Source organism: Folsomia candida, unplaced genomic scaffold (assembly GCF_002217175.1).
Source record: "Folsomia candida strain VU population unplaced genomic scaffold, ASM221717v1 Fcan01_Sc055, whole genome shotgun sequence".
NCBI lineage: Eukaryota > Metazoa > Arthropoda > Collembola > Entomobryomorpha > Isotomidae > Folsomia > Folsomia candida.
The window spans coordinates 394486-532830 of NW_019091247.1; the positions used below are offsets into that span (position 1 = coordinate 394486).

The following is a 138345-nucleotide window of genomic DNA, read 5'->3' on the forward strand; positions in this document are numbered from 1 at the left end:
AATAGTTAGATCAATACTTTTTGTAAATAAATATTAACTTGAACTTTAGACTTTACCTTACAAACTGAATTTTTCAAATCAATTTTAGAGATTTCACATTCCTCCTCCGAGTCGAACGGTGGAGTGCCAAGTTCGGCTAAAAAATCAGTCACAGCTAAATGCATGATGTGGGCAATATATCTAATTCTGGTGTGCTCCGGAGTGAAGTTTGGAAGCTTTGATTGAAATGCTTGGCACATTGTATCATTATTCGTAGCGTTATCAGTCACGATGTTCAAAATCTGTCGGTGTGAATTACATCAATTTTATCATGGTTAATCCTCTTTGATAAACTCAATAGATTTTACCTTCTGCTGTATTCCTAGTTTTTGAAAGCTCTGGAGTATAGCGTCACTAAATTTACACCGGTATGGGGTCCCTCAATTTTGAAAAAATCCAAAAGTATATTTCTCAAGTTCCACGAGTTGTCAATAAAGTGGCCTGTAATTCCAACGAATGCTTCCATATTCGAAGATGTCCAGACGTCGACTGTGACCGAAATTTTTGATGTCAGTTTCTAGAAAGAAAATATAAATTTAAAGTTCTAACAAATCAGATATAGTTATACGGAACACGATTACTAACTTCTAATGCTGATCTCAATCTCATTTGTAAGTCGTAAAATTTAGTTCTTATAGCCTCTGTTAATTTTGTACGACCCGGCACCTTAACGTTAGGGTTGATCAAAGAAATCATTGCTCGGAATTCCGGCGATTCAACCTCTAGGAATGGCTGGTCTGAGCTTACTATCCACTTAACCAGGAAGTCGAGAAATTTTTCATTGCTAATCTGAAAATTTGTGCAAACTTTTTTGGGTTAAATATTCGTGGTAGATATTGCTAAAAATTATAATTAAAATGTATAAACTGGAGCACCAAAAATATAATTATTTACCTGGCTGCTGATGAGGTAACGATCCAAGTTACACTTAGGAATTAGCTCTTGACTGGACTTTTTTTCAGTTTCGCAAAACTCTTTGTGCTTATTTTGAAGATGACCACTTAAATTTTTTGTACTTCCCATTGCTTTCCTCAAGTCATACCTTGTAAAATTAGTATATTATTTAACTACGAATGCAATTCACAAATTTAAAAAGAATAAAAATGTGAAATACTTACTTTGCACTGCAATAACGACACTTCTTTGCTATAAATATTTCCCCATTTTTGTCCTTGGTAGACTTATCCTCAAAATGGGCCCAAACCCAGCTTTTTGATAAGTCAACCTGCACCTCACTACTGTTCCCTTGATTACAAGCGCCTTCATTGTCAACAACTTCAATTTCTTCCTCAGCGACGTCCATTTTGATGGACGTGGTTTAACTACGTGTAGAGAAGATGACAGAAAACAATGGAGGTTCCAAAACTAAATTTCGCGCCAGCATGGACATGAAGGAGAGAAAGCGAAAAAAGAAAGACAATGTGAAATAATGCCCCAGAGAGAAACAACGGATTAAATATAAAATATCCGACATCCGTCGGATATCCGATAGACACCATCGGATAATCCGAGTCGGATAATTTGAAAAAATTATCCTATCCGACGGATATCCGAGTCACGTTTTTCCTTATCCTATCCGACATTATCCGATCCTATCCGATCGGATAGGATAATCTCGGATAAAAACGGCAACCCTAAACATCCCTCCAGGCACAATTTGCAACTTCCCTAAAATCCTCGAAAGTTAAAATGGAACGTGCTTTCGACGAAAGCGTGAAATTTTTATCGTTTGGGAATATCAATGATGAGTTGTTTAACACATTGAGTAAACCAAACAAGCCAGATCCTAAATTAATATCCAGGACTATGAAAACTTACTGTTCTCAACTTAAGGCACTTACCGTCCGAAATTCAATTATTTACACCCGATCTATATCATAAGTTGTATCTTGTACTGAAAATATTAAGTATTTTGATGGGGTACACTTAATAAAAAATAATGCTACCCTCTTAAAACATAAATACGATTTATGTTGAAGCTTAGTACTTAATACGTGAAAAAGTTTAGCAAATGGGGAAAGTAACGTTTTGAAATTGATTTGAATCAACACTCCCATTTGATACAGTTTTCAAATTTTTAAAGTTTTGTGAAATTAGAGTAATTCCAGTGAATGAGTAATTTAACACAAAGCATAAAACCCGGCTTTCTGAGGGAAAAATTCTTCCTGAGTACTAGACTTACATATTTAAACTATATTAAATCCAGAGTTAACTTTGCTGTTATTCAAGAAATTTAACTGTAATATGCAATTTAGAGTGCATTTACTTTTCCAAAGGGTAAGATTATTTTTACAAGTGTGGCCTGTTTAATCTTCAAAATTTGAACTCGAATTATATACGAAAATTGTAAATGTTTATTTTCAAATTATTATATGGCAATGTGTCTAAATAATTTTTCTTACCGGATTCTAAGATTGCCACTCCTCCAGCTCGTTATGTTGTTAATGAACACATTTCTTAGCTTGCACGGTATCGGATATGATCCACAGGGTCTCAACTTGGGGGCAATCATTGACAATGGACAACTAGAGACCCTATGTGACACAAAGCTGGACCATTCAATCTCTTCAGTACGAAGGCAAACAGAAATAGATTACCCCTGTCGATTATTGGACATTATCGAAAAACTGGGAGTTAACTGGGTAACTTTACTAATTTGCATTTTCTGAAAAAAAAACATTTAATTATCAAAATATCCATATTTATGTAGGTGCCCTTAACTACCGAGTTAGATGTCGAGCAAGCTATTAAAGCTGGTGACCTAATGGGTTACTTAAAATTCCCAGAAAATTTTACGGAAAATATGAGAAAACGATTTGTCTGGAGAATTTACGCTGATGAAGAAACTTTAAACGGGTCCACTATTTCCATCAGATTAGACAATTCCGGTTCGTGGAAACCTTTATAAAGGGTGGTTTAAAAAGATCTCGCTACAATGAAAAATTTCTCTGAGGGAAAAGCCCCTAAATCTCCATTAGTTATAAGGATTTGGGATTGAGATTTTTATTAATTATTATCAAAACGGGTGGAATACTGATGATAAAATTCTTAAAACGTTGAATTTCAAAGACGAAATTTCGGGAACTAATGGAAATTTACGAATTTTTCCTTTTGAAAAATTTCAAATTGTTGCGAGACATTTTAACCACCCAGCATATGCATTATGCCGATATGTTACGAAATACCAAACGTGAATGGTAAAAGTCTTAATCTTCGTTACAGAATATATGAACACGTACTTTATTACCAAATCGTTATATGAATCCGTTCAGAAATTCCTACTATCAAGCGCAAACGATTATGACGTGGACGAACGGACGGTCACACTGCCGTTACAGGTATGTTGGTCTATTGCCTATGGGCCGTCCATAAATTACGTAATGAAAAAATCTCGATTTTCTACACACCCGCTTCCCCCTTTAGCAAATGTACGATGTTATTAGAGCCTTAGATACCCCTCCCTCCTCTCGCGATAGGGATCGTCCATAAATTATGCAAAGCGTGAGACGGAAGTGGGGGTTCATAGCTCCAATGATATCGTGCCTATATTATTGGGGAAGGGACGGAGGGCGCCTAGAAAATAGAGATTTTTGCGCAACATAATTTATGGACGCCCCCTACCCACGCATTTAAATATTTACTGATAGGTACATATATCGTAAATTAACTGATTAATTCTAGTAATCTTCGAATTTTTGTACAGTTCAGTCCAATCTATGGAAGCTTATTTCACACCTGGAACTCGTTCATTGTTTCGGCCGAACTTCTTCTGTAAGTTTGTTAACATTTTTATCATAAAGTCGCTAGAATTCAGCTAAGGATAAATTATAAATTATAAATCATCATTACAGATTGTGGACCTTCTTTTCAACAACGTTTGGTTTCTTTCACGTAATTGATCGTTGTGACAACACCTTTGCTCGAACGATGGCCACGGGTGTGGACTTTGGCCAACTTCAGCTGTCCTACTATTTTTCGGACATCCCTTTGTCCTTCTTTCAAGGTGGACTGATCTTACTAATTTTCTGGTGGGATCGAGGCGAACAAGTCCAAGGAAGCTGGATCTTGATCGGGGTTATCTTCTATCTCGCCAGGATGGCCATTCTCTCGCTGTATTTCGTGGTGGGAACGTTCAATATGAATGTGAAGGACATGACGCTTTTAACGATTTCAATAATTATGGTTTACGTATACGCCTCAGGTAGATATGCATATATTCAAACGTATTGTTGCTTATCTATCGACAAGCTTCGTTCGTTGGAAAGTTTGTGATTTAGGGCGGTCCATAAATTACGTAAAGCAAAAATCCCGATTTTCTAAGCCCCCCGTTTAACATGTGTAACATGGGCACGATATATTTGAAGCCTTGGACCCCCCTTCCCCCGCTTGCGTTACCTAATTTATGGACGGCCCATTTTGTATTATTTTTCATTCTTAATACACGGTTAGTCACGCAGGTGTTTATTTTTTGGCCTTAAATTTCACTGGTCTGTAGAAATTTGCTACCGATATGGTTAAGTCTTAATTCCGGTACCCTTAAGGTAAGAGAATTTCTAAGAGTAAAATTTACATCTACATTTTTTCAATTCATGGAAATAATACTCGCTTCCAGAAGTAACGCATCATATCGCAAAAAAGACAATTTTCTGTTTGATTTTAATTTAATTTTTCCATTTTTCTAATCTACTTATTTACCTAATTAAGGGCTTGGTTCAGAATCCCCCGTGGTAACACTAGGTCACTTTTATCCAACTTTGCCCCAGCTTTGCATAGGATGGGTTGCATGAAAATTTTTTTACCCTCAGGTAAACTGAGAAAATTATTCGAGAAAATTATAAAATAAACTTGTTGGCCCTAAACCTCACCCGTCTCGTGTAATTTTGGGTTTACCAGGACATGCTTATTTTTACTAAGATCAACTTTTATGAGAAAACTAGTGAGAGAAATTAGATTCGGTTTTTGGCAGAAGCTGGACAAATAAGTTTGTTAGTGCACCAACTATTTCTGCTAATTTATGAACGTCCAGGGGATTATTGAAGAAACACAATACCGTAAAAACTCAAATAGTAGCCGGGTGCTACTATTTAAAAAATCGGTGGCTGGGACCCGGCTACTATTTGAGCAAGGCTACTATTTGGGCACGGTCACTATTTATAAAATTATGAAAAGATACACGGCTACTATTAGCAAACAGCTATTGTAATTTTATTTCCAGAATCAAACGCAAATTAAATTTTAATAACAGCACCAAATTATCCCTAACATTCGTATTAGATGACAATTCTATAGGTTAGACCTGCTCTTAATTTTAATAATTTCTCCGATGAGCCGAATTTCGTGTCCAATTCGATTTTGTATAACTGAGATTAAATGGCATCGTAATTTAATTAATTAAATGGGCTGGCTAGGAGATGTCTGGTTGTATGTATGTACATTGGAAATTGACGAACGTCTATAATTCGAATAAGGCTACTATTTGAGCAGGGCTACTAATTGAGTTTTTACGGTATACGGTAAAACCGGTGTCGCCAATAAATATAGGCTACATATATACACTTTCCGTCAAACTGATAAATTATCCAAATGATCCCCTCGTCTAGATTCAGGTCTTGGTTGCATTTAAAAATTAAGATATCCCATATATGCACGAATAGTTTTGCTAATTAATCCACTGGATTCAAATTTTTTACACACAACCCATCCTATGCAAACCTGTGACAAAGTTGTATAAAAATGGCATGGTGTTACCACGGAGGATTCTGAACCAAGACCTTAATGTTTTCAATATTTCTAACTGTCCTTTAGATACGATCTGGCCTATCGAATCTGTCGTGTGGTGGTACCGACCATTTTGCCACTGCCTTCCGTTCACCGTGACGATCCGCGTTCTGCGTAGTGTGATTACGAGAGGGTGGGGAATAACGCATCCCACCGTGTTTTTCGGAGGTATCTGCGTCCCAATAATTATCACGGGAATTAGCACCATGGTGTCGTTTGTGGTGGAAAGGAGAAACAAAAAGTTGTGATTTACTAATATGTATGAAAGTGAGATTATGTATAGGCTACAACTTTTACCGGAAAGCGTTTAGGGAGCGTCCATAAATCACGTGATCGATTTTTGGACAGTTTTGACCCCCTCCCCCCCTTGGTGACCGGTGGTGATAATTTCGCTACCCCCCCCCCCACCGGTCACGTGACACGAGATGATGCTCAAATTAAATCATGTCCGGAATAACAATATTTTTTAAATCATTAATCAAATTAGAGCTACATTACACACATGTGTAAATAATTATTTAATACGCCAGTCAGACATAAGAATTTAGGTCGAAGCAAGTTTATAAATATGCAAAATGAAAATCAAATTTATATAACGTGCGTGTGGTATCATACCACACGCACGATATAAACTCTCATGACATTTATTGGCAAAAAACTTTACTCATGTCACGTGACATCTGACCATCTACCCCCCCCCCCCCCGTGATAATTCGTGACAAATTTCAGACCCCCTCCCCCCCTCTAATCGATCACGTGATTTATGGACGCTCCCTTATTAGATGTTATGAATAATAACATGTGGTGATTTTATTCGTTTCTGAAAATAAAACTTATGTACATACATATTCATGTGTATCTACCTCAAATAGTTTGAGGAAAGGCCGGACTATAGTGTTTAATAGGTGTTCCCAAGCAGGAAATTATGGCAAATATCACCCTTTTGCTGGTGTGAAAATATGATCCCAGACTTTGCAATAATCCATATTGTTTATTCAGCTTAGACAGTTTAATTTTGGTTCAGCTTCGTCTCATCCGCAGCAAAAATTAGGACTCGGACGCCGGAAAGCTATACCAGAGGTGTTTACATCAATTTGGACCATGACCTATAGCCCATAGATGGATCAATTTTGATGGTCCGTGGTCCATAATGGACCATTTTAGTCTAATGGACCATAACTTATTGCGATCTATGGTTTACATTAACATGTATGCCTTAGGAATTGAACAGTACTAACATTTGGTCAAACTACCCAATGGAACATTTTTATTTTTAATCGTTACAGATTATTTAGTAGTTCAAATAATTTAAATTCATTGTAGTAATAATTCCTTCTCCTTGTTACTCTTGAAGCCCCCAAAGCTTGTAAATGACTCGCTTAGCAACCGGATATCCTCTTTCTTCACCACCAGCATCCATAAAAACTGCACCAATCAAGGCTTCCAAGAATTTGTCGAATCTCTGAAACCCTCTGACACCCTGACTCATTTTGACAAATTTGTCCAGCTCAAGCCGTTGTGCGATTCCTTTCTGGTAATTTTGACCAACCAGCGAGCCACGACGTGAACTGAGTTGTCCTTCGTCGTAATTGGGATACTTGCGGAACAAGTAGTTCGTAATCACGAAGGCAATCACGGCGTCCCCCAAGTGTTCGAAACGTTGGTAGTCTCGCATGGCACGATCATTGACCCGCAAACTGTCATGAGAGAGGGCTTCCAGGAGCAAGTTTTTGTCTCGAAACGTGTAACCAAGCGCAGATTCCAGACCGGGAAATGCGGATGCACCTGGAACAAATAAATTTGTAGCACTAAAAATACTGAAAAGAATTGCACATATTTTGCCAGCTATGGTTTGATTCTTAAAAGGGGAACCTGCCCACGATAAGCTTGGAATGAAAGAAAATGTTCTTTTTTAAAAAATTCAAACCATGGTCGGATGATAATTTCCTTTAGAAATATGTATTTACAGAAATTTATAAATTTTACAATAAGGAGAAGGGTCTCATTGCTATGAATAGAAGTACAATTATACATTCACAAGAACTAAATGATTTATTTTATTACCTTGTCCCATTTTGTTGTAAAAATGTTTAAAGTTTTATTCGAAATTATGGACGAGTAAATTAATATTTCCCCGAACCAACTGGTCGTCTCAGAATGCCAATAGTGGAACTGATGTATGGAAGTTATTCATATTTGTCGCATCGGAGGTGAAGTATTTACATAGTTATCTATTCGTACGTTTCACAAAATAAATAAATATTTATCTCACCGATATTAAGATAAAGCAAATAAAGACAACAAGTCAACCAACTCAATTTGTGCGTCACACTTATCCGGCCAACGACACACTACATCAGTAGATACAGAAGTCATTGTCCCCTCACGTAAGGAGGAAGCAGAATAACAACTTGAGACGCATTTTGGGGCAAAATGATTAATGCTTAAATAGATATAAGAGATAAAATGACGGATACGTTCCATAGCTTTTCGCATCGATTTCATTGAATCAAATAAAATTAATTGTAAATGCAATTGTGGGTACAAAGACAAATGTACCACAACATTTTTTGAATTCTGTGCAACCACACCCCCTATAAAAATAAAGGAACAAAGTTCGGAAAAATGAGAAAGTCAATGTACATCGTGTAGAATAAGAGTTAGACCTATACTTGCATTTGCAATTTGACTTCCCCTTGAAATACGAACATTTTAATGCATCAAGAGTTTCAAAATTCGAAAATTGGCGGTTTTTTTACGTACACAGAAATCCTTAAAAAACGCATGGTACCACCCATTTACTTCGGACAACCCGATGCCAGATTTTTCTCCTTGGGAAGAGCTACATTTTCAGCTTTTGTTGCCCGAAGGGAATCGATGGTACCACGAGAAATTTGGGGTCAAAGTTTCTGAGGGAGGGGCTTATTTTGCAAGAGCCGTAACATACATACATACATAGTATGGCTGCTTGTGAAATACTACCCATAAAAATAATGATAAAGAATAAAGTTATTAAAGTAGCCTCAAATCGATCTAATTGTTAAAATTAAGCTTTTCTGAATTTATAATGGTGATATTCACTCAAAAATTAACGCTATAGGGCTTACCTACAGACTTATCAATTTTTCAGATAAGCAAACTTAGTTTATCTAAATCGCCCCAAATTTAAAACTTAAGCTTTTCTGAATTTATGATGGTGATATTCGCTCAAAAATTAATGCTTTGAGGCTTATCAATTAAGTTATCAATTTTTCAGATAAGCAAACTTAGTTTATCCATATCGCCCCAAATTTAAAACTTAAGCTTTTCTGAATTTATGATGGTGATATTCACTGAAAAATTAACGCTATAGGGCTTATCTCCAGACTTATCAATTTTTCAGATAAGCAAATTTAGTTTATCCAAATCGCCCCAAATATAAAACTCTTGAATTTATGATGACGATAATAGGAGGTATGGTGTATACTAGACACTGAACGGTAATTTCGGGTTACATATATAATAAAATGAGGCGCCTGGTTGGATGAAAAGTTTGCATGGAAAAAGTGAGACGAAGAGAAATGGATTTCATACGACCCTGACTCGAAATGATGATGGATACCCACCGCGAACCACTTTTCTCACTCTGTCTCACATTCCCATGCGAAATATGGAAAACGGTTTTGTGAAACACTTGACGTGGTATTCATCATAAGTGACACTAAAATGTTTTCTTAATTAGATTTCGAGTGAAATATTGATGTATTTAATAGGATGAGATGCAAAACTGGGATCAAACTGCACGTGTCCATAAATATAAAATCGATGGATTATGATTCGGCTAATTGATGGATGTTGTACATATGTATTTATAAAATGTGTAAATGCGCTGGGCGTTTAGACTTTTCTAAAAAAGTAATAATTGTACACATACATACATCTCTGCGAATATAATCTATACTACAATGAATAAAACATATACATGTGCATACATAAGTATGCTCACAGAGAAATGTGTAATGAGGTCAGAAATCAGAATTTTTTATTACCTTGTTTTAAACAAATTTATACGACAGTGTACACAAGTCCACATATGTACATAGATACACCAATTTGTTTACTTTTGTGTGCATTATTTTTCCTGAATTTTTAAGTTCGTATGATATTTTCAGCACAGGGAAAAGTATGCAATTGTGAATCAATTAATTTTATTACCCAGTCATAATATTGTACATAATGTCCTGCATGTAAATTATGTATGTGCATGAACATACATGTATGCACAAGGTACCTGATATTCGAGAGATAATCCCATCATTCCAAGGACTTATCACACCCATTCCTGGTTTACTTTGTGGCATATATATTTACGAGAATGTATGTATATTTATAAGAAAGTGTTATCAGATGCAACAATACATTGTTGTTTCCTTATCGGAATGGAATTATGCGGAGAATAAATCAAGCACTTCCTTCATGCATATATGTATTCGCTTAAGTACAAGTACCTAAAGACTTGTTTACCTTAAGTTACATAAAAATAAATAAATTCACTACGCACGCATTTTGTATGTATCGAGAATTAAAGAGTGCATTTTCCTTCTCATGTTTCAAGTTTCAATAGGTAAAACGTTTGTGTCTTGTCAAGCAAAATTTTTAAGATGTCAAAGGTTAAAGCATTGAAAATAGTTTCGGCCACGAAAGTATTTGCTGACAAAGTGGTTTTGCGAGGAGTGAACATTACCGTTGAAAAAGGAACAATGTAAGTGACTATACTTACTTTTTTGATATACATAAATGCAACTTATTTACATATGTACATAAGAAATGTAGAAATTGGGAATCACTGTACTTTTACCTGTGAAACTAATAGATATTTATGGACTACATAATTATCTTTTATTTACATATTTACATACGCAGTTATGCCCTTCTAGGTCCGAGCGGATGTGGGTAAGGTTTCCTACATTTTTTTTCTTTTTACAAGATCGCGGATTTATTTTAGGACATAAATTAAGCACAAAAGCATAGCTGAACTGGTGAAATTTTCTGTGTAATTAAACAGAAAGATTAACTTTGCTGATATTTAATCAGTTATTACGTCCATATAAAAATACTTACTTTGTGTGTAAAATTTCTAGTAAATAATTAGCGTTTGTGAGTGTACACATGTATGAATGTATGGTATAGGTAGCCTACAAGCATGCGTCATAATTCTCAAGTATCACAAAATTTGTTCATCTCGTTAAAATAAGAAAAAAATATCGTCGCAAATTTGACAAATGATATTAATTACTTTGTGCAAGCAGGAAAACGACTTTGCTTTCCTGTATCGTGGGACTTGAGAACTTAGATGACGGAAATATAGAAACATTTGAGAAGAACGTGTCCAATTTTAAGGGAAGAATGCTTGCCAGCCTAATTGGCTATATGCCACAGGTAAAGTCTGCTTATTACTATTCAAGCATTTAGTTTAACTATAATTGCTGCGGGGCCCTGTCTATTAATAAATTTATGTAGCCCCGTAAAAATGTAAAAATATGTAAATAAATATAAACATGTTTATAGGAAACATGCCTTTACGAATCGCTCACAATTATGGAAACATTCGCCTACTTCGGTAGTCTTCAATGCATGCCCTTGCATAAGATATTGAGCAAAGTGAAAATCCTCAACACGGTAATGGATCTGCCAAATTTGGACAAAATTGTGAAACAAATCAGGTCCACGAAAAAAATTAACATTGATTTTATGGAATTTATCGCCCTAACCCAAGGTGCTAACCCAATGTCAACTATAATGAATTATATATTTAGTGGTGGAGAGAGACGCCGTGTCTCACTCTGCGTGGCCCTCTTGCATGACCCTGAAATTCTTCTGTTGGATGAGCCAACGACCGGGATAGATCCACTTTTACGAGAAAGGTAGTATCGAGGCGACAAAAACTTTAGATAGGTTATAAAAATTACACAATTTCAGGATTTGGGCCTACTTGAGGCTCCTTGTCGAATCCAAAGGAACCACTGTTTTCCTCACTGTTAGGTATATGTATGCATGCACACATTACGTCCAAGAAACTAAACAATGTGAACAGGTAATTTATTGTGTATTTTGGCAATATGTACATATTTCAGACCTTCGGAGCCAAAAGCTGTTATGGAATAATCGTAAACTTTAAATAGTTTGCTTCATGCTTTCAAATTAAATGATGCTTTTCTTCTATGGTCAGAAATTCAGGGTTAGTCAAACTTAAGCCTAGTCACGTTACAGATTGGTTACCTTCGAGATGGCTCCATGCTGGTTCAGGATTGTCCTAACGCCTTACTACAAAAATATGGTATTTCAATTTTGAAAAAACAATTCCAATTCATTACCAATCACTTGTAATTATCTAAGTCACTGTTTAGGTACAAATCCGAACTTGCATACCAAGACTCTGGATGATGTAGTACTTCATTTGTGCAAACTTCCAACTTGTCTGCTTGCCAGTGAAATAAGCTACAAATCTTCAGTCTCCAAATTTGAAACATCAAAATTGCATCACTCAGGAACAGAACTGAAAATTGGGTCATTTAATACGATAAAAGAAAACAAACAGGTTGAAATCCAGAATGGTATACCCGATGTGTCCGACAGTTTTCTATCCGGGTCGTCAAGTCGTTGGAAATCCATAAAACACTATTTCTCACAAGTAAATGCTCTCACAATTCGGAATTTGATTCTCTACAGAAGATATCCACTGTAAGCTATGTAAATACATACAAATACTAAATTATGAAGAATGTTAATATGTATGTATGTATGTACACCGGTTTATTCCGTTTTGAAGATTAATTCCTATCCAAGCCGTTTCCTTATTTATGAACGTTTGCCTGATTTTGTACATTCTCGGCAATGATCCAGTTGGAATCAGTCTAGGGAAAATAATTAACACCGAGTGTGAGACCAAGCCAATATCTAATACAAGCAATACTAATACAGGAGATTATGCTTGTCAGTTTTATAATATCCTAGAAAGCTTCGGACTAAATTTGGTAAATCCCATATTACCCTCAATATAAATCAATTTATTTATTAACACAAAAAATGCGACAGGTCTCAATGAATAATGAATTTGAAGCGCTGCAAGCGATTGAAAACGGCCGAACTAGCGGTTATCTAATATTACCGGAAAATTTCACAAAACATTTTCTGGAAAGACTTACCTGGAATATCCATGCTGATGAGAAGACGTTAAACATGTCAACAATTTCGGTTCGATTGGATAGTTCAGGTCCGTCGAGACGAAATAGCGAAGATATATTACATAAGATATTCAACGTGGCGACCAAATAATGGGCTAATGAAGCTTGAACTTATTTTTGTACAGACTATTTACACTCCTCCTTCCTAGCAAAGGTATTATATGAGGCCATACAGCAATTATTCTGGCAGATTGGGGGCGAATATAATATCAATAGACAGCTGGTGACACTACCATTCTCGGTATGAAATTTTTGCTTATTATTGGAAACAGTAATACAATGAATTCGGACATGAAGGTCATAAACTGTGGGCTTAAAGTTTCTGAAAAGAGTGAAATCAGGTGAGCTCGCCTCATAAAAATCAATATTATTCGGAAACCAGCTGAGTCGTGTAAACAAACTTTTTCTCCCCTTGTTGTCCAACAATATGAGGAGTCGACAAGAGAAAAGGGTGCAGATTCAAACTCTATTGAGCGAGGGATATGGTGCCTCCCAAATTTCGAGGAAACTAGGAGTTGCTTACAATACGGTCAAACTGTGGGAAGGTCGCCGTACCGTGGTGGACAAAAAAAGGTCAGGCCGACCCACAGAACTCTCCCCCACTTCAAAATCGCAAATAACAAGAAATTTGAAGGAGAAAATTGGTGGATCTGTGAGGAAAACACTAAAGAAGCTGAACGAGTCGGCGAGGTATCAAAAGAAGGGGAAGAAAATAAGTCGTGCTGCGGTTCGAAATTACGTAAAAAACAAAAATGGGGCAAAACGGCTTACAAAAGACCTAAGAAACAGATTTTGACTCAAAAAAATATTCAGGACCGATTAAAATTCGGCGAAACAGTCAAGAGAACGGGATATTTGGGTGACGACAGACGGGCGCAGCAAAAACGCTCTCACATTCTTTTCACTGATGAAGCCTGGCTGGAGGTGTCACCAACTGGTAACAGACAAAATCAAAGATACTATACAGCGGATCCGAAAAAAATCCCGAAAATATTGACCCCAAAACTTGGTCTAAAAGTTATGGTAGCTGGCGGCTTCTGTGCTCAAGGAGTTACAAAGCTGCATATGGTAAGTGGAGGTACCGTAAACGCTGCATACTACAAAGACAAGATCCTCCCACTTTACATTAAATCCATGAAGGACCCAACTTTATTCCCCCAACAACAGAAGGTCACCTTTCAGCAAGATGGAGCACCAGCACACACTGCAAAAGTGACCACCAAAGTTTTGGAGGCGCTCCCTTTGACAGTGTGGGGGAAAGGGGTGTGGCCCGGAAATTCACCAGATTTGAATCCTCTGGAGAATTTATGGTCCATTGTTAAGGATTCTGCGTACAAACCGCCATATCCAGCCACAACCGCTGAGCTATTCAGAAGATTTCAACATGAGTGGGAAAGCATTCCGGTTACCGTTTTGGAAAATTTGGCACAGTCATTCAATTCACGCATTGAACAAATGTTGGAAGCTGGTGGCGGACACTCTAAATATTAGTTAATAATCGTACAAAAAATTATAATATTCTATACACGCAATAAAAAGTTTTGACTACTTATGTTTTGAAGTTAATTTTTTTTCAGAAACTTTAAGCCCACAGTTTATAGCTGATATTTTTCATATTTTAAATAGTTCAATGCTATATATGGAAACACGACGGATACCTTTAACACATTCTTCGTACCGACGCAACTACTACTGTAATTGTGTTTCATACAACGGTTAAATCGTTAATAAGGTCCAAGCTATAGCTTAATTTTTTTGTAGAATGTGGTCCGTCTTTTCAGCAACAATGGGTTTATTACATAGTACAGACCGTTGTGACAACACACTAACACGCACAATTGCCTCAGGGGTTAACCTTCAACAGGTTCAAGTCTCATACTATCTTGCCGACTTCCCATTGACAATGATTCAAATTGGTTGTATCATTTTGTTCCTATGGTGGGATCGTGGCGACCAAATTAAGGGAAGCTGGATATTGATCGGAGTTATTTTCTATCTCGTTAGGATTACAACTTTGTCTCTATGCTTCGTTTTTGTATCATTTAAGGTAACCACTCTAGAAACGATTTTCCTATGTGTGGGCTGCCTTGTTATCTATATGTATTCGTCAGGTAAATATTTTGTTCTTAAAAAAACATTTGGTAAGGTAAATAGGTAAATTTTAATCTATATTATAAGCTGGAAATGTTTGTCTGCAACGGAAGTGAAAGTAGGGAAAGTCAAGTTTCGAATGGAACGAAAATTCAAAAATCTTAATTTTAAAAATGAATGTGAAGTTATTGGGTCGTTATTGTTCGATGGTGGTTATCAGAATGTTGCGGCCTGGTGGTGGTTATAAGTTGCCTAATGATATGCGGTTATCGGGACATTGCTTTGTGATGGCGGTTATCGATGAGTGGCGGCCTGATGGTGGTTATCGGGGTGTGGCGGCCTGATGGTGGTTATTGGGGTGTGGCGGCCTGATGGTGGTTATCGGGGTGTGGCGGCCTGATGGTGGTTATCGGGGTGTGGCGGCCTGATGGTGGTTATCGGGGTGTGGCGGCCTGATGGTGGTTATCGGGGTGTGGCGGCCTGATGGTGGTTATCGGGGTGTGGCGGCCTGATGGTGGTTATCGATGAGTGGCGGCCTGATGGTGGTTATCGGGGTGTGGCGGCCTGATGGTGGTTATTGGGGTGTGGCGGCCTGATGGTGGTTATCGGGGTGTGGCGGCCTGATGGTGGTTATCGGGGTGTGGCGGCCTGATGGTGGTTATCGGGGTGTGGCGGCCTGATGGTGGTTATCGGGGTGTGGCGGCCTGATGGTGGTTATCGGGGTGTGGCGGCCTGATGGTGGTTATCGATGAGTGGCGGCCTGATGGTGGTTATCGGGGTGTGGCGGCCTGATGGTGGTTATTGGGGTGTGGCGGCCTGATGGTGGTTATCGGGGTGTGGCGGCCTGATGGTGGTTATCGGGGTGTGGCGGCCTGATGGTGGTTATCGGGGTGTGGCGGCCTGATGGTGGTTATCGGGGTGTGGCGGCCTGATGGTGGTTATCGGGGTGTGGCGGCCTGATGGTGGTTATCGGGGTGTGGCGGCCTGATGGTGGTTATCGGGGTGTGGCGGCCTGATGGTGGTTATCGATGAGTGGCGGCCTGATGGTGGTTATCGGGGTGTGGCGGCCTGATGGTGGTTATTGGGGTGTGGCGGCCTGATGGTGGTTATCGGGGTGTGGCGGCCTGATGGTGGTTATCGGGGTGTGGCGGCCTGATGGTGGTTATCGGGGTGTGGCGGCCTGATGGTGGTTATCGGGGTGTGGCGGCCTGATGGTGGTTATCGGGGTGTGGCGGCCTGATGGTGGTTATCGATGAGTGGCGGCCTGATGTGGTTATCGGGGTGTGGCGGCCTGATGGTGGTTATTGGGGTGTGGCGGCCTGATGGTGGTTATCGGGGTGTGGCGGCCTGATGGTGGTTATCGGGGTGTGGCGGCCTGATGGTGGTTATCGGGGTGTGGCGGCCTGATGGTGGTTATCGGGGTGTGGCGGCCTGATGGTGGTTATCGGGGTGTGGCGGCCTGATGGTGGTTATCGGGGTGTGGCGGCCTGATGGTGGTTATCGATGAGTGGCGGCCTGATGGTGGTTATCGGGGTGTGGCGGCCTGATGGTGGTTATGGGGTGTGGCGGCTGATGGTGGTTATCGGGGTGTGGCGGCCTGATGGTGGTTATCGGGGTGTGGCGGCCTGATGGTGGTTATTGGGGTGTGGCGGCCTGATGGTGGTTATCGGGGTGTGGCGGCCTGATGGTGGTTATCGGGGTGTGGCGGCCTGATGGTGGTTATCGGGGTGTGGCGGCCTGATGGTGGTTATCGGGGTGTGGCGGCCTGATGGTGGTTATCGGGGTGTGGCGGCCTGATGGTGGTTATCGGGGTGTGGCGGCCTGATGGTGGTTATCGGGGTGTGGCGGCTGAGGTGGTTATCGATGAGTGGCGGCCTGATGGTGGTTATCGGGGTGTGGCGGCCTGATGGTGGTTATTGGGGTGTGGCGGCTGATGGTGGTTATCGGGGTGTGGCGGCCTGATGGTGGTTATCGGGGTGTGGCGGCCTGATGGTGGTTATCGGGGTGTGGCGGCCTGATGGTGGTTATCGAGAGTGGCGGCCTGATGGTGGTTATCGGGTGTGGCGGCCTGATGGTGGTTATTGGGGTGTGGCGGCCTGATGGTGGTTATCGGGGTGTGGCGGCCTGATGGTGGTTATCGGGGTGTGGCGGCCTGATGGTGGTTATCGGGGTGTGGCGGCTGATGGTGGTTATCGGGGTGTGGCGGCCTGATGGTGGTTATCGATGAGTGGCGGCCTGATGGTGGTTATCGGGGTGTGGCGGCCTGATGGTGGTTATTGGGGTGTGGCGGCCTGATGGTGGTTATCGGGGTGTGGCGGCCTGATGGTGGTTATCGGGGTGTGGCGGCCTGATGGTGGTTATCGATGAGTGGCGGCCTGATGGTGGTTATCGGGGTGTGGCGGCCTGATGGTGGTTATGGGGTGTGGCGGCCTGATGGTGGTTATCGGGGTGTGGCGGCCTGATGGTGGTTATCGGGGTGTGGCGGCTGATGGTGGTTATCGTGGTGGCGGCCTGATGGTGGTTATCGGGGTGTGGCGGCCTGATGGTGGTTATTGGGGTGTGGCGGCCTGATGGTGGTTATCGGGGTGTGGCGGCCTGATGGTGGTTATCGGGGTGTGGCGGCCTGATGGTGGTTATCGATGAGTGGCGGCCTGATGGTGGTTATCGGGGTGTGGCGGCCTGATGGTGGTTATTGGGGTGTGGCGGCCTGATGGTGGTTATCGATAGTGGCGGCCTGATGGTGGTTATCGGGGTGTGGCGGCCTGATGGTGGTTATTGGGGTGTGGCGGCCTGATGGTGGTTATCGGGGTGTGGCGGCCTGATGGTGGTTATCGGGGTGTGGCGGCCTGATGGTGGTTATCGATGAGTGGCGGCCTGATGGTGGTTATCGGGGTGTGGCGGCCTGATGGTGGTTATTGGGGTGTGGCGGCCTGATGGTGGTTATCGGGGTGTGGCGGCCTGATGGTGGTTATCGGGGTGTGGCGGCCTGATGGTGGTTATCGATGAGTGGCGGCCTGATGGTGGTTATCGGGGTGTGGCGGCCTGATGGTGGTTATTGGGGGTGTGGCGGCCTGATGGTGGTTATCGGGGTGTGGCGGCCTGATGGTGGTTATCGGGGTGTGGCGGCCTGATGGTGGTTATCGATGAGTGGCGGCCTGATGGTGGTTATCGGGGTGTGGCGGCCTGATGGTGGTTATTGGGGTGTGGCGGCCTGATGGTGGTTATCGGGGTGTGGCGGCCTGATGGTGGTTATCGGGGTGTGGCGGCCTGATGGTGGTTATCGTGGTGGCGGCCTGATGGTGGTTATCGGGGTGTGGCGGCTGATGGTGGTTATTGGGGTGTGGCGGCCTGATGGTGGTTATCGATGAGTGGCGGCCTGATGGTGGTTATCGGGGTGTGGCGGCCTGATGGTGGTTATCGGGGTGTGGCGGCCTGATGGTGGTTATGGGTGTGGCGGCCTGATGGTGGTTATCGGGGTGTGGCGGCCTGATGGTGGTTATCGGGGTGTGGCGGCCTGATGGTGGTTATCGATGAGTGGCGGCCTGATGGTGGTTATCGGGGTGTGGCGGCCTGATGGTGGTTATTGGGGTGTGGCGGCCTGATGGTGGTTATCGGGGTGTGGCGGCCTGATGGTGGTTATCGGGGTGTGGCGGCCTGATGGTGGTTATCGGGGTGTGGCAGCCTGCCCATGGCAGACTAGACTGGCAGAGATAACAGAACCAAGTGGTCAGGCTCAGCCACTCATACTGAAAATAACCATGATTATAATAATTTTTGACTTTCACATTAGTAATTTCGTTTCACTTCCGTCGGCATAAAGCTTAAAAATAGTGTACAAAACATTTAGTTGGGTGGAATTTTAAGAACTAAATTAATTCTTGCCCGGCGGGAGACGGGCTTATACGCTAGTATTATATATAAGTAAACTGACTGTTTTAACTGTAACATACTTACCACGTATGTGCTTATGTACTACGTTCATGGCCTGTGCTATTAACTTAAGGGAACTTATTTATTTGTCAATACTAGTCAGTTTGCACAAATAACGACTTTTCTGACGACCCGCGATGACTTTTAACATATGGCCTGTGGAAAGCTGCTCGACGCTAGTGCAATGGCATTTTCCTTAAAACATACGAAAAAGTGTTGTTGGATTTGAAATCAAGATCCAGGGCGGTACACAACAATAAGGGCTATCATATTGAGAACAAAAATAATTAGAACCCATTTTTCTCTAATTCAAAAAAACAATTTGAAAGTTGTCTTTTTTCGCCCGTTAAGCCCCGGTAAATAACATTTCAACAGGAAATAGAAAAAAAACAGATTGTAAAAGTTATTCCAACTTTGCTAATAGCTAATTTACTTGCATATTAATTTAGTTCGTATTTTTCCAGGTTCGTACTGGCCAATCGAAACTGTTGTTTGGTGGTATAAGTCGATTTGTTTCGCTCTCCCCCTGACCATGCCAGTTCGTGCGCTGCGTAGCATTATTGTAAGAGGTTGGGGTATTACACATCCGACGGTGTTCTTGTACGGAATCTGCTACCAAATATTGATCACAATTGTTTTTACAACCGTATCCTTGTCGGCCGAAAGGAAGAAAAACAAAAAATAAATTATGGCTTTTCTACATAAACTACTATATTCTTATCCGGATTATTTAGTATAAAGATCCCAATAGTTTGTCTATTTGTATTCAAATGAACCACTGCATTTTCTGCAAACTAGCCAAAAATAAATATCTTTAACTCGTTACATGTATATGTATATAAATTATTTAGAGACGATCCGTGCAGTAAAGTAATTTGAATGTAAAATATTTCTGACATATTTATAATACCAATTTTATTCTTATTTTATACCAATTAAACAAACAAATTGTGCGATTATTTAAGAAAAATGAGCGAAATCGAGCATACAATTAATATCTGGAGAAAATTGAAACTAGGAAACATCCCGTTTCCGCTCCCGCCCGGGGTAGTCGTCTGAGTAGAACAAAAATCCTCCGGAACAAATCTCTCGTACTGACTGGGATAAATCGGATACTGATCGTGCTGTTCGTTCTTAACGCATTTCTCACATTCGCCTTCATGTCGCCAAAATCTGTTGATGCTGATACTGGGCGATAAATTGGTCCGTCCAGTTGTTAAAATTGTTTATAGTTTCGGGATAAGGGCCCCTCATGTAGGCCGGTTCGTCTATGTAAATTACATTTCCGGTCAAAGTAGGCTCGCTTTTGGGGAAGAAAAAGAATTTTAAACTTTATCCTATTGAAATTGTTTTCGAAAATCTGATAAAAATTACGTATGAAAATCAGTGACTCCGAAATCAATAGCGTGCAATAATTCCGGATATGTGGACTCGCATAGTTCCATGTCTTGTTTCGGGTAATGCCAAATGTACGTGATACACATTTCTTCTTTGGTCGATAGTCCGCCAATTACGACCTTCCCATCGTTCCATTTCGTGTTATAGGTGCATTCTATATATTAAAAAGTATATATTTAGATATCTAGAAATTTGCGAAAACCAAATTTTTAAGGGTAAACTTGCCAAAAGTTAGTTGATCCCCGGGCATGAGTTTTGTCGGTTTGACGGGTTTATTTGTTTGAAAATCGAAATCGTAATGGTCATCGTAATCGAGCCAAGGGAGCTCCTGGTTTCCGCGGAAGTGACGAAGTTTTAATTTCCGACCTGCCTCAGAAATTTAAATTTCATAAATATTTTACGTTGCTATCATTCGTTAACTTCATCATTAAGTATACAAGATTTTACCGGAAATGTGAGAATGCAGAAGAATATTAAACATTGTGACTCCTTCAGCCTCCTCAATGCCCCATGACGTGCAAGCAGGCCCACAATGACCGACAACGACGTAATCCTCAGCATTGGGGGGAATCGAGATTACGGCGCCCGTCTTATGTCCGACAGCTAGTAACCCGGCGTCATGCTCCCTAAGAATTTTGGAACATTTAGTAAGTTTGCGATTATGCAAATGCCAATTTTGCAATTTCCTAAAATTTACCTTGTTTCGTTTGTGTAGTAAACAGCAACTCCACTCCGAGCGGGAATACCGGTTAATTCTTCGGGGTTATCGAAGTGAATTTCTAGCATGTAATAGGACTCTTGACCGATCGGGTAGCCAACATTTTCTGGAAATGTCATCATCTAAAAGAGAAAAAAACCTTTAGAGAAAACTATTTTACACGAAAAACAAGGATAAAATCACGACGAGTAAACAAAATTTTACGAAGAACTTATCTTACTTTGCCCCCTTTTGCCAAAACGAATAGATCCTGGTCACAATGCACCTCCCTCGGGAGTACAATAGGTGGGTTGGGGTCACGGCAGTGGCCTCCAAGATAACCCGACTCGACGGTATAATTGGACATAAGTTCGTCTAAGGATTTATCCGAGTCGGCTCGAAGGTAGCAATTCGTGAGTATGAAGTGATGCGTGTGCGTGATAGAGGTCAGTCCTTCAATGAGGGCGTCAAACTATGGAAATATGGAAGTAAATTTTAACGGGAAGTAACTTTAAAGTTTCATTTTTACCGCGACAACGTGGTGCTTGCTTAGAAGGGTGGGACCTTTGAAATAACCGCACCAATAAGTTGTCTCCATCGGTGGGACTTCCATGTCAAGAACCATTTCAAATTTTTGCAATCTATGTACATACATAGAAATTGTAGTTGGTTAAAATTTATAATTAGGCGCACTAAATTATCTTGAGACAATTCACGCTCATTGATAAGTTTTAGAATGGATAACTTTTGTAAAATAGTTTTATAAATTTTTACAAAATAAAGAGACGCCACTGATCTGAGTATTTAAGTCAACAAAAGTTTGTAAGCTAATTTTCCTTAGAAATATTTTTAAAATTGTGTAAAAATTAGTAAGTTTACAGAACTTGTGGATTTTACATATTATGTATAATGTTATCAAGGACTGCGTTAATTGCGTTATTAACGAGTGTCCCTAAAAACAGGAAGTTCTCTCGCTAAAAACCATAGGCGATTTTCGATAAGATCTTAAACCCTTTACCTTAAAATGAAGTGTTTGGGATGTCTGTGACGTTAAAAAATACAAAATAATTAAAAAATAAGCCCGTACCCATTCAAGTCCAGTTCGGGTGTTGGAGCACCGATAAGCTTGACAGATTTCGTTCCTCTCCGATTAGGCGTGTGATACTTTATCTCATCGGTATCTCCATACGCCCAAATTAGTCTGGTCGTATCGTCCTAGTCCAATATGCAAAATTATTTGCTAAAGTACACATTTTTTAAATACTTATCTAGAAGTATCTTTTTTAAATGAAATAAGTATGGAAATTTGTTGGAAATTTTATTTTTAGCGCACCCCAATTGGATAATCCTCCTCGTCACAGGAGTTAATTAGTCGGGAAAATTTAATCACGGTTTTACCATCTTGTTCCACCCCCTGGATTAATTTCCAGTCCGAGTGAGTATCAATCTTTGGTTGGGTGAACCCTTCAGCGAAATAATCCTGTAAAATAAAATATCACAGAAATCTTTATGCATTTGTTTCCAGATTTTAGAAATATTGAGGGTATTCATTCTTCTAACGTAAAATACGTTACAAAGAATAAAGAATGGACAAAGTTTCGTAAAAGTCGCAATTTTTTCTGACAAAATCTTACACAAGATCTCGTAATTTTACCTAGCTTCACTTTTTTGAAAACTATGTATTTTACGATACCAATAATACCAAGACCGTTACGAGTACCATAATTATAATTACAAATTAAAATTATTCCCGTAATTGCAGTAAATTAAATATTTTTGCATACATTTGAATACGTCGACAGATCCGGTTTGACACCGGCGATGAAGATGTCCGCACCGGTCATACTTCCCGACAGAGAAATTCCAAGCCCCACCCATTCCGTCGTTTCCACCTCCATCTCAAAAGTTATCACATTGGTTTCCGAATCAAATTCCCAGCCCAGAAAAACTTTGCCCTCGCTGTCCAATTGTTCCCGATTTTGAAGTATCCGTGTCTCCTTGTATCCGGACACGTGTGTCGTGAGGAGGAAGAAAACTAATAATTTGAGATGCATTTTTACGCCAATAAAATGATTAAAGTTGGGATGCTGAAGCGATACTGAAGGGTTTGATTGCATTTCGGGCTGATTAAATAACTATTTAAGTGCAAGTTATTAATGGAGTTCTTATCTGATCTGCATCATGCATTCTATATTTTCATATTTCATTTCATATTTCTGAGTTGATCTCACTTAACCAGCTGCAATATGTGGATTAAGAGACGCTTAGGGGATGTCATGTACGCGTCTCATTGTTTGAGGATAATTACATATTTACTTATCTATTTGTAGTGCAGAATGACATAATTGCTGCTGTTGCACAATTCGTCTGATCAATTAAATAGTTATAAATATAATTGATTTAGTAAGCACGTGAACATGAAGTAGGCAAAAGTTACATTACATATATATTTAATACCATTGTGAGACATGTACATGCATATGTATGTAGGTCCATATTTATGGAAAACAGGACGTTATGCTAAAGATGAATCAAAAGGCAGAATTTATAGATAAGTGAACGACAAGCTAGCTTGATTTATGAAACTTCCGGCTCTCAAGAATCTAAGCCAAGTTAATTGTTTTAAAATGATTTATAATTTCACAATTATTTCTCATATGTAAAAATCTCCGCCATGATTTAAAATATCCATACGTCGGAGATGAATGAAAAATGACTTTTCAAATTATTGACCTACACTCTTAGAAAAATCAATACCAGATCAATACCACGCGGTATTCATATGTGACTCTACCGTTTTGGTATTGATTTAATACCAAGCGGTATTATTTTGGATTTATACCGTGATGGTATAAAAACGTCACTCACGGTATTGATTTTTTTTCGTGGTGGTAGTGTTTATTAATACCGAAGGATAGAAATCTCAGACGCAGCGGTATTAAACGATTAAATGCGGTATTAATGAGTGATACCATGCAGTAAGAAAAATAACGCTTTGGTACTGCTTGGTATTGATTTGAAGGTTATTTATTTGATAAAATTACAAATCATAAATAACATAAATAATTGTAAAAATGGAAATCAACTGGATACAAAATAGTGGAATAACTTATTTATAAAATTAGCTTACACAGATGAATGTGAAGAGTTGAGATGGATGGATCTAAAAGCACAAGTAATTTAAAAATAAATTGTGTAAACCATTCACACTTTAAGGCAGTTATTTTTTATATATTTTTTATTTTAAAATTATCTTACCTCCTAACTCGGTAGGAAATGTCTCACTAAAATAAGTGAAAATAAAATTGTCCATTAGCTGAAATTCTACACACGTCTAATTTAATTTAAATTGTCGTTCTGATTTGTAAATAGGTATGTATATTTACCAACCTAACCTTATACCGAATCCTATATTAATGACCGGAACTAGGAATTGGATTATCTGGCCAAATATAAAAAATTCCGTTAATTAAATATAAAGCAGAAAACTTAACGAAATTGGTTTAAAATTCTTCTCTATTAATTTAATACGTGGCAAAAGATAAAACGAATAAAAACAATGCATTTGAGCTTACCCTTTAATAAGAACGTGTCAAAGTTTCCATCGGAAGTAGTCAATTTCTTCCCCCCAAATAATTCCCCAGCCGAACTAAATTATAATAACTTATTTTGAAAAAGAGAACGATTTGCAACTGCAAGTGAGTAGTTTGCAAATCCCGCACGCAAGTCTATACCGGGCAGATTTGAGACCGGGTAAACGCGGTATAAAATCGATACCAGTCAGTATTGAGGTTTTACCAACTCGGTATTACAAGTTAATACTCTTCATGTGAAAGCTCGTGGTATTGAGTTTTCGCAATATTTTAATACCGAATCGTGACTGCGTGATGATACCAGCACGATGGTAATAAAAATTTTTCAAGGATCAATACCCAGTTTCTAAGAGTGTATAGCCCTCAAGCTTTCATAAAATGTTCAGTCACGAATAGGTCACGTAGGTCAGAGCATATTTTCTCATATTGGTCATATTTTGGGGTTTTCATATTTTAGGAAATATTCATACCTATCCTCGATCATATCCACTTTCGCCTGGGGTGATTCATTGAGCATGACCTAAATCATCCCAGAACTCGTTTTATTGATAAAAACAGAGTATCACACAAGGCAAAAATAAATAAAAATACGGTCATTTTTTATAGTCATATTTTGGGGATTCTTTACGGCAATTTTTCATGCATAATTTCAGGTTGTATCGATCATTCATATCCGACGTCTGAAAATATCTACATAATTTTATGTCTCAATTTCCTCAGCACAAATTCCCACTCACTATTGGCTCGAACTCGAATCTGCTATTTTTTGCTGCTGATTAAAAATTAACTATTTTCTCATCCTTGCGATTTACCAGCTTTCAATTCTTTAATCACTTCCTTCCATTGATAAGTGACTACAATGGCCTCCCCACCTGGCTTCATTTCTCGGGACAAGTTAAAAATCTGGGAAATCTTTCGCGACGACGTTGGACCCGAAGGAGAGGAAATTTTAAAGACGGCCAAATTAGCACATGTTGTCAACAATAAGCATGGTCTCGTCGTCACCATGACGGATGAAACGTACTCCTTCTTCCGTGGCGAGGAAGGGTGCAAAATTACAAAGATTCCGAACCTTTGTGGCATCAAGGCTAAAGGTACTGTAGTTAATTAGGGGCCGTCCATAAATTACGTAGATAATGCAAAAATCGCGATTTTCTAGATCCCCTTCTTTAACATGTAGGCACGATATTATTGGAGCATTAGACCCCCTATCGCGTTACGTACTTTATAGACGGCCCCTTAAGAAATCAGATGAAAGTGTTCCTCCTTAATTAATTAGTTAGCTGCAATTTAATTTTAATTGTCCTAGAATTTGTCGTTGCCTTTCGTGGCCTTGCCATAACGGAGGATGGATCCTTGTATTCTTGGACTAATGGTCAATTCCTGATCCACCATAAAGATAAGGGCCTGGATACGCTCCATCTGAAGCCCTTTGACACGGCACCGCACCTCTTGGGGGGAAGTTTGGCGGGAAAGAAGGTACAACAAGTCGCTCTAGCAGAGGAGCGTGCCATGGCGTTAACCGTGGACGGAGATGTGCATCGCTGGGTTCGAAATGGGAAGACCACTTCCGAGCCAATGGTGATCCCCAGGGAGCACTTTGATTACCAGGAAGTCCTCTCGCTCGCCTGCACCAACTACATTTACGCCGCTCTTACATCAAACGGAGAGGTGACAAGAGAGCCATTTACATACATATGTACGATTTTTTAGGGGGATTATTTTATGCAAATTTTTATTGTTGCAGTTATTCCATTGGGAGCTGGACAAAGAGTTGCCCCAAAAAGAGGTCATAGATACGGCACCGTTAAAAAAGGTAAGCTAATAGTAAATTAAATTATTGTTAGAATTCTAATTTTACAAAAGTTAAATGCATACAAAGGTTAAGAGAATTATAATACACTGCTTTTCGTGACACTGCGCATAAAATAAGTAATTCTAAAAACGTCGATTTTACCATGACATGGTATCTGCGAAATTAATTCATGACCGTTTTGCTTACAGATAATTGCAAGCTGGAGCATAATTTTTGCACTGACTGTTGAAGGAACCCTGTACACGGGGAGATTTCATGATAAAATATCCATAGAACCAAAGCCTATGTGGGTGGTGGTCATGGAGCACGTAAAATTCCACGATATCACAACCTTTGGATCCGATAACGTCGTCGTTGTCGAGTTGAAGAACAATAAGATCCGACCGTGGTGGAATTATTGATCCTAATATTCTCTCAATTTCGCCAAGTGTTACTTCGCTGGACGACCTCTTTGCTCAAATTGGTGAAACAACTTGGCGAACTATTAGGGCGGAAAGTGATGCGGAACCAGGCACAGTGGGTGGTGATATTGGCAGCTTGTGGGCGAGCAAGGTTAGTGCAAATTTTTAGGGGACTGTGGACTTTTTTGGTCACGTTTATTTATTTACATAATCATTTACTTTGAAGGAAAATGTGGACATTACATTTTCCGTGGAAGGGAAGCCTATTTCGGCGCATAAATTAATCCTGACCACGAGAAGTGATTATTTCGCGAGAATGTTTAGCAACGAGTGGAAGGAGACGGCAGGATCTTCGTGAGAACTTTTTCGAAATACTAATTTTTTAACCGTAATTTTTATGTCATGCATAATTAAAAATTTTGCAGCCGTATTGAGATCAAGTACACGAAGTACACAGTTTTTGAGGCTCTACTCTTTTACATTTACCACAACAAGGTCAAATTCGCTGGGGACGAGTATGAAGACATTTTTGGTAAGGAAATTTATACATATTCGCGAAAAATATGATAATTATTGAGGCAATTCATTGATAACTTGTAGAATCCGTAAATTTGGTAACATAATTTTAATTTTACACACTTGTAGAAAATAAAAAAGACGCCCCTGATCTGGCGATGGAGGTCTCCCAGCGTTTGCTCCGATTTTATCCAAACTAGTGTCAATCTATGGTAAATTTAATTAATATTAAATTGCAAACGTTACTATCTGTCAATGCATAAGTTTGACAGAGATATTCGGATCCGAAGAGGAGAAAAAGCGCATTAAGTTTGGAAATTGCAAAATTTTTAAAACTTTGTGGCGAGTTTTCTCTTATTCAGATTCAAATGTCTCTGCCAAATCTGAGCATTCGCAGATAGTAGCGTTTGCAAATTTAATATTAATTAAATCTGTGATCAATCGACATTAATCTGGATAAAACTGTGAGCATACGTTGGGGCACCTCCTTTGGTAAGTTTGCAAAAATTTGCTAGCTATTTTGACTTAAAAATCTTTATAAAGTTTTATAAACGATCGGAAGGTTACGGAATTTACGAATTTTAAGAACTGGCTCATTATTTATTTTTCTGTTTACTTAACCTTTTAGGCCTCATGATGCTAGCGGACGCCCATTGTGCCGTCAAAATCCGTCAGGAATGTGAACAGATTCTGATGGAGAACATCAGCGCGGAAAATGCCATTTTCCTCGTTCGAAACGCTGCCTCGGCCAACGCTTTGGTTTTTTTCTCAATTAATAGTTAATTATCTATTGTCACTGGTTAATATTTGAATGTGAATATAAATTCATATTTTTTTGTTGAACATTAATAAATAAATAATTGAATGCGAATTATTACTAAAATTTTGACGAATAAGTAAAATTGCGAATTCTATGGATACTAAATTTTGGGAGTTATTTTCTTGGATAGTTTTGTAATTTCTGATAAAATTAAGTTCTTTACTTCTTCTGATTGATTAAACATGTAAATAGGTTGGCAATGTTTAAAACAAAATTTTGCTATCCCAACTGGATTACATAGATTGCTGGCTTGAAAGCTTACATATTTAATTTGGAAATCATCGTTTTTCATTACTACCAGTGGTAGAAATTATCATTTATACAGACGGACGGACAAGATATTTCCATAACGGGATCTCGCTGTGCTTCACCTTGAATAATTCCATGTCGCAATTTCCTCAGACATTGAGTTTGCCATTGGCTCGAACTCATATCACAGCCAGGGTTGCAGAAATCTCGTCTCACCTTCACAAATCTCATCTCACTGAGATATAGTGAGAAATAGTGAGACATGAGAAATATGTGAAATAGTGAGATTTATGAGCCATGCACTAGCGCCACCTAGCGGACGGGGTCATGAACTACAAGTTTATCTCATTATTTCTCATATTTCTCACTCAGCCCCAAGTGAGATGATTGATATATATCATTAAATCTCACTAAATCTCACTCAGTGATATATATCACTTGTAACCCTGATCACAGCCACTGTTTTTTTGCTACCGATTAAAAATTATTTTTTTATCGTCCCATCTTTAATATCATACCAGTTGATAAGCGATTATCATGGAGTCATCTGCCTCGTCACCTGGCGTCATTGCTCGCGAGAAGTTAAAGATCTTTCAAATCTTCCGTGACGTTGGACCCGAAGGAGAGGACATTTTGAAGACTGCAAAATTGGTACATGTTGCCGACAAGAGGGAAGCCTTCGTCGTCACCATGGAGGATGAAACTTATTCCTTCGTCCGTACCCGGTTGGTCCCCAGTGTGTGCAAAATTGCGAAAATTCCGCAACTGTGCGGTCTCCGTGTCAAAGGTTGGTATTTGAACTAATGTGTAATTGTTAATTATTTAAAGTATCGAGTACTTGATCACAAAAGTCGTGCAAACAAATCAACACACTTTTAATCATTTCTCCTTCCTGGGAATTGGTTTTAAAATTCTGGGCGACAAATTCGTATTCAGTGAGCTGATTAATAGAATCACGGTTAGTTTTTTTTTTAAAACTAAGCTTGTTGTAAATTAATTAAAGTTCGAGAAGTTCCAATTTTTCTGAAGACTTGGGATCTCCTCTCGCAAAAAGTATCAAAATCTGAATAATATATTTTTAAAACCGTGGCTACGACATGGCCCTGTCGTTCAGAATTTTAAATAATTTCCAGAAGTTGAGAAATTAAAAATATGCATATTTTGGCGATATGTAATTCATCTTCAGAAAAGAACAGATTTAGGTAATGTTTCCCTAATTTAATCTGCCTGCTAAATCTTTCTAGAATTTGCGGTTGGAATGATTGAGCTCGCCATAACGGAAGATGGATTCCTCTATTCGTGGATTATCAGTGATCCCGACGTGTTCTATTTTGAGCCTACTACTTCCGATTTCGCACTATTAGGCCGCCTGAAACCTGCCGATAAAGTTGCCGAATCGAACCTCGTGGTGACCCCGCATCGTGTCCTAGGTTCTTTAGCGGGGAAGAAGGTACACCAAGTGGCGTTATCGTACAAGCGCATCATGGCGTTGACCTGGGGTGGGGAGGTGCATCAGTGGGGTGGGAGGACCCCTCTCTGGACGCCAACCTTGGTTCCAAAGCAACACTTTCATTACCAGCAAGTCATCTCGATTACCTGCAGTGACGATGTGTCTGTCGCTCTTACGTCAAATGGAGAGGTGATAAGTTTCAGAGTTTTATGCAGAATACAATTACAACATTCCCAATTTTTTTAACCAAATTAATTTATACTTAAATTTGATTTTATTTACAACCAGAATTTTATTCTTATTGCAGTTATTTCAATGGGAACTGGACAACGAGGTACCGCAAAAAATTGATGTGGACCCCACACCATTTAAAAAGGTAAATAGGTCTGCTCGGGATAAATTGTAATTTTAAATATTACTTTATGCAAGTTTAAAAAAATTGATTAATTAATGTGTAAATAAGTTGGTAAAGTAGTAATTTTGCAAAATGTGTCGATCCCTTAATGGACCCCTTATTTTTCAGATAACAGCCGGCAAGGATCTCATTTTTGCCCTGACCGTGAACGGAGCGCTGTACTCGGCAAGATTACCAACGGGAACGAAGCCCATATGGTCGACGGCCTTCGAGGGGGAAGAATTGCAAGATGTTTTTGCAACCTGTTGGACAAGTGGGATGGTTATTTTCGAGTTGAAAAATTGCATCCGCTTTGCATTTCTATACCATGAAGCTTCTTATCCTGATCTGTCCTCATTTTCGCAAAGCGGTACCTCAATCGATGAGTATTTTGCGGGAATTAATCAAGCAACTTATCGCACTGTGTGTGCAGAAACGCAACTTAAACCGGGCACCGTGGCTGACCACATTGGCAACTTGTGGGCGAGCAAGGTTGACATGAATTCATCAAAATTTTTTTAGACCAGATTTTTACATAAAACTTGCATTGAATTTTACAGGAAAATTCGGACGTGACATTTTCCTTGGAAGGGAAAACCATCTCTGCGCACAAGTGTATTCTTGCCTGCCGAAGTGAATATTTCGCAAAAATGTTTAACCACGATTGGAAGGAGGTTCAAGGATCGTGAGTAGTTGGATATATTGTTTAGAAATATCTATGTGCCTACTTTTTAAATTGCAGTTGTTCAGGTATTTCAAATTCTGACAAATTTTTAAACCTTGCAGCGTGATTGAGATCAAAGATATCAAGTACGGAATATTTGAGGCTTTTCTTTTCTACATTTACAATGACGAGGTCACATTCGGGGCGAGTACGAGAATATTTTTGGTAAGGTTGAAGTTGAAACGATGTGAAATGTTTACAATGAGCGTACTCACGTCAACCTTCGCATATCTCGCAAATTGAGCATAGCAACATAACTTGCGAAGTTTTGCGAGATATGCGAGATTTCGCAAAAAATTTGCTGGAAAACTATGCGATTTTTTTCGCAAATTTACCCAGCAATTGGGCATGTTCTTATTTCGCAAATTTACTTCGCAAACTCATTCTTACCATCCCCAGCAAGAGAAATTAAAGAAATCCATGGAAACAATGCCAACATTGGTGTTTTTTGCGAGATTAGAGAGATTTGCGAAGTCATATTTTGCGAATCCCCTCACGACAGGAATATTTTGATTTTCGCAAGTTTTCTAAATGAGTTGCGATACGAAATAAGAAGTTGCCGTGAGTACGCCTAATAAGTATATTTTATGCAGACAATTGTCCTCCTGAATTTGCTTGTTCTGAATTTTGCTGTCCATACATAATTGCTAGCGAAAAGTAATCGTTTATTCCAATGTGTTAGACCTCATGCAGTTAGCGGACTCGTATTGCGACCTCAAGATCCGGCAGGACTGTGAGAAAATTCTGATTCGGAATATCAACGAGGAAAATGCTTTCTTCCTGGTTCGCAACTCGTCCCTAGCTAACGCTTCGGTATGGAATTAATTAACTAATTATTTAATATTCCATCCATTTGTTTTCATTGGTTTAAACTTTATTTGGATTTTGTACCGTGCCAGGATTTGGAGAGGAATGTCGTAAACTTTATCTTGGACAAGCGACTCCTCGACGTTTATTCGTCATCGCAAGAAATAATCGACTTGTTGGGAATGGAAACATTCCATAAAATCTCGATGGCCTCACTTCATCGAGTGTAAAAAGTAAGAACAAAAAATATAACGAAATATTTGGTCATAATTTATATAAGCGTGAACTAGGTAAAACCACTTTGGAAACTGAAAGATAACATTGGACCCACATTTTTGTAGTACAAAATAATCTTAACTTTCATACTAAATTTTTGAAGTTATTTTCTTGCATAGTTTTGTAACTTTGGTAAAATTGTACTCCTTTCGTTCTTTTGATTGATTAAGCATGTAAATTGTATGTAGGTTGCCAGTGTTTCAAATACAAAGAAATTCTGCTATCCCAAGTGAATCAGATTTATGGTTTAAACACTTATTTAACTTGGAAAATCATTGGTTTTCATTACCACCACTTACTTACATATGTAAACAGCAATATATTATCAATCAATTTTATTTTAATTACAATGAAATTATGTGCATACATATAATCACGTAATTAATTAAGGATCTTGGCCAGCATTTGACGGAAGTGTTATATAAAAGGACCTTGTTTTCCACACGTGCAAATATGTATCAACATGCAAGGACAATTTTGCATTTCGAGAATTTAAGGTGTTTCTTGAGTCTGGATTCTTGGGTGAAATTTAATCCGCAATTGGCACAGGAGAAGGTTGGCTTATCCAAGTGAACGACATTCTTGTGGAGGATTTTTTCTTTAATAGAGGGAAAGACGAGGCCGCAGATGGAACACGTTTTCCTAGCATCTGCACCTGGCGTTTCGCTAAAAATATTAATCCGCAACATTTTTCATAAAAATTAACTTGTAAAAAAAAGTTTGCAAATTTTACTGAAAACCAATACTTACATTCCGGTCTCGACAGGATCAATTTTTGCAACATTTTCCGCCACAATTTCGCTCTTTTTACACGGATTTGAATTAGCAGGACTTGGTAGTTCTAATTCTTGTCTTCCTGTTTCTGTTGTGTTGGCTGAACTGTTGCATTTTTTCTTAAATTTAAGATGTTTCCTGAGTCTGGATTCTTGGGTGAAATTTAATCCGCAATTGGCACAAGAGAATATTGGCATGTCCAGGTGGACGATTCGCTCGTGGAGGATTTTTTCCTTGATGGTAGGAAAGACGAGGGAACAAATGGAACACGTTTTTCTAAATTCCACATCTGCAGGGATTTGGGGTGGCCTAAAAAATAACTTAATATCAAACTCGAAGGAATTAACGTAGGCATTGGTAACATTGTACAATCCGCAAATTCTGTAAGCTTTTACAAAATTTTATTCATATTTCCAAGGAAAATTAGGTTATTTTTTGCAAACTTAATCAGATCAATGGCGTTTCTTGATTTTAAATAAACTCTTACAAAATAAATTATTTTGCAAAAGTTTGTAAAATTATTCTACAAAACGTACGGATTTTATAAGTTTCCATTGGAAACTTTCCAGTGACTGCCGTATTAATCTTTACTTAAGGATAAGTTGTACAATTTTTAATGAACAAACTTACATTTCAGTCTCATCAGTATCCATATCTGCTGCATTTTCCGGCGGAATGTGGCCAATTAACGGCGACATTGTATTTAAATCTGAATTTGGACTAGATTTTGACGCTTCTGATTCTCGCTGTCCAGAATTTTGACACTTGAGTCGTTTAAGATGCTTCTTAAGTCTGGATTCTTGGGTGAAATTTAATCCACAATTGGCACAGGAGAAAGTTGGTTTGCCAAGGTGCACAATTCTCTTGTGAAGAATTTTTTCCTTTATGGAGGAAAAACTAAGGGAGCAAATTGAACACGTTTTTCGGTCCTTATTTTCCGTCTGGTCATTCCTATCCAAAAAATGTACATAATTTCAAAATTAAGAGTAAATCTGCATAAAAATTGTAAGCTAATTTTCCTTCGAAATATTTGCAAAATTTTGCAAAAATTTGCAAACTTATAGAATTTACGAAGTTTACAATGCCTGCGTGAATTGCCCTGTTTAATTTATGCAGTCATTGGTAACTTCGGAAAATCCGTGCTTTTTGTACAATAATTTTACAAACTTTTATCAATTAAAGAGACGCCCTTGATCTCAGTAAGTTTACAAAAAAATTTGTACGTAGGCTAAATTTCCTTGGAAATATTTACAAAAATTTGTGCGTTTCCTGAATTTACGGATTTTACCATGTTACCAAAGACTGCGTGAAGAATTGCTTTAATATTTGATGACACCTTACCTAAATGGTGTACTAGAATTTCCAGGGGTCGGCGGTACTTGTGGCTTCATTCGGGATCTTATCAATAGGCATTGCTTGACTTTTAAGTGCTTCTTGAGTCTGGATTCTTGGGTGAAATGCAACCCACAATTTGTACACGAAAAAGTTGGCATGTTCAGGTGGACGATCCTCTTATGGAGGATTTTATCCTTAATACTGCCGAATATTTGGAAGCATATGGAACACGTCTTCCTCACGTCAGGGCTGAGGGGATCCCTTTAAAAAAAATTTGTGAATTAATCAAGTGTACAATTATTTAAAAAATTGTGCAGGGTGTGTTAAATGTCACGCTACAGTAGAAAATTACTCAATAAGTTTTTGTTAATTTTCATGGGTTACCGAAATTTTGTCTCTGAAATTCAACATTTTAAGAATTTTATCATCAGTGCGCCATCTACATACATATCTGTATTGATAAAATTAATAAAAATCTCAATCCAAAATCTTGTAACTAATAAAAATTTAGTGGCTTTTCCATTTGCAAAATTTTCCATTGAAGCATGACATGTAAAACACCCTGTGCTATAAATCCATGAAAATAGTCATTACTTTCCCGTTGCGATTGGACCACGAATTTGCACGTGTTTTTCATCCGGATCGAAGTCTGGGTCAGAATTGTACTCTTCATCATCAAATTTGGAGTCTTCATCTTCTTCACTGGGAGGGTCGCCATCGCCATCGCCGCCAGGGTAGAATATTAATGGAGAAAGGTTACCGTCTTCCTCAACCTGATCAATTTCCTCAACCTCCTCTTTCACAAAATATACGGCGTCATTGGAATCCGGTAAATCTGAAAAAATTGTAAAGATTAAATATTGAGCCGTTCAACTTAAGCGTAAGCTTCGCATATCTTGTAAATGTGTAAGATTTTGCAAAACCTTTACTGGATAAGCATACGATTTCTTTCGCAAATTTACCCAGCATGTGGGCATGTTTTTATTTCATAAAAATTTTATGTAATAAAAACATGCCCACATGCTGGGTAAATTTGCGAAAGAAATCGTATGAATTAAGTGTTTGCGAAATAATTTTATGATAAAATTATTTCGCAAACACATAATTCACCAAAAATAAAAGAAATCATTGAAACAGTGTCTAAATTTGTAAGGTTTAAAAATCATACTTTACAAATCTCCTCACGACACAAATTTTACAAATTTGCTAACTCAGGTCCGATGCCAAATAAAACATTGTCGTGAGTACGCCCATTTTAATTATAAGAAAAATCATAATTTTAAAATAAGTAATTAAAATTTCACCTTTCTGGTTGATCGCATCCCTCAGAAATTGTACAATTTCCGTAATTTTTTCCTGGATAAAGTCAGCTTCTTGTTTCAGCTCAGAAATTCTTTTCACCGCTGTCAAACAGTTTGGACAAACTTGTTCCTCCGTCCTTAACTCGAAATTTTCTCGACATAGCACGTCAGAACTAAATATTTTCATCAAACGGGGGTACTCATCCTCCCGTGGGTGATCCAGGGTAAAGGATTCTTTACATATTATGCAACGTTGTTCGTCCCAGTAATTCTTATGTTCGGAATGATTGAATTCTGCGACGAGACTGTGACGATTCCTGGACGAGGAGAGTAACTGCTGTAAAGTTTCCGAGAATGACATGACGAAAAAATAATTGGGTTGGAATTATTTAATATCTGAAAATATTTTGAAATTCAGAATCAATTATTTTTTTCATATTTAACGTATTTTTTAAGTATGTATGTGCGATACCCCGTCAAAGTTTTAAAATTCCTAGAGCAGGAAATAAAACGTAATCCATTCGTGTTCACGTTTCTCAACAAATTGTAACTTTTATAAATATATTTGACATTTAACTTCAAAATTGAAATTTTCAATGTTTCTGAATCAATGTGAGTATTAAAATGCGACCCTGAAGAGAATACTGGCTGGATGCAAGAAAAACTAATAATTTAACTGAAATAACTTATTATTGATTGTTTAAAACTTATTAGTTTTTGTAGAATTTTTAATTTTGCAAATATTATTTCTTGTGTTTCTTTTATGTTGTGAATTGGGTTGGGAATGGGATTTGATTCGCGCTGCGTAGGCTTGAGTTGACAACGAAGTAACGATTTACAAACATACGCGTGCATGCAAATTGTATGCAAAATGCTTCATGGAAATGCAAAAAAATGTGCTTGTGCAATATTCTGGACGTAATTATACATATCCGTACACATATTGACAAATATTGAAATTATTTTTATATCTTTTGCTATATATTGATTATCATATTTACAAAAATAGTACATATTCGCTGAATAATATGTTATTACACTTTAAATTAAAAAAAATATTCAAAACATGCGTACATAATTACTTCTATTCAATCAAGAGGTGTGGCTCTAAAAGTTTAATACTACTACAAATAGAGGGTTGGGGTCTAGCCTTCTGGGCCACCTTTTTTCGTGGTCCAGATGGGTAGAATCCTTAAAGATTCTATGGTATACGGAGGCCAGCCACCCACCAAAAGCCACCCACCAAAAGCAACTCAACAAAAGCCACTCCCCATAAGCCACACTAGGAAATAAGCCACCCCAGGAAAGAGCCACTCACCAAAAGCCACCTTCCATAAGCCACACTAGGAAATAAGCCACTTCTAGAAAAAGCTACTCTTATCATCTTCATTGATATAACCTAGTTCAAACAACTTTGCGGGGCCTTTTAAGATCGCATTATTCACTGGTAATCATATATAACTCAACAAAAGTGGTATTGGTAAGTAGATAATACCGTGCAGTAATAATAGCTCGGTATTAAAGTTTTAATATATTGGTATCAAATTTTTAAGGACGAGGATAATTTTAATACCAAGAGGTAGTAATTTTAATACTGAGAAATCAATAACTGATGATTGTTCATGATCTGGTGTGACTTATACCTGATTTCTCAAACTGTACACTCAAATCCCAAATTTTAGCTGAGGTTGATAATTTTTGAAAATCTACGTCAATTTCGGTGCTCCGAGGTTTCAGGTCATACCAAATTTTAGCTGCGTACAACATATTTCAGAAACTTTTTAGGTAATTACATCTCGATTATAATTTATTAAGACCATTTCTCAGAATTAATTCAATTAACCAAAAATTCGTCAACAACAAGGGCTCACTTGCATTTCTTTGTGCTCCCTGGTTCAAGTTTAAACCGAAGAGGTACGTTTTTGCAAATATCAGAGATATTGAAATCTCTGCAGATGTATCCTAGTCTGATTAAATGCTCACAAATATGCTGATTTTTAATTATTTGACAATTATATAGAGAAATCAACTAATTTGATTCTTGTCCTTGTGTGTACGGATTACATACACTCTAAATAAAAATAAGTAAAATTTACTCAAGGTTAAAAAGTGGATGACGCAACCAAAAGATGCAATTTATCCAACCGTTCTAAAAATTGGAATTCCAAAATTTTGTCCAAAGTTATGTACGTAAAATTTGTGCAACGGGTGGGTAAATTGTGTACAATGTTGTCTAATGTTCACCTTTTGGTAGTGTCATCCTCTTTTTACTCAATTTTGAGTAAATTTCATTTATTTTTATTTGGTATGTATAATTTAGTTATTAAAATATATTGGGACCTTAGGATAAAGTTTAAGATAAATAAGGATGGTTATTGGCAAGTTAGGGAAGGCCATTCAGTCCAACGTAGGGTTTAGTATTTAGGGTATCCCATTCAGTCATTTAGGGTAGCCATTAATATTTGCCCTTTGACTAACCGTAACAGCGGGATAAGGAAATGCTACAAGATGGTAGAAAATTTACTATAATTCTGTAGCAAATCGCTACCAAACCGGTGAGGTCATATATAGACACCGCCCACTAGCAATTTGCTTACATTTTATTCTCAGTGCGGTTTATCAACAAAGATGAAGATGATAACAGTTGCTTTTTCTAGAAGTGGCTTGTTTCCTACGGTGGCTTTTGGTGAGTGGCTTTTTCCTGGGGTGGCTTATTTCCTAGTGTGGCTTATGGGGAGTAGCTTTTGTTGAGTGGCCTTTGGTGGGTGGCTTATGGGGGGTGGCTTACGTCCGCAAATCAGATTCTATCCTTCTGGACCACTTTTTTATTGCATTTTTGCACGTTTCAGAACATTCTAAGACTTTCCGCAAATTTCTAGGACACATGGTACGCAAATTTCTAGGACACACGGGCACGCAAATTTAACCTAACCTAACCTGCTCGCTTCACTCGCTAAAAAAGAACGATACCCCAATACCGAGGGTAGAATTTCGACGAAAAAAATTTTCGAAAATTTGTAAGTTTTTTTCAGTAGAATGTTCTGAAACGTGCAAAAAATGCGAAAAAAGATTGGTCCAAAAGGGTAAAATCATACCCAAATAGAGTTAGAATTATTACCTATTATTCAATTTCAATGATAGGTATCAGGGTTGGTACATATTTATTAGCAACCCTGCATGATAATAAATCATTATTATTCGACCAGTAATAATGGAGTAAATATTTACAAAATTCCTTTATTTACAGGAAACTTTGCAAATATTTATAAAGATTCTTGTGAACCAAATAAGCAAATTAAACAAGTCCTACACCACACGATGAACAAGGCTTGAATTAAATAATTCATTTCATAATAAGTAAGTCCGTCAAGGCTGAAAGCAAACCTGTGTCAAATTTTTATCCTCAGATGCCGTACGCAGTATCGATATAAATTTTAAACAGTATCGCTCGACCATATCTTAAGCATAATCAAGGTAAATTTACCTGTACAATTACGGCGTTCATTTTCACCATATTTCTGAAAGTTGATCAAGATAAAATACTTGAATGTTTTAAAATCCACACACATATGTACATATTGGTCCCCATTTTTCGTCTGGACGAGGTCGGCACCGAAAATGTACCATTATTTCTGGCCCAAATTTGTTCGGCAGCTCAGCTTAACAACCTCCGTTTATGGAATACCTGCCGTTTCGGCGCGTATTAACGAACCTGGTCGAATTTCCTTAGTTGCGAATCCGTCCCCCTGGAACAAAAGAAACTACAACATTTTAACGATTTGTCTCACCCTGTACACCTTGGTCATCTTGGTCGGGCAATTTCAAATATTCAGGGTAAACCATGGCAACCAATCCGTACCCATTGTCGCTTTCGGGTACACGTTCGTTTTCGTGGCTTTTGCGCATAATCGGCTTCGATTCCGCTCCGGCCAGAAAATCGCTGATCTGGTGGGATTGATGAACACAGTTGCTGAATATGAAAGGAAATATTTGGGTAAGCAAATTATCGGGGTATTCATAAATGTATGTATTGGTGTCCTTAAGTTTAAAATATAAGAGGTCACATTTATGTAATTACTTGTCATCCATACATCTTCATAATTAATTGCCTTGGTATCCTTAGTATCGTAAAATATTAGTAGTTTACAAAAAACAAAGGGTGAACTTTCATAAAAATTTCAACCTTAGTAACAAAATTTTCGATGACAAAATCATACTCCGCTTTCAAGATCTAGTAAAGGATGTAACGTGTATTTTCTACCATTCGAAGCATGAATACCCTCAAATTGATTAATTAAATTGAATTAAAGGTATCTACAAAAAAAACAATCACCAAATAAACCTTGTTACATTTCCTATTTTGTGTAATTTATTTAAGTTCGAATTCCTGGAGGATAACTACCTATTCAAAAATTCCGAACTCATTCGGCATTTGATTATTTACGTACTTATTTTAGCACGAACGCGCAACATCGTGCTCAACCTTTGGTTCTTGGCTCATTCCATTTGTAAGCAACACGTTTGATCGAGTCCCAGGAAATAGAGGTGCTAAACCCTGCTCGCTGGTGGTGGCTGCCTGACCATATATTTTCCTCTCTTTGATATGAGAACACCACACAACTTATGCTTTGTCAATGTTCCCGGCCACGTAGGAACACAGAATTATTTACTACTGTCTACACAAGCAGCTCATGTTAATTTTACCTTTTCGAAAAATCGCCAAAACTCCAAGACGGACAAAAATCGCGTGGGGTTTTAAACTTTTTTATTTCCTTAGGCCCAAAGGCATCGATTGGCTTATCTCTCTATGAGCGATTCTTGTCCGTCGTCTCGATAATCGAGTTTTTCAATACATTATAAATTTCTGATTTTTTTGAATATTTGAATTTTTGAAAATTTTTCCTATCAATGAATGATCAATGAATGAAATCTGTAAATGTAACCTACCCCTTAAACCAACACTTTGGCGACGAAAGCATTTTCAATGCATTTGCAAATTTTCTTTGAACTGCTATATCTTTGCGAAAAAAATTAATTTTCAAATTTTGATTTTTATGATATGTTTTATTTTATATTATGCATCTATGATAAGATTGTGGACAAGATATCAAATATGGGTGCGACGACGATCGTGTGGGTTCAGATGGAATGAGCCTCTTGGCCTTGTACGTGGGGACCATCATGATCCCCGTCTTAATTACTACGCTGCTTATCATTAATCCGTGCATGCCCCCATTTCCGGGGTCGATAATTCTCAACTGTTCAGCTCAAGCTGGAACGGAGTTGACCGGTTTTCCGCCTTGTTCTTTAATAGGTTTTGTAACGAAGGTGCTAATGTTGATGGCGACATTGGTCACTTAAGATAAGTGTAAGGGTAAGTTAAGATAAGTAAATAAGCAGGTTCCCTTTTAGAAATATGGTATTAAAGTTGTTACCACTCGGTGCTAAAATTAGTCGTAAAAATTTGCTACCGATGTGGTAAAACGTTTCCACCGAGCTATGTATTACTGCCTGGAATAACTTAGTTATCAATATACCGCAATGGTAGAGTCGTATATGAATACGACTTTGTATAATTTTAAAATCGGATTTCTAAGAGTGTTTTATCACAAATAATATCCCATGGTTTTAAACAGCTAATTCTAAAGTTTCATATGAAAATATACAAGGGGTGGCCACGACCACTTTCATCTTTGGGGTTGGAACCGTCGTAAAGCTGATCGCAATGTCGACCTTTATCAAAAATATTCCGAATTCTGAATGCGTGGGTGGACACGTGGCAACTTCTAGTTTCAAGAATAAGGAAAATATGGTCGCCCAATTCCGCCAGAATGAAGTAATGGTTAAAGCATTCAACATCTGTTATCAAACCGTGTACTTCACTTACGTGATGATGTTCGTGGTCACGCTTGGAATTCTGTTCATGTACGGACTCTTAAAATTCCATGAAAAGGTGAGCATATCCGCTTATATTTTTTCTTCGTGAACTATATTGTGATACAAACACAATTTTGAGTTCCCTCAATATTGGTTTCCAAACAATCACGCAGGCCTCCATTGTACCTCTCGTGTTCATCATATCCGTCATCGTGGACTACTTTCTCGTCGTCCTTCTCTCTTACACGTTCGCCGGGAATATCTTCTTCGAATCGACGCGGCTAAGGGTCACGTGGAAAAGATTGGACACCTTAATCCAAAAGTCACCTCCCGACTATATGGGGTGTGCCCAGATCCAGGGTCAACTCCCGACTATAAGGTGGGTGGAAGGGCCAGGGTCAAAAGTCGCCTTGTATAAGATAGAGGAGAAAAGACAAAATTTCCAAATTTTGCCAAAGTCCATATTTGGAGACCTTTGATCAGAAAAATACAACATGGGATTTCCCATAAGGAATTGGCCAAAAATGACGAAAAATGGCAAAATTCTCACCACCCGCGGGAAGGCTCATATTTTGCACATATATTGGTACCCACTAACCCTTGTTTTTTAGTAGAAAAAAGTTTCAACTTTTGCTTTGATATGCCTCGAAATTAACAAAAACGTCAGTTTTTGACAAATTTGGAGCACATGCCAAACGTTTTTGATGGGTCACACCGACCCGAATCACCTATTTTTTGGGTCTACATAATATTCCAGAAAGAAATTGGCACATTTCAACACTTTAATTTTTCACCCTCAAAAGACCTAAGGGGTACCCCTTAGGTGTTTGAAACCTTGAAAAAATTGTTGTCGAATTTCGCGGGCAAATGGTGACCAAAATTTGCCTATGGCATCCAGAAGTTGTCTCCAGAGAAATGAGCCAGATGCATTGTGACCCCGAGCTGGGGGTCATCTGTTTGTCTTTACAAATTTTCCAAAATTTCAACGTTTTCGGGACTGGTTCGAGTTGTACAAAGACCAAATCCCGGGCGATCCGTTCAAACGTGATTTTTTTATGTGCCCACGTACCTAAGGAATTATTCCAGGAACGGGCGGTCCGAAATCAAACAATCTGTTGAAGCCCCAGGGGTCAAATTAAACTCGATGGGCGTCATCATTTCTCCCCGATTTTGCTCAGTGTTTGGTGACCCACGTTTTTTTAAGCACGACTACTAGCCATATCGCCATTGCATAATGTTGTTGGATAGTTGGAGGAAATTAGGTAGTGATTTCGACCCTATAGATGTATCACATGGTCACCTGGATAAGGGTGAGCCAGACAAAACGGTCTTAATTTACCGAGTAATCAATTTGTTACGCCATATTTTACTCTTTGTGTATGAGAGATGCATCCTTCCAGCGCAAGTGAATAAGGAGGACTCTCCCCGCCTTGGGATAGACCCACCCGGAACCAACCCAAGGAATTATGAAATTCCAGCCACATAACTACATACATACATATGTATGCTCGTCAAGAGCACTACCCGCCATAATTCATTTAACGCACGTTTTCATCATGTTGCAAGCAGATTTGGCAAACGTGAAGCAGGCATTATTTTTAGGCACTCAAATTCCCTACAAATTGCGCGGTCAACCAGCGAAATCGCTTGAGAACTGGCATAGCTGTGAGCTAAACCTTGCGGGCAATGTCGTTATTAAGGAACCTTGTATGGTCCATTATTTCAATTTGTAAGTTAAATTACGTCCAATTCATGTTACTAGGATAGAACAGACCTACGTTGTCGACTAAATGACCATGCCTGGGAGGTTGTCTTTCCTACATGTCCAAGCAAAATGGCATTTCTGGTTAGGGCGTCATAGTCGGGACGTCAGCGTCCGAAGTTTTAGTGGGGTCTGGGTTGGTATGGAAAAGGTATAATTACATTCATATCCGCCCCCTGCGAATATATCACATCTGGCTCAGTGTACGTGGAGTCACGACTCCGTTGTGGGCGAATTTACAAAAGGGTTTTAAGGCGATGACGGATCATAGATAACTTCCATTACGTATATTTTAAACCTCTCAGAATCCCAAATGGAAGGCAGAGGTAAAGCTGGATTTCCACTGCCGTGAGTCGTGCGCGACCTACGACGGAAAGTGTCCGACGATGGCATTTCAACCAAAGCAGACAAAATCCGCTCGACGCGGCGGAGAGTGAGCTGAGTTGAGCGGATTTTTGCCTCCCATTTCCACCAACCGACTCATCTCAGCGGATACGATCCGCGCGGACGAAAAAACTGTGAGTCGATGAGTTGAACTTGGTTCAACTTTTTTTCGTCCGCTCGCCAAAATCTATGACAAATTCTCATTTCCTTGAGCGGAATATATAAAATCACATAAATTCACTTCTTATTATTCACATTCCGCTAACATCAATTATTTCATAAAATTAGAATATTCTAAATAAATATAAAATGTCGAGTGACAGTGAGGAGGATGGAGGAAGTTTGAACATCAACGAGGATGGGGATCAATGTCATGTAATGGGTGAGGAAATACCGGGCGCCCAGGAAGAGAATATTTGGAGGAATGAAGATATAGAATTACTTATAGATACAGTGAGATCAAATCCAATTTTGTTCGATGTCAAATCAAAGGATAATAAGAACAGTGGTAAAAAGGAACTTGTGTGGTTAAATGTTTCCAGTACGGTAGGGAAGGATGGTAAGGTGTATAATTAATGTTTAGTATGACTCTGTGGCGCCACGTAATAATTAATGTTAATCTCTGGAATTGCTTGTTTTTGTAGTTCCTGAATGCAAGAAGAAGTGGAAATATCTACGGGATAATTTCAATAAAGTCGTTAAAAAGAAGAAAGGCAAGTCTGGCAAGTCTGGCAAAAAAGAAAAACAATGGGAATACTTCGAAATGTTGAACTTTTTAAAGCCGTTCGTAATTGCCAATACTGAGTACGTCTATTATTGACTAACTATATATTTATTACTTATGTTAAATAATTTTTTTACTCCGCCAATCTCGCAGATCTTCTGGTAATTTGGATAAAACTCCGGCGCCGGATGAAACCACCAATCGAAGTGGTCGAGATCATTCCCGTGGGCCGGATTTAGATGAGGACGACCCCATCAAGCCCGAGACCATATCCAAAAAAATGAAGATGTCAGAGAAAGTTGATGCAGCATTATTGGGATACCTAGAAAAGCAAAATATAAAAGACTCGAACCACCATTTCTGTATGGCTCTGGCGGATGATTTGCGAAAAATGACAGCAGCTCAGTCATCATATGCAAAAACCAAAATTCAGCAAATTATGTATGAAATTGAATTTCCGCAGAATACAACGCCGGCGCCGGGAGGACGTGATGTCAATGAGTAAATTGATGATTGAAAATTTTTATTTATTGTTACTTGAGATCTTTAACGCACAATTATAATAATATGGATTTAATAATAAATTTCATTGCATTTAATCCAAGCCAACAATTCTTCGCCGCCATTCTACTGCCCCTTCATTTACAAAGTATTCTGCAAAGCTCTCCCTCATTTCTCGTGCTGCAGCACTGTGCATATTTGAACTCATTCTAGTGAGGTTTCTCAGCGCTAAAGAGTCTTCTTCTTGTCTCCATGCGCCGTTATCTTCGTCACCAGTGTCCACGAATCCTGCAGGGCAATATATATCTGCCCCCGGCGCCGAGAGATCTTGAGTACGCAGGAAATTGTGTAGTGCGATGCAGGCTGCAGAATGAACATGAGATAAGTACTATACATAATTAATAGTTTGTGCACATTTGGTTAATTTATACCTTTCACAATACTTTCAACATCGGCAGGGCAACAATCGGTCGTCGAAATATCCTGAAGCGCTTCGACATTACACCGAACGAACTCTCAATAATTCGACGAGCCCTAGAAAGCCGGTAGTTAAATATTCTTCTCACTTCAGTTAGTCCTCGCCCTGGATATGGCCTCATCATGTAACATTTTAATGGAAAAGCTTCAACATGGTAGTTGTTTTGTTGATTCAGGTAGCAATTTAGGTCCAGGAATTCCAAGATGTCCTAGTATTACAATATAAATTCCTATTTACATAATGCAGGAATTTGTTATGCCAGCTCTGCGATATTAAATTAGCGTAAAATTACCTGATTCTAATCTGGTTCCTAAAGCAGAAATTGAAAAAATTCCTGCATCGCTTTGTCTCCCGTAGGCGCCTACGTCAACCGTTGTGAATCGGTAGTCAGCATCACAAGTTGCCATCAACACGATACTAAATCTTCCTTTGTAATTATAATATTGTGACCCAGATTTGTATGGAGCTTCTATATCTATATGTTTTCCGTCCACTGCGCCGATACAATTAGGAAAATTCCAACGCTCCCTGAATCCTTTTTCGATTAAGTTGTAGTCTTCATTTGTTGGGGCCTAAAAAATATTCCAGCTTAAAAATAATTAGCAGGACATGAGGCTAATTATTATTACATAAGTTATCTTTACCTTCACAAATATTGGACTTAATCTGTTCCACAAGATCTGAGTCGTCTCTCGAACGATTCGCCAAACAGTTGTATGCCCCATGCTATAACTTGTAGATATACTTGCTAAGCTATCTCCGGTCGCTAAATATCTGCCAGTTATGAATTATATGTATGTGTTATTTCATTAATAAATATATAAATATTTCTTTCTCGGCGCCGAGTCTTCGTCGTACCTAAGGGTGACAAATAGCCGGAAATCTGGGGGAATTGATGTCCTATAATTTGTGTCCTGTTTTTGGAGGTCTTCTTTAACAATGCTCAGTACGGTATCAAACTGTGCTGGAGTCATTCTTGTGTACTGGCGAAATTTAACAGGAAACTTATTATACATTTCAATTATCTTTAGATGTTCCACACACCTCGAAGTAAATTAAGAGGATGCACCCAGTAGCGATGCACTCTTTTTTTCCGGCGCCGGATTAAAGCCAAAATAATAACTGGATCCATCGTTAATTAAATTTTAAACAAGGTTGAATTTTTTGTTAATACTTGTAAATTTGGAGCAAACTAGGAATTGGGTTGAGCGGTTGGATTGGTTGCAATACTCACTCCATTTTTCGTACAACCCAACACACAGCTGAAACACCAAAATTATTCTCGCCATGTCTTCAACTACGAAAAAATTGAAAATGACACCATTCATGTCATTTATGACCATTGGTCGTCGTCAGTTAGAGGCACAAGGGATGAACATTTCTGGTGGATGGGAAGAGGTCGCATTTGTTTTGGATGGAGAATGGCTCATAAGTAGTCCGTGTTACTTTAAATTTCACAATTTCATGAATAGAAATGTGGAAATAATTGTTTTCCTTACTTTTTCCAGAGAATGGATAAGACTGAACAGGACAAGTACGCCGTGTACCAAGAGGAGGAGGAGAAATCAACGCCGCCACAGACGCGACCAAAAGCGAAATCTGCCTTATCCCCAACAGGCCCAGTTGGGCATGGACAAGAAGTCCCGTGCGTTGTTCCGACTGGAGAAGAGAATATGTTCCTCCGTGGACGAGCAGGTAAAAGATTAGCCAATGGACGAGGGCAGAAACAAGACTTGGTGAAACCGGAAGTGCAACTTAACATTGATCCGGTAATACGAGTAATAGAAATTCATTCGTTCATTAGAAATTTTTATTTTATGAGTCATTCTTATTTTTTGTTCTATTATGATTTATTATAGAAAGAATTAGGATCATTTCGTGATACACTCTTGCAAACTGGAAATACGATTGGTAAACACATGCGTCAACATGATCATCTCCCTCAACCAGGTTCAGAACCAATGGATTCACAGTTGTCTGTGCCGTCGTCTTCACCTGGTCGACCCAAATCGATTTCATCTCCATTCGTTCTTCCTAACCCTCTCTTCAAACAAACCACAGGGAAAGTCAAGGTGGAAGTAAAGGAATGTTCTAAACCAGAATCCAAAAAGAAAGCACCTGAACATGCACAAGAAACTCAAAAGGAGCCAGGGCCAACTTCTGTTTTATTTCAACCACCGGAAATGGCAGTTTTCAAAAATTCTGGTCCCCATAATATCAAGTAAACATTTATACATTCTACATTCACCTCTCTTTCAAATCTATTAATGACTTTGAATTATTGTGAGTGATGGTTTTAACGTTGTCCCAGGCGAACAACACTTCCCGATTGGTCGATTAAGAATGTTCAAATTAATATTCACGACCAGGATGAAGCATTTTCAAAAATTCGGGACTATTTTGCAGCCGTGCTGGATTTTGATAAGTTTCTTGAACTGACGTTTGCTTACGTCCATTTTAAAAACTATTGTCCTGCACCAGGACAGATTACTGCTCCTGCAGAGTTTTGCTGCCTCACCTGGAACCTTAAGGATGGGATGGTGTGGTATGGGGGGTCACCAATTGATCCTGGTAAATTTTCGGTCTTTTACAATGCGGGAAAGTATTGTTACTTTGAGTATATTGTATTGTTATGTTGTATCTATCTGTCACATTTAACAGGTTCTGACAAGCTTGGAGACTGGAAGATGGTGCAAGAACAGAGCAGGAAACTTTCGCTTCCAATTCCTCCCTACACCTACAGTCGAGGGCTTGCCTATTCTGTGGGGGAAGACCGATACGACGAGGTCGTCAAGTCAATCTTGGAGCAATCACGAACGTTCGAGGTATTATTAGCCATTAGCAATTGTGTAGCATTCCATTGCAAGAACATAAATGAAGGATATGTATTGTAATGTAAATATCACTCTTCTTGCTTTGTAGCTGTCGGACGAGACCCCACGGCGTCCCTACCACTATGTATTCGCTGCTGAAGATAATATCCCGATAGCTGTTGGATGCTTGGCCTGGCTGATGGCACAGCATGGTGAGCAAATTTCCGTTCCAGAAATAATCATATACGAGTTTGCCAAATGTTCCTCCTTATATTTATTTAGGAAGCAACCCTCGGATGCGCGTTCTCTCAATGGAACGTTTCGTCTCAGAGTTATTTCGAACCTGTCATATTAGGCAGTGCGCCATAGACCTACAAGCAAAAGTGGTTCAGGAAGTGCAGGGACCTAGCAAGAAGTCAACCGGGTCCGTGGTGAAGGCGAGTGATCCTGTAGGTACCGGAGTGGGTGGTGGTAAAGCGAAAAGTACCACTACCAAAGATGGTCCTCTTCCAGCAGAAATTTCAAACTTGGCGTACGTCGCGTCCATCAAGTACGCAACCGCTACCCTTCACAGTTTTGATATCAGCTCATCACTGGACAGACGCTTCCGGCTCGGATGTCTCTGGCACCAGCGCGTATGTACTTTCATAAAACCTACCACAAAATTATTCCTCTCCTAATTTGCACCACTTCAACAAATAGTGATATAATAATGTGAATTTCCTTGCCTAGGAAAATACATCGGATAGTATCGTGCACTGCTCTATGAAACAATGCAAAAAATGGATGTACAAAACACTAGAGAAAGCATTAGAAATTCTTAAACGGAATTACTCGGCTCATTCCAAAGAACTTGCCAAGCACGACATTGAACCAGTCTTGTGGGAGGAAAGTGATGCGATGGGAGTGGAGGCTCGACAGCGTTTGGGATTCTTTACACATATTTCTCAGAAGCGGACCGAGGTGCTGGAACGGGGATTTATATTTCCGGATCTGCTCAAAGAAATGCAACTCCGAATGCCCAATGGGTTGGAAACACCACCAACACAACTCATTTGGCCTCTGGAACGGTGTGTTGAGCTGGATCTCAACTGGAGTCGGTCCCAGCGTTTCAAAATCGTGGACCTGGAGCCAGAAGCTAGGGGTGAGCGACTTGCAGAGCTCAAACGACAGATTCACCCAGTGTTTCCAAACGGCGCCGTCGATTTGATGGAAACGAATCGAGGTCTTGAAGAACAAATTAAAGAACTGAATAAAAAATTGGACGCCCTGGAAGTTGGCGGAGGTGGCAGTAGAATTTCCAGAAACAAGAAGTTTGACGACTCCACCTGCTTTAATTGCGAAAGTGCTTCACATTTTACAAATGAATGCAAACTTCAATGTTTTATTAGGTAAGGTATTGTAACCTCTCTTTTCATAAACGTGAAGATAATCAGGAATTTTCGTCTTTATATAGAAATCAAGACAAAACAACCCACGGGAAATATGAACCTGTAGGAAGATATTCCTTTCAAATGCGACTACCTGGGCGCCCGGCAGGAGAGGTGGTTTCTTTTTATGAAGAATTGTTGAAGGTCAAGCTGAGTCGAGAAGAAGTCCAACTTGCCTTTGCTTTCTACTTCTTTGATGAAGGTTGCTGGAATTGTGCACATCCCTTTCATCACCGCCCAGATTGTGATAAAAATTTGAACAAGGCCCTTCATGATATAGCTAAACGGATGCACGAAATAAATCATCCCCTGACGGACGAAGCTCGAAAGAAAAAGCTTGAAAGGAAATTGCTGTACCAGAAACCGGGGCGCCCCAACTAAAATAATAAAATTTAATACAAATTCTCTAATTATTTATTGAATCACCTTGAATTGATTTTTATATTTACAAGTATTATAAATATATTAAAATTTGATCATACATAGTAAATATTTGATTACGTGCTCGAATTAAATTATTTCATTCATCACACAGTTGAATTCACTTATTTGGTTAAGTTTTTAAATATGTGTCTGCATTTTCCCCTAAAATCTATGTTTTGGTTAGTGATTAATTTTATAAAAGAACGAGCATTTCCACCCGTCCGCTCTACGCTGCGGATTGTTTGACAGCAAATCGTCCGCTTCCGTTAGCGGATGATCTGCCCAAGGTAGCGCATTGGTGGAAATGGACTTGGAGCGGAAAATGTAGGTGGACGCTGTCGGACGCTTTCCGTCGTAGGTCGCTCACGACTCACGGCAGTGGAAATTCAGCTTACTTGGTTTCAAGCACGAATTCAATGGCGCTTCGCATGTTTAGAACTCATAAATATTTCGTTAAAATAAAATATGTTTGCTGAAATTCTTAAAAGTTTTTTGTAATGCTAATTTTCTACACGAACATTTATTGATTGCTCCCCTTGTGAATGCATTACCTGCCTTTGTACCGAATCCAGAATTTATTCACATCGTTCACCACATATTTTAAATAAATACATGACTACATATTTCTAAAACCATGGAAATAATAAATTTAAACCACTATATAAACTTGTTTTTTAACTGTGTCATAAATATTTTAAATTTCCAAAATCTGGACATCATACCCACCCCTTTTCCCATTAGGCTAATCCACAGTACCTGCATACCATATCACTGCAATAAGGAGGCACAACCTTGCAAAATTGTCCCACTCGACCCCAACAATATTTTACCCTGCATCGGCCTCAAAAACGGTAATACGACAAATTTCAAACCTGAACTTTCTCAACAAAAAAACTACCAATGTTTAGCAAGATTCTATCTCTTTCCTCCAACCGGTAAGAGCATATCGGCCATACCGTCACCTTCCGGGATGGAGGAACAATTTGCAAAATGGCCGTCGAAACCATTCTCAACAAATAAAGCATTCTCCAGACCGCAATACCACGCCCTCCTCCACCCCGGGGAAGCCAGAAACGATACCCTAGTTTGGGAATGGAATTACGAAATGGGAACCAAGGTACTCGACGAAAACGAACTGGCACAACTTTTGATTTTTCAAACAACCCAAAAAAATAAATTAGATCAATTCGAAATAAATAACGTCCTACTTTGTTGCAAGTACTGTAACAAATATCATCGAACCTTTGTTCCGAAAAGTTTGAGTTCTCCCGCCGAAATTTTCAAACCCCTGGACCAAATTTGGGGCGACGTCGGACTTTACGTAATTATATCGTTGGATCCTTCACCCATTAAAAAACCGTACAAGACAGCCCCAATAAATATGAGGTTATCGCAAATTTACACCTTACCCTATACGAGCGACCACTACATCTTATCCCTACTTGAACATAGTCACCTCATAAATTTCTCGGTACACTTTGTCACCAAAAAACCAGGTTCAATTAGTCTTTCCGTTGATTTTCCCTGCGAAGAAGAAATGCCCAAGTTTAACCTAACCTGGGAAGATTATTTTTACAAAAGAGTACAATTATGCGATAGAACCTTTAACTCGTTTCCCATCATAAATACCAAGTCACAATGGAACATTAGGTTACAAAAATCCATAAAAAGTTTCACCTTCTTAACATGCTTCTTACCAAAGGAGAAATTACCCGCGTTAGAAATTCTGTTAAAAGTATTTGACCCAATAACCTGGTCCTATTTAGGTCTAACCTTGCTAATCTCCTGCCTTTACCTGGCCGCCACGATTAACCCGAAACGACACAATGTTTCAAGAGGAACCGCATTCACCTTCCCCATCGAAATGTTACTGGAACACGGGAACTCCACGGGACAAAATACGAGTGGAGAATGGTCCCTTTATTTCGTCTTGGCGCCCGTGATTCTGTCATTCCTCGTGGTTTCTTCGGCCTTTAAAGGAGACAACATGACCTCCATAATCGCACCAGTGGAGCAGATTCGGTTTGAAAAGTTTGATTCTCTGTTCACCCACAACTTTTCTTTTTTTGCGGATTTTATACCATATCCTTACCATGGTGGGGTAGGGATAATTTCTGAGTTCAAATATGTTTTGGAGAGGACAACGCTAACAAGTTGTGGATCGATGGAAAATTTAATTTCCAATAAGAGCATGAAGAGTCTGTTGACGAGAAAAATTCAGAGGAATAAAAGAATGGATGGGAGATTTGTCTGCAAAAATTTTGCCTTTCTGGGGTTTAAGGATAAGTTAAAAGAGAGAAAGGCAGTGGTGGAAAAAATGTATAAAAGGTATAATTGGGGTTTAGGAGTTGAGTCAGTTGCGACGTTTCCATCTGGGTGGGAATTTTCTAATGTGATTGATCAACGGTTATTGAGGGGGGTAAATATTTTAGAGGAATCAGGGATTAGGAAGAAGGTAATTGAGTTTGAAGAATTGGGGTTGAGTTTAAAGGAAAGGAAAAATAAGAGTGAGGAGGTGGTAAAAATGGCTGCTTTGAGAATGGAAGGAAATATTTCAAAAATTTTTATTTTTGTTTCTTTAGGTTTAATGGGTGCGGGTGTGGCGTATCTAGGTGAAGTTTTGTTGCTATGTTGGTACCAAAGAAGGCAGATTTGGCGCATAATCCTCAGTTGGGGTGGGAAATTTGTGGGTAGCCTTAAAAAACTTTGGATTAAATTAAGGATGGATTTTAAAAATTGTCATAAATACGTAAAATCATTTTGCAAATATGTAATTGGTCAGTTTTCTTCCAAAGCGTATAGCTGTATTACGCCCACTTTTCAAGATGCCCGGCAGTATCAAAGTGCAAAAATTTGAAATATTGTGCACAGAAATATTGAATATTGTAGATAAATCAATATTCAATTAGGAATTATTTATTTTTAGTTTGTGGAAGAATAAAATAGTCGAAAAATCCGAAGGGTACGACTTAATTTTTTGCATGAATTTTCAGTTCTCCTCAACGTTTTAATTAATGGTGCATAATCGGTAAGGAAAAGCAAAAAATGAATATGATTATCGGAATGTACATTAAATTTCCTACAAAATCGATGTTTCACATAAGAAGAAGTTTCCCTAAAGCAGAAAAGCATGGATTAATGAAATCACAGGAATAGGTACGATTTATATCTTTGCTTACTGTATATACATATGATATCTTTAAAGTAAATTGATATTTAGACAAATCATAGGCACGTTATATATACGTACATAAGTACGTAAATATTTGCACTGTATGGAATCTACTAAAAACTTTGTCTCGCAATATATAGAGATGCTTTATTCATAGATGTGTGATTAGTTTTGATGCAGGCATGTAAATATGTACCATAGGCAGATATGCAAGCGCATAAATATTAAGGAAGATTACAATCCGTAGTTTGCACCAAAAATGTAAATATGTACCTACATATTTACATATGTATCTACTTCAAAAATTGAATGTGCTCATTCTAAAAATATGCAGCCATGTATGTATTAAACATCCCATTATTCGATGTATGTACATAATTGTTAGTCTACACTTTGCTCGTCGTATTAATAAAGATGTTAGAGACAAAAGGCACATTTCTAATATAAGGTATATATGTATACATTATACATATTTCATAATACTTATTTTGAAGCGAACATATCACTTTGCATAATGCATTTATAAAAGATTATCCCGTCCTGCATGAAACCTATGCTTTACATATAAGTACTCGTTCATCTCCTCTTCTTTATCTTAATTTTGAGGCTCAAAATTATAAAAATTCATAAAGCTCGGGGAATTGCGTTGTATGTACTTCAACCTGGCAAATACATCCGATAATCTCAATGACAAATTGACGAATTGAATGCGAATTGTTGTGTACAAAAGTGCCGGCTGAAAATTGTAGTAACTGAGAAGAGTTCATTTTCATTTATGCTGCTTTATTTGGATACTATAGAGTTATATAAGGATGAACTTCGTCTGAATTTTGCTTAAAGTACAGTTTGATTTTAATCTTAAATAATTTAATTTAACTGCATATTTTTTTAGGATCCTGCTAAATGTTTCAGTTTCTGGGGGAAATGGTGACCTCAATGTGCGGCATGGCTTCGAGCACCATGCCATACACAATTTTCATATCCTTCCGTTTCTGTGTGGTGGAAACGCGGAAATTTCTCAAAATGTGGGCCAAACATGTTTTCATTTGAATCATGGCGTATTTCATTCCTATTTAGATCCATAAAAATATCCATGTAGGTCAATTTACAGAGCTTATTTCTATATTTACATTAACATAAGAAATACGCACCCAGACAGTTCCTCGGTCCTGCGGAGAATGGAATGAAAGCGTATTGATTTCTGTTAACACAGGCCTCCGGAAGGAACCGATTCGGATCGAATTGATCCGGATTTGGGAAGTATTGTGGGTCTCGGTGTATTTCTCGGATGATGAATACCATCTCGCACCCTTTAGGAATTATTTGGCTGTTGTCTAAAAATTGGAAAACAGTGAACATTCTGTATTAAAAATTTGAAGCAGTTAAAAATTAAAATCTTGTTAAACAATAAAATAAAACAGTTCATTATGCATTTATTTAAAATTTGAAAATAAATACTTGTTCATTATCTATTTTTTAATAATTTTATCTTAAATTAGCGTTATGCATTTCTTAATATACCCCATTGTTTAAGCATAAGGCTAAAAATAAATAATCAATAAAATTATTCATTTGTTCCTCAATGGTTCATTCGTACGAAAGGAATAAATATTTATTTAATGTTCATTCAGCCAAAAATTTTAAAAAATTATCCACTCGTTATCCGCTCGTATTTGTTGTACTTGTAATTTGGAAAAAATGGCTTTTAACCGTTATGACAGTGGAGATTTAAAGTGTGAATCTGAAGATGGGTTAAAACACCGAATTACTAACACTCGAATACAAGAAATTAGGCAAAAATGTTGTCGCCCTTCATTGAAGAACGTTGCACTTACAATGGAACCTTTAATCAAGCTACACCCAGGGTTCGGAAAACCCCGGGGTTTTTGTAGAAAAACCCAACCCCGTGGGTTTTTCCGGGGTTTTTGGGGTTTTTGTGGGTTTTTGGGTTTTTGTGGGTTTTTGTGGGTTTTTGTAGATTTTGGGGCAGGTTGAACCAGAATTTCTAAAATTATTTATTAGAGAAAAACTAATTTAATATACAATTTTAACATGCAATTTTAACCGTTATCACTGATTTGGACTGTTACATCCAAAATTCATGTTTGACATGTAAACCTGGAAATATGCTATGATTTTTGGAAATTCAAGTCGCAAATGAAAATTCTCAAAATTTCAAGATGAAGCAGAAAAGTTAATTAGCATTGATCTACGTAGTAGTTTAAGGGATTTTATTTCAATCTGCCTCAAAATCCTACAAAAACCCCGGAAAAACCCACAAAAACCCACAAAAACCCGCAAAAACCCCATTAAGCATTAGGGTTTTTCCGGAGATTTGATACCCCAAAAACCCACAAAAACCCCAAAAACCCCAACCCACAAAAACCCGGGGTAGCGAACCCTGGCTACACCGGGATATTTCTGATTTGCTAATCTAATAAAGTGTCGACACATGTTTTCATATTTTTTATATGAAAAAATCAGGCCAAAAGTTAGGAATCACATAACACTATGCGCTGAATGGTCTTTTTGAGAAAAAAATATTAGCAGGAAAACTAAGGTAAAATAAGCGCCGGATTGTTTTTGGTCCCCTTCGCGGAAAAATCGAGAGAAATTTAACTTCAAGATTTTAAAAATCTAACTTGAACTTTGCCTCCAATATTTTACTTCAACGGGAAAATGAGTGTCACATACATAATTCCTAATTTTTTGCTTAATTTTTTGGTACAACTCGCTAGAAAATCCCGGTGTACCTTGAAAAACGTTCCATTGTTCAATTTTTCCTCACCTAACGGAATATCTTCGGTAGCATGTCGCATTATCATCGGAACCGGAGGGAGTACCCGAAGCGATTCTTTAATACACATTTCCAAATACTTTAGCTCTGCCAAATCAGCGAAAGTTATGTCTCCACCCGTTTTTAGGACAGCGTCCAATTCTTCATGAACCTTTCTTTGACATTCCTCATTTTCTGCGAGTAGAAATAGTGTATGGTTCATTCCGCTCGCGGTTGTTTCGAACCCCTAAAAAAATATAAGGATTTTTATTTTCAGAAAGGCATAACATTTGAAAGGATAAATATTTCTCTCGTTTCGATTTCTGGGTCGCAAATCTTTATTGCTACCAGACCACATTTCATAAAAATTGAAAAGTATAAATTTTGATTATCAGGAACAATCTTATATTTATTTTTGCGTATTTGGGACAACTGGTTTCACCCATTGGTTACATACATGCGCTGCAAGGGTCTATTTTTCAAAAGCTGAAAATACAAAATCTTTTTTCTTACAGCGCCAAAAATCGTCAAAATGTGGGCTGTAATGTCTTTATTAGATTTTGTTTTAATGATTGAATCGATAAAAGGTCGTGTTTTGCCGTCAGCTTCAATTTCTTCTTCAGACTGGGCCAAAATCGCTTTCCTTTTGTTAATTAGCTGGAAATGAGAAGTAATTTTTTTAAAGAAAATTTGAAATTTCAAGAAATTCAAGAACTAAAGAATTTTACTTGTAATAAAAAGTCGTCAAAAAATTCCACGCAAATCTTGTCTTGTTTGCCGAATCCGAATATGTCCCAAATTATCGGAAGGTTCAACCACGGTTTGAATACACGCGTCCGAAAGGAACCAAGTGCCCTATTAAAACAGTACTAAGGTAAGACTTGACGCATCCCCAAAATCAACATAATTTTAGTCATTTCCCCGATCTGGGATTTTTTAAGATTCTGGACGACCATTTTATAGTAATTAAGCTGATTAAGTGAGTTTAAAAAAATTAAGGTGGACGTTTTTCGATGAGTTCGAATATTTCTTAAACTCGAGATCTCCACCTTAAAAAACTATCTGGAGTGTATATAATTTTTTTTAAACTGGCAAACGACCTGTTGTACAAGTCTGCCGTCCAAATCTTTAAGATGAATTCCCAGAATCTTAAAATGATTTAAAAACGTGCTGCTTTTGGCCATGAGCTTATCGGGTCTTACATACATACATACATAAATACGTTAAGTAAAATATATACACCCTAATTTTGTAAAGTAAATTTACATTTTTACGGATGTAAAAAACTTTCCAGAAATATCTCTCTGATAATTTGAGCTTTGTCCGAGGGCCGACTCCGTGATGAAGTCCATCGTAGCGCCGCACAGGAAGGGGTGAAGGTCCTGGCCTTTTCCGGGGGTCAGTTTGTCTCTTAAAATTTCGGTGAGAATTTTACTGTGATTATTGAAATGGGCCAGGAATCCGTCGAAGCTTTGATATTTGAAGGCTGGACTTAACAGTTTTCTGTCTTCTCTCCAGACATGTCCTGAAAATTGAGAAACGTGTTAGGAATTTATCTTAAGGAGCTTACCTTAAATAGTTTTAATTTTTTACCATTCGAGGTTACCAATCCTTCGCCTAGCAACCACTTAACTTTTTTGTAATCCAACCCTTTCTCAATATATTTCGTGGACGATAAAATTTTCTGAAAATAAAGTTCACAAATATTTTAAATTGTACTTAAGGAAGCAGGAACACCATTAAAAATGTGTGTAATTGATGTGTAAGTACCTGTGTCCCTTCAGCGTCCACAATCATAACGTACGGCTTGCTCCCAATCCATAGTACGAAACGTCTCCCAAACGTTTCAATTGCTCGGCTGAGCGCAAATGGCAAAGCTAATTATTCGATTAATCAATACAAAATTATCAATCGTTTTCTGAATATTGGGGATATTCACACTTGTTTTCGTACCAAAAATACTAGTGGTTTAGAAGGAACAACTAGGGTCAAGCTTCATAAAAGGCTAACCTTACTCACACAGTTTTTGGTGGCATAATCTTGCAGCGTTTACAAAATCTTGTAACCGTCGTAAGTTATTTTACGATACAAAGGATACAAAGGAATTGTGAATACCCTCATTAAATCCATCAATAATTGCCAAATTTTACCTTCTGGTCTATGCACCAAAAAGGGCACTGATCCGATAAATGGAAATTTCCATACACTTGGAAATTTTTGTAGCATAACGGCCTGCTTGGAGAACGTCATTGAAGCGTACGACCAAGTTGACACGATTAGAAATATGGCTAATCCAACTGCAAATAAAATTTCATATTCATTTTTTTGCAAAATTATGTTTTATTAAAAAATTAATCAGTTGTTTGGTAAAATACTTACTTGAAAATTTCCATTTCCACAAATCTTCCCAAATACTTGCAGCATTCTTCGACTGACGAACATCCGAAACGGAATTATTTTTTATCTCGGATTTTGCATATGATGAGTCCACCATAAGTACGAAAAATGCCAGCAAAACGATGGCCCATTTTTTTCGAAACATATTTATTTCCAATTTTCTATTAAATTAGAACAAAACTAAAAGTTAGATAAATACACGGTTGCAAACGAAATGTAGCAAAGGGGCGAAGCAACACGGTCATCGTGCGTCAAAACTATGTCGATATTTGAAATCCTCGCTCCAATGTAAAACGTCGAAACAAAAGATCCGAAATATTTTACCTTTGGTCTCATCCCCGTGACCTTATGACCTACAATGCCCATCTTCGACCTGATCCGTACCTCAAAAATTACAAATACGTTACAGAAAACCGCATTTCGAAATTCGAATCCGTTCTATAGTTATCCTGGATACGGACAGGGCATTTACATAAATGGATTTTGCTTCGCTTCACCCCTTAATAGAAATGTTACAAGAATTATGTGCTCTTAGGAGTCCAGTACTAAAATAATATTAATACCATGAAAACTAATATTAATACCAAGCCCAAGCCGTACTCATTTATGACTCTGCGCCCAAGTGGTATTGGTACATAAGTTTGTAATGCCGTGCATTAGCAGCTCGGCATTAAAATTTTACCAAACTGGGTGTAAATGTTTACACACCAGTGCAATTTTAATACCAAATGATATACTAAGTTTAATACCAAGAAATCAATACCTGCCTGACAATACCAGACTTCTAAGAGTGTAAAATAATTTCGTATTTAAAAAATGATAATTTTTCAATTGTAAAAATACCAAAAAATTGATTATGTATCCTTCCGAGCCCCAGATAAATAGTTTGTTTACTTAAACCCTCCAATTCTACTACGCGAATGAGAATGACAATGCGATTTTTAGCTCTTATATTACTGAAATGATGAAATGTATCAAGATGGCTTGCCACGTCGAACGTGATGCAGATCAAGGTTCAATTCATCAATTTATTATCTCAATTTATTAATCATCCGTTAATTCACTCTGCTCGAACAGAACCACACATTTATTTATAACTTGTCATGCAAACAAATACACACGCAACCGGAGAAGTAGAGTGACTGTGCAGTTTCATATTTGTATGCATATGTACAAACATACGTGTAAATTTTCCAAAAATGAGTCAGTCCAGTTGTTTTGATGATGGGGTTAGCAGGTAGAATTTGGTTGCAAATAAAATACATGCCCATACTCTACATATGTATGCATACATACATTGTTAAAAAGATGGTGAGTCACATATACTCCGTGATGGTATTGATAACTATATTGTCTCCGGATTGGTAATAGTTTGATTCTATGTAGGTGGTAAGTTTTCATCACCACGACGGTGTATATTTTTCACTATGTAAGGTAATACCCGTTATCACAGAGGCGGTTAAGCCATATGCACTCCGGTTGGTGATGATTCAATACCGTTTTGCTAAGAGTGTAAATAAAAGTTGTATACAATTTAGGTATGTAATCAAACAGTTGAGTTAAAATGATAGGATGACACAACAATTGTGTTAAGTTTGTCTACCGGTTTGCTACATTTTACACATTTTCGTCCGTATTTTTGTCCAATCTTGAGTAAATTGTATACAACTTTATTTACAGTCAGGGATGGGCAATCCCAGGATTACTTTAATCAGATTAGGTAATCAGATTACATTGAATGTAATCCGTAATCCAGTAATCCACGAAAAATTAACATTTTAAAGTAATCCGTAGTCCGTAATCCTAACTAGGTCTTGAAATTATGTGTAATCCGTAATCCTCAATTTACGAGATTAGAAAATGTAATCAGATTACGGATTACTTTGTTGGATTACTTTGCTCCTGTAAACAGCGTGACAGCTCCATCTTGCAACTTCTCCAGAGTCTGAGTCACTTGCTGAACTTGAGTGCTTAAACTACCTTCTTGATTCTTAGCAGAGGTGCAAAGTTTAGAGAATTTGGGAACAATTAAGAGGGGTTTATTTACTATAACACATTTTTGTCTGCCCTAAGAAACCGACTGCAGGATGAACCATTCAAAGCTCTTGCTTTTTAAACTAATCATCATCATTATGAAATATAAGTGTGACGCTGTTCAGAATAATCCTTTGCAAACGAAATGTAACAAACGGGTGGAGCGAGACGGTCACGCGGTCATGGCATGCCAAAACTATGTCTAGATTTTATTTTTGAAATCCCCGCCTAAAACCACGTCTAAAAGTATCAAGACAAAAATTCGACATTTTCGACTATGGCGTCGACGCGGTCACTCAAAACATGGTCATGTCACGTCAAAACTATGAAGATTTATGTAATCCTCGCCCGAAACTACGTCTAAAACGGCAAAAAAATTCGACACGTTTGACCCGTGGCGCCGTGACCTTATGACCTACAATTCCCATTTTCAAACTCATCCGTACCTCAAAAATTAGAAACCTGTTGGCGAAAACCGTATGTTGAAATTCGAAACCGTTGTAATGTTACATATCGTGGATACAGACCGGCGGACAACACTTTTTTCCATAAAGGGATTTAGCTTCTCTTCACCCCTTAATACATAAATATAGATTTTTGTAATCCAGATAATAATCCGTAATCTGATTACTGTAATCCGTAATCCGTAATCCACGTCATTAATTTTTCCCAGTAATCCAACAAGTAATCCACATTATTTCAGGAACGAAGTAATCCCAATCCAGTAATCCGATGATAATTTTTAAATGAATTAATCTGTAATCCGTAATCCATTGAAATTGTTGGGATTGCCCATCCCTGTTTACAGTTTACATACACACTTTAGTGGAACTTAAATACATATGCGTACATATTTATTTATTTATTTACGTTTTGGTGCAAACCATGTACATACGCATGAATTATGTACGTTTTCATATATGTATATTTACTTACATACGTAAAATCTAATTACACATTTATGTATGTATGTATGTACACTCTTAGGCAACTGGTATTGAATTATTACGAATCATTACCGGACGGAATACATATATGACTCTACCGGCATCGGTAATATCGATCGTTACGGCATAGTAATGTGGTGGTAATGAAATCGTTACCACTCAGAATCAAACTATAACAAATTTAGTAATGAATTATTACCAAATCAATACCAGCCCGGAGTACATATGTGACTCTACCGGATGCTTTACAGTGTATATATGCAGGAATGAATCGCTATTCGCAATAAATGCGTATATGTACTTATAGCTGGAGAATGTAATATATTTTATACAGTACGAATAACAGTGCAGTGCGAATCAAAATTTACATGTATATCAAAGTGGCTATGATTTGTGCACAAATTTTGCAGCTCTGTCAATATATGTAGGTATACTCTCTTAAAACTAGTGTCACCCTTTTAAAATGCATGTAAATGCACTCTGAATTCTAGGTTACTAAAAAAATCTAGATTAAGGCTAACTTGATAAAGAGCAAAGTTTACTTTGGACTGGATTTGGTATAGTTTAATTATAATTAGTTTAAAATTTAGAGTGTATTTCCTGTTCAAGGAGGTAACACTATTTTTGTTAGTATATGTATCTAGTAGATACTATCTACAATCAGCGAATTATTTACATACATACTGCCAACAATCTATTTATAGCGCTCAACTCAACTCAAATCAGTGCGAGGGAAACGGCTTGATGGAAGCCGAAGTCGAGCACGTTCAGGGCCGTGATCCTCTCGACAAAGTTGACCGACGCCATTTTGATCTTTATTGAGGGGCAGGATTGGACTATGCGCTTACACAATTCCATTTTCCTCGGTCCGGCGTCCAATTTTTTCCACGTAACCCGGAGCCGGGTCGATTCGAAGAAGATATTTCCGACGAAAGTGTAAGAGAGGAGGACGACGAGAAAGTAGTCCACGATGACGGATATGATGAACACGAGGGATACAATGGAAGCCTGCGTGATTGATGAGCAACAAATATTGAATGTAAGTAAACATGTTGACAATTATCTTAGTATCCTGATTTAAATAATTTGCAAAAAAGTAGGAGTCCTAAAGCTTCTTAAAAATTGTAACTATGGCAATGTGACTTTTGCTTACAAGATCTGACGACCCTTACAAAATCTTGTAACCGTCGTAACTTATTTTACGACACGAAGAACATTAGAAATATGAACTTCGTCTTATTAATGAAGTAGGGCGCGATGACACCATATCAAAATCATCAAAATATGTAGGCACATTGTTAATCATTTCTCAGCTCGGGGATATTATTGTAAAATTCTGGACAACTTCGTAGCCAGGTAGGAAGGTCGGTGGGAAATTTATAAATAAATTCCGAGAGCCGAGAAATGCTTAAGAATGTGCATATTTTGACGAGTCAACGAGTCCTAGGCTAAAGTTTTTATGCAATTCTTCGTACTCTCACCTTTTCATGGAACTTGAGTAGTCCGTACATGAACAGAATTCCAAGCGTGACCACGAACGTCATCATGTAAGTGAAGTACACGGTTTGGTAACAGTTGTTGAATGTTTTCACCATTATTCGATTCTGGCGAAATTTTCCGACCATTTTCTCCATACTTTTGAATCCAGAAGTTGCCACGTTTACGGGAACGCATCCAGAATTCGTAATGTTTTTGATGAAAGTCGATATTGCGATCAGTTTTACGACGGTTCCCACCCCAAAGATGAACGTGGTTGTGGCCGCTCCTTGCACGAAAATATTGTTAGGCGAAAATTAACAACCAAAATTTGGAGAAACTTAAAATGGAAGTCTCTCAGATTTTGACGAAATCAGTGTCAATCGAATCGTCCACAAATCTATTAATAATTGGTATGAAATTTGCAAAAAATACGATTTCCCAATGTTCAGATTTGCATCCAAAGAGGAGAGACACGCTATAAGCTCGACTTAAGAAACCTACGACGCGATCTATCTTCTTCAGATTCAATCACCTGGCCAAACCTGAGCTTTGGTACATACCGTCTACTGCAAATTTCATACTAAGTAATTAAATTTGTGGTCGATTGACACCGATTTGGTACAAATCCGAGAGCATGTGGTACATGATCTCCACTGTTATGTGGTTACCGGTTAAGCCAGTCACGAATGTCGCTATCAAAATCAGCACCTCCATTACCCAAACCATTGAGGACGATTCCACAAAACCGGAAAACTTCGTTCCGGACTGGCCTGAGCAATTGAAAATTATCGATCCCGGAAATGGGGGCATGCACGGATTAATGATGAGCAGGGTGGTAATAAACACCGGGATCATGATGGTTCCCACGTACAAGGCCCAAAACCAGAGGTGGAGCACGATGCTGCGCGTGCGTGCTAAAATAAGTTTATGACAGAGTGAATGTGCAGTTTTTAATAATGCCCGAAAAATTTGTATTACATAGTAAAAATTACGCATTATAAGAAATGTTTTACACACTTGATTTACAGTAACTGTGTGGATTGAAACAATCCACATAATTTTTGATAATTTGTAAAATGTGTCACTTTTGTTAAAGAATTTTGCAAACTTTTACAAAATTCAGGGACCCCTTGGTCTGAGTAAGTTTACGAAAGTTTGTAAGCCGATTTTCTGGACAAGTTTGTAATTGTATAAAATTTACGGATTTTACAATGTTATCAAATTGCCTCACGCCAAATCGCAGAAAAAATCGGAAAGATTTATATCGTCGCAGCCGAAAATTGGTCGGCGCGCGCCTACCTCTGACTGAAAATCTTGTTTGTAAATATATTTAACAAATAGTCCCTTAAACTAAATTCTTACCCAAGTGTTTCTCTTCATATTCAGCAACAGTATTTATCAATCCCACCAGGTCAACAATTTTCTGGCTGGAGCGGAATCGAAGCCGATTATGCGCACAAGCCACGAAGACGAACGTGTACCCGAAAGCGACAATGGGCACGGATTGGTTGCCATGATGGTTTGCCCGAAAAATATGAAATTGCCCGACCAAGATGACCAAAGTGTACAGGGTGAGTAAGATCGTCGAGATGTTATAGTTTCTTTTGTGCTCGGGGAACGGATTTGCAACTAAGGAAATTCGACCCGGTTCGTTAATACGCGCAGTAACGGCAGGTATCCCATAAACGGAGGTCGTTAAGCTGAGCTGCCGAACGAATTGGGGCCAGTAAGAGTGGTACATTTTCGGAAGTTGTATATTTATCTACGTGAAAAATGGGAATCTTGAGACAAACAAGTGTTTATGAGTTTGATTTCCACAGAATGGAATTTTGTTTTATGAAACTAAAAATATGTGACACAATTTTGTTTAGTCTTGCTTAACTTTCAGAAACAATGTGCTGACTAAAGGAAATGATTGACTTGCCACACTTCAGGCTGGTAACTTACTGTGCTTAATTTTAGCTTGATTAAGACTTGATTATGCTAAAGATATGATATCGATTATATCACGTAACCTGTCCAAATTAAAATCGATACTACGACATTGAAGACGTTGAAGAATTTGAGACACTTATTTCCCTTACAAGATTGATGGACATAATATGAATGAAGTTTATTGTTAGCAATTTAATTAAATGGGTCGTCGTCGCGTGGTTAAGAAGTTTGATCTAATTTGATTTACTTTGCTTTATAGGGAACTTCGTCTTTATTTAAATTTTATTGGTGGATTTGCTTAATTAGTTTCCTGCCTCAACAAGGCAAGTAGGATAACGTGTTTGGGAAGTCGATACGAATGTGCTTGCATACATGTGTAGGCAACAGGCTTTAATTAAGTGTAATAAATAATTTGGTTAAATTGTATACCACGATCATGGTCGCCATAGAAATCCTGCCTGTCATCCAGATTTCTTACTGTAGATTTTCATTCACACTCACAATGGAGGTCTCCCAACGTATCCTCACAGATTTGGACCAAATTAGTGTCAATCGATCACAAATATAATTAGTATGAAATTTGCAAATGGAACTATCTGCCAATGCGCAGGTTTGGCGGAGATATTTACATTCAAAGCAGAAAAAATGCGCAGGAAATTTGGAAAATGAAAAATATGCCAGCCTTTTGGTGCGTTTTCTCCTCTTTTTATGCAAATATCTCCGCCAAACCTTCGCATTGGCAGATAGTTCCATTTGCAAATTTCATACTAATTATATTTGTGATCGATTGACACTAATTTGGTCCAAATCTGTGAGCATACGTTGGGAGACCTCCATTGTCAGTAAGTTTCTTTCATATTAAGAAATTCACCATAAGAAATTCACCATAAGAATTCACCAAATTATTCTTTCACCTTATGTATTAAGCATAAGATGAAAAATGAAAGGAGTGAGAAATCCTTTCATTCATTGTCACTCAACTGAAATGACGGAATCTTTCACTCATTTTCATTCCAACCACAAGAAATTCATTTTAATTAACTATTATTCTCTATCATAATCAGTCACATGAATGAAAGTGAACAGGTATGATGGCGGTTACGCTAAGACGTTGAGCAAACCTGGCAAAAAGTAACTTTTTAGATCTTGTAAAATGGGCATGCATACCCTGGACATAAAAAGTTACTGCTAGGGATACTGGTTCCTATGGGAACAATTTTTCCTATAAATTTTGGTAGACCTCTAATTGCTTTTTCCACTTTAGTCTTGTACATTCGATAGGGAAAGTTATATATTTACAATCAGGACTATTTAGTTTCCCAGAGAAGTAAGTAGTTAGGGATCCAGGCATGCACATATTAATGGAACGCGATAATTAAGCTTGTTCATTTAATCAACCCAAACTATTTTGAGGATAAAGGTCCTAACTTTATCGACATTTCTGATTGTGAAGATATGATTTATGTTATACTAGTGTTGAAGCCCGTCAATTGACGTGCAAAATAGGCCCGTCGATAAGCCCGTTACCCCAACATTAGTGAAGTCAGCCTCTCCTGTTCTCTCTGCAGAGTGAAGAGAGGAAAGGAGAGGCTAACTTCTCAAAAAAGCCACCGACCCAGCAGCGATACACTCGCCTGCTTTATATAGTTTAGATATACAGCATGGGACGAACCATTTATTGTACACCCAAATATTTTCTAAGAATGTACAAACATATGCATACAAAGTTAAAAAAATATTTCATAATTCAAACAATTCAAAATTTTCGTACATTACAAATATAATGATGAAATAACAGGGGGTAAGTTAAACAGAAGGCAACCATGGATGTGTCATTCCGCCTTGTCGCTCAGGTGACAATGTCAAAATTTGTGAGTCTCTATAACTGAGAACACCACCCACCTTAACCGAAGTTTGTCACACCGACAGTTAGTGGCGATACAAACGTGTACATTTTTTCCCAGGTGTGGATCGTTGACGCAAATTCTAATTTAGTCCAAAGCAGTGTGAGATCACTTATGCATGTATGTATCAAACTACGTACTCACATAACGCGTCAACTTCAACCTTGTCGTGTAAAGTTTTACTTTGCAACGTGTACAAAGTGAGGAAAGCAGAATATTTGTATCAACAAGCATCTCATTATTAAATGGTAGTTGATTACTAAGGATTAGTCTAATGCAAATAACTCCATTGTTAAGTATTACCAATCGTGGTTCTCTGTGTAGATATCCACTTTATCTTAGTAACACGTCACATCCTGTGTTTACACAATTCCAGTCCACTTGCACTCACTCATACAATGGTTGTCCAACATATACATATTTGCCACCTCTGATCTATGTACATACAACATGCTTAACCTCCGACATATCTTACCAAATAATGCTCGACCGTTATATGTACATATGTATCTGTGTTCATATATTTAGAGATGTAAATGTACAAAGTGGGGATACTTATATGGACGATATAAATAAGTAAGGCCCGGGGATTATGCAGGCTGCCCATTACAACTGATTAGTGATTACACTCCACAACTTATCAGCCAGAAAAATAATTGATGAGCAGGATGAACGTGCTTGAATCTTGTTGTCCTTGCAGATGTATACGATATCGTAAATATTAGGCCATGCTTATGTTTCTGACTTTCTGATATACTCGTAACCATAGATCGGAGTACTCCGGGCTTGGAGTACGTAACTCGCGACTTTTTCTGGAGGCCGGAGTACGCGGAGGCCTGAGTACGCAAAATTTCCGATCTATGCTCGTAACCCACTCTTAATTACCTTCATATATATGTAATTCATCATGGATATAAACATATTGTACCCATGTATTTTTCTAAGGTGAGGTAAAAAACTATAGTTACAGTTAAACCTTAGTATGCATTCACCCCCCCCCTTCGAAAACCTTGACCGCGCCCTACAGCCAAGGGGGTGCGTTTTAGAGCAAAAAATAAAGAGACCGAAAAATCAATTACGGACCTAATCTAGTGCTATCCTAAGGGATTTTTCGATATGACCTCCCAGAAAAAAGTTTTGATGGTGGTGAATGGTAGCATATCGCAATTTAAGTATGAAGGGGACTACCTACATAGCTGGGTATTTAAATTTATGAAAGATCGCCCCCACTTTACTATAAGCGGAAACAATAATTTTGGCGATTGGTTGAGAAACCAGTGACTTTTCCCTATAACGAAAATTTCCGAGTGGTTGCTATATAGTAACTATATAGTTACACCCTCGCTATGGAGTCTTAGCCCGTGTCCGGGCTTATGGGACCGTCATGTCCGTCCGCAAACACGTTAGACTTGCAATTTTACCATATATATGCATATTGGACAAAGTTATGAAACGAGTTCGAAGGTGGGTGAAATCGGTCAAATGCGGGTGTCATCCAAGTGGGTGGGGTGCTATGCACCAGATTTAAAAATTGTCATAGAAAGCTGAAATTTGGCATACAGATAGTTACTAATAGTTAGTGGCTCCTAATGGTAAAAAATGAATTCAGATTGGAAAAATTTTCATCCGGAGGCAGTGCCCGTGCGACCCCAAAAATTTACACGGGCAAAACATATTTGAGCGCCCCTACTTTCCCCTTCTTATTTCTAAATCTACACAAATGATTTTTTCGAGGGGTAAAAAAAGTCCATAATAATATCTTCAACTTGCCTAAAAATTAGTTATTCGATATTGTAATGAAAAATATAGAAAGAAATTAATGGGCTTAAAACGTTGGTCTTTCGCATTTAAAATTCTGATGCACTTTGGACCAATTTTATTTTTTTCGCCAAAAAAATAACACCCATAATTTTTTCTAGAATGCTCTAATTCGAACCCGATACTTCCATCTTAATTTTTATTACAGCCAAAACCTCTGATTTTTTAAATTCTGGAACTTTTAAAATTCGAAAAATTCGAAAACATATTGATTAGCAGGAATTACTAGGGTTGCCGCGGGTAACGGGTCGGGTACCCGTTACCCGCATACCCGCACGATTCTTGCGGGTACCCGTTATCTGCGGGTAGCGAGAACTACCCGCACGGGTAACGGGTAGTTCAGTTTTTATTTAATTTTCGTCAAAACTCAGTTCACAAAGAAAGTTAGCAGCTAGTTAGTCCATTTACCAACAAAAGCGTCAATTTATTATTTTTCCATTTCAAAATTTGTCATTTGTCAGCAACAAACGTTTATAGCCGGAGTCTCTTTTCGGAAGCCACAGAAGCCTATGCTAGCCTCAAATATATTTGACGTCCAGAAACTGCGGAGCAATTATTGTTTCTCAAGCATAGTTTGCCTGCTCTAAATATAGTAATAATTTGACTTGTATTTGTGTGTATTTATGTATGTAAGACTGACGAGATTTTAACATGTTCGAAGGTGAAAAACCTGAATCCGATTCAAAGCAAAAAATTTATTTGTAGATAATATTTTCGAATGAAAACTTAATTCAAATCAAAATTTGAAAAAATCAAACTAAAAACTGAACCTTTTTCAAGCCATACCAAGATTGCCCAGCGAGTATATAAAAAATTCAGGCCACAAATTAGGAATCGCGTGATACTTATCTTTCCGTTGAACGGCCCCTTCGAAGAAAAATATCGGCGGCAAAGTTTAATTTTCAAGTAAATGTTCCGTATTTTTTCCTCCATTAAACAAATACCATGGTGGACTTTGAACTCTCTATCCCATCCCAATAGTTTCCATTAAACGGGTCATTCAACGGAAAAATAAGTGTCATGTAATTCCTATTTTTTGGCTCAATTTTTTGATATATGTGCATAAATCGGTTTAGCTTGAAAAACGATTCAATGCAAGCCAAAATTGTTGGTTAGAAAAATAACGAGTGATATTTACGAGCAAATTATGGCATGCGTTACTTGCATAGCATTATCTTAAAGTACATATCAACCCAAATGAACAAATAATTGATCAAATCATATTTATTCTGAAGTTTGGTTAGTTTTAACCTAATTCTCATAACGGGTAGCGGGTAACGGGTACCCGCACGGGTACCCGTGCGGGTACGGGTAGTTGTGCTGCGGGTAGCGGGTCGGGTAACGGGTAACATTTTCGCTACCCGCGGCAACCCTAGGAATTACTTGGCTAATAAAAATTCATCGGCAATATTAAATGTAACTTAAAGTTAAGAGGTTAACCTCTTAACAACGAAGTACACACATTTGTGTAGTTACTTTATTTTCCGTTCCCGGCGAAGTACACACATTTATGTAGTATTTTATTTTTGCCTTGACGACGAAATACACAAATGTGTGTACTGCAGAAATTTCCTTGACACCAAAATTTCTTTAAAAAAGAATATTTCTTCGGTATTTTGTGGAAAACTCGATGGTGAAAAGTGGAATTGTTTCGAAATTTTTTCTCCTAAAATTTTGGAATTTTCCCTATACCGAAAAATGTTAAAAAGTGGATTTTTCGTGTTTTTCTTCGAAAACTCGAGTATTGCAAACTTGTAGGAAATTTTAATTGGTTGCTTTCAGGTATAATTATGAAATCAAAATTGTACCGAAGGGAAATTTTATTTAAAAATTAGTAGTCCGAAAGAGGTTAACCTCTTTCGGGCGAAGTAAAATTATTTGGGTGGCGGAGGGAGCTTGTTTAGTACTTTTAAGTGTACTTCCTCACCTTAGAACTTTTACTTTTTCAAGCTATATTTTATATGCATGCAGGACGAGTCTAAATGCAGGTCTGACTGAAGTACAATTTCGACACCTTTCACATTGCGGTTATAAATGCACACACTAATTTTAGTCCTTGTTCCTTTCCCATTGTAAATACATATGTATGCACCACAAATTTAACCCGATAGAAAATTTACACCATCGCCAGATCAACTTAACCCACTCCAGAGGTTACATGAAACATCAAAAAATAGCCAACACCAAAAATAAGTTGCTTCTCTTCTAATTATCGAAAGAAATTAAATCATTTGCATTTAACTATTTACTAGTTTCGAATAATCTTGATATAAAACCTACGGACTATAGGTTATATACGGTTTTCTTCCCTACCACCCCTCTTAAGAAATGGATGAGTACGAACCACAAAATTTGCCAATTGAAGTAATCAGTTTTTAAGTTTTTATTATAACTGCCTTTGACTTTCAGAAAAATCGAAATTGCTTTATACGTGGGAGGTATTATCCTTATCGTGGCAGTCTTGATCTGGATAAGGGAAATTATCAGACAGTGTGTTAAGAAGTCCTTAAACTGTCTTTGTGCCTGTCTCTTTCCTGGTTGCTGTGGTGACGATGACGATGATGACAAAGTCTAACCACGGGGAGAGAACAACTTCTAACCAGGATATCGTTGAAAATGAAAATTGTAATATAAGTAAAAATAAAAATTTGATATTCTTCGTATTTATTTGGTCGTACGTAGTATAATCATAAAATTGTGCTTGATTCATGAAAAAATTATAATGACCCAAATATTGGCATTGTGGATAAAAACGAAACCGTTCATTGGTCGAAATAATATGGTATTCTCATAATACACATGGCAGACGTGTTTCTCACATTAAAAATAGCCCCAAAAATTAAGGAATAAATGTAGATCATTGCTTTAAGATCTCAGATCACACAAGAACGGACTGATTTATTTTCTTAAAATCTCACTCACATTTATGCAAATCAGTTCATATGGATAGTAAAATATATTTTGAAATGGATCATGAATATTATTATAAATACATAGATCGACCTTGTTCCAAAATTACAAAAATAAACCTAAAGCCCACATTAGTTTTTTTTGTAATGCACGTTTATTTTATCATATTTTCAAGTTCAATAATTGATTCATGCGAATGTACATGCAATTCAACGGACAATTCAAATATTTTGGCAGACAGAGACCGCAATAGAGCTGCAAGTCCGAGTTCCGCAATCCGCCGAAGTACAACCCTGTGCAGCACAACTGGCAGACATGTAAGGAGTTCGACAACGTGGAGCCCAATACGGCTGTCCTGAGGTGAAGCGGCAAATTGGCCGGGCCACAGTGGAGTTCCCTTCCGTATAGGAGCTAAATCCACATGTTTGTGTGGTTGTGCCTGGAGAGTCACAAGTGTGTTTACAACATCTGGTGACGGATGGGCATTTTGGGGTGGGAGGAGCTATAGTCGTAGTTGTAGGGGCTGGAACGGGGTCAGTATTGCTAAGGAAAATAAGCAAGTGTTTAAATCACAAAAAATTCTAGATTTGCATGCACTTACGCTGGGCAATCGCTATAAGTGGCGCCATTTTTAAAAGAATTTCCGCAAGGAAGGTCTCCACAATCGGCCGGAGTGCAACCAAGGGCAGCACAGGCGGGAGAAATTACCGGAGTTTTACAAGGTTTGGCTGGAACATTTTCATACAATACTTCGCTGCAGTAAGGCTTTACGTTGTCCGGGGCTCTGAAATAGCTCCCATTCCCATAACTGTAAAATCCGCACCTCTTTACGGGAGATTCGCAAGTGTAATTGCAACAACTGCCATAAGCAGGAGCAGGACATCTGGATTTTATCGTTGTTGTCGGAGGCAAGGTTGTTGTGGGTGGAAGTGTCGTTGTTGTCATGGGTGCTGATGGTGCAATATTACTGCGCCAAGTTGGACAACATATGTAAGTTACGATGCTTTAATTTTTTGAGAATTTCAAACTCACTCTCCGCATACACATCCGCAGTTGCACTCGGTAGGTGCTACACATTCTGTGGCAACATTCTGATGCAAGTTGTGAGTGTAAATCAGTGAGCTGGCGCAATTAAGATAGTAGAAACATTTCCGACCGCACTCATTGTCTTGTGTCGCTGGGGAAGTGACCGTTCCAGGCTTGTTTTTACTAAATTTATAAAAATGTGTAAAAATCTTTTAAATTTATGTGTTGCACTCAATGAAGAACTTATTGAACTTACTCGCAAACGCAGTCACAAGGGCCCGAGGTGGGTTTTTGAGCTGGGCAGTATTTTGGAATGGATTGGGGATCGTTGTTGGCGTTCATGTACATATTTTTGCAGTACAAATAATTTGCACAGCTAGGTGTCTGGGCACCACAAGACCCCATAAATGCCATGAAGGCAAAAATGACGTGCAACACCAACATTATCGTGGTTTAAATTTTTGCGCATGGTATATATCAGTAAGGTAGTAATTCCTTTAGTTGAGAGGTTGGGAAGAGAACTGTGGGGATGAACCTTTAAGTTCGACTTTATATGGGGTGATTTTTTTCTTGCAGTATGAAGTTCCAAAGACGACAGATTTTTTTTTCATTGTTTGTTCTTCACAACACTGGCTTTGTTGCCAGTTAGCTTGTATATATAAATCGAAAAATTATGGGGCAGATAGATATATCCATTGTTCCGAGCGCAAGTGTACATATACATACATACCTATGTAGCACTAGTACTTAAAAACCTCAACGGAAACTGATTGAATACAACAAAAGATGCAAAGCCAAATAAGTAGCATATGAATGAGATCGGTACTGAATTAATATGAACACACAGGTGCCCATATCCCTATGTACATTTATTAAAACTTAAAATTCAACAGTTCAAGGTTAATATCCATTTCGAAATACCAAACAATATAAATCTAAATTATAAAAAAACACATGTTACAAAATTTTGTTACACAAAACTTTGACAGGATGTCTATTGTTATGCTCGTATGAATTTGTTAGAATTTACGAACTTAATTTGGGGTAAATTTGCATCTTAAGAATAATAAAAATTTAGCAATTTTGTAGATTTTAATTCTAGTAAAATCGTTTTTTTTGTATTACAGATCAATTTTTTGAATTTAATTTAATGGTCACATTTTAATTTTATTCCAAAAATAGCAGTAGCGCGTGTCACAAAAGAAGCAACTTTCTCATACGAAATATAAAATATTTTTGTTCAAATGCATAAGATACAAGATATGGACATACTTTCGTAAGAATTAAGTAGTCAAGTTAAAATATACAAACTTACATTACATTAAACTGTTATAATAATAAAGTAATGAATAAGATAATGATTTATGATAAAATTGCGAAATGCATCAAAATAAGAGCACTTATCTGTGACGCAGTTATCTGTAATCTATCCATGAATGAAGTGATTTTTTATGAAAAAAAGGGAATGAAACTACAATTGAGTGAGTAAGTAGTATTGTGCCGGGGCATCTGGTGCGATCATCAATGTAAATGTAGTGAAATGTCATTGGGGAAATTTTATTCAAATCAGTGGATGATATGATTTAATTTAGCAGCTTTTATTCCCGACAAACGTGCACACAATCCACAGATGAACACCCCATAAAAATTAGCAAGTTAAATTTTTCATAGTCACGAAATCTACGCCGCGTAAAACCTTCCCTCTTTCGAATATGCCCACACGTGCGTGGCTAGATTAAACTAGAAATAAGATTTACATAATGAAAACTTTTCATTGTGTATACCTTTTTATGCGCACTTTTCCGTTGAAATCAAGGTGAACAATTAATCTACGTATGAATGACTTGCGCCAACTGAAGGCAAATTAGGGAATTCAGAATTTTGTGAAGTAAATTAATTCGTGGAGCTATTCATGTTGGGAAGAATAGAATGTTTACGATTGAGAACATGGCCGTTCTGTGGCTCGAAATCATTCCGAGCTACATACACAGTCCAAGGATGAGATTCGGACGAAAAAACTTGAGATTAAGTTTTGTTGTGTGTGGCAAATATGTACCTATTACAGGGTAATTTTATTGTTGAGAAATATTGTTGGCCAGAATATGCATATGCTTTGACAAAATCATTGCATATTTTAATGCTAACAAAGCACATGTCAGACATGTTTCTCAGAGATTTTTTTCAAAACCAGGACTAAAACTTTGAGAAACTAGACGCGGACAAGAATAACTGTGTGGCACTTCTATCGAATTCATGGATTTAAGCAGGTTTTAAATTGACAAAAAATACGCATATTTTTCATCAACGGAAATCGGGGAGGTGAACGCCGTATGGAGTTTCTCAAATTTGATTAAGTATAATCATTTATTTATGCATACGACCATATGAATATTCCGCATGTAAGATTTCAACAGTATTGAAGTCAATATTCTCTGAAAATCTAATATTTATTTGGAGATTTTCTTGACCTTAAGTAAAACAAAATGTCATAAATTATGCCAAAAATTGCTCTTGTATGCAAATATTAAATCAGGAAAGTATTATCCATATTCGTACATACTACGTATGCTTATCTAGAATTGATTTCTGCACTCTTAGAAATCTTGTGTAGTCCGGCAGGTTTTTATTTCTTGATATTCAAGCTGCTATCGCTTGGTACTAAAACTATCCCGGTCCAGTAAAATTAGCTACCGATACGGTGAAGCTTTAATGTCGCGCTAATATTACACTAAACATATTAATCTTGATTAAAACTTGAGTCATGCATGTAGGAACATACCTGTTCATAAATTAAATTCTCATTCAAAAGTGAATGAAAGTGAACCGGTATACTATTTTAATACTAGATTTCTACCGGTGTAGTTATTGAATTATTCACAAATGCCTGAATTGGATCGAAAAAGAAATATGCAAATACATAAAGGGCATCCCAAAAGTAAGGTGCAGCTCGGTCAACCATTGATTTTAAGGGTACAGGCGGGAAAAAATTGATCAGAGATAAGTCATATTTTAGGTAATGTCATGTAGATTAAGACAACTGATTTCAGATTTCATCAAAAAATCTTGTCTATGCATTACACGAGCCGGAATCCAAAAATTCGGAAGTGTCGATTTTCACTCGCACGAAAATTCATATCGGCGTGATTAGAAAAAGACGATTGATTACTTCGCCAGGCAAGAAAAACGTAGATTCGTTGTCGACCTAATAATTACAAGATGTGAGCTTGCCGGTGACATGAACTGCAAAAAAATATCAGGTCAGACGGTTATCCAGTCGACGAAAAGAAATGTCGAGAAAATTAGGATGTTCTCAAAGAAGTGTCCCGCAATTCCACGATTGCCGTATCCACAACACAAAAGATATCGAACTCAACGATATGTCGAATTAAACTTCACGTCTTAGGCATGAAAGGGTGTGTAAAGCAATCGGCAAAGAAAAATGTATGGACCCAGCACCATCAAGCTAAAACAGCATGCAGAAAAATTTTCAAAAATGGGTTGAGCAAACTCGTGGTTATTCATGATAAAATCTAAGTGACCACTGACCCTGATCATGTTCCCGATCGTACATATTTTCAAACAACTACTCCAGTAGATGCAAAATGCGAAGATAGACTAAAGCCAAAGACAATGTTTCAAAAGAAAACCTTGGTTATTCATGCCCCCGAACACATTGGATGAGATACACAAAAACCAAACAACGCTAATAATGTACCTCAAACACGTGGTATCGAGAACTTCTGGGCCAATTGTCGAAGACAATGTTCTAAACGAGAGAAAAAGTTTGCAATCGTTCGTAGATTTCGAAGGTTTGGAGCAGAATCGCAAAGGACATTTAAGGAAAAACCGTGAAAACGACCCTTCGGCGGAGCTCGGAAGAACATAATATCTCTAAGTTACAATGGGATAGGAAATTGGTTTAACGATAAAACTAACACATACAGGTCCTAAGCTCTTGTGTAAATTTAGTTTCTTCGAACAAAATTGAATTACAACAAAATGAGGGCCGTTTTTCCATCTGCACTTTACATATGGGATGCCCTTTATGTAAGTAATTTGAAGTTGGGGAAACAGTGGTCTATCCGTCCCGTTTGACAACTATTTATATCACGGGGTGTGGCATTCTTATAGTCAAAGTCAGTACTTCTTTGCAGGCTCGCATTTGTAAAATGTGGTCTTCCTTAAGTTGAATAATATTTTGCATTGCAACAAAATATTTAATGGGAAATTTATTTATATTGAAAATCAGAAATTGTCTAAATCGTTCTGCATTATATTTAGAAATCTTACAAATCAAGAGGGGGTTATGTGGCTATTTGTCACTAAATTTTCGAAAAAGGCAGTAACGAAGAACTTGTAACAAACTGCCCCGTTTTGCTATTTTGGATACCTTGAATGTACAAAAGCTGTTCAAAGTATTTTTAAATTGTAATTTTGCACAAATCATGCTGATTACGATTTTTTAGTATAAACCGATTTTCCTTCAAAATGCATCCCAGCATAATACTAGCGTTGAAAAGTTATCATCTCCTTCTTCAAAAATACCACGTGACTACTCCCCTAATGTGGGACCCTGCCAATGAAAAGTTCACCAGTGGCTCCACCTCAACCAAAGGCTGGATTTATGTTATTGCAATGACCGGAATTTTTCTAACGAGCCCATATTTCCTTATTGTGCGGCAATTCTACCTCGAAGACGACGCCGTTACCGGGATTCACATTATGGCCGTCGGAATAACTTGTGTACTTGGGACTACCTCTGTCGTTTCGGGGATTTGGATCAGTTTGTATCGAAGTTTAATAAAAACGTCGCTGAACAGGTTGCTGTATCCGGATCAATTATTTACTACGGACGGTATGCTGGAAAAAATCAAGTTTTTGTCTTGAAAAATACCCAATGCAAAAAAATGCTAGTATTTGTACGGAAAATTTCCTGCACGATTGGAATAAAGATGTAAGAAACAAGCGCCATGTAGTGGAGAATCGCCATACTTAAGTATGGGTCAAATGGTGAGCCGCAAGGTGGCATATCGTCGCACTAATTCCAAGAACACATAAGTGCACTCGATCCGTAATTTTCAAAAGACGTAAATGCCACTTACGTCTTTTTAAAATCATCGCACGCATCGAGTTCACTTGCTAAAGATAATTGCACTCGAAGCTTAATTTTAAAAAGACGTAAGTGCAGTCGAAGCTAAATTTTAAAAAGACGTAAGTGCAATTTCAAAATTATAGAGTTATTACTTCTTCAAAATTGTCCTGTGAAGGGAAATTTGAATGTGGGAAAGTTTACAGATGAAGAACTAGAGACGTACAGATACATATGTGCATTGCGTCAATCAGCCTTACTTATTTTTTTCTTAATTATAAAATTTCCTTAGTTATGGAATTGATGATAGCGTTACCAAAAAGTGGAGCCGATCGCGTGATTGGACGATTCCTGACGATAATCACGCTCTTGCTATGGTCATTTCCACCGGGAATGATCCTTGGGCTGTTTTTCGTACCGCTGGATTCAATTACACACTTGTATCGGATATATTTCAAATCGAAGACGGAATGGATCGCGACAGGATATCTGATTTACAACGTACTTCGATTGATGACGCTCCCACTGATCCACGAGGCGTGTCGAATTTACACGATTTGCGTCATTGTGCCGGTGCTACTCATTACGAGGTGGGTGCTTATCTAAGTAAAACAATGCTAGAAAATCAAAGAATATTAATTCACAATTCATAACATAATTATTTCATAATGATGAAACGCTCGAAGTAAACATGTAGTATGTAGAACATTTGATCAAACCGGTTAAAAATACGTTTACGATTTAACCGAGTACTGTTTTTTGATTGTGTAACACTGGTTTTCGACTGCTAATTACAGAAGCTTTTTCGGAACAAATACTTAAGACATACTTATTGATTTTTTTTCATTAGGATAAGAATTAATTGCTTTGATGAACTATTTCATTCTCGAGTTTCTATCTAATTTAAAGCTTAGCTGACTTGCTGACTTATCCTTGTATTTTGCTGAATTCGGTTATGCACAGAATCAATACTTGGTTTTTAACAAAATTTGAAAAATTATAATAATTGAAACTCGGTTATTCAAAATCTTACTATTTTAGGGGCTCTAAATGAATTTAGGTATAGACAATATCGTTTACTATCTATATACTTTTACAGGGTGAACCAGTCCCTTGATAACCTGTCCAAGATAACTCTAAACTACGCAATGCATCCCTGTTTCTCCAAGAAGATGCCGAGACATCGAGTCCACGACATGATTCATAACTACAATCGACTATCGATCCTCATGATATCGTCGAACCTGTTCATGGCACCGGGCGCAGTGATCATGCTGTCGATCTTGTTTTTGGGTCATGTTTTTTTCAACTTTGCAACGATAAAATTTTACCCATTTTTGCCTATAATTTTTTTCTTTTTAAACATCGGAATTTCAACATTGCTGATTTTTGTGTCGTACATGGTTTTCCATTTGATCTCTCCGCAAAACGCGATGGCCGCCGAGTTGATTAAAGAATGGTGGAGACCCGTGGTTAATGTCGATATGAAATATTACACAAAAATTGTGAGGTCGTTGCAGCCGATAAAAATATATTGCGGACTGGGTCAAGTAAAATTCTTTTATTTTACAAAGTCGACCAGAACCACGTTTTTTAATACGGTGATTTCCTACACGATGAATGCTTTGTTATCCGTGCCATCAAAATATGTTAAGTTCACTTATCATGGGTAAGGGTTGAGTCGGTCTCTTATTGGTACGTGTGTACAATAGTATGGTTAATAATGAACGGTACGATTTTCTCGGTGTACAGCATGGCATGGCATTTGATGTAGTTTCGAATAATTGTTATTTTAACAAGAAAAACATTTCATGAACTACAACTTTTATAGATACACGAAACAATAAATGTTCCACACAAATTTTTTTTAATCTAATCTAAAATTTGTATTCGGTATCTTTGTATTCTTGCCTGATGACGGTGACCGTGGTTCATTGAAAGCTAGCAATTGTCACGAATAAAATCAAGTAATAATCCCAGAAAACCGCAGAAATGAGTTATCTTAATCTAATCTAATTAAGATGCAGTATAGCTAAACCTTAGAATCTCTAAGGTTAAGCCCAAGTGAAACATGAAGTGTTAATTTATGTATTAGATTCAAATATAATTTATAATATGGATATAATAAAGAGATAATAGCAATGGTGCGAAATTGCGAAATCAAGATGAGATCATTTGTCAGCCAGGCTTTAAGCATAACAACATGCAAATGAAATGATTTTATGAATGAAATATTTTTATGAATGAAATCGAGCTAGTACGTAACCTCGGGGAATCTGGTACAATCTCTCATGCCATGTGAAAATTCTAGTGGGGAATTTTAATTCTAATTAGCGGATGGCATGACTGATTTAATTGACTTCACATTAATTCAAGATCCCATCCACAAATTTGTCCAAAAAATTGCATACGAATTTCATTTTAAATACAGGCAACGATGTTGTAACTTCATTCACGAAATCTACGCAGAATTAAATCCTTCTTGGTACGAAGCCACCTACATGTGCAAAACCCGTTCAATCCTGAATTAAAATTTGCACATGTATGTATGTATTTAAGCGCAGGTGCAGATTAAAATGCCAGTGATGAAAAATTATGAATGGTTTTTGCACACGAATCTAAGTAGGTTCACGTAAGTAACTTCGCGTGCAAATTAATTCGATTAGCCAATTTGAGAAGAATGGAGGGCCTACTATAAAAACATGGCGGACTCGAGGTTTCAGTTCACTTCAAGATTGCCCAGTTTCCACTTCGAAAAAAATAAACTTTTATCCAACTTTCCCTAAAATTTTCCAAATGATTAATCTTTCGTCATCGATTTTACTCGTGGCATGTCTCGCAATCGGTGCGACAAATGTAAGTCTCGAACTCAAAAAGAATTCACTAGTTATGGATTAATTTAATCTAATTACATAAAACTTATTAATGTTTAAATAATAATTTTCTTGTCCTTTGAAGGCATGGTTCTGCAGAGGAACGACGCTGTATTGCTACCCATTGGAAATTATGGCGAGGACGTGTCCGTCTGTTAACCCGTGTGGTAAAACAAATTTACCAAAAACCTTGAAAAAAATTTCGACGCACTGCCAAATTAACAAAAATTTGCACTCACCCCGACATTGATGATAATTTTCACCAAACTAAAAACCAAATTAATGAAAACTTTTACACTAAAATTCCAGCCCCGGCACCCACCACGGTTCGTGCCACGGCACCACCCCCGACTACTACCCGGTCAACCACCGCACCACCCGCCACCACCACCACGGTAGCAACCACTCTCGCAACCACAATGGCGACCATGAACGGGACCTGCCCTCTCCTGGAATGCTGCCACTTTAACTGCTGGATTGGCGCGGTTTGTACAAAGTCGACGTCACCAACGGCCGCTCCCACGTGCAGCGATGGCGGCGTGCCCACCATGTGTGCCAACTATGTCAACCCCTTTTCCACGTACTGTCTCTCGCTCGGCTGTGCACCCATGAGCTGTCAGCAGACGACGTGCAACGCCGGGAATGGGAATCGACTCTGCACACCGTACTCATAAATAGTTTGGTGCGCATGTGCAGTCGGTCTTCTTGCGATTCATTAGTTTTTCTTCTTATTTATCCACATGAGAAGGATTATTATGGCCTACCTTCTTCGTGTAAATGGTTTGAACTAAACTTGTCTGAGTGTTTATTTCTGAATAAAAATTTGTCTATTTCATCTGCAATTTTTGGATGTGGGATTGAAATATTTACGAAACGCGGACCAATACCACATATCTGTTAATTTAAACTATAGAGTGATCTTGTGCATTTTAATATGTAATTTTAATGATGGTATTCAAGAATGCACACTACTAGCGTAGAGCCCCGTCAAAATACTGGTCCCATCGAGCGTGTGTATCAAGCCTGTCGAACTTCAGTTCTGGTGTTTATTATTCACTGCCAGAGAGAGAGAGCACGAGGTTTCGCGGCAGAATCATCATAGTAAATGGGTCAATGATATACAGGAGCACAATTACTCAAGCTTACTCTAAATCAAACGTTGTCGGGAAGCTTGCATAGCTTCACGCAGACGGGATGATACACTTTATACAAATGATGACCCGTGTTATATCTTATCTCTTCTTACCCATAATGGTTACCACATCACGCCATAAAAGTACTTTTATGCCCATAATTCTGTACGGTATATAATAACTTATCAGGCCTATTTTAACAATGAGGGATAGGATTACTCACCTTTTACCAACTACAGGATTAAATTGTTTTATTCGCCCGAGCTATGATTATTTTAATAGTCATTGATATGTATGTTCCTCCTAGGTCTCCCTTATCACGATTTGCTAGTGTACAAACTTCAATCAGCCTCGCATAATAATATATACGGGATTATTAAATTCACTATTACCTATTTGCGTCACACTTTGATTAAAATTAACCCAGATCTAAATAAATATCTGGATTGTACACACTAAGAAAAAATGTACAAATTTTGCCCAACCTTGAGTAATATTTTGATCAACCCTGAGGAAAAAAGTGATGGAAACAAGTCTTGGTTAAATTTTCCTCAAGCCACTTGAGTGATTCATTTTGACCAATGTTGAGTAAAATTTGATCAACTATAATGAGCGTTCTCTACTATTGAATTGGGCAAATTTTAATCAACTTGCTGACAAAAGTTTACTCAAATGCTTGAATGAATTATGCTCAACTCACTTGCAAATTATTTATGCAATTAATTGGATGAATTTTAGCATAATATTGAATTAAACTTCAACAACGTCTGATTAATTATTTTTTTAGTGTTTTTATTCCGAATTAAATATTCAATCTTATACAAAAACGAATACTGATAAATTTAAATACATGAACACAATTTAAATTGTAACTAATTATTACACATACATGCAAAATTAATTAAACAATAATATGAGATCCTAAAGCTAATACTGATGCAGGTGGAGATACAATTTCGTTTATCTGGTAGACCGTGTGATCAAAGAAAGACCAGACCGGGTAACATTCATCGGGGAACTTAAGTTTTAAAACATGGAACAACTTAAAACATAAATCTACGGCAGAAATTATCGTCGGCGACTTAATTAATTTTCGCTCAAGCATAACGTAAACATCCTTAATTATAAGGTTTGCCAAATCTCCAACACAAACAACAAACGGTTGACGTCGTTCCGATTCATTGGGTTTGAACGACTCCAAATCAAAAGTTTTCTGAATTGAGTCAAACAAACGCGTATTTAAGAAAATGATACAAATTTTGCTTCATGTTATACATATTAAACAATATTGCACTTACAGATACAAATTGAATAAAAAAGTCAGCAGCCGCCGCAGCTGATATTTTGACTTTCTTTGCTCCTCTCTTCTTATAAGCTGATGTCGAGGTCAGATACGGCAACTTCACAAATGCAGCAATTGTAATCTCATCTAAATAATTAATTGATTAACTATATAAATATATATTATTGCAAATATTAATTATCTAACAGCTCTGACACTTACCCAATGATAATGTTGAAAACATTTTTTTAATTCCTGACTCAGCTATTGCTTTGGTTTGAGACCTCTCGGCGAATTCGCAAATTTGTTTGGCGATGCTAGGCCACTTCCTTAGCATAATTTCCGATTTCCCGGGATTCAATCTTTCAAAGTCCTGGTCAATCTAAGGAATTTTAAAGGAGCAATATCAATGCTAACTTTCAAAGCTAACCATTTATTATTTTATTTCTATTATCCATATTATACTTACCACACCAGATGTCTCAAGAAGATGTGGCCACTCTTGTAAAGTGTTACTCAAATTGGTTGTATTTTTTAATTCTAGACTTCGCAAATTAAAGGTGTCCTTCATGTATTGCAGCACCTGAGATGCAGGTGATTTTGAGTTAGACAGCCAGGATTTCATTTCGTATTCCTCAACAGTAGGATCTGTCAAATATTTGGATTATTATTTATAACAAAAAGGTATACAACAATTTTAGTTTGATGTTAAATTTACCATTAGTAATAGAGTCGAGGACTCTTGGCTTCTTCCGAATTGAAATACTGTTTTTATTTCGCAAGTATTTTAATCGGTCCTCGATCAATCCTGTCGCTGGAATATTTTTGTAAATGATTCGCCCTTTCTGGTCCATTTCCTCTGTGTCAATTGACTTGGCGTCACTGTAGAATAAGCTCTGCAAAAAATATATTTTATTATTCATACAAATTATGTTATAGATAAATATAATTTGGTTTTACTTTAATATCAATCTGCTGCTGTTCGGCGAGGTGCCCAAACAATTGTGAGGAGATGCACTCAGCTAGATTTTTCTTAACATGGCGAGGTGGACTATAAATAAAATAAATTACTATACCTACTAACTAAAGAATCAATTTTAACATAAATGTATGTAGACACTTACTAGTTGGAATAGTTTCTGATGAGATAATTCACTGTGCGCCTCTTAATTAAACTTTTGACTTGGAACGACGCCATCCCTTGGCTAATAATTAGTTGCAACATTTCCTGTCCTTTGGCCGTACCTTTTTCACGATCTGATTGGACTATAATTTCTTTAACATTCTGAAAATTCACGAAATTAATTAACTAATTAAAATTATGTGACCATCCAAATTGTTACTTCGTTACTCACAAATAACTGATCTGACAGTGACAAACATTTATCGCCCTCAGAAATGTTTACGGAGCAAATAGATTCTTGCTCAAAATTGTTATTGGATTGTGAGCATGTTTCTTCATTATTAATCTAAAAATAGAAACAACCAATATCACCATACTATATTACAAAATTACAATATATGAAACATATAAGATGCCTTTCTTACCAGCAATAATTTGTACATATTTTCCTCGTCTCTCGATGCCAGCTGCTGTTCACTGGATTTCTATTATTGTACAAAAAAAGCTAAACCACAAAATTAATTTAATCCTAAAATTAAATTAAAATTAATTTATGCTAAAATTAATCTAAACTAATTCTATCGGGCAACATATTACGTCATACTCCGAGCTCGTATTTGCCACAATCAACGGGTGCTCCAAATCTAATAATTCAGGTTTAATTATTATTGCCGTTTTTTTACCAGTTACTTTAAAGAGATAAGAATTGTGAAGCAATTCCACGCAAGTAATTGGAGAAACACAAATATAAACTTGATCATCGTGCACAAAACAAAGTTCAACTTGGCAGAATTGAAGCTGATTCTCATTACTCCCTAGAATGAAATATTTATGACGAGAAATTATTGTACCTTTCGCACTTACAAACTCGATTGATAAAATTATTTCCTCGCTACCTATATTTAGTAATGAAAAGTCAAAATTTCCTTTTAATTCATCCAACCTTATTCTAACTCCTCCACCAAACTTAATTTGCATAATTCCGTCACCTTTCGAAGAATTAATGGAAAATGCCATATTCAAAGATAACCGTTTTGCCACAGATTTTGCTATATTTTTGAAGTTGTAAGAATTTTTCCCCACAATTTTGCTGAAGCGATGCTTTGCTTCCAATCTCATGCACCAAAAATTTTTTAACGGACCCAGCTGCTCAATTGCGTGAGGGTAGTGTAAAATGTGGTGAAATTTTGGAGTTAGATTATTACAAGTCAAATTAATATAGAGCTGGTGGTGATCAGAAATTAAATATCGCAAAAGTGATACACCTTCACGGGAAATTAACGGTGCCATAATAATTCGTATAATTCTTCTTAATTTCAAAATTAAATTTAGCATTTTGTCATCGTCAAAATAAGCCAAAAAAATTGCCGGAAATACAAGAAAAAAGTTGTTCATTTCTGATGCAGAGAAACAAGATTTCTTTTCATCACAAATAAATTGTTGACTTATTTCAGGAAATTTGTTTACTTTATGACTATTCTTTTTGAAACAGGTAGAAATCTGATGATTAATTTGTTGCAGAGTAATTTTCTTGGTCTTTATCAGATAGTCCAATGCTAATTTTAACTCAATTATGCATATTCCTTCAAAAAAATCATGCATAATATCTGGGGCATAATTTTCAGTGACATGAAAATAGGAAATTTCATTTAAAATTGACCCCTCTCGTATCCCGGTTAAAGAAATGTCGCCAAGCACCAAATCCGAGCTATAATTAGCAATATTCCGACGTAGTGATATCTCTTCCTCCACAGCGGTTTGGGTAAAATGCTTGTTACCTTTACAAAATCTACACCTGTAATTAGCATTAAACCCTTCCGTGTATCCCAGTAGGGAATGTAGGCCTAAATTGTCGCCACAAACTTGGAGCAAAACTACGTGTGTGAATGGCAACTCTAACAAAATATCTTGTGGATTAATTACAGACAATTTTTTAAATTCATCGACCATTGGTTTCAATATGTTGTTGATACCATATTCCTTCAATAATTTTGACTTTACAATTAAAAGAGGAAAAATGGTTGACAACTGAGATTTGAAGTGAGGTGGAAAGTTTGCAATTATAAAATAAAACATTGCCAACTTATGTATTTTAGCCTTGGCACCAAGTGGATTGCAAATTTCTATATCGTCGTAGTAAATTTGCAAGCAAAGGGGATTTCCGTCCAATTTTCTAAAGTATTTTCCAGATTTAAAATTTAAGAAAAGATTGAAATTATTACTGTCGTCTAACACAAAATTACATACAAGTTTATAATGAGACAATATTATTGGCAAGCTTTTCCGCAAATCAAAATAATACATGAAATCAAACTTTTCTATTACCGACCCAGCTGCCACATCGAATTTAAAATGTGACCCAAGTTTAATTTCGGTTGCCTCACTATAAATTTTTTGATCTTTCAAACTCTTCTCAATTAAATATTGAGAGCAGTTTGAGTTATGAAAAGGATCTTTTAGTGTACTCAGCTTAATTAGCAAATCATCTTTCTCAGTGGTATTATTACCAAAATTTTTAGCAATATCGACAATGCTATTTACTAGAGAATTTGCAGATGATAAAATTTCAGCTGACTTTACTAATGAAATTGAACCCGACATTTGTAGTGTTTTGACAAAAGCTAATTTATAGTCTGTAGTAATATCTGCCAACAAATTAGGTCCAATTTCCTCTTCAGTAATTTGAGAAATATCCTGACGTATAGCTAGATTTGAATTTACTGATCTACTTCTATTCTTTGGACAAAAGAGTTTTACATGATTTTTAAGTGTCTCGGTGCTAGTAAAAATTGTAGAACACAAAGGACAATTAATTCTAGCCGTTCCTTTACTAATTTCGTGAAAACTTATTAAATGATTCCAATATGTATTGAATTCTTGGAAATTTGATTTGCAAATGCTACAATTAAACAGTCGTTTATTTTGAAGGGTACTTACGGCGGCGACTTCCCTGATTGCATTAATAATTTTTAGCCTCCGTCCAATTGATGGAACGATATCAGCTAAAATACGCTCTTCAAGCGATCCGACTTGGCAATCTGGCAGTTTGCGAAGCACATTTTCGTCCACGTCTTGATCTGCAAGATTGAAAAAAAATATTATTAAATTAATTAATACTGATTTACAATTAAGTTTTACCTTTGAATGTTGCGATGAGTTCCACCAGCCCTGCAATCTCGAGAACTTTTTCAACAAAATCACCCATTTTGGCGTAAATTTAATTTTGCAACTCAAAATGGCAAAATTAATTCTTTTTGACTGGTTCTGTTGGTCTCGTGCTTCCAACTGACAAAGACCGCCGCACGGGCTGAACCACCACAACATTTGACTGAATTTTGCTCAATGTGTGGTATGATTTTGCTCTCTTAATGAGTAAATTCTCCCCAGATTGAATGAGCGTTAAACAGCCAACTGAGTTGGTCAATACTTCCCCAATGTTGTACAACAATTACTCAGGAATTTATGCAAAGTTTTTACAACATTGAGTAAAATCATGATAACTAAACTTTTGAATAAAATTTGTCCAAGACTGTGTAAAATAAATTTTGTACAAGCTAATTGACTATTTTTTATACTTCATTATAGTAATATATCATCAAGGTTGAGCAAATTTTCCACAATTTCGTTTTCCTCAAGTGGTTGTATACATCATTATTTAGCGTGTATGTATTATGAGCTTTTCATAATTATTGCCGCAGCGCATGTGCCAAAACGGTGAAGTCTTGCACACGCCACGTTAGGTGCAATTGTTAGCATTAACATAGTACCTTGTCAGGAGTACCTTGTCAGGATTAGAATGACAATATGCTTAAGGCTTATTGTGTAGGATTAGTGCGAATTATGTATAGCTGCGGAAATTGCCACTGGGTATGTTATAGGCATAGCTTGAAATTAAGTGGATTAGTTTTGTGTAGATTTCAACCGAAATTAAAGTGGATTATTTAAGTTTTACCCCAAATTATTGAGGTGGATTAGCATGATTTTCCGCACGTCATTGGTTTCCCCGTATATAAAAAGGAATCTGGTCAGAGCAAATATTCAATTTACAAGCAGAAGTTGTAACGACTACTTCAATTAGCTGTTCAGTTGACGGAATTGTCTTAATCGAACGGAAAGATACTTGGTTGAGTTTCTAGAAAAGTTTCGCAGGTTTTTTTGTCCGGAAAGGGATATAAACTTTCTTTGCAAATAATGATGACAAAATTAATTGTATTAGTTGTCTGGGCTATTCTTGCAGTAGGTGCGGAACCTGGTAACGATCGCCGCTGCAAATGCAGCCATCGCACGGGGAATTAAGACATACGCAGTTGGGATTGGGAACTTCAGACAAGAAGAACTTGACGCAATTGGGGGTGGGAACAGAAACAATGTGTTCACGGTGCATAGCTTTAACGAACTTTTGGCGCTGTTAAGACCAGTGAGCCTCCGGATGTGCAGGCCGTAAAGTTGAAGTACATCTTCACAAAGTAGTAAATATTTATGAAATATTTCCTAAATAGCAATTGGGTAATTAAAAACATTGTGGTTTATTTGACCCTAAAGATTAATAAATTTTAACCACGAAATCTATGTGACTGTTCGGCTTGGGTATTTCTGATAAATTTTAAGCTAAAATTGCTCACTCATATCGGGAATAGTTTTATTTTCACTTATAAAGATGCAAATCCTACACTGCAATTCCGATATTTGCAAATAAAGTACTTTACTTCCGCATGATGACATTAACAGCCGACATTTTCGTAATGTAAGCTAAATTTTTATTTAATCGAACGGTTAAAATTATTTTTTGGATCAAGTTAAATAACTCAGTTTCTTGGAGAAATGGTTACCTCAATGTGAGGAATGGTCTCGAGCAGAATGCTATACACAATTTTTAAATCCTTCCGCTTTTGTGTAGTGGAAACGTGGAACTTGCTCAAAATGTGGGCCAAACATGTTTTCATTTGAATCATGGCATATTTCATTCCTGTTTAAATGGATCAAAATAAATATATAGCTCTAATTACATACATTATAAATGTAATACAAAAAGTACCAGGACTGCCAATGAATTTATGAGTTCGAGGTTAACTCAACTCAATAACAAAAGTTGTCTACTCGAATTCGAATCAACTCAAACTCAAATGTCAACAACCAAAATTCAACTCATATCATATGAGACGACTCACCTATTTTTAGAGTACCGTATTTATTTAAGTAAATACGTTAAAAACAGGTCCAATAATCCCTTCTGAAATTTTGATTTTTAAATAAAATATTCCGAGATTGCAATCAAGGTAAAACTCTCGAAATCCTTAATGATTTGACTCATGAGTCAACTATAACTCATTTTCCGGAACTCAACCCAAACTTAGTATAGCTCAACTCAATCATTTTGCAATGCGTCAAGTTATACTCTCGACTCAAACTCAACTCAACTCATTGGCAGTCGTTAAACATATGTACTGCCGAATTTTTATACCCGGTCACCTCATTTGCATATTTTAACGCATTCGCGAGAGACATAGAGTTTATTCAACATGGAAAACCCGTATCGCCTAAAATAGGCATAGTTAGATTTATGCAAATGAGGTGACACGCCTAAACACGAGGATAGTACACACCGATACAGTTTCTCGGCCCGGCGGAGAATGGAATGTAAGCGTATGGATGTCTGTTAACACATGTGTCCGGTAGGAACCGATTCGGATCGAATTCATCCGGATTTGGGAAATATTGCGGGTCTCGGTTTATTTCTCGGATGATGAATACCATCTCAAACCCTTTAGGAATTATTTGGCCGTTATCTTAAAATTAGAAAACATGCAAAATTCCGTATTAATTTTTGCTTATTATTTTGTCATAGTTTTGCTATGGTTCTCTTTTGTTCACCATGTTTTACCTATATAAACTTATAAAAAAAATGTCATACCCTGAAAAATAAATGCGGTCCAAAATCATTATTACATAATATGTTACATAATAGTTAACATACATATTATGTATGTTAACTATACCGAACCCAGGGTAACGAAATCTTGACAAAGAATAATGATGCCTAGGATTAAGTTAATATACGTAATGTATTTACAATTGAACCTTTTTTTAAGCTACGCCAGGATTTTCTGGCGAGTTATATCAAAAATTTAAGCCAGCAATTAGGAATCAATATAAGACCTATCTTTCCGTTGAATGTCTCCTTTGAAGAGAAATATTCGCCGCAAAGTTCAATTTTCAACTTAATTTTGTCTCGCTTTTCCTGCGCGGAGCGTAAACCAACGCTTTGACCTAAATATTTATGTTTCTCCAAAAGGGCCATTAACGGAAAGTGTCATGTGATTCCTAATTTTTGGCTTAATTTTTTTATATAACTAGCCGGAACATATATATAGGTGTAGGTTGAAAGAAGGATTCCATTGGGTTAAAGGGTTAACCCTTTAAGCTGTAAGGAAGACAATAGTCGTTTTATAAGAAATTGTTTAATTCGGGAGTAAGACAAAAGTCGTCCTAAAAAATCGTGGCCATGACGCGGAAGGAAGACAATTGTCGTTTCTAGGAGGTCATTGATTTTCTGCATTTTCTCTCCACGACCAAAAACTTGTTGCAATTTTGAGGGATTTCTCCTATGCCAACACAATGCTAAATTTGAAGATTTTCTTCCCGAAAATTTGGATATTTCCCTATGCAACGCAATATTAAATTTATGATTTTTCAGTTTTTCGAGTTTTATTAAAACTCCTGAATTTCTCCTCCCGCGCCATGAGCACAGCATACTTATAGTGTCCCCGATTTAATGCATTTTCTTGTTGTTAATCATACACGTAAAAGGTTAATACCGAATTTCGGGTGCATTTACTTTTCAAAAAGAAAGCATTTTTCCATGAATTTTCCTCACCTAGCGGAATATCTTCGACAGAATGTCGTATGATAAGGGAACCCGGAGGGAATATTCGAAGCGATTCTTTAATACACATTTCCAAATACTTTAGCTCTGCCAAATCAGCGAAAGTAATGTCTCCATCCGTTTTAAGGACCGAGTCCAATTCTTCATGAACTTTTCTTTGACATTCCTCATTTTCTGCGAGGAGAAAAAGCGTAAAATTCATAGGGCTCGCGGTTGTTTCGAAACCCTAAAAAAGATGTTACGGATTTATAAATATTTTCAGAAACGCGTAATAATTTGAACTTATGTATATGTATTACTCTCGGCATAAGATCACCTAGGTGCCAACAAAAATACGGTAGCGCCATTTGTGCTACATAAATAACTCAATATTTGAAAACATTAACGAATGATTTTCAGGAAATTTTTTTGATCAAAATGGCAAATTAATTAGCTTTTTTTAAACGACGGTATTGTATGTACATACTACAGAAAATGAGCTTTACTTCAAAATATGACAAGTCACACATACTTATTTCATTGTAAAAAAATTCTGGTTCTAACAGCTGCAAAAATCGTCATAATGTGGGCAGTAATGTCCTTGTTAGATTTTGTCTTAATGAGTGAATCTATAAAAGGCCGCGTTTTTCCACTAGCCTCAATTTCTTCTTCGGACTGAGCTAAAATCGCTTTCCTTTTACTGATTATCTGGAAATGAGAAAAATATGTCTAAAGTTTTACAACTACTCTCGTTGAAACTCCCCCAACATATTTTCGCAGTTTTAGACCAAACTGGTGTCAATCGATGGCAAATTTAATTAGTACGACATTTGAAATATTAAACCTGGTATGCACATGCAGCCATACCTTACAATTAGCTATATCATAATAAAACTTGGTGTCCCAGGAATCATTTATTTTATAAAAAATAGGAGTATTTTCTAAAAGCATCTCTTCCTTTTGAGACATACACTCTTAGAAACTGGGTATTGATCTCTGAAAAATTTTAATACCGTCGTGCTGGTATCATCACGCAGTCACGATTCGGTATTAAAATATTGGGAAAAATCAATACCACGAGCTTGTACGTGCAGAGTATTAACTTGTAATACCGAACTGGTAAAACATCAATACTGCCCGGTACCGATTTGATACCACGTTTACGCAGTCTCAAATCTGTCCGGTATAGACTTGGGCGCGGGATGTGCAAACTACTCACTTGCAGTTGCAAATCGTTCTCTTTTAAGAATAAGTTCTTCTAAATTAGTTCGGCTGGGGAATTATTTGAGGGGAAGAAATTGAGTACTTCCGATGGAAACTTTGACAAGTTATTATTCAAGGGTAAGCTTAAATTTATTTGTCTTTTCGTTCTTTCTTTTGCTACATATTATATTAATTAATTGGGAAGTATTTTAAGCCACTAATTTCGTTATATTTCCTGCTTTATTAATTATTTTGAATTTAATTCTTTTATATTTAGCAAGTTCATCGACTTAGCCAATTCCTTGTTCCGGTCCTGAATATAGGATTCAGGATGATTTTAGGTTGGTGAACACATTTACAAATATGTAAGAACAACAATCAAACTAAAATAGACGTGTTTAGAAATTCAAATTTCAGCTAATTAACAACTTGCTTTTCACTTGTTTCAGTGGCAGATTTCCTATCGAATCAGGAGGTGAGATAAGTTTAAATCGAAAAATAGATGTAAAATAAATACCGTAAAATGTGACTTGTTTACACAATTGTTTTTTTAATTACTTGTGTTTGTAGATCCAGTCTATGTTGTATCTGGTTGATTTCCATTTTTTGTAAATATTTATGTATGTATGTATGTCATTTATAATTTTCTGACTTGTAAATTACAGGTTGTAATTGTATAAAATAAATAACATTTGAATTAATACCAAGCAGTACTAAACTTAGCTAAACAGTACTTATTTTTCTTAATGTATGGTATAACTCGTTAATACCGCATAGTATTAGATTCATACCCCACGGTATTAACAAGCAATACCATCATGCACAAAAAAATCAATACCGCAAGTCACATTTTTATACCAAGACGGTATAAACACAAAATAATACCGCTTGGTATTAAATCAATACCAAAACGGTAGAGTCACATATGAATACCGCCTGGTATTGATCTGGTATTGATTTTTCTAAGAGTGTACATAAGCATAAGATAAAGTTCCAAATTTCAAACCTATGCATACATACTTGTGAGTAGAAGTCGTCAAAGATTTCTATGCAAATCTTGTCTTGTTTGCCAAATCCAAATATGTCCCAAATTATCTGAAAATTCAACCACGGTTTGTAATGGCGCGTCCGACAGGAAAAAAGGGCCCTGGTAGTCAATAAAAAACTTAATTATAATCTTTACATGTGCAGACCGTACTCCCGTCAACCTTCGCATCCATCGCAACATAATAATAACATGTGTAAGCACACAACTTGCGAAATTTCGCAAAATATTTGTTGAAAAACAATGGCCTTTTTGTTAAAAAATTTACCCAACAAATGAGCATGTTTTTACATTTGTCGCAAAATTATTTTGCCAATCGTCCTCATCAACCAGTGTAAGAACAGAAATCAAGATTAAAGTCCATGTTTTTACAAGTAGGCATCTTAGCTTTGCGAGATTTCCGAACCACACTCGACATAATTTTTTGAGCTTATCATATTTTCTATCCACTCAAGTTTCTTAAAACATATTAGAAAATTTACATTTTTATGGCGTGGAATAACTTTCCATCAGTGTCCCTTTGATAATTTGAGCTTTGTCCGAGCGCCGATTCTGTGATGGAATCCATCGTGGCGCTGGACAGGTATGGGAGAAGGTCTAATCCTTTTCCGGGGGTGGCTTCGTTTTTCAGAATATCTGTCAGAATTCTGCTGTGTTTATTAAAATGGGTCAGGAATCCGTCGAAACTTTGATATTTGAAGGAGGGATTTAACAGTTTTCTGTCTTCTTTCCAGATATATCCTAGAAACGTAAAATCATTGTCATGATATTTACCAAAGCTAACTTTCTGGGTGTTTTCTATAAGTTGAATCATAACAAGAATTGCCCAGAGTTGTGTGTGTGTTACAAGTGGAACTTGGCGCTGGGGTCTCACATTACCCTAAATTTGCTCAACTTACCACAAACCCGTCAACACGGGCCACTAAATTTGTACATACATAAACTCGTTAGAAAATGAGAGAGTAGCGTTTGTTTAAAAAATACGGGTCAGGTAATTTCTCAGATTTTTTTGTTCTAATTGTGTTGAATTAGTTTTCATAGTAGCTTTTTTTAAAAATGGGGGCCTACTCTCCTTTCGCGCACAGTTGAACTTTTGCAGAAATTGAGAAACTAGGCCACGTCCAGTCTCAAATTGCCTCAAGCTATTCGGGCGGCAGACTTTGAAACTGGCCATGACGTAGTTTCTAAGAACTCTTAATTTCTGCGAAAGTTCAATTATGCACGAACGGAGAGTGCTTCTCTCGTTTTTCTAGTATTACTAGTCTCTTAAGCCCGCAATGCGGGCTCTAAGCAAAACGATTTTATTTAGTCAGCGATACAAATGTCTGCTGAATAATTGCTACACATTTACATTCACACAGACCAAAGGAGCGTGGACTTGATTGTCACGTTGTATATGTAGTACGACGTTTAATAATAGAGTTCGTCACGTCACGCTTCTAACTTGTGTAACCGCGAAAAACGTTCAGTCACGACTCTAAAGGATGTGACCACGAAAAACGTTCAGTCACGACTCCAAGGGGCGAGAGCACGAAAAACGTTCAGTCACGACTCTAAAGGGTGTGACCAAGGAAAACGTTCAGTCACGACTCTAAAGGGTGTGACCATGAAAAACGTTCAGTCACGACTCTATGGGTGTGACCCCGAAAAGAAAAACGTTCAGTTACGATTCTATGGGTTGACCATGAAAAACGTTCGGTCACGACTCTACGGTGTGCCATTGTTCTAACGTATAAAAATAGTTTAGGCACTAAAAGCAAATGCCCGCCCTCTAGCGCTGAAAGCTAACAGCCGATAGGTGGCGCTGGTAGGTAATTAAAATTAGTCAGGCACAGGTCAGTGTCAACTATACCGTGGGGCAAAGAGGTCACAGGTCAAGTATACTGGGTGTACCCAGGTCACAGGTCAAGTGTCAAGTATAGTGGGTGTGCCCAGGTCAGAGGCCAAGTGTCAAGTATAGTGGGTGTGCCCAGATCACAGGTCAAATGTCAAGTATAGTGGGTGTGCCCAGGTCACAGGTCAAATGTCAAGTATAGTGGGTGTGCCCAGATCACAGGTCAAATGTCAAGTATAGTGGGTGTGCCCAGGTCACAGGTCAAATGTCAAGTATAGTGGGTGTGCCCAGGTCACAGGTCAAATGTCAAGTATAGTGGGTGTGCCCAGGTCACAGGTCAAATGTCAAGTATAGTGGGTGTACGCATGTCACAGGTCAGATGTCAACTCTAGGGGGTGAGCCCGTTCATTTTATCAAGTCTCGGCAGATCCAAAGGGTGCGTCTCGTTGTTCTCATGTTCGTCAATTTGGAAACGTTTTGACACTTTAGCGAAAAACGCCCTCTAGAAACGAAAAATGCAACATATTGCCCAAACTGCCGCTAGGTGACATAAGCTTGGACAATGTGAGACACGTGTGCCAAGTTCAACTGGTAACACACAGACACACACACACACACCACTGCACAATTCTTGGTTTTGATATTTAATAATAGAGTTCACGACTCTATGGGTGTGACCAAGCAATTCGTTCAGTTACGCCTCTAAAGGGGGTGACCACGAAAAACGTTAGGTCAAGACTCTAAAGGGGGGGCACGAAAAACCTTAGGTCACGACTCTAAAGCGGGTGACCACGAAAAAAGTTAGGTCACGACTCTAAAGGGGGTGACCACGAAAAACGTTAGGTTACGACTCTAAAGGGGGTGACCACGAAAAACGTTAGGTTACGACTCTAAAGCGGGTGACCACGAAAAACGTTTGGTCACGACTCTAAAGGGGGTAACCACGAAAAACGTTAGGTCACGACTCTAAAGGGGGTGACCACGAAAAACGTTAGGTCACGACTCTAAAGGTAGTGACCACGAAAAACGTCCAGTCACAGCTCTAAAGTATGGCATTGTTCTAACGTTTTAAGAACGTTTAGGCACTTAAAGCAAAAGCCCGCCCTCTAGCGCTGAAAAACAGCCAACATCCGATAGATGGCGCTAGTAGGTAATTAAAATTAGTAAGGCACAGATCAAGTGTCAACTATGCACAGAGGTCACAGGTCAAGTATAGTGGATGTGCCCAGGTCACAGGTCAAATGTCAAGTCTGGTGGTTGTGCCAAGGTCACAGGTCAAGTGTAGTGCGTGTGCCCAGGTCACCGACCAAGTGTAGTGGGAGTTCCCAGGTCACAGGTCAAGTGTAGCGGGTGTGCCCAGGTCACAGGTGAAATGTCAAGTCTAGTGGGTGTTCCCAGGTCACAGGTCAAATGTCAAGTCTGGTGGGTGTGCCCAGGTCACAGGTCAAATGTCAAATATAGTGGGTGTGCCCAGGTCACAGGTCAAATGTCAAGTCTGGTGGGTGTGCCCAGGTAACAGGTCAAATGTCAAATCTAGTGAGAGTGCCCAGGTCACAGGTCAAATGTCAATTCTAGTGAGAGTGCCCAGGTCACAGGTCAAATGTCAAATCTAGTGGGTGTGCCCAGGTCACAGGTCAAATGTCAAGTCTGGTGGGTGTGCCCAGGTAACAGGTCAAATGTCAAATCTAGTGGGTGTGCCCAGGTCACAGGTCAAATGTCAAGTCTAGTGGGTGCGCCCAGGTCACAGGTCAAATGTCAAATCTGGTGGGTGCCCAGGTCACAGGTGACATGTCAAGTCTAGTGGGAGTGCCCAGGTCACAGGTCAAATGTCAAATCTAGTGGGTGTGCCCAGGTCACAGGTCAAATGTCAAGTCTGGTGGGTGTGCCCAGGTCACAGGTCAAATGTCAAGTCTGGTGGGTGTGCCTAGGTCACAGGTCAAATGTCAAGTCTGGTGGTTGTGCCAAGGTCACAGGTCAAGTGTAGTGGGTGTGCCCAGGTCACAGGTCAAGTGTAGTGCGTGGGCCAAGGTCACCGACCAAGTGTAGTGGGTGTACCCAGGTCACAGGTCAAGTATAGCGGGTGTGCCCAGGTCACAGGTCAAATGTCAAGTATAGCGGGTGTGCCCAGGTCACAGGTCAAATGTCAAATCTAGTGGGTGTTCCCAGGTCACAGGTAAAGTTTCAAGGGTGAAGGGTGTGCCCATTCATTTGATCAAGGCTCTGCAGATCCAAAGGGTGTGTTTCGTTGTTCTCGTCTTCGTCAATTTGGAAACGTTTTGACACTTTAGCGAAAAACGCCCTCTAGAAACGAAAAATGCAACATCGTGCCCAAACTGCCGCTAGGTGACGTTGCCTTGGACAATGTGAGACACGTGTGTAATCAAGCGCCAGGTTCAACTGGTAACACACACACACACCACTGCACAATTCTTGGTTCTGATGTATCTAATGATCTTATGCGAAATCATGGAATCAATTTTGTTTACCATCTGAATTTAGCAATCCGTCGCCTAGCATCCATTTAGTGTTTTTGTAATCCAACCCTTTCTCAACATATTTCGGGGACGATAGAACTTTCTGAAAATATATTTCAAAAATATTTTAGAACGTATTTAAGGGAATAGAACTGCCGTCAAAATCTAATATGTACATATGTTGTACCTGTGCCCCTTCTGCATCCATAATGACGACATACGGCGTCCCCCCACCCCACAGGACGAAACGTCTCCCATACTTTTCTATTCCTCGGATGAGCGTGTATGGGAAACCTGGTTGAATTACATAGTCGATAGAAAATTGGGAATCGTTTATTTAAGAAGATAGCCATTCAGAGTATCCTTAATCATCTTTGTATCGTTTACGAATATGTAAACACAAGAACGGTAGTGTATGTATGCATAGGCTATCACTCTCATGGAGACTGAATTTTTACAGATGAAGAGAATTAATTCCCAAAAATATTTAGGGGTGTCGAAGCGAAATCACTTCATGGAAATATCTGTCTGTCTGTTCGTCTGTACGCCGGTCTGTCTCCATACTCCATGATAACTTTAGAAGGGTTTCTAATTTCGAGAGGTGGTTTTCACCAACGCGTTTCCCATTTTTGAATTTTTTAGATGTAGTTTTGGCTGGGGATTTTCAAAACGCACATGATTTTGACGTTCCATAACCTCGTGACCGTGTCGCTTCAACCCTTTGCTATGTACATTTCGGTTTCAACGGTTTATTCACTGAAGAACCAAACGCACATCTTTATGGAGTATCTGCGTTTGGCACTGCTTATTTTAGGAGCCCTTCATAAATTATGTAATACAAAAATCGCGATTTTCCGGACCCCCCACCCCCTCCCTCCTTTAACATGTTTCATATAAGCACGATATCATTGGACGGTTACACCCACCTTCCCCCTATCCCTTGTTTAACAAGTTATGAACGACCCCTTACGATTCGAAGAGTGCTAATAATACGGAAAAATCACGAATATTATTCTACCCATATTTGTTTAATTTTACCTTCAGGTCCAAGCAGCAAAAACGGTACCGATCCAATCAGTGGAAATTTCCACGGCATTGGAAATTTTTGCAGCATAATTCCTTTCCGCGAGAACGTCATTGAAGCGTATGACCAAATGGATATAATTACAAATCCGACTGCAAATAAAATTTTAATTCATTATTTTTACAATTTTTTTTAAATACTTATGTAGCATACATAAAAACTTAAATTAATTACTTGAAAATTTCCAATTCCACAAATCTTCCCAAACACTTGAATGGTCAACAGTAACGGCAGAAACATAACCGTTTTTCCTCTCAGATTTCGCAAATGATGATGCCACGAATTCCGCAAGGAAAACGGTGGACCATTTTGTGCGAAGCATGTTCGCTTTAAATTTTAAGTTAAACTAGAAGAAAACAATATTTTGGAAAAATGTTACTTGAAAATCCAAGAATAATTGCGAATTAAAACAAGTCACCTTCCAATTACCACAAAATCACCAAAAAGTTAATTATCCTCCTAACCTTTGTTCTAGTTCTGTTAACTTTTCAACAAGCTAAGCGGAATGATGTAGAAAAATTTGGAGTCCGGTCAATTTGGTCAGGTCAATTTGGTCGGGTTAGTTTGGTCTTGGGAAATTTGGTCTAGAGTCAGTTTGGTCTTGAACAAATTCGGTCTGGCCAATTTGGTCTAGCCGATTTGGTCAAGCCAATTTGGTCTGGTTAATTTGGTCTGGAGTCCAATATTATTCACATATTACCTGGATTCCTATATGTTTTACTTACATCATGCTTAGCTTATGTTAATAAATCTTGACTCGGGTTGACCTTTACTTAACTAGACTCCGAGAACCACACCCCCTGTAAGTGCGGTTTCAAAATTGTCAATACTCTGTCTGACGTGATGTCAAGTGGCCAGGTTTTAGCCTAATTTAGGTGCTAAGAACCACATTCCTGGAGGGTGTTTTTTACACTTGTAATGTTCTATTAGGAGTAACTAAAATAGTTAGGTTACAGTAAAATTTTGCATAAATATTTCGAATATAAGTATTTCGAATTTTCGAATTTTAGAATTGCAATCAGGTCTTTTTAAACTTAAAAAGAAACTGAACTTAGATCTGTTTAGAATTTGTACATCAATATGTAAAAATGCTTCCAATAGTTTGAAAGATGTCTTGGTTCTACTTTCAACCTATCTAACGCAAATGCATCTGGTATATATTAAATTTCTTTGAATACAATTTTATTTTTAAACCTACGTATTAATGCTTAAATATTTAAATGACGTCATTAATTCAGTAAATTTCATTATTTTATTTAATAAATGAGACCAAATTGTCCAGACCAAATTTGCCATACCAATTTGACCACACCGAATTATACCAGACCAAAAAAACCCAGACCAAATTGACCTCTCTTGGGACCAAACTGACCCGACCAAACTGACCCGACCAAACTGACCTAGCATCGAAAAATTTGGTTGATGAAATCTGTCAGGTTATTTGCCACATTTATTTATTTGCCGGAGAACAACGGCCAATTAAATATTAAACTTGTTATCTGCACATTCAACGATCAATTCTATGAAAATATAAGGATCACACCATACAAGCATTGTTTATACATACATACATAACTCTGAAGTATGTAAGTACGGATAATATGTAGTAATGAAAACCCGAGTCAGTTCACAAACAGAAACATTTGATTTGGAGAACATTCTCACGATTTATATGTATGGCACTGTTAAAAATAATGTTTCCCCTTATGATCCGACCCGATAACGAATTGTTTCTATTTACGATTATCAATAATCTGTAAGTATGTAATCATGAATTTGCAAAGACTATTGACTATGATGCTATAAATCCACTAGCATTAAAAATGAAACAAGGTGATATGTGCATTACTTCATGTATTTATGTATATATGTATAAGCCTATTTTATAATGAACGAAGCTTACCGGATAATAGTTTTTGCCTTGAAAAATACCCCATGCAAAAAAATTGTAGGGAAAATTGCCTACTTCCAATGCCCGCCATGCGGGCTATTAGCATAAGAGACGATTAACCATTGAGATTAAGATTTGTGACTACTTATTCCTTAATCTCAATCGTTGATGCGAAGCTTACGAATTTAAGAATTTTACCTAATCCATAATACAGTCAAGAGCAAAACTTTACGACATATGGAAGAGACTTTTGGGACATGTTATTCAAATGGGGAATTAAAGGCCGTAAAGTTTTGCACCGCGTACCTTTCCGAATAATTTTTTTAACGCTGTGATATAATTTTTATTGAATAAAGCGTGCAAAAGTAGGGGGTGACGTGGTAAATTATTTTTGTCGCCGAATTTTTTTCAAGGAACTACAAGGAATTGAAAGAATTAATTTTGGAAGAGACTTTTGGGACAGCCATAAGCACAATGTGTTGTCCCAAAAGTCTCTTCCAAAATTAATTCTTTCAATTCCTTGTAGTTCCTTGAAAAAAATTCGGCGACAAAAATAATTTACCACGTCACCCCCTACTTTTGCACGCTTTATTCAATAAAAATTATATCACAGCGTTAAAAAAATTATTAGGAAAGGTACGCGGTGCAAAACTTTACGGCCTTTAATTCCCCATTTGAATAACATGTCCCAAAGGTCTCTTCCATATGTCGTAAAGTTTTGCTCTTGACTGTACAACTCCCGAATTTTAATCCAACAGTGGGATTAAAATTGACTAAAAACTAAAAAAAATCTAAAAGTTGAGATCTCTCCCGTGTTCCAAATTGATTTTTTTGTTCTTTTTTTATCAGACATTTAAATACTGGATTTTTTTGCGGAACTACTCGTAACGTGATATCCTCGATGCTAAATTTTAAACATTAGTGTGACCTTAACAGAAATGTCTCCCCGCATACATGCATATGGTCAAAGCTTTTGATTAAAAATAGTATAAAGAGTAAAATTATGTTGCTCGTATTTCAGTGTTAGAAATGTGGGAACTTATATTTTTTTTTTCTTTATCGAAAAATTTTCTTAGTTATGGAATTGATGACGGCGCTACCAAAAAAAGTGGGGCTGATCGCGTTGTCGGCCGCTTCCTGGTAATTATCACGGTTTTGCTGTGGTCGTTTCCACTGTGCATGATCCTTGGGCTGTTTTTCTTCCCGCTGGATCCAATTACACACTTGTATCGGATTTTTTTACAAATCGACGACAGTATGGACGAGGACAGGATATCTGATTTACAACATTCTTGGATTGATGACGCTCCCACTGATCCACGAGGCATGTCGAATTTATACGATAGGCGTCATTGTGCCGGTGCTACTCATAACGAGGTGGGTGCTGATGTAAAATAATGCTAGAAAATCAAGCAATATAAATGCTTCGTAAAGACGAAATGATGGACGCAAACATGTAGTAGAAAATTAGGTCAAACCGGTTAAAAATCCAGTTACGATTTATCCGTAAACCGTTTTTTGTACGAATTGTGAAACACCGGTTTTCGACTGCTAATTACAGAAGCTGTTTCGGAGCAAATAAATACTTATTTATTCTTCTCATTAGGATAAGAATTAGTTGCTTTGATGAACTACCTTATTCTCGAGTTTCGATCTAATTTCAATTTCGTTTAAAATTTTAGCCGACTTTTTATGTATACTTATCTTTATTTTTGTACGTATTTTTTTTAATTCGGACGACCAAAACCGGTTGTGTACAGAATCAAAAAGTGGGTTTTTAACAAAATTTGAAAAAGTATGTACAATAATTGAAACTAACATTTTTTCATTACTTTTACAGGGTGAACCAGTCCCTTGATAACCTGTCCAAGATAACTCTAAGCTACGCAATGCAGCCCTGTTCTCCCAGAAGACGACGAGACATCGAATCCACGACATGATTCATAACTACAACCGACTTTCGATCCTCATGGCGAGGTCGAACCTGTTCATGGCACCGGGCGCAGTGATCATGCTGTCCAACTTGTTCTTGGGCCAAGTGTACTTTAATTTTGCTACGCTAAAATTTTACTCATTTTTGCCCATAATTTATTTTTATACAGACATCGGAATTTCAACAGTGTTGATTTTAGTGTCGTACATGGGTTTTCACTTGATCTCTCCGCAGAACGCGATGGCCACTTAGTTTATTAGAGAATGGTGGAGACCCGTGGTAAATATTGATATGAAATATTACACACAAATTGTGAGGTCGTTACAACCGGTGAAAATATATTGCGGGCTGGGGGGAGTAAAATTCTTTTATTTTACAAAGTCGACTAGAACCACGTTTTTTAGCACGATGATTTCCTACACGATGAATGCTTTGTTATCCGTACCATCAAAATATGAAAGGTTGGATTATCACGGTTAAGGGTTAAATCGGTCGGTATGATCTTTTAGTCATGCATGAGTGACAATAATGAAAAACGGAATCAATTCACACATCCAAAATTTTTATTTGGACAAGATTTTCAGGGTTTGTAGAGTTCATTTTTCTGAGTTCAACGGTCGAAGTCCGGTGCTCCTACCCCTCCCCCTTGCAGAGTGGGAGGAGCTTAAAGTCGCGAAAATAGCCTCCGTCTGCGATTTTTAGCTCAACGGCGGGTCAATATTTTTTAAAACGGTTTTCGCCAAAAGTTTCCTAATTTTGTTCTCTACAACCGTTTTCGAGCGTTTTTCGAAATTCACAAAAGTAATTTCACGATTTCAAGCATCCATTACCTAACGCAGCGGTAGATTGGGAGCTAACATAGCAATAGATTGGAAAGAACTCATAAATATTCTTCTGTGTCTGGAGCAGCAAGGAGTTGTTATACACCAGACAAAGTATATATATTCTGAACCCTCCCGCCGAGATCTTTCCAACGATACCCCACTTATGGGGTAATGTGAGATTTGACCTTTCTATAGGTTTATTTTGAAATCGTGAAATTCTTTTTGTGAATTTCGAAAAACGCTCGAAAACGGTTGTAGAGAACAAAATTAGGAAACTTTTGGCGAAAACCGTTTTAAAAAATATTGACCCGCCGTTGAGCTAAAAATCGCAGACGGAGGCTATTTTCGCAACTTTAAGCTCCTCCCACTCTGCAAGGGGAGGGGTAGGAGCACCGGACTTTCACCATTGAACTCAGAAAAATGAGCTCTACAAACCTTAAAAATCTTGTCCAAATAAAAATTTTGGATGTGTGAATTGATTCCGTTTTTCATTATTGTCACTCGCATACATTGGTAGACAAAAATTAGTATTGTCTACCCTATAAATACAGGATGTCCGTAGATTATATGAACACCACATTTACATGGGTAACATGCGAACGGATGATCCAATTGGCGCCAAACTTGGCACACATGAACTTGAAGGTCATGACAACAGCTGTGCAAAGTTTCAAATTTCTAGCTTCAAAGGTAGCCCCAAAAAGTGACCCCAAAGTGGGGGAACCGTAAAAGCGGTTTCCGAAGCTAATTTGTCCGCTGAAAGTACCCAAACGATTATCCAAAAATCTGAAACGCATATTATCGTGTCCCCCATATATCCCTTCATCAATTTTGCAAGAAAACGATGGTAATTAGTTAAATCCGGCCAATATATACCTCAAAATGCATACCCCTCAAAACTACAAATTCTCCCACCCTCAAGAAAAATGACCACCTCTCTCCCAAATGAGAATCCTCCGATCAAACAAAGGTCACAACACAATCCCAGATGCCTCCTGAACAAATTAATCATATTATAAATCACAACTTTGAAAAAGCAGTCCAGAGGAAGGCGAAAGTCGGAACACTAAAATTATCCAATATTTTAAACAAAAAAACTAACAGTCGGAGGCTGTTTGAAGGTCATGTTGGGAGTAAAAATTCCGAATTTGTCGTCACGTTGGGGGGGCACTCTGCTGCATTCAAAACTTCCACCGGACAAAAATAATTTGGTGCATAAAGGACCGGAAGAAGGTTTCGAACTATGGATCTGAGAAGAAGGAAAAGTTGTCTGACTGATTCCTCGTGGTTTGTACAATGACTGCCCGTGGAGTGCTAGCATTGATACCTGTCTGGTATAATGTGCTAACAAAGTCGATGTACTTCATGGACAATGTTTTACATAAGTTGTTGGATTTCTAAATGCCATGGAAGTACCTTTGGGGAGCTCGACAAAGTTTGTAGTCGTCACAACACAACATTTTTATATATTGCGGAGTTTGCCCATTATAACGCCCAAGATTGAAACAAAAAAATCGGAATGACCTCGACATCTTATTCCGAGGTCCATATTCAATAATCTGGCACGGGTCAGATGGATTTTTTCGGGTTTGGATGCCTGAAACAAAGCATTTTCAAGAGGAAGTCATGAACTTTGGTTGGGCTTTGGAAAGTTCTAAATCAAGAATGGGATCTTGTCTCCCCTGAAACGTGTCAAAATGTGTTTGGAAGTTGGAAACCAAGACTCAGACTTGTTGCTAGGAAGAATGGAGAACACATTGAGATCGCTAAAGTAATTCACAGTCATCGTGTTCAGAAGTTATAAGGTAATTCATACTGTTCATATAAACTGCGGACACACTCTGTACTTTGTGCAAAATTTACTCACCACTTGGACAAATTTTGCACAATGGTTGGATAAACTTTATACTTTTCTCGTTTACCTTCACGGTAAGGACAATTAATATTTTTTCTATACGATTTGTCTCATCTTATTGACCAACCAAGATCTTGGAAAGTATAGAATTTGAGCTCTACAAGCCAGGAAATTAAAAAGAATATGTATACTGAGAAGAAAAACAAGGAGGAAATTGAGTAGTGCACTTTTACAAAAACGTGGTCAAACAGGACAAAAACAAGACGTATCACTCCTTCAAAAATGAAAACACCCAAAATTCGATTTTTATCCTGCCACGAATCATGAATTCGACAATGTCTCTCTAATTATTTTTACAAATTTGGGAAGCTTAACTATGTACGTAGATAAATACAAATTAATTTCTAAATTAACGACGAGTACAGAAATACAGAAATCTGTAGTTTTAAGATTATTTTCCAATTATCGATGTGTTTCGGACCAAACTTGGTGAAACTGTTTTTCAAAGCGTGCACTCTTAGCAACTTGGTAACAAAACCAAGAATTTCGTCAACACCAACCGTCGGTGTCAACCTAAATTCAACTAAATTGTGTCAAACCGTTGTGTAACAATGACACTGAGCAAAAAAAACGCATTGACACGCTACTGGTATCAGCGATATTCATGCAATGGTGTCGAATTGACACAGTGGGATGTTACCGCAGTAAGCAAAGCTTGGACTTCACACCAAATTGTGTCAGTCTCTTCCTTGTGCACGGGTCTGATTGGCGGCCATTTTCCTTCCTCCTCCACGAAAAAGTCAACAAAATGGGTAAATTAATTTGTGTGTTCCGTTGATTTCGATGGAAAAATTGTTTTTAAATAAGTTTAGGGACTACTTCCAATTTCTTGACTCAGGTGAGTTAAAATCTGTAACCTATATTAATTTTATCTCATTTAATTAAAATTATTTTACTGTGTGTATTTTTATTTTGAAAACTTATTGTTTCAAGAAAATAAAACTCAAGACTGAACCAAACGAGGGAACCGACGAGTAAGGATTTGTACACCCGACAGCCTATTTAATTATTATTGAATCTTTTTTGCAAAGTTTATTTAACTTAACGATTTACTCATATTTTAGATTATCACCGTGTTAAATACATATAAGATTTTTCTTTAAAAGTGCACAAGGTATGAAAAAAAATATTATTTGATATGTGCGAGTGTTATAATTTGTTAATTGTGAATATGTTTGAAATACTTTATTAATTTTTTAGTGCTTAATATTGTTGAATGTAAAATAAAAGATTTGTTACTAGAAGTTGTAGTTCAGTTGTCACAATCCGGGGATGATTTGTCACCAGATGGTGACATGAATATATTAAAATGCACATATATTGTTACCTAGCCGTGTCGAAGCAACATAACTGAGCACAACCTCTAATCCATTCGCGGTGTTGGTGTTGTCACAACGGTATGTTAGGTTGACACCGCTACGGTGTGCAACATAATTGACACCGCGTCGTGTCAAATTGACACCAAACCGGTAGAGTCATATATAGACACCGGAATGGTGTCAATTCGGTGTCGTTTTTTCTGTGAGTGTGCTCAATGTATGCTAATTTTGTTATTCTTTTAAGAGTACGAGCTGTTCAACGATATGGCATGCATTGTTTTCAGCTTACAATTTTCACAAGAAAAAAATTACATTAAACTATGTATCCATGTGTGAATCCACAGATTTTTGTAATCTAAATATGTAATTAAGATGTATTATCAAAGAAATTAAATCTCTCAAACAAGGCCAACTTCATATAGATAACACGTATGTATTTAATGCAAATTTATGTATTATGCAGATTAAAAATATTTTTGAAATTCTCACAATACGATGTAATAAAAATTATTGCAAAATTGCGAAATCAATTTATGAGCCGGTTTTTACACAAGTGTGTATAGTATTCTATGAAATGATTTTATTAATGAACCAATTTTGTGAATGAAACGGAGCTAGATACTTACTAAATATTCGCTGGGGCATTTTGGTACGATCCTTCACAGCTTGCTAAAATTTGCATGGGGAATTTTAATTCTAATTAACGAGTGGTGTGACTGATTTAATTCAATACATATTAATACAAGATCTCATCCACAGATTCGCTCAAATTGCATATGAATTTTATCTTCAATATAAGCTACATTTTTGAAATTTTATTCACGAAATGTATGCAAAATAAAATCCTCCCTCTTATGAAGACATCTACACGTGCGAAATTAGTTTAAACTAGAGTTGAAATTTGCACATGTATGCATCTGAGCACATGTGCAGATTACAAATTGCGACAAAGTATCCATAGTTTTTGCACACGAATGTCCTTTGCTTAACGCAAATAACTTCCCATGAAAATTAGTTCGATTAGCTAATTTGACAAGAATAGAACGTCTACTATAAAAACATGGCGGACTCGAGGTTTCAAATCACTCCAAGATTGCCCAGTTTCCTCTTCGAATTAAAATCAACTTTTACCCAGCTTTTCCGAAATTGTCAAAATGTTCAATATTTCTTCTTTGATTCTACTTGTGGCATGTCTCGCAATTGGTGGGACAAGTGTAAGTTTCCAAACTATGTACACAATAATTCACTAGTAATAATGCTCTTAAATAGCGGTTAGAATAACTTATACTTATATTAACAATACAAAATTAATTTCTTAAGGCTTACTAAAATCAAATTAATTAATCGTTAATTAATAATTTTCTAAACACTTTTCAGGCATGGTTCTGCAGAGGAACAACGCTATATTGCTACCCGTTGAAAATTATGGCGAGAACCTGCCCATCTGTAAACCCGTGTGGGAAAAGAAATTTACAAAAACCTTGCAAAAAATTTGCACTCAATACCAAATTAATGATAATTTGCACCATATAAAATTTCAGCGCCAGCTCCCACCACGGTTCGTGCCACGGTTCAACCCCCGACTACTACCCGGGCAACCACTGCACCACCCGCCACCACCACCACCACGGTAGCAACCACAATCGCAGCCACGATGGCGACCATGAACGGGACCTGCCAACTCCTGGAATGCTGCCACTTTAACTGCTGGATTGGAGCGGTTTGCACAAAGTCGATGTCACCAACGACCCCTCCCACGTGCAGCGATGGCGGCGTGCCCACCATGTGTGCCAACTATGTCAACCCGTTTTCTACGTACTGTCACTCGCTAGGCTGTGCACCCATGAGCTGCCAGCAGACTACTTGCAACGCCGGAAATGGGAATCGACTCTGCACACCGTACGCATAGTGTGGTGCGCATGCGAAGTCTCCCTTGTTACGACTCCTTGGTTTTTCTTCTTATTTATCAGCTTGAAAATATTTTTGGCTTGCGTTGAACTAAATTTGTGTTTTTTTCCTACTGAATAAAAACTTTTCAATTTGATCTGCAATTTATGGATGTGAGATTATAATACAGAATATTTACGAGGGCCAGACCTATATCACTTATAATTGAGAGGTTCAAGGTAAAACGCGCGCGCTCAGAAATAATCTGATCCGTATTTATAGTTTTTGTAGAATGTGCGAGTTTTCGGCTGTGGCGGAGTTTTGAAATAAATTTAAATCAAAATTTAAGTCAAACGTTTTTAAAATTCTAGCACTTTTCGAATTTTCACCCTAGTTCAAAACAGAGGTCAATGCCAACCAATTTGGCGGCGGCGGCGGCACCAATTTTGGGAATTTTTCTGCCCGGCGTCTGAATATTGAAGGACTAGGGTGTTAGATTTATCGGCGGGGAATATTTGTTTAATTTTTAAATTTAAATTTTGAATATCTTTCGCGTCACTTTTTTTCGGCTTCGTGTGAGATTACTACACGTTAAGTAGAGATAGAGTTTTGTCTACGTGGTTGACATTTATTTACTTAAATACGCCTATGTATATCTAAGTGCAGTTTTTTTTAATATTTTAGTTTCATGTGTGTCAGCATATAATGCGGACATCACGCCATAATAAACGTCAGTCTTGATCAGGATCTCTCTGTGCACACTTATTGCGCATATTCCTCTATACAACTCATTGAGCTAGGTTGGTTGAAACAATGAACAGTCGTACTAAACTGGTTACAAATGTGACACTTTTTTTTCGATTAAAATCAAGTTTACACGGACGACACATTTTATCTTTATTATCTTTTGCAAAAGCATAATCCCACACATTTTTACTTTTTTTGGCACTAGGCCCTTCCTCCTTTGTTACGAGCACAGTCACTTCTTTTATCATATCTTTCACTTCAGCATTTTGGTCGTTACTAAGCAAAAATTTCAAAATTCTGTTAACACATGTTCCATGATGTATAAAATATATTGACTACACTAATATTCAGTTACGTATTTTCGGTACGTAGAGTGTTTGCAGCGTTCTTGTCCATAAATGCATATGTATTTGTCTAATGTAATTAGAATAGTTGAGTAGTTATTTAGTAGGAAGAATGTGTGCTGCATTTGCACAAGAGCGGTGTGTAAGTCCTTAATTCGTGTATTAGTAAAATTTGTAAAATCTTCTGCTGACGATATTTGGAACCGGCGCAGCGTTTCAGATTTGCAGAAATTATGCTATGCATCATTGCCTTATCTAACTTCGTTCATGTATAAATGTTTGAATATTTATATAATGCAACATAACAGGTGCAGTTGTAATAGATAGGCACTTTTAAAAAAAACTTATTTGAATACTTTGAGCTCGATTTACAGTATATGTTTTTGATGGGTTCAACTCACCACCGAGAGAGCTTATAGTGTACGTAATAATATATGCTCGTATGAGTCCAATTGTAGTCTTCGCAGCAACTAAATTAACAATCACTGGAAAATCTGATACGTTCACTAAGTATGATCCTGGATATATGACCTTCGTGTATGTAATTTTATTTTTGTTATTTCTTGTTAAGCATATTGTGTGTCCAAATTGTATGCATTAATGTATAAAGGTTACAAAGTTGTTACAATCTACCAATAGTATCGCATTATTATTATGCCTGCGTGTATGTACACATGAACTATTTGTAGTTTAAATGTGCTATCTTAATCGCTATGGATGTGTCAATGTCTTTTGTACGGCAGTAGTTTGCTGTTAGATTGGTGAAAAACACGAATTTTTAGTGTAGACACCCTGATATTTTATAAAGTATTATATTATTATATTAATAGTATTATATTAATAGTATTATATTAATATTTTATAAAGTTACATATTATGAAACTTTATAAAATATTATCGTAAGCGAAAAGTAGGACATGATCAGTGTTGGATGCTTACCTACCTCGGTAAATGCATAATAAGATAATATGCACGGGATGAGTATGTGTACGTAATGTAAGAATTCTTTTTAACATTCGTTTGTGTAGGAGATGAAATTTATCAAGGCTTGACTAATGAAAAGTAGTTCCGCAAGTTTTTCTAGCCCTTTAATTTTATTAGCAAGTGTGCATCAGCTCGTTCACAAGAATCAACTACTGTAAACCACAAACTAATTCTTATCTTCAGTTGTAAGTGTATATGAATAATAATAAATTGAATAATAAGTTATACAGTGTGTCCGAGGCGTAACTGTACAAATTATTACAGTGTAGTCTACGTAATAATATTTTGGATATTTAATATTTGATTACATACGTGGTGTGTAAGTATTTAATAGTTATGTCAGTTGTAATTCGGTCAAAATTTTGACTAACAAAATTTCTATTCAGTTGATGTGTCAGCATATAATGCGGACACCACGCCATAATAAACATCAATCTTAATCAGGATCTCGCTGTGCACACTTATTGCGCATATTTCTCTATACATCTCATCATCCTCATCACCACCACCATTACCTTACACGTGAGATTGAAGGTTTTGCGGTGGTAAATACAAGAAGAAGAAAAGAAAAAACACCGCCAGAAAACGGTGTATGTAATACATATTGATTAATTACTTTATTTATGATTATGATTAATATTACTTTATTTGGAAGACAAATTAAAGCAAGAGCAAAAAGTGAAGTCGAGAAATACTGGTTTTGCTATACCTTTGAAATTGGAATGTGATAAGTTTACTGAAATGGAGGTGAACAAAATATCTAATGATTTAGTTGCAGAGGTAAAAACGGCAAAAACACGAAATAAGTCAGGGTCCTACAATAAAAAGATATTGATAAAGATGTCGGTGCTCGTTAGAGCAGCCGGTCAAAAAGTTAATGATAGAGTGAATAATTTACTGTTACGTAGAATAGAAAATAAGAAAAGAAAGGTAATCTATAACTAATTTTGGGTATCGCCATCAATATTATTATTATTTTGTACTATTAGAAATTAATATTTCTGCAGCGTTCAATTCTACATTGACGCAATTAGCAGTATCATTATTATTATAACTATTGGTAATCTTAGGGAGTAATTTTAGGGAGATTAAAATTGTCTTCTTCTTCATTCTCGACAGGCGCTGGTGTTGTAGTTATAGTTTTATTACCAACGTCAGTAGTAGTACCGATTCTAAAATGGATATAAAATTCTTGAATTATTTTATTTAGAAATTTGAAAACAAATAAAATAAATTTACCTGATATTCTTTGTTTCAAATGCGTCATCTGTTTTCTCTCCTTTTTCTTCATTAACAATCTCAGTGAAATGATGTGCTCTGTGTTCTGCAGATCGTCGTATTGCATTTCTTCCACTAAGTTATTAATTTCGGGAATAGGTAGAATTAAAATTGACCATCCGGTTTGGAAATTAATTTTTATTAGAGGATCCTCACACGTATGTACTTTTTATTTTTTGGGTAATTTTTTGAATTTTTATTTTATTAATTGACGTGTATATTTTTCCATGTCTCAATTTGCTTCTACAGATACTCGTGAAATATGGAGACCACATGTTTTTGATAATAATGTGGAAGGTGAAGTTGAGGAAACTCAAGTGTGCGATGAATGAATAAATGTATGTGCTTTTCAAGAGAAAGAGAGAGCGAATGAAAGGAAATGTGTGAAACGAGACTTGACGAGAATTTCCGAGTTTATATATGTCACTTTAATTGGAACATAAATAAGAATTTAATTTTACATGATTCCTGCAACGAATATCGCAGTAATAATAATAATACCAATGACAATAGTGAAGTTTCATCATAGTAGATATGTTTCATGCATTTCCAAGATCGAAGTAGTTTCTGATTGCTGGTCAAAGTCCAGGGATGTTGTAAAGCCTCCACTGACCCATACAATTCCAATAAAATACTTGGTTTACCAAGCATAACTTGAGTCGCCGTAAAATACCACCAAGTCCAAACATAGCACATGTTGCATAAGCTAAATTGTATTTGAGAGACTCGAGACTGGTGTCGACCTTTCCTAACTCAAACTTCGAAGACTGTCATGAATTTCGACAAGGTGATATTATACGCAAAACCTAACACGCGTTTTCGACCTCATATAATGTGACGAAAAATACAAAAATACTTTGGTCCAACGCACTTGCTAAATGCAGTAATTATGAAAGTTGTATGCTAAAATCTGCTGTTTTAACGGCCAGGAATATTGTTTGACGTGACCCCAGCCCCTATTGATGGGTTTTATACCCAGAGCAGCGACTTGTAGCTTTTGGAAACCAATCATAGTGCGCACTTCTTGCATCCCACAATGCCCCAAAATGAGAATATGGCGCCATCTGATGCCCAAGAATTCTTTGTTATGGATAAAATTTCATCACAATTCTCTATAATAACCCCAAATTGCCCCAAGAATTCAAATTCATTTCGTATCAAAGTGCCCTAAATCTACTATCTTCTGGATTTGATTTTAGAATTAGAATAGAATATTAGAATATTGGAATATTGGAATATTAGAATTCCACCAGAATGTATTCCCTAATGTGGTATTATACGTTATAAATTTATTCCACCTTATTCCCCAAATTTAGATTGTCCCGACCTTTACAAATAATGTTTCTACGTACATTTATAAAAAATATTGACGAAATATTTGTTTAGTGACAAAAGTGAGCTGTGGACAAGATTCACAAATGCAAATTGCATATCGAAGCTAACAGTTGCAAACTGGAAGGAATTAGTAAATGATAACTGCAGCAAATATATATTTGGAAATAAAGCATCATTAGTGTTAGAAAGTGGAGGTTTCAACATTCAAAGTTCTTTTTTCCATAAGCATGAAAATTTGCAGCATGGGAAAGTTTACCCATTCATGCAAAACGTGTCGACTATGCTGCAGAATTATTTGTGGCCGAGAAATTCTTGCACCAAATGTGGTAGCACAATTCCCACCAGGCAAGTATTCCCTAGTGAAAAAAATGTGTCCTACTTGCATAATTGCAATGGCCCGCATTTCACTCGACTAGAACGATGAGATACGTGTCGCACTTTCGCATAGATCTTAAAAACACATATTAAAAAGAAAATGGAGATGGCTCAAATTCATCAAGGGATTTCTTTCCAAGATAGGTGACACATATACATACATTCATCCAACAAGGTGTCCATCTTAGAAAGGCGTGCAGGCTGATTGGAGATTCCATTGTGAAATGGTCATCAAAAAATGTATGGTCTCAATCAGAGGATTTTTATATTACAATACGGGCAATTTTCAAAAAACAAACGTTTGCACAAGCGTGGACGATTTAACAAAGGCAGCTTCAAAGTTTAATTTTGTAAATATTAGCGTTGCCAATACCAACGCGTCCTTACTTAGGAGGACAACCCTTCACCGACAGAATGACCGATCTTGATGCCCTTTGGATATGTTGCAGTCCTAGGTGAGTCTAGCAAAAGTGAAGAAGGATTTCATTCCATGGCCCCATTTGCGCCCGCCACACCCACTCAAAGGTGCGAAAATACCGTTTTTGTTCATTAAAAAAATCACCAAAAATCCAATTTTGGTCGGATTTTCACAATTTAAGCATTTTTGTGACCTTAGATAGTTGTTTTATCATATCCAATACCAAACTCAACTTTTTTGAAATTTTGATTTTTTCGAAATCCACGAAATTTTCGAAAATATTCAAAAAATTCAAAAAATTGAAATTCATGTCGGATACGATAAAGCAACTATCTGGGATCAAAAAGGTGCAAAAATTATCAAATTATCATGAAAAATGGATTTTTGGTGATTTTTTTAATGAACAAAAACAGGGTATTTTCGCACCTTTGAGTGGGTGTGGCGGGCGCAAATGGGGCCATGGAATGAAATCCTTCTTCACTTTTGCTAGACTCACCTAGGACTACAACATATCCAAAGGGCATCAAGATCGGTGATTCTGTCGGTGAAGGGTTGTCCTCCTTAGCTAGGAACATGGCAATATATCGCTATAATATAATTGCTGCCTTTCAAACTTGCAGCATTATTTGGTAAAGCTTTACCAAAGTTATAATACTCGAAGTTATAATACCAAAGTTATAATACCCAACCTCGAACTTCTCGTCTGTGCCATGGATTGCTTCACGTTCAAGTATACAGGGTCAAAAGAAACTCTATGGCATCGTTTTAAGCGAATTTCGCATATATCTGTAATGGACTTTTCCTCATTGTCACCGTCGCATTCACTGTTTACCAAAGTTTAAGAGTACGACCACATGACACAGTGGAAGTTTTAGCATTTGGTGATTTTGGAATATATTTGCATGTCGCCTAGAATCTCGTCAATACTACTACCATGTATTGTATGTGGAACCCTATTTTCAGAATATTGTTCAATTTGTCGTCTGGTTCAAGATGCAAATGACACCAATAGCTTCGAACGTTCACATTCCTCTGTAGGCAATAGGATAATTCACTACGTGTTTAGGAAGCAACTGCGACAAGGATTGATTGGAATAGTTCCACCACCAATATGTTATGCTATTTCCGAAAAGTCATCTACCACATTACCTACATAGATGTAGGGAAATCAATCGCACGCTTATGGGCCCTTTTTAATCTTGAAAATATTGTATAAAGTAAATCTCCGGCCCTTCTATCCTCCTCCCCGTGTTAATAAATTGCGATAAAATGAAGTGCGTGGACAAAATTACTGGAAACAAAATTACTGGGTGGGTTACTCATTCCATTTGTAGGGCTTTTATATAAACATAAATCCCTAATTGGAATTAGAGAACAACCGAGTCCATTCTCTCTGGGACTTCTGGCTACACGTCCACACCAGTTTACGGCAAGCAGTTATTGGTTGAACTACATTCAAAGATGGCTTAGAAAGTATCCATTATATTTACTCAATATACTCATAACTTACCTTATTTCCCTTCCCTTTCACTTGGACTTACCATGAAATTTTTCTTCATTTGGGTAAACACCCATCTAGCTTGTGTTTTTCGAAGACACGAACCTTTGGGTGATCTTTTACCACATTCCTTTCCGTTATCCATTTTATATTGTCGTCCTTATATTGTGTTACCTCCTGACATACTCATGATGCCTCTATTCTCATATTATGCTGGGATACATTTGCATGCAACATGAAAGCTGTGAGCGCTAGCACTGCAGTAGTCATGTGTTTGACATCCACCAATATGTCCAAGTTTTTTAGGATCAAGCCCATCATAGCATCTAAGCTCATTATCTTTCTTATCATTTAACTCCACAAAACAAACTTCGCCATCCGTTACATGAGGTGGATAGATTGAGAACGGTACACATGGTTGCATCGAATCATAACTCTCTTATGTGTCATCATGATACTTATTTTTCATCAGAAGTACGTGTCGTGTGTGTAATTCTCACATGTTGGTTGGGTAATAATAATTGATAATAATAATGTTCAAGCTTTTAAGTAGTTAAGATTCAAAATTTTAAGTAAATAGTTAAAAGTAAAAAAAAATCTACGTATATAGTTATGATTCAAAATTTAAGTAATTGAGATTCAAACTTTAAGTAGTTTAAATTCGGAATTTAAGCAGCTCAGTAATCGAAGTTTGATCAAGGTGTCGCTGAACAGGTTGCTGTATCCGGACCTGTTATTTACGAGGCGTGGTTAGTAGAAAAATTATTATTGGTGGATCATACACAATTAATTAGAAATTATGTACAGCAGGAATTTGGTTTTTGCATGAAAAATTGTATTTCCTGCAAAAAATGTGAGAAATAAGCGCCACCTAGATAGTCAGATTAATTTTGTACAGAAATTCATAGTTTTTTATCATCTTTGTAATCTCAATCCGTCCAATTGCACACTTTCCTCGCGGGCATATTCGCTAGCTGATTACAAACTTGATGAGTCGGAAGTTCAAATTTTGTAATTTAGAAGTATAGTTTTAGTAATTTGGATGCTCAAGTTTTTAGAAGTCTAAATTTTGTAATCTCGAAGTGGTAATTTTGTACTTTCGAAGTCCAAGCTTGGTAATTTATCTAAAAGCCAAAACTTGGTGCAAAACAATATGTTCAATACGAACTTTCGTCATATTTCAGTAATAACTGCGGAACCGGTGGTTTGTCTCTCCGAAATATATATGTATTCACAAAACGATGAGCTTAATTACAAACTTTCCCTAGTTTCGCAATTGATGACTGCCATGCCAAACAGTGGAGATGATCAAGTTATCGGGCGCTTCTTGGTGCTGATCACGCTCTTGCTGTGGTCATTTCCACCGGGCATGATCCTTGCGCTATATTTCGTCCCCATGGATCCAATTACACATTTGTATCGGATATATTTCAAATCGGCGTTACGGAGTGGAGCAGCATATGTGAGTTACAACATGATTCGATTCATGGCGATCCCAGTGGTCTACGAGGCTTGTCGAATTTATACAATATGCGTCATTGTACCGGTGCTGTTCATCACGAGGTTGGTGCTTGTATGAATGTAAATCAAAATAAATAGTAGGCTATGATGTATCATAGGTAATTCTATTTTAATTCCATAATATGGAGTTTACACAAGCATAACAGTAATCCGGTCCGAATTCCACCAGATTCTTCTTACCATTAGTCGTATCAGATTAGTTGGCCAATCCGATCGGATCCGATACCCGCATGATCTAAATCGGATTGATCCGAAGACCCTAAAGTCCGATCCGATCATAACCCATTTTTTATCGTAGCAAACACACATTAAGAAGTAGCACCAGTCACACTTTACCCCAACCATTCACATGACATTGTTAGAACACTTAATTTCACTGTATTTCAGGTATGGTTTAATATTCAGTAAAAATCTCATTTTACCCTTATCTCGGGGGGAGAGTGACCCGTTTGACCCCAAAAAGCTGATAGGATTCTCCCCCTGGGTCATATGCATAATGCGGCAAACCGATTTGTATTGTCTCGATCCGTTCTCGCTGACAGAGATGGACAAAGTCGTCGCATAAAGTAGCTAAAGAGTAGAAATGAGCGATACGGTGTCATAGTATTTCGCATCGATATCACCGAATTTAATTTAAGAAATTGCAAAGTGAATTGCCGTTGCAAAGATCAACTTAGCATAACTATTTTTGAATTATACATAAAAAATTGGGAAAAATGAGAAAACTAATGTACACACCGTAAAAAAAGAATTAGACCTCAAGTTGTATTTGACATTTTAATTCCCCCATGAATACAAACATTTTGACGCAGCAAAAGTTTCAAAATTTGAAAATTGGCGGTTTTTTTTGCATATACATAAATCACTAAAAAACTCATTGTTCCGGTCATTTTGAGTCTGACAAACTGATGCCAGATTTTTCTCCTTGACAAAAGCTACATTTTCAGCTTTTGTTGCCCGACTCAAAATGACCGGAACAATGAGTTTTTTGGGGTCAAAGTTTCTGAGGGAGGGGCTTACACAGCAAGAGCCGTAACAAATGCAAGGTTGCTTATGATATACATAATCGTAATTACCGAAGTCATTAAAACAGCCTCAAATCGCCCCAAATTTAAAACATAAGCCTTTCTGAATTTATAATGATGATGTGCATTCGAAAATTAATGCTTTGAGGCTTATCAATCAAGTTATCAATTTTTCAGATAAGCAAATTTAGTTTATCCAAATCGTCCAAAATTTAAAACTTAAGCTTTTCTGAATGTACAATGGTGATATCCACTCGAAAATTAACGATTTGAAGCTTATCAATGAAGTTATCAATTTTTCAGATAAGCAAATTTAGTTTATCCAAATCGTCCAAAATTTAAAACTTAAGCTTTTCTGAATGTACAATGGTGACATCCACTCGAAAATTAACGCTTTGAAGCTTATCAATGAAGTTATCAATTTTTCAGATAAGCAAATTTAGTTTATCCAAATCGTCCAAAATTTAAAACTTAAGCTTTTCTGAATGTACAATGGTGATATCCACTCGAAAATTAACGATTTGAAGCTTATCAATGAAGTTATCAATTTTTCAGATAAGCAAATTTAGTTTATCCAAATCGTCCAAAATTTAAAACTTAAGCTTTTCTGAATGTACAATGGTGACATCCACTCGAAAATTAACGCTTTGAAGCTTATCAATGAAGTTATCAATTTTTCAGATAAGCAAATTTAGTTTATCCAAATCGTCCAAAATTTAAAACTTAAGCTTTTCTAAATGTACAATGGTGACATCCACTCGAAAATTAACGCTTTGAAGCTTATCAATGAAGTTATCAGTTTTTCAGATAAGCAAATTTAGTTTATCCAAATCATAGGAGTTGGTCCATAATCCCGGTAAACAATTTGAAGAGAGTGAGAAGTGAGACGGACCACCATACGGCACTGGCAACGACAGTCAGCCGTGGTGGTGGATACCCACCAGAATCCGAGTCTCACTCTGCCTTTCGCTAAATAATGGAAACTGCGTTTGTCGAACGGTTGGGCTGGTTTATCTCTAAAGGTACTTAATAACATTTTACTCTTTTCCAGGGTGAACCAGTCTCTGGATTTTCTCCACAAGATAACTCTCTACTACGCAACGAAACCCTGTTTTTCCGCGAATATGACGAAGCTTCGAATCAACGACATGCTTCATAACTACAACCGACTTTCGATCATGATGTCATCATTGAACGTGTTCCTGGCACCGGGCGCTGTGATCATGCTATCCGTTTTGTTCTTGAGTCATGTTTTCTTTAATTTTGCAACCATAAAGTTTTACCCATTTTTACCAATAATTTTTTTCTTTTTAAACATCGGAGTTTCAACAATGTTGAGTTTCGTATCGTACATTTTTTTTCGCTTGATCTCTCCGCAGAACGAGATGGCCGATGGGTTGATTAGACAATGGCGAAGATCAGTTTTATGGTTGAGAAAGGTGGATATAAAGTATTACACAAAATTGGTAAAGCCGTTGCAGCCGTTGAAAATTTATTGCGGACTGGATGATGTAAAATACTTTTATTTTACAAAGTCGACAAGAAACACGTTTTTTGATGTGGTAGTTTCCTACACGATAAGTGCTTTGTTATCTGTACCGTCAAAATATGTAAGGTTGGATTATCACGGGTAAGGGTTCAGCGTTTGCTTTATGTCGTGCATACCTAAATATGCACAAAATGGCAATATATTTATACATATAGTAATATTTGTTTAATGATTTTCCTCCATTTCCCAATCAACTTTATCGGAACTATTTTGTCGTGCCTACATCGACAAATTGTGTCATGGTTAAGAAAATTTAAATGAGGAATGTAGATCAATCAAGAAAAAAGTGATAAGAAAAACCTATACACAAGAAACTCACGCACGCAGGCCAACCTTTACCTATATGTGTATTCTGTATATATTTATTATTTGTTTATCTATGTTACATATTATTTTTAGTGGCACATTTATTTGTAATCCATACATACCGATGTCTCAAAGTATTGGAGAAACTGTGTAGCTCCTTCGGATCTACCTGCGTCGCGACAATGATCCCTTCAAAATCAAGATTTGAAATTTACTCTATTGATGTACTAAATTTGATGTGTGCACAAAATACATGACCAGATCAATTTATGATAAGTATCTATGTATGAGGACATTGACAGTTGTCCTCGTATACTTAGCATCACAAAATATGTAATTTGATATATACATTATAGCTCCCTAAAAAGATAACACCTCGAGGTCGAAAGCTTGGAACAAAGCTTTAAAAAAAATTCACCATTAGACCTAGACCCGTTCAAAACTTATTACGTAAAATATGCAGTTGAATGAAAACAAGGGGCCAAGTTTGGTCAAAATTGTGAAGGTAGGCATACATATGTACAATTATATCTAAATTATGCAACATGAGTTCATAAAATTAGGGTTAACTAATTAGACTACTACATAATCAAACGAGCTAGCCAGACTACATTCGTAATTTATACGGTGTGAAAATTACTACAGATATGTACGTAGTCGTGCATTATACTCGTACATATACATACATATGCAAATACATAGAAAATCTGGTTTACGATTCCCTTAATTTACTTTTGAATTTCTTCGCCCTCTCTGCAACTTTACTTCGTAATATTTTCGCCCCAAAACGTACCTGTTGGATTCCATCGTACTCCCAGAGAAATGCAAGGAACCCGAACCCAATAACCACCGTGCAAAATGCCACCACATATCCCAACGCTTCTAAAGACTCGGGCGAGGTATCGTAAAAAACGACGGGCTCCTTATACTCAGAGCTTAATCTGACAGCAAATTCGGAATACAGCCTACGATCGACACCGTACATAGCGCGAAGGGATCGGCGCATTCCAACAAGCTTTTCCCATCTTCTGTACAGTCCAGATTCGGTTAGCCTCCTAAAACCAAGATATATTGTCGGAAAGAAAAAGTTTCTCTTGCCATAGATAATCGTGTTTAAGTGAAATGGAGCCTCGTCGTAACTATTTATAACCAACCTTTTACCCAAACCTTGCAAAACCGTTATATAAAAATTCAAGTCTACATCTTTATCCATAATTGCGAAGGTATTATTTGTCAAAAATTGATTGTAAGGCTTTATTAGCGAGAACAGCGGTAAAGAACTTGAAATATTTCTTATATGCACCACTGATGACCAAATTGGAACAAATTCCAACTTGGAATCAAGTTTTATGAGAAAATTCTTCATTTCTGGACTTGTAGAAGTGCTCGCAGTAAATTTAGGAATGATAAAATCTTTTAACATAGATAGATGCTCCCTCATATCTTTCCAGTACCCTGAAGTTGTTAGAATTCTCATTTTAGATTCTAGAAGACCTTGCATTGTACGAGGAACCGTGGCAGGATAAGTTACAGTTAAATCAGAGTAAATTGACCCTTGATATAATTTATCCATTAGAATAGTCGATCCAATCAGCCAAACTATCAGTACTGGTACTGCTACTCGCCTATTTCGAAACATTTTGATATTATCTTCAGAACTTTGTCCAAAAAGCAGAGAATTTACTAGGAATAAATCCCTGCCCAGCGCACATAGCGTTCCCCGTAGGTGTAGTCCCTCAGCCTCGAATTGTATCATGATTGTTATAATTAAACATGAGATCAAAATAAGCAACCAGGTCGCCTCGTCAAAAGGATTAAATATTCCTAAAATTGTGTTTACTTTGGCTGGATACTGGGTTATGACTACGAAACGAAATTTTGTCCAGTGCACACTGCAGATGTCAATCTCTTTGTTGGAATAGCTGTCAACAACAAAGTCTTGATGCAATCGGTGAAGCACGAATGCCGCAAAGGCTTTGCCTCTATCAACTCCGGTTTGGACAAGGGATCCATTATCGAATGTTATGTTATAATTGTGCTTATCGCTAAGGATGTGAAATGCACAAACTTCGGCATCATCCAATGGATGAAATGAAATCATCCAATGACCACATTGAGGATTCCACCAGTTCCCAAGGGGTGGTTTTATTACCAGCAGCTTTCCATGTAAATTATTATTAAGGTTTGCCCAGTAATCGCGAATGTGATTGAGGATTAAAGTTTTGTTTCTTATGGATACTGCTCTATGCATTGTATCGCAAGCGATACAGGGAATCCAAATCAAATCGGTCACTCGAATGTCGAATAATATTAAGACGGAGGCGGATCCAACCAGTTTATAGTTACTGTAGATTGAAAATGGCTGTTCGGAGAAAGAGTCCACATGTACGAAAAGATACGAAGGATTCCCATTTCTTTGTAACAAATCCAAAGTGGAAGAATGACTATGGGTGGTATTTTTAGTATTTAGATCAAGGAAAGCAACTGAGGTTCGTGAAACCCGCAATGCTCTCATAGGTCGTTCCTTTGCAATAGTTTCGTCTTTGGTATAAATTGCGATATATTTCAAAGTGAACGGAGTAAAACTATTGCGTTGTCGGATTTGTGTAAAATAGCGTAAATCTGAATCATCCGAGGTATTGTTATGTCCTAGGACAAAACGGATATGAATTTCACAATTCTCGAAAAGATTCGATATGTTCCACAACAAATTTTTGGATGCAACGGGGTCGAATGGTAGTATAAGTGTTGCCAAGAGGAACTGTAATATTTTCTTCATACTGTTTTTATCTCTTACTTAAATAATGTCATGATATGCAATGGAGTAAGGATGTCCTTCGCACAAAATCAAATAAAGTTGCACGTATTGTTTTCGACCGTCATGTTTTGCTAGGACGCAAGCTGCAATGAATCTTGATCAATATCTTTGCTCAAGTGGTTACGGCTAACATACTTACGTGCATATTTATTTGCGCACATATATAGACATAGTTGCATGTAAGATGGGTTAAAATTAGAATTGTTTTAAATATATTTCACAACTATATAACCATAATACTCCTATGAACTTAACACGAAATGTCAAGCACGAATATTTGTTATATAAAATACTAGCGTGTAAGCCCGTCTCCCGCCGGGCGAGCGAGAATTATAAGATGCAAACGTCTGTCAGAAACGGAAGTGAAAGTAAAGAGCGTCAAGTTTCGACTGGCGCGTGAAAAACTTAAATGCCTCATGGTAGTTATCTTGGGCTTGGAGTGGTTGTCAAGGATGGTTATCTGGGGGTGGTTGTCTTGGATGGTTATCTGGGGGTGGTTGTCTTGGATGGTTATCTGGGGATGGTTGTCTTGAATGGTTATCTGGGAGTGGTTGTCTTGGGTGGTTATCTTGGGTTGGTTGTCTTGGATGGTTATCTTGGGTTGGTTGTCTTGGATGGTTATCTTGGGTTGGTTGTCTTGGATGGTTATCTGGGGATCAGTGGCGGGTTTAGCCAGCTCGGGGCCCCTAGGTGACTTTTTTGTGACGAGTTTTTAATATAGTTACAATTTGCAGACCGCTAATTTTAAATTGCTCAGCATCAAAGGAACCTACATGGGGTTAATTTATTTATAATCAATTCTAACTATGGTTGCACTATATCAGGCTGCATTGTAGGGTTTGCATACTGCATTTTTACTTCATAGGCCCTGCATCCTAGGTTTTATTTTTTGACATCTTAAATGTTTTGATTTCAATTTGCTTTTCTGAACCGTAGTTTAGGGAAACAATTTGGATTCCTCCAAATTTGGGATTTTAATTTTTAGTTGCTGTGAAAGCAAAATGAAATGATTGGAAGATTAATATTTCATGAATTTCTGTGAAAAAGTATAAATTGCAAATTAAATTGCAATTTATTTATAAGTATGAATTGCAATTGTAGTGAAATGAAAACTAAATTAAAATGAAATGACGAGCATAAACACGGGGTAACAGACTACAAAAGACTAGATTAAGAGAAATTTAATAATTTAAACAGAACAAATTCTTTTTTTATTTGACCGAATAAGTATGCACAAAAATATCGCAGGAATACGTTAAAAATTCGTGCATTTTGGCTAGCACATCAAGGGGCCCCAAATTTTATTAAAAATTATTTATCTGCCAGACATACAGAAATTTTGCGGAATCACGTGCAAAAATTATTGGAGCCCTTAAATAGTACATTTTTCGTTTATGTCTACATTATCTACGTATATATGTAGCTGCTGAACCACTTGTTCGCAGGGTTTTGTTTTTCCCGTCAAAAACGATTTTTTACCACGGCAGGTGCGAAAAAGTGGTAAAAACCGGGAAAACCGTTTTTACCGTCCAAAATGGGAAAATATGGCTGCCCATGTACTTAGTTATGGGGAAAGCTAACTTCTTTAATCAATATTTTCGGAATTAGACTTCATATTCGTCATCTCCACGAATTTCTGAAAATTTTGATATGCAATACGGACACTTTTGAACAATTTTGATTGTTTTTCTACTTTTCCCATACGAACACATGCTAATTTTAGAGTTCGAAATGAGCCGTATTACGAACTTATTTTCTCAGAATTTGATGGAGAACACGAATATGAAGTCAAATTTTGAAAATCTTCAGTTTTAAAAAAGTTGTTTCTGCTCGCCCCAAAACCATAGTTTTTCCCATTTCTTCCATTTTTCCCATTTCCCACCTATTTTGGGTGGGTGGTAAAAATACCGTTTCCCACTTTTTCCCGCTGCCCTGGTCAATTTGGTTTTTACCAATCGAAACCCTGCTTGTTCGTGGTTCGCAAACTACCTGAACATGAGTAACTACCACCAATTAATTCCTATATTTGCATTGCCGCATTAGCCTTGAATATATTTTTAGAAATTCGCTGGCAACTCGTGCAACAATTTACGCATAGTCCCAACCGGGACTATGCGTGCGGGGCCCCGCTGCGTGAGGGCCCCTACGTCACAAATACCTCCCCTCCCCGGTTTACCCGGCACTGCACCGAGATGACGCTCGGCTGGGGGCCCCCTAGGTGTGACCTATGCCACATACCCGGTTTACCCGCCACTGCTGGGGATGGTTGTCTTGAATGGTTATCTGGGGGTGGTTGTCAGAAGGCGCCCATCTAGGGAATTTATTTTTTTAAATAAACAATTTAATTTGAATTTTCGCGCCATTCTAAACTTGACTTTCTCCGCTTTCACTTCCGTTTCGGAAAATTACTTTCACTTCCGTTGCAGACAAACATTTCCAGCTTATAATATAAAAGATGTACAAATAAGTGTTATATAAACTTGCATTACGTATACATTAGAAATATGTTCCGAGCTTATGCACACGTACATGTATTATTTGTGAATATTCTTGCGTGGCAACAGAGTCTATCTTACATACATACTAATTACAATTACCTAACAGGTTTTATAACATTTTAACCAGTACATGCGCACCAACTTTGGCCCTTTGTAAGAAGTCAGAAATCATTAAATCAATAAACTTATGCACGTATGCTGCGAGGAAATAGTTGAATTATTAACTACTCTTTTTAAATCCTCAAGGTATGTATATATTTACATAACGTTTACAAAATAAATAATAAAGTACTTACTACTTTGCCAACAAGCCAACTTTCACCATTAACTTATTACATCCCGCAATTAACAAAAGTGGGGTCATAATTCCAATCGAAGTATCCAAACATTTCACCTCCACAGTTTTCAAGCTCTTAATTATTTTTCTATTCAAATGCATTCTTGCGAACAACTGTTTGATGACCTGGGTCGAGACGAGATTCGCTTTTCCCGCTGCAGTACCCATGATGAGGATGACTAAACAGCAGAGCACGCTCATTAGCGGAAAGACGAAGTAGAGGACGTTGTAGGGAAGGAGGTGTCGGTGTGAGATGGCGATAAATGTGGAAAAAGTATTTCCAAAAGATGCAATGAGAAATGACATTGGAATCACGTTAGTTCGAAAGCAGGCATTGCTCCGGAGTTCGAGAAGCTTAATTTGATTGTAGGTTCGGAACAGGTCTTCTGGCAGGGTTGAGTTTTGGCGAACCGACCTATACATAAAACGTAACGTGGGCAAATATGTCAGTAATTTGATTAAAAAAACACAATCTTAAATTTGTCTACGATTTTACTGAACTTAAAACGGATTTTTTCTCGCCATAGCAAAACGGCTTCCAGCATTATTTGACAAAATAAATCGAATTATTTACTAGGGAGATTGCGAATTAAAAGTTTTCACAATTAATTGTTGTGTTATTTAAGGTATTTAAATTATATAAGTTATTTAAACAGGTGATAACTTTGGCGATTATTTACAAGGGAGATTGAGAATTAATAGTTTTTACAATAAATTCTCATGATAACGCTAAATTATTTAAGCAGATGATAACTTTTGCGTCTTCAGGAATTAAATTTCTTCTGTCGCAATCTGAATTACCTCAACAGCCTCGCTAAATAGGAACTCAGGCAAATTTGACACGTGATACAGATGTGTACCGCAACGGTATGAAGGGTCATCACAGTGACGAAGTGTGCCCACCCCTGTACAGCAAAAAGTACCAGATACGTCCCACAGTACCCCAACATTTTCAGTATATTCCACCTAACTCCCCACCAATTTATGATCATCGCCAACCCCGACGGCAAGAATGGCGCCGCCGTAGGTTCGAACAAGGGGAAGAATGTGAACATACCCGGAAGTAGGGTACTCGTCACGCTGAATTGATATAGCACCAAAGTGAACCAATATCCCGCACGTGTCAATCTTTCATCAGGTAAAATTATGGCATCCCGCTCAAACTTTAGCATCTTCGTTAACAAGGAGGCAATCTGATCTGCCTTTGTTAATAATGGAATGCACGGCAAAATGGCAAGGAATAGCACTATTGTGAAATAGTACACGAATATTAACCGAACTGGGGAATTTTGTACGTCTGGGATGAAACGGATATGGTAAACTCCGTTCAGAAAGAGGCAAAACTGTAAAATTATGACAACCCTGACTTTTATTAAATCAAACTTGTCAACAGATTGCTGAAAAGTTTGTCGTATCGGATTGAAACGAATGGGACGTAGAGTCGTGAAATATTCAAGTAAATCTAGCTGAGTACGCAAAATTGGTAGAATGTTGGTCAGCATGGTTGATTAATTGCATAGGTTGAAAATTTGTTAATTGGGATTAATTTGAGTGATGATGAGACGTCTCTCTCTCTGGACTGACAAAATTTGCCTACGTGTCTTAGATATGTACATATTTAGGTCCATGTTAGGTTTGACTGTATTTTAGAGGTGACATACCTCCCTGTTTATCCACGTGTAGATAAATAAATATCTGTGCAAAGTTTATATAAGTATGTAGTGTTATTTCTCATTGCACTAGAAAGCGTTGCGTAAATAAACGAAAGTCAAATTTCGTTATAGGATACAAATCGCGTCATGAAATGAATTATGCGCATGCAAATATGAGTGTGTGCTTATGAGTCAGTTATGTACATATATGTAAGTGGAAGTTGAAGTAAATATTATTCGTTGATGTTCCATTTGATATTATTCGTTATGTTTTGTGACATTTATTTCGTATTAATAAGTAATTCATTCCGAAGATTCAACAGATATTTGGTTAAATATTGAGGAATCCATGGATAAATATTTCTAGGGATTATACATATATATGTATGTACATACACACAGAAATATATACAAATACCTAATTTATACAAAGCTGATACTGGTAATCAGCTTTTTAGGTGTACGTTGCTGAAATTTATGTGATTTTCACACCCATTGATTTACTCGACAATTGTTAATTAAATATGACACCCCTATGGGAAAATGATTTTTTAAATATCGGTAGCCAGTAGAGAAACAAATATCTTGATATTTGGATTAAGCACGAACTCTGAGCCATTTTTAGATAAGTGACTTGAGCCGGTTAGGATTATGATTTGTTTGCAATTAATTTGTATGCATGTGTATATGTTTATGATCAAGGTTGGTCAAAAACTGGAAGATTTGCATGTTAAAATGATCAAAATTTTGAGCTGAACCAGAATATCGAACTGGTTATAATCTCAAGTTATACTAAAGAAAGTTGTTTCACATTTTCTCAAATGTAAGCATATTTCCCAGAAATCACATAAACTCATATTGTGATGCGATTTTAACCAGTGCGATGTGATTTTCCAACCCGTGCATAATAATCTTCACACTTTATTTTTGAAACCAATAACGTAAAATTACGCGATTTCTACTGGGAATGAAGAGTTAATGCAAACTATTTAGATGGGTAATTAATTACGTTTATGAAATGCACATTATAAAGCACTACACACCACATACACCTCGAGTCTTTATTACATATGTTTAAATTAACAAATTATTCCAAGAATGATAATAAAGTTTGTATTTTAACAGAAAATTGTTATGCTTTTCTAAAATTCTTTAGAAGTTAATTAATAAAGAATATTTAGATTACCTTAATTACGAATAATACCGGTTAACAGTGTAATAATCCCGGTGCCAAGGATTAATTGCAAAAATCTTGGTTTATAAAAATTTTCCTTCTACAATTGTAACTATTACTTCTAGTACATAAGCGAGGCTTTTTACTTATTTCTCTCTCCATGATCACGCATATCCTGGTTATTTTTTCAATCCCTACTCATTTTGTAGCTCAATACAATAGTATGAATAGGTATTTATTAAAAGAAACATTTAACCCGGGTATGCTGATGCTCATGGTAATAAACAGACCAGCAGTAGTTATAAATACGAGAAATAAAATATACGTACAGATACATACATATTTTTATAGAAATTTAAGTTTATCTTTCTAATGCAACCACCCCTCCATTATAAATTTATGGTGTGTATTTTTGCAGTCACTTCCACGCAATGGAAATTAAAGTTTGCTACATATGTGACCCTTTCCATACCATGGGGATCAAAGTATTTAATTATTTAGCCATCCTAATCGTTAGGTGTTTATGTAAGTGTATTTAATGCAAAGCAGACACGACTACAGGCGAAAATAAAATTGCACCGTGACTTAAACAAGCTCACTATGGAACTAACAATAACATCATTATTTAGTATGACAACGGACAAAGTCTCCACTGGGAATTATTCAATGTAGTTTGACAGATTTTTCGCTTTGCGAACACCCCCCAAAAGGAGTCTAGAACCTGTCCTTGGACAGGCTTATGTTCTACGTATTATTATAAAATCTCTCGCATTTGGAAACATATCCCAAAGTTGTTCATATATCTTGGTGTGTAGTTCTCCTTCTCCATAATCTGCATAAATTGTGACATCAACTTTCCTCACAGACGTCACAACCTGACAATTACCCTTCGAAGGAAGAAATGACTCCACCCAGGACTCCTCCGGGATCGCGCAATTTATGAATTCCAAGACTGGGAAACATTCAGCGTAATTAATCGGTCGAAAATCTCCAGATTCTAGTTTTGTTTCGAATACAATTCTGGTTTGCATTCTAGAAAAGTCGATGTAAAGTTTCTTCACGAAGGGAAATATTGGAAATTTCCACTCAATCTCCATTTCCGCTCTATCCCACCAGACAATGCCGACACTAAATTTTTCCAATGTGGGGGCCTGCTTCTTTAATAATTTATATAAAATAGTTTGCAGCTCATCTTCTTCATCATCATCGTCAAGTTGAAGGAAAACTGGGTTAAAACCCCCGAAGGTAAATTTCTTCAAACCGGCAGGAATTTTCAGGAGGGATTCCATCCGATCTGGGGTAATGTTTCCGTATAAGTTTAGGCAGTTGAGGGACCTGAAATCAAATGTATATTTAACTAAAGAGGTATGAGGGGTCTTACATTAATCACGTGATCGACTCCCGGAAAACTTCCAGACCTCCCCCTTTAGCCTCCGTTACATATGCCGATATCGTTTAAGCTTTAGACCCCACTGTCCAATCCCACGTTACATGATTTATGAACTTCGTCTAATTTTACGTCATTTAAATATGGAGTGGCCAAAATTCCTCAACTTGAGAACAGATTATGCTGCGGAGAGACAATGGTGAAAACCAGGGACAGAAACAACAATTGTTGTCCTTCCGAACCATAAGGGCACGGTGCAGAAAATATATGATCAATTTGAGTGGGGGGGAGTAGGGGTCAAGGCTTGATGTCGAATTAAGTAATTCTAACACGTAGCGTGTATGTAGGTGATGCTAAAATTTTCCCGGAAATCGTTGACGTGATTTATGTACAGCCCCTAACCCCAATTTTTCAGAAGTTTTGCTTCTGAATTTATGAACAGAGTATGTCCAGTGTACATATGCTTCCACGGGTCAATAACTTGCGAAAATCACAGTACAATATATACATAATTTAATTTTATATCAAAGTATGTATGCATGTGAAACTTACTGTGGCAAATTTGGTAATAGTCCTTCTTCCACAATTTCAACAAAGTACTTGCATTCCGTCACGAGATATTGCAGGTTCGGGAATGATGTCGTAATCGCTTGGAAAACTCGCTCAACAGCACCCTCATCAAACTTGTTTTCTACCGTTAACTTTACCAGTTTTGGGAAGATGGTGTCCCCAAATGAGGGGAAATCCAGGAAATCCACGTTTTCCGCCCAATCAAATTCTAATTCCTTTAAAGTCGTGGACGACGACTGGATTAATTGTGCAACTAATTCAGCCTGCCAACGATACTGATTCCCGTGCGGAAGCTCGACACAAATTGACTTGAAATTGTTAGTTTCTGGAAATAATGAGAAATCTGGGGGTGCTAGAGTGTCGTCGGAGTTAAATGGAACCAATAGACAGACATTGACAGGGCAGAACTTGAGTTTTTCTATGACGTTCAAAATATCCCAGCCCCCTGAATTTTGGGAAAGTGGGACGGAATTTTTGCAATTTTTTGGCGATAGTTGAAACCTGATATTTGTTCTGGCTTTTAGAGCAAGAGTGGATCCGTAATTCCAAACCGAGGAGACCAGTCGGCACGTCTTTATGTCCATAGTTCCAAGATATTTGCACAAGTGTTCAATTATCTGTGCGAATTAATTTTAATGAAACATGCATTAGTGGAATCTTTTTCAAGCTGTTTTTTTATCGTCCGATTGTGGACGCTATAAATCTCAGCAAGGTTAAAAAATTTGGAAGCTAATTTTCCTTGAATTTTCCCAGAATTTACAGAGTTTACAATTCTTCTAAGCATTCGTGCATATAGTGCACAAATTTTACAAATTAGTTTACATTATTCATAAATCAAACTTTTACATCGTGGTTAAGACACGCTCCCGTCTCGTGGACGTTATCACGGCTGAACGTGGAATACTCATCCTGTAAAAAGTAATAATATAATTGCCTTAATTATTTTGCAAGAATTGCATGTCAAGAATTGCAGGTTAATTTTTAAACAAATTACCCCCAATAAGGCCTTCTCCGCCGACATTTATATATCCCAACTTTTGTAACAATCACGGCTGAAATAAATAAAGAAATAGCGAATCTATGTAGCTTATTTTAGCTACAACTTACAACCAGTATTATTTTGAACTAAACTGTATTTCTTGCTGCTTTATTTTATTTCTCCAGCTGCAAAAATCAAGGTGTGGCGTAAATGCAAATTTCTCCTACAAGATGGACCACCACCTCGCCTCCTGTGCAGTCAGGAAGAGCTAGGCTTAATAAAGCGCTAGAGGAGCTTAATAAAGCGCCAGAGGAGCTTAATTTAGCTCCTGAGGAGCTTTATTAAGCGCTGGACCTTTATTTATCGCTCTGGAGGCTTAATTTAGCTCCTGTGGAGGTAAATTAGACTTCATGTTTCAAAAAGTTCGTGACGGTCCTCATTTGACCTTAACGGCGATTTTACGTACACATTCTCACAGATGCTGGTAGATCGTTATATGTGACATTGAATTAGTTATGTATAATATAGCAAAGTATCATGACCCAAGAGAAACGTATTACAAAATAAAAATATCACAAATTTCCAATTTCTCTCTTACATTTGAGACAGAGTACATTGACTAATACAAGTCAGAACAAAAAAGTAGGCACAAACTCACAAATGAATTATGTACAATAAAACCATAGTTTGGCTGTGTAAACGATATGCATGCAAAAATTCTTGCTGGCTGCATGAGAGATGTGTGAATGCTGTATGTAAATATGTACGTATCATGCTACAAATGTACAAATGTACATAGATACATATGATAACCGCAGTGTCATTACTCTAAAGCATTATACGCATGCAACTGCTGAAGAGTCTGTGCATATTTACATACAAATGTATCAATTCATCAGTTTCGCTCAAGTACATACATACATAGCACACTAAGGAAAACATATGTTAATCAGTGACTATGTATTACGTGTTATATACAAGATAGAATATATTTAAAATCCTCAAAAGTTTCCACATTTCGGGATCATTTTGAGTATAAATGGACTCAATAAGCCCAGGGCAAGCCTGCATTTACAGGAAATACAGGGAAAGTCTCCCTCATCACGTAGTACAAATCGTAATAGATTACCTTTCAGAGAAAGTGGGTACAAATCAATTCTTTGCATAACTAAAGATTAGTACAGGGTAGTTAAAATGTCACGCTACGATGCAAAATTTTCCGATGGGAAAATTCGTAAATTACCATCAGTTATCCAAATTTTGTCTTTAAACTTCAGCATTTTAAGAATTTCGTCATCAATGTTCCATAAGTTTTGATAGAAATTATAAAAATCGCAATCCAAAATCTTGTAACTAATGGAGATTTAGGGGTTTTTCCCATTGAAAAATTTTCCATTGTAGCGTGACATTTTAACAACCCTGTACATATGTCAGTACATAAATAAACCTCAAATGCAGCACAGGGGACCGTTAAATCAGGCCGTCGACCTAGGCTGTGGGTCAGGTCAGTGCACTTTTCAAATCTGTAAATACTTCGGCCACGTTCTTGGCACGGATATCAGTTCGACACAAATTGAAGAGGCGGTCAAACAAAAAGAAAAGCAAGGGGTCAAAAATGTCACTTTTGAGTGAGTGGACGTTCTCAAAATCATTAAACCTAGACCTCATCATTTGTTACACTCGTTGAAATCCGGTAGTAAAATAATACAAGGGGTATTCACATATGACTGCCAACGTGGTAATGATAAGCAATCCCACGTATGTATGCTGTAAGTATGTACTCTCCATCCACGCAGGATTGAACTTTTACAGAAATTAAGAATTCTGAGAAAATAGTCTCAAAGTTCCCCGTGAGCATTATTTTGGGGGATTTGAGACTAACAGTAGCGTAGTTTCTCAGAATGCTCAATTTCTTTAAAAGTTCAATTCTACGTGGATGGAGAGTATGTAGATATGTATGTATGTATAGCTAGGTATTAAAGTTTTGCCATTTCAGTTGCAAATTTTACCTGCAGTACCTACATGATTATCAAATTTTTTCGATTAGCAGGAAATCTTCCGCGGAAGAAATTCCCCTCCCGGATAAATCAATAGAACTTATCATTGCCTGCAGATCCGCGCATTGGTTCGACTTGGATAAACTGTACTCGGAGGGGGAACGAGTCCTTTGTCCCGGCGGGGTCATGACCTTCATCGGAACAAGGACGATGTCACTAACAGTGGAATATATTAAAGATGACGGCAGAAATTCAGAACTTGTAAAAATTACGGATTATGTGAGTTTGGTCGCAAGAATGACTTTATCGACAATTTCGATTTATCATTTGTATTCCAGTTAATCAATCTTGTCTTTTCGTAAATTTTTTGAAAATCTTAACAAAATTCAAGAATGACATTTATAACTTTATGCTGGCTTTCATAAATTATTTCATGAATTTTCTTTTAAATAAATTAAGTATTTATTGCAGTTTGTTGATTCGTATAATGTAAATAATTTCTAAAATTATTACATTTTGCTACGTTAAAGATCCACAAATTTATTTTTTTTTCAGATTCATGACTTTCTGAAGCCATATTTTCCCCCAGAAGCTCAAGCTTCCACGGATGAATATAAAGAAATTAAAATTCCATACAATGATTTTAAACGGTGAGTTGATACAATTGATCTGTGCAATAATTTATGACACTAAATATTTAATCAAGTGTATAGTTTTCGAATGGACCATTCGGAATGGTTACGTATGTACGTAAATATGTGATAGATTTTAGCTAATAATTTTCAAAAAACCTATGAGATGACAGGTCCAATGATTTTGGGACGTATGTACTGTTGTCAAAGTCGTATTCGTATTACTGCAACATTCACTAAATTCCAGCAATTTATCTGCATTATCGTGTATGAAATTTAACAAAAATCATTGTGCAGAATTTTCTTGGACTGGAATCTTACTAAATATACATACGTGTACATGACGATAATTAGTAGATTTTCTTCAAGCCGATTTTTTACGAGTTGTGTTAAAAATCTAATCTATTCAACTATGACAAAATTACAGAGTGGGTGGCGTCATGGACAGTAAGGTTGTCAACCTTTCTTTCATCATCGGACTAATTCAAAGTTATTCAATGTTTCACAATTTCTGCAGAGTTGAAGGAACTCAGGAGGGTGAAGATTTTTTGGAAAATATTCGGAAAAAGTTAGTGCTTTGCTACACACATACATATTTAGGAATGTATATATTTAGTTGTCCATATTGGTGCTCACATTGGTTAATCAATTAAATTTTTTAAATGTGCACCAGTAGATTTTTGACCGCTACTGGACTGGAAGGTGAAGACATCGACGAAGATATCTTCACTTTAAAAACGACGTACTTTATTTTAATGGGGCGATTAAACGGCACAAATTAGCTTACGTGAATTTATTGTTTGGAAATTTTTTAAAATTTGTTTTATAAAATTCAAAAATATCATGTCATGATTGTAAATTCATGACTTCGGCGCAATCTCTTAGTAACATTTTCCTGTAACTTTCCATATCTACCCTCCATCCATGGATTCAATTCAAGTAAAGGTAAAACACTTATGTGCATGTATTTACATTGGTATGCTCATCACCATTAAAGAGTGAGTAATTACTACTTGGCCAACAAGCCAACTTTCACCATTAACTTATTACATCCCGCAATTAACAAAAGCGGTGTCATAATTCGAACCGAAGTATCCAAACATTTCACCTCCACAGTTTTCAAACTCTTAATTATTTTTCTATTTAACTTCATTCTTATGAAAAAAATTTTGTCCTGGGTGAGACTTCTTCGAAACTGTTTGCTGACCTGGGTCGAGACGAGATTCGCTTTTCCCGCAGAGGTTCCCATGATGAGGATGACCAGACTGCAGAGCACGCTCATTAAGGGGAAGACTACGTAGAGGACGTTGTACGGAAGGAGGCGTCGGTGCGAAATGGCGATAAATGTGGAGAAAGCATTTCCAAAAAATGCAGTAACAAATGACATTGGAATCACGTTAGTTCAAAAGCAGGAATTGATCCGGAGTTCGAGAAGTTTAATTAAATTAATTTGATTTAATTTGATTGAACGAATGGAAGAGGTCTCCTAGAAGGGTTGAGCTTTGGCGAATCGACCTAAACATATTTACATACGCACATGACAAGGGTTAATTTTGTACATCTTGTATGTGACGGATATGCAAACATCCGTTGAAAAAAAGACAAAATTGTAAAATTATGACAACCCTGACTTTTATTAAGTCATTTTTCTTAACAGAATGGTGAAAAGTGTTTCGTATTGAATTGATACGAATTGGGCGTAGAGTCGTAGTTGCGAGCAAATTTAACTGCGTACGCAAAATTGGTAGGATACGGGTCAGCGTGGTTGCTTAATTTGGTTAAAGAGTATAAATGTTATAAATATATACATTCCATAATAGTGATAACTTCACCCCGGGTTGGTAATACTTTGATTCTGAGATGTAAGTTTTCATCACCACAACAGTGTATGTACATATATTTGTCTTAAATGGTGATGCCCATTATCACCGCGCCGGTTAAGTCATTTATGCGCTCTGGCCGGTGATGATTAAATACCATTTTGCTGAGAGTGTAGTCAATTGAGATTAAATTGTGCATGTATGTAAATGAGTGATGATTTACATGTCTTTCCATGGGAAGTTAAGATTAAGAAGTATTATCCGAATAATAGAATTTATGTACCTATGTGCTTTGAATAGGTATATCGAAGAAATCAATGACCCTGTTTTTGGAGGTGACATTAAACACCTACTTGTTCATCCATTGGTAGATCAATATGACAACTTTATGTATTTAGTGTAATTTCTGATTATACACAAAGGAGAGCGTTGAATAAATATCTGTAAAGGTTATTCAAATTTTGTTAGAGCATAAATCGCGGCCAAAAGAGATGACTTATGTATGCATCAATGTTTACACATATGTTTGTAGATATGTTAATAATTCGCTCAGAAAATTGAACAGATAAAGGGTTTGTTTACATTTTCATAAATTCGTGGACATTTCAGAGGCGTGTCCCTCCTTATTTATTTATTCACAGGGTTTCAACTGTGATAATCACACTCTGTGATTTATTTGTCAGTTGTTATTTTTGCGATTTGTGATTTTACTGAGGAAAAGTGAAAAACATTCCTTACAAAAGATTCTATTTTGGACAAAACCAACTTGCGTTTTTGATTCAGCATGACATTTTCAGCATTTTTCTACGTGACTTGAGCTTATTAGGACAAAGTTGTATTTCGCATTTGATTTGTACACATATATGATAAAGTTGGTGAAAGCTCGAGTCCCTTACGAATATATTCAGAATTTGATGCTGTATCTAACTCTAGAACGTACTTAAATATATTAAAGAAACTTATTCCATTTCGCCATATAATTAGGGGAATTCCACAAAGCACATATTTCAATGAAATTATGCAGACCTACATTGTGATGTGATTTAAATGCTAAATGAAATATGTATATAGATCCTGAGTAACACACAATAAAGTTTTCAGAATTTTATTCATCATCTGAATAAGTGATTCCACCATGTTTCATAATTTTGGGAAAGTTGAGGAAATTCAGGGAGACAAAGATTTGATGGGAATCGTTGGGATAAAGTTACTCATTTGTTTCCTACTTGCCCATGTACATAGTTGTACGAATTGCTTGATTGATTTTGTTTAAAACGTGTATCAATAGATTCCGTCCACCATTTTGATGCAAGGTAACTACATTAGTGGAGATTTTCTGGCTTTATGCGCATGTGTACATTTAATTTTCTAATATATTTATTTATCTGTAGTGTGTTACGAAATCGAACAATTTACATACATACATTAAAACCTTAAAGATACATACATTCCATACTCTAAAGATATACTTCGAGTACCGTTTAGACTCTAAACGATACTCTAAACAGGTACTCATTCAGTATTAAAATAGTACTAAGCTGCATTCAACTCTATCAGAATAGTATTGATACATAAGTATCATAATACGGTGCGGAATTAGTTCCGTACTTATATTTAAATTTAACAATATTAACAGGAATTTTGTATTGTCTTGTGTAATTTTAATACCAATCTGTAGCAACTTTAGTTCAAACATATACATCAATGACTACATATGTATACCAGATTTCTTAAAGTTCAGGGAGTTGTTTTTTCATATGCTTTAGAATTAGTACCCATAACCAGAAATAAAATCTACGTATATTTATTTGCATAAATGTGTACATACAAGTGTATGCACCATATTTTACACCATCAACGCATTCGCCGTATTCTCTATTATACTACTCAAAAAAGTAACCTTTGCACTCTTATCCACCGCCATAAACCTCACCGTACGAAAACCCAACGTTAACTCGACTTTTCTTAGCGATTTCATCTCTCGCATTAAAACCCTCCTCCCCGTTGACACAACCACCAAATCCTTAAACTTCCCCATCAACCGATCCGACTTCTGTGCAACCAGTGTCGCCAAATAAAGCGCCATCTGGGATCCTATCACTCCCACAACGACACAAATAATAATCGAAGGTATGATAAACCAGGGTAAAATGTGGTGATACGAAATTAGGACAAAATTCGCAAACGCGCATAAACCAATGGATCCAACGACGTAGGCGTATCCCGTAACGCAGACGGAATCGTTACAGACTCGCACGATGATTTCGTAAGCGCGGTAAAATTTGATGTTGGAATGAGTCAGGCGCCCGGTGGTCGCGGAGATCATCTGCTGCGCTAGTTTCTCCAAGATGTCGACACACGTTAAGGTGTACGCCACGAGGAAGAGGTGCAATCGTAGGGCTTCCTCAAATACGAAGAGATAGACGCTAAGTCTGACAAGCATATCGACAACTTTAAGGGTCCAATTTAGTATCAGGAGAGATGTGGGGCTCCATTTTATGAAGGTGCGGATGAAATGAAGGATAGGGGGTCGGGCAAGCCGCGTGATGAAGTTATATTCTACGTAAACCTCGAGAAATATGAGGATTGGGAAACCATAGTATCGAATTTTCATTTGTCGAAGGATCCGTTTTTTCAACCAGTCCTCCATTTTTACTGTGTTACTGGGTTGTTCTGGTGCAGCTAAATATAAAGAAATAAAATAGTTACGAAACTGAGGATAAATTACAACGTAAGTATGTACATACGTAATGAAGTATTATGCATTATTTGCTGTATGTAAATCGAAAAAAATTTGGAATTTCTGACTATTGACATTTCTGACCTCGCTTGCGTAGTCAACGTGCATATGTACTTGCGTGCGTCGAGGTGATGATATACATACAAACATATATACATATGTACAAACTTACTTACATACGTATTTAC

The 138345-nt window shown here is 37.3% G+C and overlaps 20 protein-coding genes and 3 long non-coding RNA genes across 38 annotated transcripts; 10 read left to right on the forward strand and 13 right to left on the reverse strand.

Moving 5' to 3' along the window:
* The first annotated feature begins 2483 nt into the window (after window positions 1–2483).
* Window positions 2484–6065, forward strand: LOC110862362. The gene is made up of 6 exons (XM_022111558.1): window positions 2484–2681; window positions 2750–2927; window positions 3262–3377; window positions 3743–3810; window positions 3891–4240; window positions 5845–6065. Exons 1-6 carry the CDS (start codon window positions 2484–2486, stop codon window positions 6063–6065), a joined length of 1131 nt encoding a protein of 376 aa, XP_021967250.1.
* Window positions 6066–7056: 991 nt separating this feature from the next.
* On the reverse strand, window positions 7057–8032 carry LOC110862382 (ribonuclease 3). Its single transcript, XM_022111585.2, has 2 exons — window positions 7882–8032; window positions 7057–7602 (listed from the first exon to the last, which is right to left on the reverse strand). The coding sequence occupies exons 1-2, from the start codon at window positions 7889–7891 to the stop codon at window positions 7160–7162; spliced, it is 453 nt and encodes a 150-aa protein (XP_021967277.1). The 5' UTR covers window positions 7892–8032; the 3' UTR covers window positions 7057–7159.
* Window positions 8033–10378: 2346 nt separating this feature from the next.
* LOC118433503 (ABC transporter G family member 23-like) lies at window positions 10379–14588 on the forward strand. 5 transcript variants are annotated; one of them, XM_035845477.1, is made up of 14 exons: window positions 10379–10558; window positions 10720–10749; window positions 11106–11235; window positions 11365–11720; window positions 11776–11890; window positions 12067–12133; window positions 12204–12537; window positions 12626–12830; window positions 12892–13069; window positions 13166–13281; window positions 13338–13381; window positions 13473–13779; window positions 13854–13977; window positions 14059–14588. In XM_035845477.1, the coding sequence occupies exons 1-14, from the start codon at window positions 10458–10460 to the stop codon at window positions 14529–14531; spliced, it is 2580 nt and encodes an 859-aa protein (XP_035701370.1). In that variant the 5' UTR covers window positions 10379–10457; the 3' UTR covers window positions 14532–14588. The 5 variants fall into 5 exon arrangements, with proteins under 5 accessions (XP_035701370.1, XP_035701372.1, XP_035701368.1 ...); XM_035845479.1 differs by having other exon boundaries at window positions 11365–11519; window positions 11613–11720; window positions 13854–14588; XM_035845475.1 differs by having other exon boundaries at window positions 13854–14588.
* A 5373-nt stretch (window positions 14589–19961) lies between these two features.
* Window positions 19962–21398, reverse strand: LOC118433498 (DBH-like monooxygenase protein 1). Its single transcript, XM_035845471.1, has 4 exons — window positions 21157–21398; window positions 20907–21085; window positions 20436–20825; window positions 19962–20364 (listed from the first exon to the last, which is right to left on the reverse strand). Exons 1-3 carry the CDS (start codon window positions 21297–21299, stop codon window positions 20644–20646), a joined length of 504 nt encoding a protein of 167 aa, XP_035701364.1. The 5' UTR covers window positions 21300–21398; the 3' UTR covers window positions 19962–20364; window positions 20436–20643.
* On the reverse strand, window positions 21389–23210 carry LOC110862363 (DBH-like monooxygenase protein 2 homolog). Its single transcript, XM_035845452.1, has 6 exons — window positions 22941–23210; window positions 22490–22636; window positions 22244–22371; window positions 22175–22198; window positions 21686–21797; window positions 21389–21628 (listed from the first exon to the last, which is right to left on the reverse strand). Exons 1-6 carry the CDS (start codon window positions 23208–23210, stop codon window positions 21389–21391), a joined length of 921 nt encoding a protein of 306 aa, XP_035701345.1.
* Window positions 23211–24177: 967 nt separating this feature from the next.
* On the reverse strand, window positions 24178–24877 carry LOC118433510. The gene is made up of 4 exons (XR_004833413.1): window positions 24732–24877; window positions 24547–24598; window positions 24415–24440; window positions 24178–24319 (listed from the first exon to the last, which is right to left on the reverse strand). It is a non-coding gene; the product is annotated as an uncharacterized LOC118433510 (long non-coding RNA).
* A 640-nt stretch (window positions 24878–25517) lies between these two features.
* LOC110862364 lies at window positions 25518–28341 on the forward strand. Of its 2 annotated transcripts, XR_004833408.1 has the most exons (7): window positions 25518–25843; window positions 26059–26420; window positions 26497–26565; window positions 26754–27117; window positions 27193–27320; window positions 27392–27498; window positions 28111–28341. XR_004833408.1 is itself a non-coding variant. In XM_035845466.1 (4 exons), exons 1-4 carry the CDS (start codon window positions 25609–25611, stop codon window positions 26964–26966), a joined length of 879 nt encoding a protein of 292 aa, XP_035701359.1. In that variant the 5' UTR covers window positions 25518–25608; the 3' UTR covers window positions 26967–27118. The 2 variants fall into 2 exon arrangements, 1 of the variants encoding a protein (XP_035701359.1); XM_035845466.1 differs by lacking the exons at window positions 27193–27320; window positions 27392–27498; window positions 28111–28341 and having other exon boundaries at window positions 26754–27118.
* Window positions 28342–29088: 747 nt separating this feature from the next.
* On the forward strand, window positions 29089–32434 carry LOC110862365 (RCC1 and BTB domain-containing protein 1). The gene is made up of 8 exons (XM_035845453.1): window positions 29089–29338; window positions 29796–30190; window positions 30309–30377; window positions 30525–30887; window positions 30956–31080; window positions 31182–31284; window positions 31802–31932; window positions 32019–32434. The coding sequence occupies exons 1-7, from the start codon at window positions 29089–29091 to the stop codon at window positions 31814–31816; spliced, it is 1320 nt and encodes a 439-aa protein (XP_035701346.1). The 3' UTR covers window positions 31817–31932; window positions 32019–32434.
* An 86-nt stretch (window positions 32435–32520) lies between these two features.
* On the reverse strand, window positions 32521–36410 carry LOC110862375 (zinc finger protein 586). The gene is made up of 7 exons (XM_022111571.2): window positions 36085–36410; window positions 35616–36008; window positions 34906–35146; window positions 34318–34572; window positions 33607–33927; window positions 32953–33285; window positions 32521–32868 (listed from the first exon to the last, which is right to left on the reverse strand). The coding sequence occupies exons 2-7, from the start codon at window positions 35971–35973 to the stop codon at window positions 32661–32663; spliced, it is 1716 nt and encodes a 571-aa protein (XP_021967263.1). The 5' UTR covers window positions 35974–36008; window positions 36085–36410; the 3' UTR covers window positions 32521–32660.
* Window positions 36411–43590: 7180 nt separating this feature from the next.
* On the forward strand, window positions 43591–44982 carry LOC110862367. Its single transcript, XM_022111562.2, has 3 exons — window positions 43591–44194; window positions 44280–44439; window positions 44513–44982. The coding sequence occupies exons 1-3, from the start codon at window positions 43945–43947 to the stop codon at window positions 44862–44864; spliced, it is 762 nt and encodes a 253-aa protein (XP_021967254.1). The 5' UTR covers window positions 43591–43944; the 3' UTR covers window positions 44865–44982.
* Window positions 44983–45524: 542 nt separating this feature from the next.
* Window positions 45525–46085, reverse strand: LOC118433499. Its single transcript, XM_035845472.1, has 2 exons — window positions 45983–46085; window positions 45525–45910 (listed from the first exon to the last, which is right to left on the reverse strand). The coding sequence occupies exons 1-2, from the start codon at window positions 46061–46063 to the stop codon at window positions 45611–45613; spliced, it is 381 nt and encodes a 126-aa protein (XP_035701365.1). The 5' UTR covers window positions 46064–46085; the 3' UTR covers window positions 45525–45610.
* Window positions 46086–47347: 1262 nt separating this feature from the next.
* On the forward strand, window positions 47348–50384 carry LOC118433490. Its single transcript, XM_035845454.1, has 7 exons — window positions 47348–47559; window positions 47650–47909; window positions 48000–48163; window positions 48261–48363; window positions 48434–48786; window positions 48884–49542; window positions 49608–50384. The coding sequence occupies exons 1-7, from the start codon at window positions 47522–47524 to the stop codon at window positions 49960–49962; spliced, it is 1932 nt and encodes a 643-aa protein (XP_035701347.1). The 5' UTR covers window positions 47348–47521; the 3' UTR covers window positions 49963–50384.
* Window positions 50385–53938: 3554 nt separating this feature from the next.
* On the reverse strand, window positions 53939–59299 carry LOC110862368 (cytochrome P450 4C1). Of its 3 annotated transcripts, none has more exons than XM_022111563.2 (11): window positions 59193–59299; window positions 58332–58510; window positions 58103–58249; window positions 57723–57829; window positions 57546–57636; window positions 57219–57477; window positions 56681–56807; window positions 56466–56609; window positions 55965–56199; window positions 54328–54510; window positions 53939–54245 (listed from the first exon to the last, which is right to left on the reverse strand). In XM_022111563.2, exons 2-11 carry the CDS (start codon window positions 58492–58494, stop codon window positions 54085–54087), a joined length of 1617 nt encoding a protein of 538 aa, XP_021967255.2. In that variant the 5' UTR covers window positions 58495–58510; window positions 59193–59299; the 3' UTR covers window positions 53939–54084. The 3 variants fall into 3 exon arrangements, with proteins under 3 accessions (XP_021967255.2, XP_035701379.1, XP_035701380.1); XM_035845486.1 differs by lacking the exon at window positions 59193–59299 and adding an exon at window positions 58674–59053; XM_035845487.1 differs by lacking the exons at window positions 53939–54245; window positions 54328–54510 and adding an exon at window positions 54697–54917.
* Window positions 59300–61655: 2356 nt separating this feature from the next.
* LOC118433509 lies at window positions 61656–63078 on the reverse strand. Its single transcript, XM_035845485.1, has 2 exons — window positions 62812–63078; window positions 61656–62338 (listed from the first exon to the last, which is right to left on the reverse strand). Exons 1-2 carry the CDS (start codon window positions 62962–62964, stop codon window positions 62048–62050), a joined length of 444 nt encoding a protein of 147 aa, XP_035701378.1. The 5' UTR covers window positions 62965–63078; the 3' UTR covers window positions 61656–62047.
* Window positions 63079–70491: 7413 nt separating this feature from the next.
* LOC110862386 lies at window positions 70492–71342 on the forward strand. Its single transcript, XR_002549167.2, has 2 exons — window positions 70492–70802; window positions 70876–71342. It is a non-coding gene; the product is annotated as an uncharacterized LOC110862386 (long non-coding RNA).
* Window positions 71343–71507: 165 nt separating this feature from the next.
* On the reverse strand, window positions 71508–72910 carry LOC118433515 (keratin-associated protein 9-1-like). The gene is made up of 4 exons (XM_035845509.1): window positions 72659–72910; window positions 72409–72585; window positions 71978–72343; window positions 71508–71919 (listed from the first exon to the last, which is right to left on the reverse strand). The coding sequence occupies exons 1-4, from the start codon at window positions 72844–72846 to the stop codon at window positions 71598–71600; spliced, it is 1053 nt and encodes a 350-aa protein (XP_035701402.1). The 5' UTR covers window positions 72847–72910; the 3' UTR covers window positions 71508–71597.
* Window positions 72911–80236: 7326 nt separating this feature from the next.
* LOC110862398 lies at window positions 80237–81200 on the forward strand. The gene is made up of 3 exons (XM_022111598.2): window positions 80237–80347; window positions 80450–80531; window positions 80674–81200. Exons 1-3 carry the CDS (start codon window positions 80288–80290, stop codon window positions 81036–81038), a joined length of 507 nt encoding a protein of 168 aa, XP_021967290.1. The 5' UTR covers window positions 80237–80287; the 3' UTR covers window positions 81039–81200.
* A 787-nt stretch (window positions 81201–81987) lies between these two features.
* LOC118433519 lies at window positions 81988–84416 on the reverse strand. Its single transcript, XM_035845512.1, has 9 exons — window positions 84328–84416; window positions 84135–84248; window positions 83904–84064; window positions 83740–83830; window positions 83498–83675; window positions 83249–83427; window positions 83002–83161; window positions 82796–82926; window positions 81988–82710 (listed from the first exon to the last, which is right to left on the reverse strand). The coding sequence occupies exons 1-9, from the start codon at window positions 84343–84345 to the stop codon at window positions 82399–82401; spliced, it is 1344 nt and encodes a 447-aa protein (XP_035701405.1). The 5' UTR covers window positions 84346–84416; the 3' UTR covers window positions 81988–82398.
* A 1425-nt stretch (window positions 84417–85841) lies between these two features.
* Window positions 85842–87622, reverse strand: LOC118433491. Its single transcript, XM_035845455.1, has 3 exons — window positions 87041–87622; window positions 86410–86979; window positions 85842–85897 (listed from the first exon to the last, which is right to left on the reverse strand). The coding sequence occupies exons 1-3, from the start codon at window positions 87105–87107 to the stop codon at window positions 85842–85844; spliced, it is 693 nt and encodes a 230-aa protein (XP_035701348.1). The 5' UTR covers window positions 87108–87622.
* Window positions 87623–88618: 996 nt separating this feature from the next.
* LOC110862370 (cytochrome P450 4C1-like) lies at window positions 88619–98964 on the reverse strand. Its single transcript, XM_022111566.2, has 10 exons — window positions 98823–98964; window positions 98579–98750; window positions 98359–98496; window positions 97508–97614; window positions 97333–97423; window positions 93495–93753; window positions 92988–93114; window positions 90777–91011; window positions 89506–89688; window positions 88619–88868 (listed from the first exon to the last, which is right to left on the reverse strand). Exons 2-10 carry the CDS (start codon window positions 98724–98726, stop codon window positions 88708–88710), a joined length of 1449 nt encoding a protein of 482 aa, XP_021967258.2. The 5' UTR covers window positions 98727–98750; window positions 98823–98964; the 3' UTR covers window positions 88619–88707.
* Window positions 98965–100852: 1888 nt separating this feature from the next.
* On the forward strand, window positions 100853–102599 carry LOC118433500. Its single transcript, XR_004833411.1, has 2 exons — window positions 100853–101672; window positions 102136–102599. It is a non-coding gene; the product is annotated as an uncharacterized LOC118433500 (long non-coding RNA).
* A 25306-nt stretch (window positions 102600–127905) lies between these two features.
* Window positions 127906–131129, reverse strand: LOC118433492. The gene is made up of 4 exons (XM_035845464.1): window positions 130984–131129; window positions 130836–130898; window positions 129972–130606; window positions 127906–129367 (listed from the first exon to the last, which is right to left on the reverse strand). Exons 1-4 carry the CDS (start codon window positions 131008–131010, stop codon window positions 128770–128772), a joined length of 1323 nt encoding a protein of 440 aa, XP_035701357.1. The 5' UTR covers window positions 131011–131129; the 3' UTR covers window positions 127906–128769.
* A 743-nt stretch (window positions 131130–131872) lies between these two features.
* LOC110862381 (putative methyltransferase DDB_G0268948) lies at window positions 131873–134609 on the forward strand. Of its 9 annotated transcripts, none has more exons than XM_035845502.1 (7): window positions 131873–132109; window positions 132427–132596; window positions 133016–133244; window positions 133521–133615; window positions 134025–134049; window positions 134115–134165; window positions 134271–134609. In XM_035845502.1, exons 1-6 carry the CDS (start codon window positions 132008–132010, stop codon window positions 134118–134120), a joined length of 627 nt encoding a protein of 208 aa, XP_035701395.1. In that variant the 5' UTR covers window positions 131873–132007; the 3' UTR covers window positions 134121–134165; window positions 134271–134609. The 9 variants fall into 9 exon arrangements, with proteins under 9 accessions (XP_035701395.1, XP_035701394.1, XP_035701392.1 ...); XM_035845501.1 differs by having other exon boundaries at window positions 134274–134609; XM_035845499.1 differs by having other exon boundaries at window positions 134025–134044.
* Window positions 134610–138345: the final 3736 nt, after the last annotated feature.

Bases quoted from the DNA above. Each gene is read 5' to 3' on its own strand.
- LOC110862362 (XM_022111558.1), top strand. From the start codon at position 2,484: ATGAACACATTTCTTAGCTTGCACGGTATCGGATATGATCCACAGGGT. The intron at 2,928-3,261 runs GTTCGTGGAAAC...TCTTCGTTACAG, and splicing joins CATCAGATTAGACAATTCCG to AATATATGAACACGTACTTT. The intron at 3,811-3,890 runs GTAAGTTTGTTA...TCATCATTACAG, and splicing joins GTTTCGGCCGAACTTCTTCT to ATTGTGGACCTTCTTTTCAA.
- LOC118433503 (XM_035845475.1), top strand. From the start codon at position 10,458: ATGTCAAAGGTTAAAGCATTGAAAATAGTTTCGGCCACGAAAGTATTT. The intron at 10,559-10,719 runs GTAAGTGACTAT...TTACATACGCAG, and splicing joins ACCGTTGAAAAAGGAACAAT to TTATGCCCTTCTAGGTCCGA. The intron at 12,831-12,891 runs GTAAATCCCATA...AAAATGCGACAG, and splicing joins AAAGCTTCGGACTAAATTTG to GTCTCAATGAATAATGAATT.
- LOC118433498 (XM_035845471.1), bottom strand. From the start codon at position 21,299: ATGATGACATTTCCAGAAAATGTTGGCTACCCGATCGGTCAAGAGTCC. The intron at 21,086-21,156 runs GTAAATTTTAGG...CAAAATTCTTAG, and splicing joins TACTACACAAACGAAACAAG to GGAGCATGACGCCGGGTTAC. The intron at 20,826-20,906 runs GTAAAATCTTGT...TTTCTGAGGCAG, and splicing joins TCTGCATTCTCACATTTCCG to GTCGGAAATTAAAACTTCGT.
- LOC110862363 (XM_035845452.1), bottom strand. From the start codon at position 23,210: ATGCATCTCAAATTATTAGTTTTCTTCCTCCTCACGACACACGTGTCC. The intron at 22,372-22,489 runs GTGCGCTAAAAA...ATATTGGACTAG, and splicing joins AGGAGGATTATCCAATTGGG to GACGATACGACCAGACTAAT. The intron at 21,798-22,174 runs GTAAAGGGTTTA...GTATGTACATAG, and splicing joins CCCAAACACTTCATTTTAAG to ATTGCAAAAATTTGAAATGG.
- LOC110862364 (XM_035845466.1), top strand. From the start codon at position 25,609: ATGGCCTCCCCACCTGGCTTCATTTCTCGGGACAAGTTAAAAATCTGG. The intron at 26,421-26,496 runs GTGACAAGAGAG...TTATTGTTGCAG, and splicing joins CTCTTACATCAAACGGAGAG to TTATTCCATTGGGAGCTGGA. The intron at 26,566-26,753 runs GTAAGCTAATAG...TTTTGCTTACAG, and splicing joins ATACGGCACCGTTAAAAAAG to ATAATTGCAAGCTGGAGCAT.
- LOC110862365 (XM_035845453.1), top strand. From the start codon at position 29,089: ATGGAGTCATCTGCCTCGTCACCTGGCGTCATTGCTCGCGAGAAGTTA. The intron at 30,191-30,308 runs GTGATAAGTTTC...TTCTTATTGCAG, and splicing joins CTCTTACGTCAAATGGAGAG to TTATTTCAATGGGAACTGGA. The intron at 31,081-31,181 runs GTGAGTAGTTGG...TAAACCTTGCAG, and splicing joins TGGAAGGAGGTTCAAGGATC to CGTGATTGAGATCAAAGATA.
- LOC110862375 (XM_022111571.2), bottom strand. From the start codon at position 35,973: ATGTCATTCTCGGAAACTTTACAGCAGTTACTCTCCTCGTCCAGGAAT. The intron at 35,147-35,615 runs GTGAAATTTTAA...CAATTTTTTCAG, and splicing joins GGATGCGATCAACCAGAAAG to ATTTACCGGATTCCAATGAC. The intron at 32,869-32,952 runs GTAAGTATTGGT...TAATATTTTTAG, and splicing joins GATCCTGTCGAGACCGGAAT to CGAAACGCCAGGTGCAGATG.
- LOC110862367 (XM_022111562.2), top strand. From the start codon at position 43,945: ATGTCGAGTGACAGTGAGGAGGATGGAGGAAGTTTGAACATCAACGAG. The intron at 44,195-44,279 runs GTAAGGTGTATA...TTGTTTTTGTAG, and splicing joins CAGTACGGTAGGGAAGGATG to TTCCTGAATGCAAGAAGAAG. The intron at 44,440-44,512 runs GTACGTCTATTA...CCAATCTCGCAG, and splicing joins TTCGTAATTGCCAATACTGA to ATCTTCTGGTAATTTGGATA.
- LOC118433499 (XM_035845472.1), bottom strand. From the start codon at position 46,063: ATGGGGCATACAACTGTTTGGCGAATCGTTCGAGAGACGACTCAGATC. The intron at 45,911-45,982 runs GTAAAGATAACT...AATATTTTTTAG, and splicing joins TAAGTCCAATATTTGTGAAG to GCCCCAACAAATGAAGACTA.
- LOC118433490 (XM_035845454.1), top strand. From the start codon at position 47,522: ATGGCAGTTTTCAAAAATTCTGGTCCCCATAATATCAA. The intron at 47,910-47,999 runs GTAAATTTTCGG...CACATTTAACAG, and splicing joins GGGGTCACCAATTGATCCTG to GTTCTGACAAGCTTGGAGAC. The intron at 48,364-48,433 runs GTGAGCAAATTT...ATATTTATTTAG, and splicing joins CTGGCTGATGGCACAGCATG to GAAGCAACCCTCGGATGCGC.
- LOC110862368 (XM_022111563.2), bottom strand. From the start codon at position 58,494: ATGTTTCGAAAAAAATGGGCCATCGTTTTGCTGGCATTTTTCGTACTT. The intron at 57,637-57,722 runs GTACTTACACAT...CTTTATTTTCAG, and splicing joins TGGACGCTGAAGGGACACAG to AAAATTTTATCGTCCACGAA. The intron at 56,808-57,218 runs GTAAATTTACTT...CTGTTTTAATAG, and splicing joins TTTTTTACATCCGTAAAAAT to GGCACTTGGTTCCTTTCGGA.
- LOC118433509 (XM_035845485.1), bottom strand. From the start codon at position 62,964: ATGGAGAAAATGGTCGGAAAATTTCGCCAGAATCGAATAATGGTGAAA. The intron at 62,339-62,811 runs GTGAGAGTACGA...TCAATCACGCAG, and splicing joins TACTCAAGTTCCATGAAAAG to GCTTCCATTGTATCCCTCGT.
- LOC118433515 (XM_035845509.1), bottom strand. From the start codon at position 72,846: ATGTTGGTGTTGCACGTCATTTTTGCCTTCATGGCATTTATGGGGTCT. The intron at 72,586-72,658 runs GTAAGTTCAATA...TTATAAATTTAG, and splicing joins CCTTGTGACTGCGTTTGCGA to TAAAAACAAGCCTGGAACGG. The intron at 71,920-71,977 runs GTAAGTGCATGC...TATTTTCCTTAG, and splicing joins ACTTATAGCGATTGCCCAGC to CAATACTGACCCCGTTCCAG.
- LOC110862398 (XM_022111598.2), top strand. From the start codon at position 80,288: ATGATTAATCTTTCGTCATCGATTTTACTCGTGGCATGTCTCGCAATC. The intron at 80,348-80,449 runs GTAAGTCTCGAA...TGTCCTTTGAAG, and splicing joins TCGCAATCGGTGCGACAAAT to GCATGGTTCTGCAGAGGAAC. The intron at 80,532-80,673 runs GTAAAACAAATT...CTAAAATTCCAG, and splicing joins TCCGTCTGTTAACCCGTGTG to CCCCGGCACCCACCACGGTT.
- LOC118433519 (XM_035845512.1), bottom strand. The intron at 84,065-84,134 runs GTGAGTAACGAA...GTGAATTTTCAG, and splicing joins CACTGTCAGATCAGTTATTT to AATGTTAAAGAAATTATAGT. The intron at 83,162-83,248 runs GTAAGTATAATA...AAAATTCCTTAG, and splicing joins TTCTTGAGACATCTGGTGTG to ATTGACCAGGACTTTGAAAG.
- LOC118433491 (XM_035845455.1), bottom strand. From the start codon at position 87,107: ATGGGTGATTTTGTTGAAAAAGTTCTCGAGATTGCAGGGCTGGTGGAA. The intron at 86,980-87,040 runs GTAAAACTTAAT...TCAATCTTGCAG, and splicing joins ACTCATCGCAACATTCAAAG to ATCAAGACGTGGACGAAAAT. The intron at 85,898-86,409 runs GTAATAATACCA...TTAATTGTAAAG, and splicing joins CGATATTGCTAAAAATTTTG to TCAAAATTATTGAAGGAATA.
- LOC110862370 (XM_022111566.2), bottom strand. From the start codon at position 98,726: ATGCTTCGCACAAAATGGTCCACCGTTTTCCTTGCGGAATTCGTGGCA. The intron at 91,012-92,987 runs GTATGTATGCAT...CATCTTTTTTAG, and splicing joins TTGACGACTTCTACTCACAA to GGTTTCGAAACAACCGCGAG. The intron at 88,869-89,505 runs GTGTGTACTATC...CCATTTAAACAG, and splicing joins CGGGCCGAGAAACTGTATCG to GAATGAAATATGCCATGATT.
- LOC118433492 (XM_035845464.1), bottom strand. From the start codon at position 131,010: ATGTCGGCGGAGAAGGCCTTATTGGGG. The intron at 130,607-130,835 runs GTAAAAGTTTGA...TAATTCGCACAG, and splicing joins GAGCGTGTCTTAACCACGAT to ATAATTGAACACTTGTGCAA. The intron at 129,368-129,971 runs GTAAGTTTCACA...ATTTGATTTCAG, and splicing joins CTATTACCAAATTTGCCACA to GTCCCTCAACTGCCTAAACT.
- LOC110862381 (XM_035845495.1), top strand. From the start codon at position 132,008: ATGGACTCAATAAGCCCAGGGCAAGCCTGCATTTACAGGAAATACAGG. The intron at 132,597-133,015 runs GTGAGTGGACGT...TTTTTCGATTAG, and splicing joins GTCAAAAATGTCACTTTTGA to CAGGAAATCTTCCGCGGAAG. The intron at 134,166-134,270 runs GTTAGTGCTTTG...AATGTGCACCAG, and splicing joins TTGGAAAATATTCGGAAAAA to TAGATTTTTGACCGCTACTG.